Source organism: Xenopus tropicalis, chromosome 8 (assembly GCF_000004195.4).
Source record: "Xenopus tropicalis strain Nigerian chromosome 8, UCB_Xtro_10.0, whole genome shotgun sequence".
NCBI lineage: Eukaryota > Metazoa > Chordata > Amphibia > Anura > Pipidae > Xenopus > Xenopus tropicalis.
Genome location: NC_030684.2, coordinates 132,536,824 through 132,681,002, shown reverse-complemented (window position 1 = coordinate 132,681,002; position 144,179 = coordinate 132,536,824). Strand labels below are relative to the sequence as shown.

The following is a 144,179-nucleotide window of genomic DNA, read 5'->3' as shown; positions in this document are numbered from 1 at the left end:
TTTGTGTTGTTGTAAACACAAAGGGAACCCTGATGTTACCACCTGGTTAGGAGGGGGTGGTTGCTCCCGGGTTGCCATCTTAGATTTTTAAGCCAGCCCTGATCTTTAAAGGGGTTGTTCACCTTTAAATTAACTTTTGGCGTGATGTAGAGAGTTTCTAATTGGTTTTCTTTTTTTTATTGTGGTTTTTGAGTTATTTAGCTTTTTTTCACCAGCTCATAAAAAGTAGCAATACAACCGTAGCTCTACAGAGCATTTGTTGTTTAGATGTCTGGATCAATGACCAGTAGTGATAAGTGAATTTTTCCACCAGGCATGGACTCGCAGGGAATTTCTGCATTTCCGCAATGGCAAATTACTTTGCGAAACTTCAGCAAAAATTCGCCACGCATTAAAAAAAGTTGTCGTTGCATCAAATTGGGTGTGGTCACATCTAATTGGGAGCAGTCGCGTCAAAATGGGCTTGGCTGTGTCAAAATGGGCAAAATAGGCAGGGTCAAGTAAAAAAAAGATGCGGGCATCAAAAAAAGACACAGGCAACAAACACGTTTCGCTGATTTTTTGCCGTTTCACAAGTTTTCTTGTCATTTTGCGAATTTTACGGTGAAGCCAAATGGGCCAGATTCGCTCATCATTAGTGACCAGTGTCGAATTGGGCTGGCAGGCCCCCGGGAAATACCCTGTGGGCCCCACCAGTGTTCCCCTGTTGACCTCCCTCCCCCGATCACACCTAGTTACAAAAAGGGGGTGTAGGTGGGGGGGGGGCTACTGTGGGGGTGTGAGGACCCCTGGAATGGCAGCCCCAGTGGGAATCAGATGTAGAAGTAGAAGTTATTTAGAATTAATACAAAGGTCACCCACCAATCAGGATGTTGTTTGAAGTATAGGAATCCCAATGGCTCCTTCTTGTCTTCCTTGTGCAGTGGAACAAAATACCTGCTTCTTGGGGCAGCTCCATTTTCCCTGAAATAATTAGAGAATATGGTTCCTCCCCATGCACTAGGACTGGGAATGTCATTTTTATCTTGCAGCTAATTCCTCAAAACAGTTATGGAAATCCCATGTTCCTCACATCATTTCCTCCGTCGACACCTCATTGGCACCAGATTAGTGGGTTCCGCCCCCCACGCCCCATGTGATCTCTCCTTATTACAAGGAGATGAACCCACGGGTCAAAGGAATGCAGCAGAGAGTTGGGCAATGTTCCTTCTTACTCGGGGGAAGGGGGGGGCAAATATTTGCACCTGGTTGAAATATGTTTTGCTTCTGTTTTTGAGCCACGAAAACCATTATCTATTTTCCAGTGCGTAAAACCAGACGCCTGTTGGAAGCCGCATTATCTTAACTATGTGGCGCTGGGATGGAAGCGGATTTTGGACCATTACAATGTACATCAACCGCGAGTGTTTACATTCCAGGCAGTTTTCAGAGCGGCGTATGCATCCCATAAAGATATAATGCATAAAAAGCCATGAATAATGTGTAAAATATATCTTTATAAATGGTGCTTATTGCTCTCACAAGTTTTTCTAACCTACAATTGTTGCTCTACTATGCCCAATATGCGTTGGGCTCTGGATAGTTGGGTTGCATATTTAGTGACTGATGATCTTCAAGCCATTGGAGAATAACGTGGTGCAGTTAAAAATATATTTTATTTTGTATAAAGAAATAGCATCTCACACACAAGCAGCCTGACGCGTTTCGTGCAAAAAAAAGAAGGCACTTAGTCACAGGTTTGTTATGATTAAGTGCCCTCTTTTTTGGCACGAAATTCGCCAGTCGGTATTTTGATACTTTAGGTGATTTGACTAATGATCTCCCATATTTTTCCAAGAATCTTGTGATTTTATCGGCGTCAATGCAGTTGGGCGTGGGAGTAAAGTGAATGCTATCAAACTTGTACTGACTGGTGAGGGAATTTCAGGGGTAAATGGATACATCGGGGATGCAGGTATGGTTGTGTTTGGTGGGATGGTGTCACCTTGCAGGTCTCCGTCTAAGCAAATTTGACTCCTCCTCCTTTTTTAAAAAAAATTTCCTACCTCCACTGTCTTCTGATGATGGCACTTCTGGTTTGTAGTGATGTCATTTCCTTCTTCAGGGGGTAGCAGGTCCAGTTGTGGATAAGGCAGTGATTGGCTGGATTGGATAGTTGGTCCAGATTTCTTGAATGGACCCTTCCCATTGGAGTGGACACTCTCCATTATTCCGTGTAAATAAGGAAAATGTATATCATTATACTGTATATCAGTATTACGGTATGGTCCATCTGTAGGGTCCATCTGTGGTATAGTCCATCTGTAGGGTCCATCTGTGGTATGGTCCATCTGTAGGGTCCATCTGTGGTATGGTCCATCTGTAGGGTCCATCTGTGGTATGGTCCATCTGTAGGGTCCATCTGTGGTATGGCCCATCTGTAGGGTCCATCTGTGGTATGGTCCATCTGTAGGGTCCATCTGTGGTATGGTCCATCTGTAGGGTCCATCTGTGGTATGGTCCATCTGTAGGGTCCCTAGTAAGTGGTGGGGCTGGTTGATGCGATGTTGAGTAATCAAAAGCAAAACACTAGCCAATCGATGAACCAGTTGCATGTATAATATCATTTGTCAGTAAAAAATTAACTTTATTGGTCCACTGGATATTATGGAAGGCAGCCAGCTGTTGCCTGCTGACCTGTGCTGATTCTATGGTGGGGCCATATAATTATTACCCTGGATCACAGCATATCATGCAACTAACTGGCAAACCTGAAAATCATACAGTAACTGCCTAAACCTGCTCTTGCCCCTTACATATTGCTCTCCCAGCACTAGGAACGTAGATAATGGCCAGCATAACTGTACAGCATTCCTCCCATACCGGCCAGAAGGAATGTCGCTAGGACTGCAGAAAGCATTTACCGGGCCTCATTCATCATGTTCTCGAGTGATGCAGGGAATACAGACACCGTTTGTGCTGAGCCCGTGCATTTTTGGAGATAATGAGGATTTGTTATGTAAACAATTATATTTTGGAATTCAAATAAGCCATAGCAACCACTACTGTGACAGCCACTTGGCCCTATAGACCTCCACTTCCCACCTACCTTGGGTCACCTGTATGTCCCATTAGCATTAGTATGCCCCAATTATAACAAACCAAATAGGAATTCCAAAGGGGTGCAGGGTGGCCATGTACCCAGAGCCTCAGGTTCAAACGGGGCCCCTTTGCTGAAATATACCCCTGGTACAAATTACATATCATTAAATGAGATGAGTCATATCAAAATGAAAGATCTTACATCAAACTAAAGCCACACCCACAACTTGAGCCATACCAAAACAATAGTGTTCCTCAATCTCAAGCCACGCCTACAAGCTGAGCCATACCAAAACGATAGTATTCCTCAATCTCAAGCCACGCCTACAAGCTGAGCCATACCAAAAGGATAGTGTTCCTCAATCTCAAGCCACGCCTACAAGCTGAGCCATAACAAAATGATAGTGCTCCTCAATCTCAAGCCACGCCTACAAGATGAGCAATACCAAAAAGATAGTGTTCCTCAATCTCAAGCCACGCCTACAAGCTGAGCCATACCAAAAGGATAGTGTTCTACAATATCAAGCCATGCCTACAAGCTGAGCCATACCAAACAATATTGTTCTACAATATCAAGCCACGCCTACAAGCTGAGCCATACCAAAATGATAGCGTTCCTCAATATCAAGCCACGCCTACAAGCTGAGCCATACCAAAAGGATAGTGTTCTACAATATCAAGCCACGCCTACAAGCTGAGCCATACCAAAACGATAGTGTTCTACAATATCAAGCCATGCCTACAAGCTGAGCCATACCAAAATGATAGCGTTCCTCAATATCAAGCCACACCTACAAGCTGAGCCATACCAAAAGGATAGTGTTCTACAATATCAAGCAACGCCTACAAGCTGAGCCATACCAAAACGATAGTGTTCTACAATATCAAGCCACGCCTACAAGCTGAGCCATACCAAAATTATTGTGTTCCTCAATCTCAAGCCATGCCTCCAAGCTGAGCCATACCAAACCGATAGTGTTCCTCAATCTCAAGCCACGCCTACAAGCTGAGCCATACCAAAACGATAGTATTCTACAATATCAAGCCACGCCTACAAGCTGAGCCATACCAAAATTATAGTGTTCCTCAATCTCAAGCCATGCCTCCAAGCTGAGCCATACCAAAATGATAGTGTTCCTCAATCTCAAGCCACGCCTACAAGCTGAGCCATACCAAATAATAGTGTTCCTCAATCTCAAGCCACGCCTACAAGCTGAGCCATACCAAATAATAATGTTCCTCAATCTCAAGCCATGCCTCCAAGCTGAGCCATACCAAAACGATAGTGTTCCTCAATCTCAAGCCACGCCTACAAGCTGAGCCATACCAAAATGACAGTGTTCCTCAATCTCAAGCCACGCCTACAAGCTGAGCCTACAGCCACTTGGCCCTATAGACCTCCACTTCCCACCTACCTTGGGTCACCTGTATGTCCCATTAGCATTAGTATGTCCCAATTATAACAAACCAAATAGGAATTCCAAAGGGGTGCAGGGTGGCCATGTACCCAGAGCCTCAGGTTCAAACGGGGGCCCCTTTGCTGAAATATACCCCTGGTACAAATTACATATCATTAAATGAGATGAGTCATATCAAAATGAAAGATCTTACATCAAACTAAAGCCACACCCACAACTTGAGCCATACCGAAACGATAGTGTTCCTCAATCTCAAGCCACGCCTACAAGCTGAGCCATACCAAAACGATAGTATTCCTCAATCTCAAGCCACGCCTACAAGCTGAGCCATACCAAAAGGATAGTGTTCCTCAATCTCAAGTCACGCCTACAAGCTGAGCAATAACAAAATGATAGTGCTCCTCAATCTTAAGCCACGCCTACAAGATGAGCCATACCAAAACGATAGTGTTCCTCAATCTCAAGCCACGCCTACAAGCTGAGCCATACCAAAAGGATAGTGTTCTACAATATCAAGCCATGCCTACAAGCTGAGCCATACCAAACGATATTGTTCTACAATATCAAGCCCCGCCTACAAGCTGAGTCATACCAAAATGATAGCGTTCCTCAATATCAAGCCACGCCTACAAGCTGAGCCATACCAAAAGGATAGTGTTCTACAATATCAAGCCACGCCTACAAGCTGAGCCATACCAAAACAATAGTGTTCTACAATATCAAGCCACGCCTACAAGCTGATCCATACCAAAATGATAGCGTTCCTCAATATCAAGCCACACCTACAAGCTGAGCCATACCAAAAGGATAGTGTTCTACAATATCAAGCCACGCCTACAAGCTGAGCCATACCAAAATGATAGTGTTCTACAATATCAAGCCACGCCTACAAGCTGAGCCATACCAAAATTATAGTGTTCCTCAATCTCAAGCCATGCCTCCAAGCTGAGCCATACCAAACCGATAGTGTTCCTCAATCTCAAGCCACGCCTACAAGCTGAGCCATACCAAAACGATAGTGTTCTACAATATCAAGCCACGCCTACAAGCTGAGCCATACCAAAATGATAGTGTTCCTCAATCTCAAGCAACGCCTACAAGCTGAGCCATACCGAAATGATAGTGTTCCTCAATCTCTAGCAACGCCTACAAGCTGAGCCATACCAAAATGATAGTGTTCCTCAATCTCAAGCAACGCCTACAAGCTGAGCCATACCGAAACGATAGTGTTCCTCAATCTCAAGCAACGCCTACAAGCTGAGCCATACCGAAACGATAGTGTTCCTCAATCTCAAGCCACGCCTACAAGCTGAGCCATACCGAAACGATAGTGTTCCTCAATCTCAAGCCACGCCTACAAGCTGAGCCATACCGAAACGATAGTGTTCCTCAATCTCAAGCCACGCCTACAATCTGAGCCATACCAAAACGATATTGTTCCTCAATCTCAAGCCACGCCTACAAGCTGAGCCATACCAAAAGGACAGTGTTCCTCAATCTCAAGCCACGCCTACAAGCTGAGCCATACCAAAAGGACAGTGTTCCTCAATCTCAAGCCACGCCTACAAGCTGAGCCATACCAAAAGGACAGTGTTCCTCAATCTCAAGCCACGCCCACAAGCTGAGCCATACCAAAAGGACAGTGTTCCTCAATCTCAAGCCACGCCTACAAGCTGAGCCATACCAAAATGACAGTGTTCCTCAATCTCTAGCCACGCCTACAAGATGAGCCATACCAAAAGGACAGTGTTCCTCAATATCAAGCCACGCCTACAAGCTGAGCCATACCAAAACGATAGTGTTCTACAATATCAAGCCACGGCTACAAGCTGAGCCATACCAAAATGATAGTGTTTCTCAATATCAAGCCAAACCTACAAGCTGAGCCATACCAAAAGGATAGTGTTCTACAATATCAAGCCACACCTACAAGCTGAGCCATACCAAAAGTATAGACTGCACCACTCTCCAATATCTGAGTTCCACTTTAATAAATGATTCCCACAGAAAACAGAGAATGATGGTAGATAGCAGCTTTTTATCATGAGAATATGGAGACTGAGTGCTGCCCCGGAGCCCAACGGCAGGTGTATGTAGCAAATACTTTGCCGGTGTTGTAATGAGGAGGCCGCCCTGGGGCTGGAGCACAGGTGGCAGTGATGGAGCACAGCTCAGGCCTCATCAGATCAGAGCAATGCAGTTGCATGGACTGTGGCAAGGAGCCAGGATCCCTTCACTCCGTGGGAACAGACCAGGGCAATTCCTCCAACAGCCGCCGGTTAATATCCTGACCCAAGCTTTTTATGAACTGGTTTATATGCTGCTGAGTGTTACAAAGTGTGAGAGGCAGCGTCTCTGTCAATGGGAAACAACTGAGCTAAAATTCCCATTATGTGATTAAGTCAAAGTAAGCCTACATGTTAACTTTTATGACTTTGTGCTGTAGATGGATGCTATGGCCTGGCCCACAACCACCAAACAGCAGTGTACAAATGATAATGTAAAATACCTCCTTCTTCCAATTGAGATTCCAACATGAAGACATAAAAGGTTAGGAAATGGGGACGGGGATTCAAGTGGACTCAGATGTGGCCAATTGGAGGTCTCAGTATGGAGGTTTCATGGATGGAGCCCTAGTTGTACCAGGCACACACCTCCTGCCCTGAATGCACCATTAGTACTAGGAACAAGTCAGGCCTGGACTGCGAGTCAAAATAGACCGTGGTATTCCCAGTACCCAGAGACCCAAACAGCCCCCCCAGCCCAATAAATAGTGACTGTCTGTGGCACCTTACAGCCCCCCTGGCATTCCCAGTACCCAGAGGCACAAACAGCCCCCCCAGCCCAATAAATAGTGACTGTCTGTGGCACCTTACAGCCCCCCTGGCATTCCCAGTACCAAGACGCACAAACAGCCCCCCCCAGCCCAATAAATAGTGACTGTCTGTTGCACCTTACAGCCCCCCTGGCATTCCCAGTACCCAGAGGCACAAACAGCCCCCCCAGCCCAATAAATAGTGACTGTCTGTGGCACCTTACAGCCCCCCTGGCATTCCCAGTACCCAGAGGCACAAACAGCCCCCCAGCCCAATAAATAGTGACTGTCTATGGCATCTTACAGCCCCCCTGGCATTCCCAGTACCCAGAGGCCCAAACAGCCCCCCCAGCCCAATAAATAGTGACTGTCTGTGGCATCTTACAGCCCCCCTGGCATTCCCAGTACCCAGAGGCCCAAACAGCCCCCCCCAGCCCAATAAATAGTGACTGTCTATGGCATCTTACAGCCCCCCTGGCATTCCCAGTACCCAGAGGCCCAAACAGCCCCCCCAGCCCAATAAATAGTGACTGTCTATGGCATCTTACAGCCCCCCTGGCATTCCCAGTACCCAGAGGCCCAAACAGCCCCCCCAGCCCAATAAATAGTGACTGTCTATGGCATCTTACAGCCCCCTTGGCATTCCCAGTACCCAGAGACCCAAACAGCCCCTCCAGCCCAATAAATAGTGACTGTCTATGGCATCTTACAGCCCCCTTGGCATTCCCAGTACCCAGAGACCCAAACAGCCCCACCAACCCAATTAATAATGACTGTGGAACCTTACAGCAGCCCCCCTGGCATTTGCTGGAACCCACAGATTGCCAGTCCATTTGGGCATCAATTTCCATCTCATGATACTGCTACTCACACAGCAGAACTTATTCAGTTCAAGCCTTACGTTGAGGCCAAATATTGAACCAATAAAACGGGCTTTGAGGTTTATTTGGGAGGGAATAACGGAATTTGAACCAAATAGGTCCCTAACTGGACTTCTGGGTGTCTCGCCCACAGCCAAGGCTCTTATCACTTGTATGTATGAGCAAATTCTTTGGCCAGGCATGGATTTGCAGCGAAATTCCTCACTTCCACTGTGGGTGCGTCACTTTTTACATTCCCTATCTGATGCCCCATGTTCCTGTATGAGGGGGCGGCCATATTTGTTCAGCAGGAGTCCATTAGCATTAGAAGGCTGAGAAAGAACAGTCAGGTTGGCAAAACAGTCAGGTTTATGGACTTCCAGTAATAATTACTTACAAAAGCAGCAAAAAACCCATCACTATGACCTATAGGGAACTTTTTGGACATTAATATATTAAAGAGTAGTTTTTTAGTATCAGCATCACAAGGGAAACTAAAAAAGCAACACATTTGGTGTTGACACAACAAATGAACTTCTACAATTATGGTATTATTCTAATTCTTTATATAGAAATGTAATTGTACAAAGGCCATACAGACCCTGATCTCCTGGGCCCACGGAGCTGTCCAAGAAACACATTTTCCAACAGAAATGACCCATTATAATAATGAAAAACAAAAAGTGGAATTTATGGATGAGCTCATGTATAAGTGCACACAGATCCCTTCGCTTGGCGCTGGCGACTCTCTGAAGGAATTTAGGAGAACGTCAAGGAAGTCTGGTCTTGAGAAAGTTCAAGTTGCTCTACTCTCATAGAGGAGACCAGAGGGAACCCCAAAGAATACTTCTTACTTGGAGTTGGAATCCATAGAACTAATTGCTGATAGTAAGTCTGTAGAAATGACTGCTGGGTGGTCCACAAAACTGTTTTGTGGGTGGTGGACCCTTTTGAATGTATGTTGAACGATGGACTGATACCACTGTTATTTTTTGACCACCCGTGCTTTTTTGATGCAACCGCGCCCTTTTTGATGCAACCACGTCCAATTTGATGCACAATGAAATATTTTTACGTGTGCCGAATTTTTCCACGTACATTTTGCAAAACAATTCACCAATGGCGAAATGCGGGAATTCACTCCAAATCAATGCCTGGCAAAAAAATTTGCTCATCACTAATGGTGACTTGTGTCAGAAATTACACTTTGCACACCATAAAATTTGCAACGCATGAAACGCATTTGTCGCTCGATTCTTTTGTCACCCACGTCTTTTTTGGCCACCCACATTTTTTTTTGTCACCCAAGTTTTTTTGATGCAACCGCACCCTTTTCTTGATGCAACCGTGTCCTTTTTTAATGCGACCGTGCCTTTTTTTGACGCGACCGCGCCCAATTTGATGCACATTTTTTTCCGTGCGCCAAATTTTTCCGTGCCGAAAATTTACATTTTCACGTACATTTTGCAAAACAATTTGCCAATGGGGAAATCAATGCTTGGCGAAAAAAATTCGCTCATCACTAATGGTGACTTGTGTCAGAAATTACACTTTGCACACCTACTATAAGCTTTGGGCAATTTAATATATATACATTTTTTTTTTTACAGTTTTAAATTTTAGTGTGTGGTCCCTTATCATAAGGGTTGCACTATGGTTCAGGGAATTAGTTCAACATTGTGGAGGATTCAGTATGGACTTGTGAGACCTGGGAAATCACTGGCGCTAGCTCTTTGCCGCTAACAATTTTCCCAGACACAAGTAATTACACGAGCTGCTTAATACAAATATTGAATATCTTTAACATCTACATGTGAAACAAATTTATGAGACCTCCACTACAGTTGGGAGGATTTCTCTTCATTTGAATGATATTTAAAAAAAAATAAAAAAAAGGATGATTTTCTGTGAGTGCCAAATGCATTATGAGTCAACAAGATCTGTTCTACATTCTCGTCAAAAATTACATGTGGCCTTCCAAAGCCAACTCTGCTGCTCAAGGCCAACTAAATATGTGTAAATTGGTGCACTACAGAGGCTACGTCCAACTAAAGCTAATGGCACCCCCTGAATCTATGGGTATGACATGGGCGCCCAGGTAGTCACTCACTCTTTGCCCTTGAGTTCTATTCTCTAGTCCTCACCTAGGACTTGGACTTGGACACCTGACATGGTCATGTCATCTTAGTCTTCAGATGGTCACCGGGAGCAACCAAGTTCCTCTGTACATCATTTTCTTCTGTCAGATATCAAGCTTGGACCAATACTGGATACAAACAAAAGGGCTGATTTACAACGCCCCAATTAGCCATTTTTTTGCACTTTACCTGGTTAAGTTTTGCTTATCATTACCCGATATGTCCCCTAAGTAAGCTTTCCAGTGACTGTTCTGGGCCTCCCTTGTTGGGGGCAACAGTAAACCAGCAAATGGAACCTTATGTCTCTCTGTGACTACTTTGTACTGTCTTTGTTGTAGCAAATATAGGTATGGGAGCTGTTATCCAGAATGTTGTCCAGAATCTTAGTTGGGATCAAGTACAGGTACTGTTTTATTATTACAGAGAAAAGGAAATCATTTAACCATTAAATAAACCCAATAGGGCTGTTCTGCCCCAATAAGGGGTAATTATATCTTAGTTGGGATCAAGTACAGGTACTGTTTTATTATTACAGAGAAAAGGGAATCATTTAACCATTAAATAAACCCAATAGGGCTGTTCTGCCCCCAATAAGGGGTAATTATATCTTAGTTGGGATCGAGTACAGGTACTGTTTTATTATTACAGAGAAAAGGGAATCATTTAACCATGAAATAAACCCAATAGGGCTGTTCTGCTCCCAATAAGGGTAATTATATCTTAGTTCTATATAAATTCTATATTTCATCTTTACTTCCTTTCCAGAAGAGATTAAATAACACCTTAGATGGGACAGGGGAATATACTCCCCTAAAGACAGTCAACATTCCAAAAATATTTTCATTAAACACCGTATCCCTTTATGTTTGATACCCCCTCCTTTATAGCGAGAGGTTCATTCCCATTTCAGGATATGAGAGTGAAACCCCAGAACCCGAATGGATCACATGGGAAAACATTAAAATTGCCTGTAAAATCCCTGTATATTTTTAAAGCCGTAAGACCTTATTTCATGCTGGTCTATTTCTCAGAGTCCCTGATAACTTTGTGCTTTTGTATAAAAGTCACGAAAGTAAAAATGCATCTGGAATATTCATTTTCATTACTCAAGATAATATCTTAATGGCTGCCAGATGGGGGTTTGGAAACATGATTGATCAGCTGAGCAAGCTCCAGTATGTAAAGGCAAACACAGCTATCCCTGCCGATGGGTGGATAAAGACTTAGTCTTCATGGCCGCCGAGGTCTGAGGGTCATGTATTTGGACAGGAATGTGCTGGGAATGCAGAATTGATTCCCCGAATTCTCAAAAGGGGGAAATGAAACATTCCGAAACCTTGTGCCGATACCAAGAGCCAACAGGGCGGAGGGGCTGAAATGCTCAGCTCCTGATAAGGTGCAAGGAGTTATTGTGTATAATGGCCAATGGGAGAGACCCTTCAGCCTTGACTTACCCTTCAGCCCAGAAGGTCTGTGCAACATCTCTTGTTCATATGACAGATTTATAAAGGAAGGATTGTATATCGCAGATTCCAAAGAAATTCTCTACTATCCGTGATGTCAGCAGGCTGAAGAATGGAAACATAAATACATATAAGAACATGGAACATGTGAAATCGACATTATTCCCTCGGCACTAGAAATGAACCTGAGGTTTATCGGTTTGGATGTGAATTCTAGCATATGATTTTCTTAGGAATGCATTTGGGCAGACATTTATGGCTCCTATTGGTCATGTGTGGGACATCACAATGGAGACAATAGAGGGATACTTTTGTGTTGTGTGTTTAAAGTCATTTTTGCACGGGATGCATGAAAGTGTGCTCTACTGGGTCTGGGGATCACATAGGGAGGTTACGTGGGCCAGCCAGGAAACTGTGGATTGGGTGGGTTTGGGCCGACAAATTCCTCTGCCATCAGGTCGCTGGTGGGTGCATGGCTTGACTTTCCCCTGACCCAGCCAACCCCCCATTTCGCCCTTACATGCCTGGGCTCGCATTTATACATGTAAACCGACTCTACCCTAGCAGGGTCAGGAAAAACTCAACACACACCCTATCTAACTGGCAAAACCTTAACTTGCGCCCAACCCTAACTCTCAAAATGTTGCCATTGTAGGACCCGCAACCCAACCCGTCTTTCTGCTCTGTAAGCTACTTCTCTGCGTGTCTTTTTAAGACAGGGAAACATTGGGAGCAAAGAAAGCATGTACTTTCCCAGTCTGATCGGCACCCAACTTGAACCAGCAATGATCATATCAACCCTAACCCGCCTGGCCTAAGAGTAAACCCACTGGTCCCACGGTTTGCAGGTCAACCTGCACATCGCTACACCCTCTCCATTGACTTGTGTGATGGGTCAGTCAGGGTAGTGTTTTATAAACCACAGGGTATGGGAATTGTAGCTGGGTTCAGGCAGGTTATTGTTGCATATTGCTGACCTGTGCATCACTAGAGAGTAATCTGGCCACCCTGGCTTATACCTGTGGTGCCATAAGGATCCGGCAGAGAGTTGAATGTTGTTTATACTGTTTGTTTTCTGCGAAGGACTGGCTAAAGCCACCATTCCCAAACTGTGGGGCTCACCTCCCTTGTGGGGCATGGAGCAGTTGCAAGGAGGCTGTGCATGAAGGCTAGTTAGGGTAAGAACTGAGGAGAATGGCCATTTGCTCTCCAAAATAAAATGGCAAGCTTAGCCTTAGGACAGTTAAGGTCCCCATACACGGGCCGATTCTAGCTGCTGATATTGGTCCCTTAGACAGATTTGGCAGCTAATCGGCCCGTGTAGGGGCAGCAACGACGGGCCTGCCCAACTGATATCTGACCTGAAATGGATCGGGCAGGTTAAAAGATTAAGTCGAATTGGGGAGCGCATTGGCTCATTGATGCAGTCCCCGAACTGACTGCCCCATTGCCGCCATTATAATTTGATCGAATTAGCCTACACGCTCCCCGATATCGCACACCCGTAGGTGGGGATATGGGGAGAAGATCTGCTCGCTTGGTGACCTTGGCGGATCTTTACGTGTATGGCCACCTTTAGGGTGAATATATATTTGCTGTCCTAGATATTCTTGAAACTATGACTGATAAGGAGGGGGCCTTGACCAAAGTGTGAACCTTTACCGGTGCAGTGAAGCTTCAGCTGACTAGAAGATTCTGTACAACTTTTTAACGGTGAACAAAATGCAGGCAATAAAGCAGGAATTATTTTGTTTGACTGCCAGGAACAGTTGAATCAAAAATATCTAAAATAAAATAGAATAAAGGAGCCCAATCTCTCTGTTCTTCGTAGGGGAAGCAGCCCCCTATCTCTGTGCTCCACTCACACCCTTAGAGCCTGATACTGGTTGGGGGGGAAATCCCCTCTCTACCGAATCAGCACAGGGTTCCATGGAGTCTACATGAGTAGTAATGAGCGAATCTGCGAAACGCATTTGTTGCACAATTTTTTTGTCGCCCGCGTCTTTTTTGCCGCCCTTGTCTATTTTTTGAAACCCACGTATATTTTTTTTTGTCACCCTCGTTTTTTGACGAGAAGGTTTAGGCCCTAATGATGAGCGAATCTGTCCCGCTTCGCCATAAAATTCGTGAAACGCATGTCGCACGATTTTTTTCGCCTGCGTCTTTTTTGTCGCCTGCATCTATTTTTTTTTGTCACCCGCGCCTTTAGACATGACCGCACCCAATGTTGCCGCAACCACGCCTTTTTTGACGCAACCGCACCTTTTTGCCGCAACCATACCCTTTTTTTTTGACGCAACCGCACATGATTTGACCCGACCGCACCCGTTTGTGACTCGACCACGCCCAATTTGACACACGACAAAGAAAAATTCTGCACATTGAATTTTTCCTCTGCGAATTTTCACGGGAATTCCGCAAAACAATTCGCCAATGCCGAAATGCGGAAATTCGCTGGGAATCCATCACCATTAGGCACCAGTCCTGGGCAGGTTATAGCATAGGAGCGATGCTGGGAGTTACAGTTTCCCATGAATGTGCCGTTCCAGGTAGAATCGCTGGGTAGCGTTTCCCGGCTGAGCCGCGCCGTTGCCATGCAAATAACAACTTTTACATTTTTTTTTCAAGGTAATATATTTCCCTGATAAAATCTATCGTTAGGACCAAACGGCGGTGAACAGAACATTCTCCAGAGCGGGTTTCCTTTGTTTAAGTGCCAATTGCTGTTTCTTTATTTTTTATATTCTCTTAAATTGGCTTTGACTTGCTGGAAACACAAACACCATAAAACTAGTAAAGTCCAAATTAAGTTCAATCCCCTGACATCGAGCCCTCGTCTGTGAAGTCCTTTAATTAACCTTAATTTATTGGACAGCTCCGCCATAATTTATCATTAAATAAATAGGATTTAAACCTCACATTCGAACAATATCCCTTTTCTCTCTGCGCGTCCTGTTCCACCCACCCCATCCGGCAGAATTTATTTAAAAGATGAACTAACGCTCTGTAAAACATGATTCTTCCTTTGGTATTTGTGTAAGGGGATCATAAGGAGAAGAATGTAAAATGGTAGGTCTGTTGCTGTGTTTCTATGAAGGCCAATCCTGGCAACACAACGGGGGTCTTTTTACCACATTGAAGGCAAAAGGGGGCTCAGTTTACGGGACAGAAGTGGTCTCTGCATGATCTTCTTTTGACATGCGACTATTTATTTTGCCGCCCGCAACTATTCTGTGCCCCCCACGACTATTCTTTTGACGCCCACGACTATTCTGTGCCCCCCACGACTATTCTTTTGACGCCCACGACTATTCTGTGCCCCCCACGACTATTCTTTTGACGCCCACGACTATTCTGTGCCCCCCACGACTATTCTTTTGACGCCCACGACTATACTGTGCCGCCCACGACTATTCTTTTGACGCGTGACTATTCTTTTGATGTATGATTATTTATTTTGACACGCGACTATTCTTTTGACGCTCGCAACTATTTATTTTGACACGCGACTATTCTTTTGACGGGCCACTATTTATTTTTGGACGTGCTCCGAATTTTTCCGCTGCAAATCTTTTCATCTGTTTCACGAAACAATCCGCCAATGACGAAACGAGGAAATTCGCCGCGAATTCATGCCTGGCGAAACGTTTTGCCCATCACTATCCAAAATCCTTCTCATCTGGCCCCAACTTTTCTTCTTATTCTTGAGAGATGATCTGCTTACAACAGAATGATTCTGTGTATGACCTAATGATGTCATGGCATGATGTCATAGTCAGGGAACCAATAAGGAGTAGGAATAGGAAACAATGACAGCTCCTTCCAGTTGGATCAAAATCAAGATAAAACATATAATTTCAAGGTTTTCATGGAAACATTGGCCAAAACCCAGAGTAACTAGTCACAGCTACATACAACATACTTCATAAGATAAGCAGGGGTATAACTACAGAGGATGCAGACCCTGTGGTTGCCCAGTAGGGCCTAACTCAGGGATACCCAACTTGTGTTGATGTAAAAAGTGTTGGGGAGTCACACAAGCATAAAAAAGTTTTTGGGAATTCCAAATAAGGGCTGTGATTGGCTATTTGGTAGCCCCATGTGACTGCTGGCCTGCAGGAGGCTCTGCTTGGGGTAAAATGTGTCTCTGCCACTGGTTGGGGATCACTGCAATAACCAATCAGTGGAAAAATTTGGACGCGGTCGCGGCAAACACGGGTGCGGGCGCATCAAAATTGGGCGCGGTATTGTCAAAAAATGCGGGCGACAAAAAATAGACGCCGGCGTTTCACAAATTTTTCGCTGTTTCATGAATTTTCTGCCCCTTTCGCAAATTTTATGGCGAAGCGAAACGGGACAGATTTGCTCATCACTTGTACCTGGTAGAACTTGAATAAAGGAAAGGTGCCTACTTTACTGTACTGTAATGTAATTGCCGGTTCAACTCGCACAACCCAAGAGCACATGATAGTGTCTGCAGTGCCCCCCATGTCTAGTCCAATGTCTCTTGCGCCCCCAGCAGCTACAGTGGTGATGGTGCAGGACTCTAGGAGTTCCAGACTACAAGAGATCCATCAGCTGCCTTGACTGGTCCCATCTATTGGCCAACTCTTGTGTGCCGAGCTGTTACAGCTATTCTTACAATAACATTATTGCATCACACCTTTAATAACGATGACACTTAGGGCAAATGCCCCCAGCTATACAAACCATAGGGGTAGGTGTTTAACATGGAAGCCATAGATACATACGGGTAGGTCAAGTTGGGATATCCTCTACCCGTATCTCAAATCTAAGCCAGATAAGATAAAATATTTTCATAGATACAAATCTTTTCTGACATTTAAGTCTTAGAATTCCCCCCTGATTTTTTTTTTCATTTATTATAAAGTTATATTTCTCTGTTACTCTTATCTGTGCATAAATCACTTTGCCAAGAGTTCCTCAGATGATGCAGCCCAGCGTTCCTTCAGCTATTCCAATACGCCCATTCCGGACATTTCCAAGAGGCTACATATCCAACCACACCTAATCAATAGCAGTCTCCAAATATTTCAGATTGTTTTTCCATTGCGTTAAAGACCCCTAGCCCATCATCCAATTGGATCATTAGAATTCTGACAGTTTTGCACTTATTTTTCCTGCCATTGCATTGGCCGTTGGTGTAGATTGGTACTGGGTATATTAAATGGACCATAAACCAGAAAAAAGAGAGAGAGGCACAGGAAACCACTGTAAAATATACTTACCAGGTAGAAAAGATGGTCTAGGTGGGCCTGTCCCAGACCCTCAGCTTAGGGAGTAGATATCCAAAAGCAACACAGAGGGCACCCAAGTACTCAATGATTCATCAAAGGCCTAATAAATCAAAGTAATATACAGTAATGTTTATTGAAAATTACATCTAAAAGTTTGGCATCTCCTGTGGCCCTATGCGTTTTGTGCCCCAAGAGCACTTAGTCACTAATGCTTGAGTGCCCAGAAGCCTCCTGAGATGCTGCTGTATATTAAATGAACCATCATTAACGTGTAACTTTTTTAAAGACAAATATCTAGATTGTTTTTGAAAATAAATCTGTTTATTTGGACAACTGCTATGTTCTCATCAAACTGTACCTGGCTGTGGAGTCTCAGGGTCATGGCACAGTTGATGAGCCATGTTATAGCATGGGCAAGTGTATCTAGATCTAGTAAGCAGGCAAGTAAATGTTGTGTGCTGTTTGGTGAGGGTTTCTGGATCTGGAAAAAAGTTGGTGTCACTTACTGACAACCCAAACCCAGGGAAGAGCAGGGAACCTGAGCATGGTGCCCAATCCATCCTATACCCACCCCCTAGTTAGCTTTGGACCTAAGCCTTGGCGACTTGGTTTCCTACTGGTCTTATTTTGTGAGCTGAGGTGAGGATGGCAAATGTATATACTCAAAGTTATGAACAAAATATGTTGCACCTATTGCTGAAGGCTGGGCAGCTAGAAAGTTACTTGCTTGTCCCAGAACCCAACTCATGTACAATGTAAGAGAAACTTATTGGGAAGCCATTTTCCTGCAGCCTGTCTTCCTATAGGGGGTTGGAAGCAGATGACAGATTGCAGCGAGGCTTCGCTGTGCTTATGGGTGAAGACACACAGAGCTACTAGTAGCAGCTACTTGTCATGGCTACTAAAAGAGACAATGCTGATCATTTACTGATAATTGTCTCTATGTGTGTTTTAGCAGAGGCAATTCTCAGTATTGTCTATGGCAGGGGATTTTCTGGTGTTTAGTAGCCATGACAAGTAGCTGCTACTAAGTAGCTAAGTAGCTCAGTGTGTCTTCACCCTTAGAAGAAAACAAGGGTGTTTACATTACACTTTGCAGTTGTTCCATGAACCACAGCAGTCAGTGCCCCTCCCTAGATGAAAATGGGCCACTTCTCATGCAATAGGAAAATCCCAAGTAGGCCTAGACCCTACGTTATCTGAAAATCCTTACCATAAATGTGCTAGAAACCTTAATTATCAGGTTTCAGATCCTGCATATAAATAGGTCAATAGGTTCAGTTCCAATCAGAAAAGAAATTCTCTTGGGCTTGTTTACATAGCAACCAGTTTTGCCCCTGTTTCTGCTCTCACTCTGAAGCCTCCATAGCAATAAACACCTTTGATCTGCTAGGATCCTGCTCTCACACTTGTATCTATACCCACTAATCCTGCACCTCACAAACCATGTGATCAGGCGTGAAAGCAATATTTACCCGCACTTGACAGCCGAGACCACACGCTTTTGTTAGTACCAGATGCAGTGATAGGAGGAGATAGGTCTGGTTTCTCCAAGGTGCGTAGATTTAGCTGATAAAATCCTTCTCTTGCAGGGGAGAACACACGTCCATGATTTAATCCCTAATAAATCAGCGTTAGGCTTCTTCCACACGCAGAATCAAAAACTTTTAGAAAAAGGAAAAACCTGACCTACTGGTCAGTGAGTGTTTCCTTAAGGTCGACTACATTTTCATCACATCGCTGTGGACCTCTCATTGACTACCAGAAACTTGTTGAACTTTATGAATAGGAATTTTTTTACTTGGTTGGAAACTCTCTGATTCTTCTTAAAGACTAAGGATGAAGACACACGGAGCTACTAGTAGCAGCTACTTGTTGTGGCTACTAGAACAGACAATGCTGATCATTTATTGATAATTGTCTCTACGTGTGTTTTAGCAGAGGCAATTCTCAGTATTGTCTATGGCAGGGGATTTTCTGGCATTTAGTAGCCATGAAAAAATAGCTGCTACTAGTAGTTCAGTGTGTCTTCACCCTTAAGTTGACATTTTCAAGAAGGATCAGAATCAGTCATTTGGAGAGTTTCCAACCAAGTAAGAAATTCCTATTCATAAAGTTCAACAAGTTTCTGGTAGTCAATGAGAGGTCCACAGCGATGTAAAGGTGCCCATACATGGGCCGATTCTATTCTATTATGGATCCCTTAGACCGATTCGGCAGCTAATCGGCCCGTGTATGGGGACTACCAACAGGCCTGCCCGACCAATATCTGGCCAGAAATCGCCCAGATATCGGTTGGGCAGGTTAAAAAATCTAGTCGGATTGGGGACCGCATCGGCTCGTTGATATGGTCCCTGAACTGACTTTGCCTATACCCGTCGTTATAATTCGAATTATCCTGGATTCTCCCGATATTGCCCACCCGTAGGTGGGGGATATCGGGAGAAGATCCACTCGCTTGGCAACATCGCCAAGCGAGCGGATCTGAAGGTGTATGGCCACCTTAAGAGTGGGAACACTAGGACAGTCCCAATAGTGCCAATAGTGCTATCATTAGAGGGGCCTTCCTAGCACCTCCAACTTCTCAGGTGATCGTCCCAGTCCTCCTTCTATAATAATGGGGACAGATTGCTTAGCTATTGTTGGCTACTGTTCCACGATGTTCATAGTTGATGGTGGAAAACACCCAGGCATTCTGGGTAGATAACTGCTATAGGCATAAAAAAAATCTGTGCTACAAAAGCAGCATTATTAAGTAAATATAAATATTTTAAAGAGAGTATTTTCCTTCAGGCAATAGAGATTCCAGATATGTTGAATGCACGTGCTCTTTATATGAATTCCGGGTGGACGTGCAACTTGTCCCCCCCCCCCACATTCTCATGGTTCCAACTGCTAACTATTTGCCTGCAAGTCTGCCTACATACCAAACCTACAGCTGACACGCCGGCCCTACAGGCAGAGCTCAACATGTCACTTTTTGCTGCCACTTTGACTAATTTGAGAGGACGGCACCTTTTCTTTCTTAGGAACATTCCGAGAAAACAGTTTACTTAAGGGCTACTGTAAATATCCCCAAACAATGTGCACTTGTGTTTATCCTCAGACTAATTGTGCTTTCTGCGCGCTCCATCGCAGGCCCCTGAGGGAACAGGGAAGGGTTAGTAATAAGTAAATGTCCCTGCATGTATGGCCATATCCTAGAGTTGGGGGCCACCTCTGCCATGGGCCCCTGTACCCCACCTGATGCCAGTCATGATTTTATACTGGCAAAGACTCTTTCATTAAACAGTAACAAAGATGTTCCATGCTCTTCCCTTCACAGCCTCCTCCCCTCTCCTATTCTGCTCTTCCCTCTTGTCAACCCCTTTCTTTTCTGTTGTTCTCTTTGCTCTTCTACCTGATGCTGAATACTCAGCCTGGCTTATGGCGGCCGTACATGGGCTAATGATTTATATTCTCCAACCGATAGGCTTAGGAGCCAAATGGATGGAGGGCGTAATGGGACCACCTTTCAGTAGAGGTTCAGAGGTTCCTCTTTACTTCCTCATCTCCTCAGGTTCTAGTCAACATTAGCGATGAGCGAATCTGTCCCGTTTCACCGAAAAAATTCGCGAAACTTTCAAAAGATGTGCAGAACAATGAAAAATTCGCGAAATGGCGAAAATATCGCGCAGAAAAATAATTTGTCACCCGCGACTATTCTTTTGATGTGTGACTATTTATTTTAATGCCGCGACTATTTATTTTGACGCACAACTATTATTATTAACATTTATTTATAAAGAGCCAACATATTCCGCAGCGCTGTACAATAGCGACTATTTTTTTGCCGCGCAACTATTTATTTTTATGCCACGACTATTTATTTTTATGCCACGACTATTTATTTTTATGCCACGACTATTTATTTTGATGTCGCAACTATTCTTTGACACTTGCAACTATTCTTTTGACACCCGTGACAATTTTTTCACGGCAAATTTTTTCATCCATTTCGCGAAACAAACCGCCAATGGCGAAACGTGGAAATTCGCTGCGAATCCATGCCTGGCGAAACATTCGCCCTTCACTAATCAACGTGGTTAAAACTGATTCAAAACTGGCTGGTAGGAAAGACACCAAGAACCTATAAGAGGATCCATGTGGAACATCAATGAACTTTATTGAGAGACTCAGGGCAGGGAACTGGTGACTTTACACATTTCATAGGGAGCTCTTACCACTTCTTTAAAAGCCAATGGTTAATATATATCTTCAGATAAAATCTTCAAACCTACATGATTCCCAAAATTGTCAGGCCACCATGCAGGTACGTAGTTTGGTATATTATTGGTACACACATGGTCAGATTCTAAGGCTCCAAGACTTTAACAGACCAACCAACCCCAGTAATAGCTGTCTGGAAACTGCATAGAGGGTGTTTAGGCTTTTCCCAAGCCACCAAGCCCTCACTGTTCCTAACTATTCAAACTGTCATTCCCTGGACAGGGGTATTAATTTATAGGAAGCAGACCCTGTAACTGCGGAGGGGCCATTTTTAAAGTTTAGGTGACGCCTAAGTTTGCTGTTACAACCATTAATGAGATTTAATCATCAGCATAGTGAGGGTAATTTTGAAATTCTGAACTATGAGACAGGCTAATAGGCACAATGTGGATTAGAACAGTGGGGCAGCCCCACCTGAGAGACCAGAAGTAGTGGCAATGGGGCTGAACCTGAAGGCCGTCTAGTGTGAAATCTGGGAAGAATGCCTATTTGTGCTTTCCTAGGTAGACCTTAAAGAAGTCTACCTTGAAGGTTAATAAGGCTGAGATTTGGGGTGGACACATACGGTCCTAGATAGGCCACTGTTTTCCTTAATCTTTAACCTTTTTATGGGCTAAGGGGGTACCCTGACCAAAGGTTGGACCTCCAAATGGGGCTTCATCTGAAAAAAAGTAAACAACAACCACTAAACTTAAACTTGTCATGGGAATGTACCTATAATATTAGATGTATCCTATTCTATAACACTATATACAAGGGGAGAGTACACCGCTGCAGTTAGGAGGGCTGCTGGGAACCTGCGACTCGGCACACTATGAGCTGATTTAGGAAAAAACAGATCCTGAGTGATGATAGGTTGATTTGAAGTTGTTGGAATATTCCAGCCAAGCAGAGAAATGTGCACGCCTTTGAAGAATGCCAGCTATGTTTGCCTTGAAACCCTTTCAGATAAAGAACAACATTTACGAATCGCTTTTCAGCAGCGCAGTTCATGCTAAACTAACACCCACTGTCAACCCACCGCTAGCAGCCAATCACCGAGCCCGGCTGTTGTTCAGTCCTGATGAAGGCTCTCTCTGTAAGTCACGCATGGATACCTCTGATGATTGATAAGCAGAACTGACAGTCAAAAGTTCAGCCCATCCCACCTCTGCCACCATCAGGAGATGTAGCATTAAGACATTCGCCTTGAGATTAACCCAAAAGTAGGACATTTTGCGCACTCTCTGCAAGGTAGATGCGGGCTGACTTAATTAGTACAGGTATAGGACCCATTATCCAGAATGCTCGGGACCAAGGGTGTTCCGGATAAGGGGTCTTTCCATAATTTGGATCTCCATACCTTAAGTCTACTAAAGAATCAATAAAACATTAATTCAACCCAACAGGATTGTTCTGCCCCCAATAAGGGGTAATTATATCTTAGTTGGGATCAAGTACAGGTACTGTTTTATTATTACAGAGAAAAGGGAATCATTTAACCATAAAATAAACCCAATAGGGCTGTTCTGCCCCAATAAGGGGTAATTATATCTTAGTTGGGATCAAGTACAGATACTGTTTTATTATTACAGAGAAAAGGGAATCATTTAACCATAAAATAAACCCAATAGGGCTGTTCTGCCCCAATAAGGGGTAATTATATCTTAGTTGGGATCAAGTACAGGTACTGTTTTATTATTACAGTGAAAAGGGAATCATTTAACCATGAAATAAACCCAATAGGGCTGTTCTGCCCCAATAAGGGGTAATTATATCTTAGTTGGGATCAAGTACAGGTACTGTTTTATTATTACAGAGAAAAGGGAATCATTTAACCATGAAATAAACCCAATAGGGCTGTTCTGCCCCCAATAAGGGGTAATTATATCTTAGTTGGGATCAAGTACAGGTACTGTTTTATTATTACAGAGAAAAGGGAATCATTTAACCATTAAATAAACCCAATAGGGCTGTTCTGCCCCCAATAAGGGGTAATTATATCTTAGTTGGGATCAAGTACAGGTACTGTTTTATTATTTCAGAGAAAAGGGAATCATTTAACCATGAAATAAACCCAATAGGGCTGTTCTGCCCCCAATAAGGGGTAATTATATCTTAGTTGGGATCAAGTACAGGTACTGTTTTATTATTACAGAGAAAAGGGAATCATTTAACCATGAAATAAACCCAATAGGGCTGTTCTGCCCCCAATAAGGGGTAATTATATCTTAGTTGGGATCAAGTACAGGTACTGTTTTATTATTACAGAGAAAAGGGAATCATTTAACCATGAAATAAACCCAATAGGGCTGTTCTGCCCCCAATAAGGGGTAAACTGGGCAAACTGGGTGTTTTATATAGATACATAGATTCTATAAATAAGCTTTTGGGCCTGGGGGGGCAGCCATTTAACTTGAAATAGGGTAATAAGGTTCATGTTTACATAGCAGCTATCTAATGGTTTTAATGGAGGCCAAATGATATTTATGGCTCTCTGAAGAGAGTATTGGGTTCTCTAAAGAGTTTATTGGTAGGTCCAATGGAAAGTTCTGCAGCCCGCTGGAAACCAGCCATTTCCCTTGTTCACAAGCTGCAATGTACATAAATATTTGCGTATGTTTCTGTGTGCCTCGGCACGTTATGGCTCTGTATAATACGGCTACAGCTTAGGCAAACAAACTTATTTAGTAAAGAAACTGTCGGAGAGGCTTCATCCTTCTTTCAGTTTGTGGTAAATACTGTGAGAACTGGGAAAGCACAACTGCATCGAGTCCAAAACCCGGAGGAACTCCCATTCAGTGGGGAAATCAGCACCCACAATCCTCAGTGAACTTTCACATTCCTTAGTCTTATCTATGCATCTTGAAAGAATTCATCAGATTCTAACCAGAGCTGACGATCATAAAAGACAAGTAAAGCCAAAAATAAATTTCCTACCGTGTCGGAAATAGTGCAGAAGGGGTAGAGAAAGGGTAAATACAGCTGTGGAGCAAATGTCTGCAGCAAAGTATTATAGGTAGGCCACAGAGATGCAAAGGGAAAAAAGACTGAAGTGGAGCAGTTATGGAGTAGTGGTTATGGGTTGGATCCCTGATGGAAGCTTATGGTACAAAAAAGGGGATGGTATAGACTTGTTAATGGAACATATAGACACCTAAATATATTTCCATGTTACTATGGAAGGGTATTGGTCGGTGATCATGATTTGGTACCCCTAGCAGTGGTTAATGGTACAGGTATGGGATCCCTTAGACTCCATTTTAAACAAATAATCCAGAAACTGATTTCCTTTTTCTCTGTAGAAATAAAACAGTACCTGTACTTGATCCCAACTAAGATATAATTACCCCTTATTGGGGCAGAACAGCCCTATTGGGTTTATTTAATGGTTAAATGATTCCCTTTTCTCTGTAATAATAAAACAGTACCTGTACTTGATCCCAACTAAGATATAATTACCCCTTATTGGGGGCAGAACAGGCCTATTGGGTTTATTTAATGGTTAAATGATTCCCTTTTCTCTGTAATAATAAAACAGTACCTGTACTTGATCCCAACTAAGATATAATTACCCCTTATTGGGGCAGAACAGCCCTATTGGGTTTATTTCATGGTTAAATGATTCCCTTTTCTCTGTAATAATAAAACAGTACCTGTACTTGATCCCAACTAAGATATAATTACCCCTTATTGGGGCAGAACAGCCCTATTGGGTTTATTTCATGGTTAAATGATTCCCTTTTCTCTGTAATAATAAAACAGTACCTGTACTTGATCCCAACTAAGATATAATTACCCCTTATTGGGGCAGAACAGCCCTATTGGGTTTATTTCATGGTTAAATGATTCCCTTTTCTCTGTAATAATAAAACAGTACCTGTACTTGATCCCAACTAAGATATAATTACCCCTTATTGGGGGCAGAACAGCCCTATTGGGTTTATTTAATGGTTAAATGATTCCCTTTTCTCTGTAATAATAAAACAGTACCTGTACTTGATCCCAACTAAGATATAATTACCCCTTATTGGGGGCAGAACAGTCCTATCCGGAATACCCTTGTTCCCGAGCATTCTGGATAATGGGTCCTATGCCTGTATTTTCTGATTATTACATACAAGCTTGACCCAGCAATAAACCCACCCTGCCCCAGGCCTCGTGGTTCCCTTCATGGATCCTCATACTAAATGACACACTTCACGCAATTAGTCTCAGGCTTTAGGGATATCACAACGCATTTCATGCATATGGCATGTTTTAAATGTAATATGATCGTTATTAAGCCGGCTGCTCTACCTGAATCCGTTAAAAGGCTGCAGATGTAGTGAGCCTCAACCTACACGGCATGAGTAACTTATGGACGGACCCCACCCATGCCATGGGTGGAGGACACAATAGCAATTTTCTGACAATAAGAAACAGATGGTTGGATCATATATGAAGCATACCACATATCGCAAAAGGAACTAATCAAGCAGACCCACATTTTCATGTTTGTGAACTTTATATTAAAAAAGAAATGCTTAGACTAGCAAAGCGAATGTTCGGTGGCCTTGGGGGGAGATAAAGGTTTCCCAATCCAAATAAACACCATTCCAATAAACGTATAGAATCCGGGGCAGGGTGGAGATATCTTATGGCTTTGATCCCTACACTTACATCTGATTTTGCTTTAGGAGCCTGATGGGCTATAGAGTCGGCTTCAGAACTATGAATGGAATCTGGGAAAAGACTTACAAACACAAATAACCATTCATTAGCCCCCGGGCCCCAATGGGTCGCAAATACCTCTTTCTAGGGAATGGAAAAATAATATTTTGAAGTCCCCTCACTGATTCAGTCCTTCATCATGTTCCCTCCATGACGGCTGGAGATTTTTTTTTTCCCCCTTCGGATATGTTTTTCCAGACTGTAATTTTCCTGCAAGGATATGCTTTTTTGGAATTCCTCGGCGCTGCGTGAGAAAATGACTGGAGGGGACATTCAATCGGTTCTGGTGTTTGCAGAACTAGGAGGGGGAGAGAAAAGCAGCTCAACAGGTGGGGAGGAGAAAAGCATGGACTCCGTGAGAAAGGGGGACGAGAGGGGAAATGTTTTAGCAGATAGAGGCAACTTCTGATGGTCCTCTGGCTTCATGCAGTCTTCATTGGCACCCATGGCAAAAGGCAGTGCACGTGAAGAAAGGTCTTCTGGGATATGGTGCATGAGTGCAGGAGGACTTCTACAGCTTGAGGGGTGCATTGGGCCTGCAGACAGTGTCACACTGGGATTCCAGGGGCCCACTACAAAACTTTAGCCCAAATGGCCAATGTCCTCCTCTCCTTACGCAGCTCTTTAGTCTTCTGTCCTCTTTACTTTACATACTATAATCGATCCTTCCATCTATTCCTCCTCTTTGTTTTCATACAGAAATAGTGATGAGCAAATTTTTTAGCCAGGCATGGATTCGCAGCGAATTTACGCATTTCGCCATTGACAGAAAATAGACGGGGGCGACAGAAAATAGACGCGGGCGACAGAAAATAGACGGGCGACAGAAAATAGACGGGGGCGACAGAAGAAAATAGACGCGGGCGACAGAAAATAGACGGGGCGACAGAAAATAGACGCGTGCGACAGAAAATAGACGGGGGCGACAGAAAATAGACCGGGGTGACAGAAAATAGACGCGGGCGACAGAAAATAGACGGGGGCGACAGAAAATAGACGCGGGCGACAGAAAATAGACGGGGCGACAGAAAATAGACGGGGGCGACAGAAAATAGACGGGGGCGACAGAAAATAGACGGGGGCGACAGAAAATAGACGCGGGCGACAGAAAATAGACGGGGCGACAGAAAATAGACGCGGGCGACAGAAAATAGACGGGGGCGACAGAAAATAGACCGGGGTGACAGAAAATAGACGCGGGCAACAGAAAATAGACGGGGGCGACAGAAAATAGACGCGGGCGACAGAAAATAGACGGGGCGACAGAAAATAGACGGGGGCGACAGAAAATAGACGGGGGCGACAGAAAATAGACGGGGGCGACAGAAAATAGACGCGGGCGACAGAAAATAGACGCGGGCGACAGAAAATAGACGCGGGCGACAGAAAATAGACGGGGCGACAGAAAATAGACGCGGGCGACAGAAAATAGACGGGGGCGACAGAAATAGACCGGGGTGACAGAAAATAGACGCGGGCGACAGAAAATAGACGGGGGGCGACAGAAAATAGACTGGGATGACAGAAAATAGACGCGGGCGACAGAAAATAGACGGGGGCGACAGAAAATAGACCGGGGTGACAGAAAATAGACGCGGGCGACAGAAAATAGACGGGGGCGACAGAAAATAGACTGGGATGACAGAAAATAGACGCGGGCAACAGAAAATAGACGCGGGCGACAGAAAATAGACGGGGGCGACAGAAAATAGACCGGGGTGACAGAAAATAGACGCAGGCGACAGAAAATAGACGGGGGCGACAGAAAATAGACACAGGCGACAAAAAATAGACGCGGGCGACAGAAGATAGACACGGGCAACAGAAAATAGACGCGGGCGACAGAAAATAGACGCTGGCGACAAAAAATAGACGCGGGTGACAGAAGATAGACACGGGCAACAGAAAATAGATGCAGGCAACAGAAAATAGACGCTGGTGACAAAAAATAGACGCGGGCGACAGAAGATAGACGCGGGCAACAGAAAATAGACGCGGGTGACAGAAAATAGATGCAGGCAACAGAAAATAGATGCTGGCGACAAAAAAGGTGCGGGTGACAAAAAAATTGCGCGACAAATGCATTTTGTGAATTTTTCGCCATTTCACGAATTTTATTCCTGTTTCGCAAATTTTATGGTGAAGCAAAACACGACAGATCATCACTATACAGAAATTGAAAAAGACCAAGAATTAGGCCAAATGATTAGGAGCAGGAGGGCCCACTGGAACCTGGGAGTTTCCCTGCTATCCTGGTGGGCCAGTTTGACTGGAAAGCTAAACCAGAAAGCAAATCCCAAGATTTAGCTCTTCCTCAGGTTAATAAGAACCACTGACGTGACCTTCAAGACCTGAATTCTGGATCAAAGGCTGGAAACTGTGCAACAAGGCAGCTGAAGAAGCAGAAAAGGCATCAAATAACATTACCGATGACCTTCAGTTTGGCACTGCTAGAAAGATGAAAGCCACTCAGAACACACACACTGAGAGGTCTTTGTTTCCCAAAGTTCCCTGCAGTTGTGGGTAGAAAGAAAATAGGGACAGTTGGGCAAGATGGCCACAGCAGGACAACATGGCGACTGTAGTGCTGTAAATTTGTATTGCTCCTCAGTTGTTGTTGAAGGTCCATTGGTTGGACGGTTCTACTTTATATGAATAAGCTTTTTTTCTCCTATGGACTTCAGCCCCACTAAAGACATTCATGAGTCTAGGGCCAGGTGGGAGATTTACCCACTGTGAGAAACTCTTCAGAAGTGCCTTCAAGGTTCCATTGAGACTGACCTAATACTGAGTTCTAACCCTCCACTGCTTGCCATTGGCTTGCAGTGGAACCTGGCCATACCCATACTGGCCTAATAGCTAAAGAGCTGACTATATTATGGTTATAATCACTGTATCTTCCCATAAAGGTGACCCTGTTGTCTACATTCACTTTGATTCCTTCATGGCACCCTACTAGCTCTAAGCTTTAGACCAGTGATCCCCAACCAGTGGCTCAGGGGTAACATGTTGCTCACCACCCCTGTTGATGTTGCTCCCAGTGGCCCCAAAGTAGGTGCCATTTTTACATTTCTGGCTTGGAGACAAGTTTTGGAAGCCCAGAGACACCGTTTTACTCCAAACAGAGCCTCCTGCAGGCCAGCAGTCATATTGGGCTACCAAATAGCCAATCACAGCCCCTATTTAGCATCCCCAAAGAACTTTTTTCACACTTGTGTGGCTCCCCAACACTTTTTACTGAATGTGGCTGACAAGTGAAAATGGTTGGGGAAGCTTTAGGCATTTCTTTCCATGAAATTTGCCACGAGGGTCCCCCATCTTTTACTTCGGTCTCCAGGGCCACCAGTTAAAGTCTGACCTGGGCATTCATACAGGGTTAATGGCTCCCTTCTCCTAGGTTTTTGGATGCATCCATCTTGAGGTGAAGCTAAAAGTCCCCTTTCTTGTTATCGGAGAATCACGGTAGTTTAAGCACTGATATCTGGAATATATCCTTCTGTCCTATCATGGTTGAAAGGAAACGCCCTGGTATCTGTAGATAACATCTCTCCATACGGTGCTCATTTATAGGGGACAATTCATCACTGTCTAAATGAATTCCCTTCCCGCTAAATTCCCCCGTGTCACATACCACAACCATCAGTCTCGTTATTCATTTCTTTAACCACTCGGGTTCAAACTGCAACGGCCGATTTGTTGCCTAAATACAAAGTATTTCCACAGTCTGAATCTGAATTTTGCTAGAACTGCTAAACCAATATTTTTTGCAATTAGTTTTTAAACGTCTGGAAAGCGCTGAATCCGTTTGTAGGTACAGCCTTTCCCCTCGTCTCCTTCCCACTGGGAAACAAACAGAACAGCACTTTTTTAACCTAATATTTTTCAGCCAAAACAGGGGCAAAGCATACAGATACAGGGCTCACAGTGTCTCAGCCATACAGATACAGGGCTCACAGTGTCTCAGCCATACAGATACAGGGCTCACAGTGTCCCAGCCATACAGATACAGGGCTCACAGTGTCTCAGCCATACAGATACAGGGCTCACAGTGTCTCAGCCATACAGATACAGGGCTCACAGTGTCTCAGCCATACAGATACAGGGCTCACAGTGTCTCAGCCATACAGATACAGGGCTCACAGTGTCTCAGCCATACAGATACAGGGCTCACAGTGTCTCAGCCATACAGATACAGGGCTCACAGTGTCCCAGCCATACAGATACAGGGCTCACAGTGTCTCAGCCATACAGATACAGGGCTCACAGTGTCCCAGCCATACAGATACAGGGCTCACAGTGTCTCAGCCATACAGATACAGGGTTCACAGTGTCCCAGCCATACAGATACAGGGCTCACAGTGTATCAGCCATACAGATACAGGGCTCACAGTGTCTCAGCCATACAGATACAGGGTTCACAGTGTCTCAGCCATACAGATACAGGGTTCACAGTGTCCCAGCCATACAGATACAAGGCTCACAGTGTCTCAGCCATACAGATACAGGGCTCACAGTGTCTCAGCCATACAGATACAGGGCTCACAGTGTCTCAGCCATACAGATACAGGGCTCACAGTGTCTCAGCCATACAGATACAGGGCTCACAGTGTCTCAGCCATACAGATACAGGGCTCACAGTGTCTCAGCCATACAGATACAGGGCTCACAGTGTCCCAGCCATACAGATACAGGGCTCACAGTGTCTCAGCCATACAGATACAGGGCTCACAGTGTCTCAGCCATACAGATACAGGGCTCACAGTGTCTCAGCCATACAGATACAGGGCTCACAGTGTCTCAGCCATACAGATACGGGGCTCACAGTGTCTCAGCCATACAGATACAGGGTTCACAGTGTCCCAGCCATACAGATACAGGGTTCACAGTGTCCCAGCCATACAGATACAGGGCTCACAGTGTCCCAGCCATACAGATACAGGGCTCACAGTGTCCCAGCCATACAGATACAGGGCTCACAGTGTCTCAGCCATACAGATACAGGGCTCACAGTGTCTCAGCCATACAGATACAGGGCTCACAGTGTCTCAGCCATACAGATACAGGGCTCACAGTGTCCCAGCCATACAGATACAGGGCTCACAGTGTCTCAGCTTACTCTGTATGACCCCCCGTTGCTCCTAACACTTTGTAGAAACAAGAAGCTTAGATTTATTTAATGGCGGAGGAGCTGACCCAGGACTGATGAAGAGGGATATAGACTGGGGAGAAGAGGCTGAACCATGCAGAGCAAGCAGCAACATGCTGAGATATGGGGAGGGGGGGCTAAACTCCCAGTGACCCAGCTCCTTGTTCCGCACAATGCCAGAAAGCGAGTATCAGTTTCCCGTGAAGGAGAGCGGCGCTGGGGGAGAATATCTGATAATATTATCTACTCTGCAGGCATTCAGTGTGGGTCAGGGGAGAGGGGGCAGATGGGAAGGGGCCCCACCTGAGTCAGATAGGATGATGGGAAGCTGATGATGGGAGGTTACACACAGAGAGCACATCAGTTACATAACACCCTCAGCGGGGATGTTGCCTTTGGCAGCCGAAATATCATTGCTTTCCCGACTCCCCAAGCGCCAATTATTCCTACTGCACTCAGCTCTGTCTGTCTGAGACTTGTTTCTCTTTAGTCTCACACACAGCTGTACCCAGAGTAGCCAGATATTCCTACAGCATGAAGTGCCCCCAACTGCTACACACAGAGTAATATACTCCTAGTGTAACTTAGAGGCTATTATCCCCCCACTGCTACTATAGGCACCATCTCTCCCTACTATACCTGCTATCCCACAGCCCCAGTCCCTTCCCAGAGGCTATTATCCCTCCCACTGCTACTATAGGCACCATCTCTCTCTACTATACCTGCTATCCCACAGCCCCAGTCCCTTCCCAGAGGCTATTATCCCCCCACTGCTACTATAGGCACCATCTCTCCCTACTATACCTGCTATCCCACAGCCCCAGTCCCTTCCCAGAGGCTATTATCCCTCCCACTGCTACTATAGGCACCATCTCTCTCTACTATACCTGCTATCCCACAGCCCCAGTCCCTTCCCAGAGGCTATTATCCCCCCACTGCTACTATAGGCACCATCTCTCCCTACTATACCTGCTATCCCACAGCCCCAGTCCCTTCCCAGAGGCTATTATCCCCCCACTGCTACTATAGGCACCATCTCTCCCTACTATACCTGCTATCCCAAAGCCCCAGTCCCTTCCCAGAGGCTATTATCCCACTGCTACTATAGGCACCATCTCTCCCTACTATACCTGCTATCCCACAGCCCCAGTCCCTTCCCAGAGGCTATTATCCCCCCACTGCTACTATAGGCACCATCTCTCCCTACTATACCTGCTATCCCACAGCCAAAGTCCCTTCCCAGAGGCTAGTATCCCCCCCACTGCTACTATAGGCACCATCTCTCCCTACTATACCGGCTATCCCACAGCCCCAGTCCCTTCCCAGAGGCTATTATCCCCCCACTGTTACTATAGGCACCATCTCTCCCTACTATACCTGCTATCCCACAGCCAAAGTCCCTTCCCAGAGGCTAGTATCCCCCCCACTGCTACTATAGGCACCATCTCTCCCTACTATACCGGCTATCCCACAGCCCCAGTCCCTTCCCAGAGGCTATTATCCCCCCACTGCTACTATAGGCACCATCTCTCCCTACTATACCTGCTATCCCACAGCCCCAGTCCCTTCCCAGAGGCTATTATCCCCCCACTGCTACTATAGGCACCATCTCTCCCTACTATACCTGCTATCCCACAGCCCCAGTCCCTTCCCAGAGGCTATTATCTCCCCACTGCTACTATAGGCACCATCTCTCCCTACTATACCTGCTATCCCACAGCCCCAGTCCCTTCCCAGAGGCTATTATCCCCCCACTGCTACTATAGGCACCATCTCTCCCTACTATACCTGCTATCCCACAGCCCCAGTCCCTTCCCAGAGGCTATTATCCCCCCACTGCTACTATAGGCACCATCTCTCCCTACTATACCTGCTATCCCACAGCCCCAGTCCCTTCCCAGAGGCTATTATCCCCCACTGCTACTATAGGCACCATCTCTCCCTACTATACCTGCTATCCCACAGCCCCAGTCCCTTCCCAGAGGCTATTATCCCCCCACTGCTACTATAGGCACCATCTCTCCCTACAATACCTGCTATCCCACAGCCCCAGTCCCTTCCCAGAGGCTATTATCCCCCCACTGCTACTATAGGCACCATCTCTCCCTACTATACCTCCTATCCCACAGCCCCAGTCCCTTCCCAGAGGCTATTATCCCCCCACTGCTACTATAGGCACCATCTCTCCCTACTATACCTGCTATCCCACAGCCCCAGTCCCTTCCCAGAGGCTATTATCCCACTGCTACTATAGGCACCATCTCTCCCTACTATAGATCTTCTCCTTTATACCAAATAGGTCACATTAAAGTTTTTTGCCTCTGTGGCCTTAAGCAGTTTTCAGAACTCTGCAAACTTAACTGCTATGAAATCATTAGCATTTTAAACTCATCAATTTGAACTAATTGGCAGCAAACGCTTTTCTTTGAAAATGTTGCACATTAGAATTACTCGTCAGGAGAAATCCCTTGAAGCAGACAGCCCTGCCCTGGGGCCTTGGCAGAATTGTCTCATGATGCAATGATCCCATAACGAACTTTTTGATTACAGAAGCATGAAACTGCTTTCATGTGATTGGTCTGTGTGTGCCACACCCCTAAAAAAATCCAAATTCACACCTACATCAGAGCGCCATCTTGTGTTCAGTAAAGAAACCTAAAGGTGCAACTGCAGCTGAAGCTAGGGTAAAATGTCCATTCAACTACAGTAAGAGGGGTCAGGTAGCCTTAAGGACTCATTGGAGCCCAAGGTAAGAAAGAGGTATGGCCTTCAGTAGGCCCTTAGTTGGGAGTAGGCCCTTAGTTGGGAATAGGCCCTTAGCTGGGAGTAGGCCCTTAGTTGGGAGTAGCCCCTTAGTTGGGAGTAGGCCCTTAGCTGGGAGTAGGCCCTTAGCTTGGAGTAGACTCTTAGCTGGGAGTAGGCCATTAGCTAGGAGTAGGCCCTTAGTTGGGAGTAGGCCCTTAGTTGGGAGTAGGCCCTTAGTTGGGAGTAGGCCCTTAGCTGGCAGTAAGCCCTTAGCTGGGAGTAGGCTCTTAGCTGGGAGTAGGCGATTAGCTAGGAGTAGGCCCTTAGCTGGGAGTAGGCCCTTAGTTGGGAGTAGGCCCTTAGTTGGGAGTAGGCCTTTAGCTGGGAGTAGGCCCTTAGCTGGGAGTAGGCCCTTAGTTGGGAGTAGGGCCTTAGCTGGCAGTAGGCCCTTAGTTGGGAGTAGGGCCTTAGCTGGCAGTAGGCCCTTAGCTGGGAGTAGGCTCTTAGCTGACTTAGCTGAGAGTAGGTGATTAGCTAGGAGTAGGCCCTTAGCTGGGAGTAGGCCCTTAGTTGAGAGTAGGCCTTTAGTTGGGAGTAGGCCCTTAGTTGGGAGTAGGCCTTTAGCTGGGAGTAGGCCCTTAGCTGGGAGTAGGCCCTTAGCTGGGAGTAGGCCCTTAGTTGGGAGTAGGCCCTTAGCTGGGAGTAGGCCCTTAGTTGGGAGTAGGCCCTTAGTTGGGAGTAGGCCTTTAGCTGGGAGTAGGCCCTTAGCTGGGAGTAGGCCCTTAGCTGGGAGTAGGCCCTTAGTTGGGAGTAGGCCCTTAGTTGGGAGTAGGCCTTTAGCTGGGAGTAGGCCCTTAGCTGGGAGTAGGCCCTTAGCTGGGAGTAGGCCCTTAGTTGGGAGTAGGCCCTTAGCTGGAAGGACCCAGTCCTCTGGGAGCCTCTGGAAAGCAAGGCAGCAGTCTACAAATGAGTATTGTAAGGAGATTTATATTAAGCTGGACTCATTGTACAAGAGCCAATGCAAACACCCCTAGTGGCTCAGCTGCATTGAAATGCCTTTTCATTGTTCATTGTGTGTCCCCAACAATAACAGGGCAGCTGATATGTTTATATTCACAGCCATGCGTCCCTGGCACCTCACCCAGTCCCTCATTGGCTCAGATAGCCAACCCATGGCCAGTGCCTAAGTGCTCCATATTGGACCAGATATGTCCATGGCATGTTGTTTTGCACCCACACAATGCCTGGACACACCGCAGACCCCTAATATTGGGGGGGGGGGGGGGGGGGGTTGACAGGCCTACAAATATAGAATATATTCAGAAGGGCTGGGCCAGGGAAGGTAATATCCAAGTTGGGGTGCAATGATGGTGATATTTACCACAGTAGCCCTACAGGTCTACAGATAGTGATAGGGTTGCCATTTGGGTTTCACCTGGACACCATGGTTTTCACAAGGGCTGTCTGGGTTTCCGAATTTGGAAAACCAGGAAGGACTCTCCTAAATTGATGTGGCAATCGGCCAATCGTCGATCCCTGTATTATAGCCCTGCCCCTGTGATGTCAGTGCCCCACTCCCCTGATGTCACTGTCTCCGCCCCTCTGCCCGGGTTTAAGCAGGGTGATAGTTGGCAACCCAAAGGTAAACTGCCACTGGGCAGCAAGCTTAGTCCCTCAGGGGCCACTGAAATACAATTCCTGCAGCCCCTATGGCACTATATAGAGCATAGAGTCGGACCTGAATTCTGCTGATACACATTTAACTTAAACTAGATGGAGAACACAGTATATTTATTCAATATAAATATCAAATCTGATATCCTTAGTAAACAGCTTGGGAGCCTGAAATAATGACTTCTGACAAAGTCAAAGGATTATAGAATGAACCTCCTAGCAATTAATAAGGAGAAATATAATAGACGGGGATAATCGATTGTTAATACAGAAAAGTTATATTTGATCATCCCCATCTATTATTATATATTATTTTTCATTTCACATTCTTTGTAGAGCTTCCAAAAATATGCCAGCAAATGAGTTCCAGCCGTTCTCCGGATCATATTGACTCCATATATGTGTATATTCCCCCCCGGCCCCCTCTCCGGTATTTAAGCAGCCACATGGATTTAGGTTTTTTTAGCTCATACCCCAAATTCTTTAAAATAAACACAAAAACAGAAATAACAAGTGATACAGAGCGATCCCTCCACGGGTTTTCAGAACCCACAAGGCTTTTCTAGGTTGGCAGTTGGTTTAGAGCACTTTTAATGGAGACTGCAGGGATCAATAAACCGAAGCAGTTATCTCTGGATATAAATAGTGATCACTTTGGCAGGAACTGATCAGCGCCATAATAGTAGCATAGCCATAGAGTATAATGTTCAGTTTCCCAACATATAGGTGTTCCCAACGTATAGGTCGATCTGCAGTCATCATTGCACAGGGATCACTGAGCATTGCCATTTAGTGATGGGACGAAATGTTTCACCAGGCATGGATTCGCGGCGAAATTCCGTGTTTCGCCATTGGCGGATTGTTTCGCAAAACGGATGAAAAAATTAGTTGTGGAAAAATTTGCCATGCGTCTAAAAATTGTCGCCCACGTCAAAAGAATAGTCGTGCATCAAAAAAGAATTGTCATGGGCGTCAAAAGAATAGCTGCATGACAAAAGAGTAGCTGCGGGCGACAAAAGAATAGTGGCGCATCAAAAAAGAATAGTCGCGTGACAAAAGAATAACCATGGGCATCAAAAGAATAGTCGCACGTCAAAAAAGAATAGTCAGGGGCAGCCAAAAGAATAGTCGTGCGACAAAAGAATAGCCGCACGCGACAAAAGAATAGCCGCACGCGACAAAAGAATAGCCGCACGCGACAAAAGAATAGCCACGGGCGACAAAAGAATAGTCGCGCATCAAAAAAGAATAGTCACGCAACAAAAGAATAGTCGCACGTCAAAAAAGAATAGTCGCGCATCAAAAAAAAATAGTCGCGCGTCAAAAAAGAATAGTCACGGGCGTCAAAAGAATAGCCGTGGGCGTCAAAAGAATAGCCGTGGGCGTCAAAAGAATAGTCGTGCGTCAAAAAAGAATAGTCAGGGGCAGCCAAAAGAATAGTCGTGCGACAAAAGAATAGCCGCGGGTGACAAAAGAATAGCCGCGGGTGACAAAAGAATAGCAAATTTTTCGCCATTTTGTGAGTATTTCGCAAGATACTTGAATTTTCCGGCGAAGCGAAATGGGACAGATTCACTCACCACAAGTGCCATTGAAACACTAAAGGCCAGTCAGTAGGTACAGGACATTCCCAAAGAGTCTTCCTTACCCAACCCTGCAGTGATCACTGATTGCTAGACATGATCTCCGGACATTAATACAATAGAGCCAAGCACAGCTCTGTATTAGCCAATGAGAAGCAGTGATCACTTCCTAAAGGATCGGCTTCTAGACAGTCAACTAGAGATTCAGGTTGCGTTCCAGTGGTAGGTTTGCACCCAGTGGATGGTTGCCATGTGAAACCTGAATCGTGGGGATAGGCGGATCAGATCAGCTGACACGCTGTACTTATCCACCTATCAAAATACTGCATACACACAGTGCTACTTGTCTAATTACATTTATATTTAATTTCTAATGTAAACTACCCCAAATTTGGCAACCCTTTTTAAAGTTTAAATGACCACTTTACCTTACAGGCAGGGCCGTATTTATATAAGGCACCCAAGGGTCTGTCTAGCTTTTAAAGGGGCAGCCCTTGAGTGCCTAAATATAAGAAAACATACTAAAATACCCCCCCCCCCGCCTCGGCTACAAAGTTGCTAAGGAAATCTGCCGATGGACTTGGGGGGATGAGGGGTTAACAATAAAGCACACTGTGGCACATAAGGAAGTGACATCACACAACTGGAAGTGACATCATTTCAGCAACGTGGGGGGAACATTTAGGCCTGGTACCTAGGGAGGCACTGGACCTAAATACAGTCTTGCTTACAAAACACAATGGATTAAATGTAAACAGTGTTAACAGGTGCCATTTTTTCTTTTCCAGCTCTACACTATGGGACAAAGCAGAGAATAACAGGGGCTGTGTTCACTCAGGTCGAAAAGCCAGTACAGGTGAAAAAAAGGGGGTGGGGCAAGGAGCAATGTTTTTGTTGAGGAAGTAGGAACCAGGAAGTGGGGGAACTAGCCATAGGAGCTTAAAGAAATAAGAGGGGGCAATAAAGAAGATGGTGAGTAATATAGTTGCATTTACTGGTCAGAATTGCCCTTATAGTTGCCGAGGCATGATTCAAAGAACGGGTTTTTTATGCCAGGGACCTGGTCTTTTCTGGTATCAGAAGAATGCACTTTAACTTGTTTGTGGCATATTCTGTGTAAAACTAAAAGTGACTTGTTTCGTGGAAAACCCTGTTGTGAATAAAACACAGGCAAATACCTGCTTGATGTTGTCAGGGGTGTCACTGTCTCTTTCTTTGCAAATAGACAGTTCCAGTGAATTCTTAAGTGACCCGTAATTCATAATATCTAATGCTACAACTTTACACAATACATACTCTTGTCTGATGTCCCCATCCTATCCACATCTAAGCCTTAAATGGCTCAAAGAGACAGTTGTATGTGTAGGAAGGGTTTATGGGAACTGCCTTTGGGGCGTTACAAGTTGCAGGTGTTGGTCTTTGGATAAAGCTTTGTTTCTTCAAGGGCCTACCCAAAGGTTACACAGGACACTAGGCCTTGTTTGTGTGTCTGTTGGTGTAGGATGGAAAGTAGGATTAGAGGCTGAGACACCAGAGGTATCCAGAAAACTCCATGTTGACATTTCCCTTGAGATTCGGAGACTCTGCATCAGCGAGACAACACAGGCTAGGCATTGACAAGCCGTCCTCGGGACAGAACAATGACAGATTGTGTGCGCTGCCATTCTCATGAGTTCAGAAGGGAAGTGAATGACAGGCACACAAACTGTTTACTGACTCCGAGACAGAAGGGCAGCTTGAGAAGAAATACCCAGTGTCCCCCGTGTCATTGTCCAGAGGAAGTGTCACCTTGCAGAGACCGGCAGAGCTAAGGCAGCATCAACCAGGTTCATGAAGAACTCGCCCACAGGATGCCAAGACAGGCTGAGGGACGCCCATGAAGATGAGAGGGTCCCTGATACATCATGATAATGGGGAGACGTCATACCAGGAATATATTCTCATGAGGTAAGTCTTACCCTGTGCCTGGGGCCTAGCTCTGATACCCAACTGAGATATCACAATAGGTGAAAGCTTCATGGTGTTATGGATGTTGGTTGTAGTTGGGGCTACCTTAATAAAAGACTAATACAATATATAAATAATGGATGGGGGGCATCTCAAATCTTACATGAGTGATTCTAAGACAAGTAAAGACTTAACAAAACCTCTGATTGAACTAGGAGTATTATGGCACATACCAACTGGGACACTGTTTAAGTTGCAGCCGCCCACTTATATTCTGGGTTACTCCAATTCAGCTTTGTATCTTCTTGAACCAAGGCAAAAAGCATAAATGGTTTCACTATTAAGTTTAGCAAACATGGCTGCTTGGTCCGAGGGCGGCACGTTGCACTTCTGCCCAGGTGGAGGAGCAACTTTATAGGAAGATTCTGGAAAGTAATACCACGGGCCAATGTTGTAATTAAAACAAAATACAGAGGCTGGCCCTTTATTTTTATGCCAAAGGTCAGAACACAAAAAGAAAAGTAGTCCAGGTGCCCCAGTCCCAGACCCTCGGGTAACGTCAATCCGTAAAGGCCTAAAGGGGCACATAAATGTAGTAAAAACGAAAATACGTTATATACGACTTCATCTCTGCCACCTTATTTGTTTTGTGCTCCATCAAAATGACAGTCATTGGCTGCTTTATTTAGGGCATTTATTTTCCCTTTCCTGGTTTACCAATTTTTTCCTTCATTTGCCTCTATATTAGTTCCTATCAGAACTTGCTTTTAAAATGTATTCTCTCTTTAATATCTCATTATAAAAAAAGAGCCAGGGCTTAAGCAATCAGGGTTGGAATGGGCTGGTAGGAGACCGGGAAAAAAAACGGCGGGTCTTGCTGACCCAGACCCCATCCCTGCTGCCCTCCCTCCCCTGATTGTGGTGAAGAATAAGGTATGCACACAGGGGGCGAGGGGCTGGCAATGGGTGAGTAGGTGGCCGGGGGGCCCTGGGGTAGCATGTCATGGTTTTTCTATTATAAAACATTTGCCCCCGCCCCAGCATCAAGTATAATTGCAAAAAAAATGATTCAGAATTTTGTGCCAAAAAATTTAGATGAAACATTTGTGCATAAATTGTCCACAGTTGCACCCATGGCAAAATAGGTGTGCCCGGGCAGAAATCTATTTACACGATGCTCAGCTGAATAAATCTGCATTTAATATACGATTCCTAGAAAGGCTTTGCATTCAGTTTATCTTATATTTCATGCAAAGCCAAAAAGAGAGGCAAGGAATCATGGTTCGGTGTTATTGGGGGGCAGCGGGGTGATATTAATCTTGTGCCAGTTGCTCTCATTTGCCATATGGTACAATATAAGAAGCCGCTGTTGGTTATGACATTATTATCACAATGGTATTTTCTGAGAAGATATCCACAATAAAAGGGGTTTGTTACCTATGAGCAGGGGAACCAGACTTGGAAGGATAAGGGGGTGCCTATCTGGATCCCATGGAACCCACATATATACTTAATGCACTTTGCACCTTGAGGGATTTTGAAGTGCAGCACTTACTGCCCTATGGGAACCCTGTACCTAATACCCAGTGTCGGACTGGCCCACCAGGATACCAGGAAAACTCCCAGTGGGCCCAGGTGTCAGTGGCCCCCCTGCTCCTGACCATTTGGCCTGTTTGATGGTCATTCCTTAATTCTGAATGGGAAGAAAGAGGAGAAATAGATGGAAGGATAGATACTAGCATGTAAATAAAAGAGACTGGGAGAATAAAGAGGTTGGGTGAGGGAAGGGGGAAAGATATTTTGGAGAGTGGGCCCCTGGGGCCCCAGTCCGACACTGCTAATACCTGTCCCAAGCAGGTCCCAATTCCATCTTCCATGATGCCAAAGGGCAAGTCTTTGGTACCCAATATGACTCCACCCAGAGGTTGGAGGTGGGCAGTGACATCACTTGGGGGCGGGGAAATGGGCAGGCTAGGCAGGGGAATGGGTGGATGGGGCGGAGAAAATGGGTGAATGGGGTGGGGAAATGGATGGGTGGGTAGGGATACTGGGAAGGGCATAGGCTGGCCTCTATATAAAAGGGGGTGATCTGCAGCAGAAAGAGTCAGGAAAGAGAGGGATTATATAGATTATATATAGGGTTGCTATTCTTTCAAACTTACCTGCAGATATATTGCCAGTTAATATGAAATACCGGTCTGGCCAATGCTGGCGATTTTCAGGCTAGGCCAATCAAATACAGGCAGGGTAGCATCCCTATCCATAGGCAGGGCGGGACAGTTGGACAGCCCTGGCCTACATCATGCCAAAAATGAATTATAAGGCTTTCTACCCTTTTTACTATTAAGGGGAACATCTATTAAATAGCAGCCTGCATAGAGAGACAATAGACAAGTAAAAAATGGAAGCACACCCTCCCACACAATGGAATAATCCAATCAATGATTAGATTGTTTTTACAAGATACATTGACGAGATGGATCCAACTGAGCAGGAATTAGAAGTTCATGACCGGTTGCACTCCCTGCTCAGCGGATGTTGAGCTTCCCTGTAACTTGCAGGCTATGAATCAGCTCCCTGCCAAACTAAAGGGGAACAAAGCCCTCGTTACTGAGCGCACGTTGTTTTGTTTAGGGATAATGAGCTGTTAGGAAATGCTTAGGAGCCGCACAATCCTTGGCCGGTTAGAAAACAAAAAGCCACAATGATGCTATAACAATCACTTTTATAATGTTCCCCTGATATCCGTGGCTTCGGCTCATAACAGCTGGTGTCAACGCGTTTCCAGCTTGGATTGGTTTTCTCCTAGCGAGGCTTTATGGTGCTGAGCAGGGAGTAACATGGGCCCTCAGGGATTAACATGGGCCCTCAGGGATTAACATGGGCCCTCAGGGATTAACATGGGCCCTCAGGGATTAACATGGGTCCTCAGGGATTAACATGGGCCCTCAGGGATAAACATGGGCCCTCAGGGATTAACATGGGCCCTCAAGGATTAACATGGGCCCTCAGGGATAAACATGGGCCCTCAGGGATTAACATGGGCCCTCAGGGATTAACATGGGCCCTCAGGGATTAACATGGGCCCTCAGGGATAAACATGGGCCCTCAGGGATAAACATGGGCCCTCAGGGATTAACATGGGCCCTCAGGGATAAACATGGGCCCTCAGGGATTAACATGGGCCCTCAGGGATTAACATGGGCCCTCAAGGAGTAACATGGGCCCTCAGGGATTAACATGGGCCCTCAGGGATTAACATGGGCCCTCAGGGATTAACATGGGCCCTCAGGGATTAACATGGGCCCTCAAGGAGTAACATGGGCCCTCAGGGTGCCCTTGCCATCTCACTCCCTTTATAACAAGGTCTATTCTGTTGTCCTCAGTATAAGAAGACATACCTGGAAGAGTAATATTACGAGGCTTAATATAGAATTATCTATATAAGACACTTTGGATGCTTCTCTCTTTTTCTCATTATAGGCAAACCCCTCAAGGCCTTCCCAAGATGGTCCTACTCTATATCCTGATGTTCTCCTGCTTCTCCAACCTTCTTCAAGGCACCAGCATCTACCGTAGCGCCGACAGGAATCAGGGTCTGAGGTTTCTCTTCTGCACACTCACACCATCGATGGTGCCCTAGGGTGATACCTACTAAGCAATAGGACATCTCCCAGGGTAGATAGGGTAGGGCCCAGCCAAGCAAACCATTCCCACACTACGGAAAGAGTTTTTCATTACTGACTTGATGACCCCCAGCTCTGCATTTAGAGATACATAATTACACATTAGCAGTACAGATCCACCGCAAGGTTCTTGCAGCTAAATATGGCGGCAGAGCCGAGGGGGCAGGAGCTACACGGGGCGGAGGGGGCGATTTTTATCCTATAAAAGCCTGTATAAAGGTACGTCCCCAGGTGTCTATATATAACCTAAACTCTTTAATTTGGGGTGACCATCATTGGTATTGTGTGATCATAGTCACCCTGAATGGGCACTATAAATTCATACTTTAGTTTCCCAATGGCTTTGTCCAACCAATAGAGATATTAATGGGGTCATGTAAAAAAGACAGCCCAGGAGTGGTAACCCATAGCATCCAATCAGCAGGCAGCATTTACTGGTCACCTGTTTAAAAACAAACATCATATTGGTTGCTATGGGTTACTGCCCCATGGCAAACTTAGAGGCTTTTATTACATATGTTGGTTCCTATGTAGGTTGCATCATGATTTGCTTTTGCTTTTCCCTTCGAGCTAATATGAGTGCTACAGGCTCATCTTGCAGATCCAGCCTTGCCTAAAGGTGGCCATACACGGGTCGATATGGGTCCCTTGGACCGATTCAGCACCTTATCGGCCCATGTAGGGGCAGCAACGATGGGCCTGCCTGACCGATATCTGGCCTGAAATTGGCCAGATATCGATCGGGCAGGTTAAAAGATTTAGCCAGATCGGGGACCGCATCGGCTCATTGATACGGTCCCCGAACCGACTGCCACATTGCCGCCATTATAATTAGATCGTTTGGCACCAGGGCCCAGTGATCGAAGTAGCCTACATTTTCCCCGATATCGCCCACCCGTAGGTGGGGATATCGGGAGAAGATCTGCTCGCTTGGCGACCTCGCCAAGCAAGCGGATCTTCACGTGTATGGCCACCTAAAGGATCTGCTGTCTTTCTGGCAGGGTGCCCACCAGCGTCTTCATTATCTCCCATTGTCCCCCTATTGTGTTATAATCTCATTATAAAAATCCAGAATGGGGTGTAGACAACTAGACATGGGCATAATTGGGGTGTGTCTATCTGAACAGCGTCATAAATGGCATTCTCCAGTAATGCACTGGCGTTGGGGGCTCCTTCAACATTGGAAATGGTATTCAAATCATGGCCAATAGTACCGGGGCAAATTTTCTTACAGTTTTTTTTATTTTAAAGCTTTAATCTTATTAGTTTGTAATTATTATATAAGATGTTTGATAAATATACCCTCAGATCACTACTGCCTACCCAGAATGCCATTAACATACACACGTATATATATTCAAACATCTGGATAAAATAAGGCGGCTCCTGATATATCATAGACACGGTTTTAGAATTATATCATTTTTTTTTACATCTATGTTGTTTAAATCTGGCTTGAGGCAGTTCCACGTGGCCGGTAGCCATACTCCAGTTCTTTACACACGTCTCCAGATGGTCCACCTAAGGGTGGAGACCATGTTTTATGACCGGAGATCCTAAGCAGAAAGCCAACTCTTCCCCGTGATGTTTTTACCGCAGCTTCAGAGTTCTTTTCCCCAAAATATTTATTAGTCCACGTTTTCTTTGATATAGAGATCCGTCCATTAGAAAATATTGCTCTCATATTTGCCTCCACCCTAAACATATGGTTTTTGTTTTCTTCTACAGTATTGAAGCTGGAGACATTGGACGATGATACAGAGACATAAATTCATATAGTTTCCTTTGTTTATATGCAGTGGACTCGGCGCCGCCAAAATTTCTGCTGGATCCCATTCACCATGTGATTCTAACCCAAAGAGGAGCCAATGTCGTCCTTCCTTGCATTCTACGCATGCGACCACCGATCTACAGGGTGAAATGGAGCAAGGTCAACTCAGCTGACCCTCTGGAGAACCTCATATTGATCTCCAATGGAAAGCACCACAAGAACTATGACAGACTGAAAGGTCGGGCTCGTCTCAGGCGGAACCACCGTCTTGATGCCTCCTTGGTGATCGCCAATGTGACTCTAGAGGATGAAGGACGATACCGATGTGAGCTGGTGAATGGTCTAGAAGATCAAAGTTTAACTTTATCATTACAGTTGGAGGGTAATAGCATTTCCTGTTCCCACCAATCATTTTTGACAGATGCAAAGTTTGATGTAAAACAGTCTGTAGGTAGAATGGGTGTGGGCCTTTCTTGGATGAAACATTCCTAAATAAGCTGTTACGAGTGAAGGATATCATTGGGGCCACAAGGTGCTACACTGTTACTAGTGGGAGATGGGAGATAGGAAGGAGAGTCCTTCAGGCAGGGGCTGTTACAAGATGGAGTGGGCGTAGACAGAACCTAGCAGGCGTAGACCAGATGGGACCAGACAGGACAGGACGGAGCGGGTGTTGACCAGATGGGACTAGACAGGACGGAGCAGGCGTAGACCAGATGGGACCAGACAGAACAGGACAGAGTGGGCGTAGACCAGACGGGACTAGACAGGACAGGACGGAGCGGGTGTTGACCAGATGGGACTATACAGGACGTAGCGGGCGTAGACCAGATGGGACCAGACAGAACAGGACAGAGTGGGCGTAGACCAGACGGGACTAGACAGGACAGGACGGAGCAGGTGTAGACCAGACGGGACTAGACAGGACGTAGCGGGCGTAGACCAGATGGGACCAGACAGAACAGGACGGAGCGAGCGTAGACCAGACGGGACTAGACCGGACAGGACGGATCGGGCGTAGACCAGACGGGACTAGACAGGACAGGACGGAGCGAGCGTAGACCAGACGGGACTAGACAGGACGGAGCGACCGTAGACCAGACGGGACTAGACAGGACAGGACGGAGCGAGCGTAGACCAGATGGGCCTAGACAGGCCAGGATGGATCGGGTGTAGACCAGACGGGACCAGACAGGACAGGATGGGATATAGCAGGCAAGACAAAGATCAGGAGTGAGGAGTAAGAAGCGAGCAAGGAGCGAGAACAGGAACAAGACAAAGGAGCAAAGGAAGCGAGGAAACAAGACAAGGAGCCAGAACAGGAAACACAAACTAGGCACAGGCCACAGTGCTTAATGTTAGACCAATGTTCAGGCAAGGAGTGTGAGGAGGGCTGGGCTTAAATAGGGCCTGATTGGCTGACCCCACCTAGCCAATAAGGATGCTGGGGTGATGTTACCAAGCCCAGGACACAGATGAAAGGGAACACAAGACAATCACCTCTTGCTGGCTGCTCTCCTGGCTCAATGGTTAGGGAGAGCAGCCAACAACCAGGAGGTCCTGGGATCAAATCCCAGCAGACCCTTACACACACACTCATTGATGACCCTTCCTTTTTTTATTACAGGAGTTGTGTTTCCATATCAGTCCAGTGGAGGGCGCTACAAATTCAACTACGTGGAGGCCCGGCAAGCTTGTGAGGAGCAAGACGGCAGGCTGGCCACATATTCCCAGCTTTACCAATGTAAGAATATTGCTGTGTTCTGGAAATAAAGGTCCAGGACTGGGCAATAGTAGATTGGTTAAATAAATACGTTATGTGTTGCTAATTGCCCCCAAAATGTGTATAGCCATTATTAGTGGGGTGTAGGTGGATTCCATGGACAGGTTTGAAATCGGTGGAAGAGCAAATGGTAGGGCTTCTCCTAATAGTTACAAAGTCTGACACTGTTACTCCGCCCCCCCCCCCCTATTATTTGGGTCTATTGGAACAGGGCAATTTATATACCTGGACCCTGTAGCCTTCACCAGAACATTTAAAATTAAAAGAGGATATGTTAGGATACACCTCAAACACTGTACAACCCAACTAATTCTAGAAACCGCTAGAAATGAATTCTAAAGTCTCTGAACCAAGGGTTGAACTTGATGGATGTTTGTCTTTTTGGAGAGGCAGACTGTGACCCCCCCCCCCCCCCCCCCCCTGTTGTATAGTTATTTCTGTTTTCCATTCCAGCATGGACCGATGGCTTGGATTGGTGCAATGCTGGCTGGCTCATAGATGGGACCATCCACTATCCCATAATAATCCCCCGCGAGCCATGTGGGGGCAACCTCCCTCCTGGAATCCGCAGCTACGGCCCCAAGGACAAGCTGAAGGACAAATATGATGCCTTCTGTTTCACCTCCGCTTTGAACGGTAAGAGCCCAATGTGAATGCAATTCATTAAAAAGGAAGATGTACCCCATAAATGATCACATAAGAACCTTATTCATATCGGCCAACCTTAGGTTAGTGAGCAGAGGAACATCACAAGATGTTTCTCACTAACTCAATTTTCTGCCAAATGTGGCTGGTCAGCCTAAATGAACAGCAGGTTAATTGCATCATGTTAATTGCAAAAGTGCTCAGAAGAGCACCCTGAGCCGTTAATTTGTTGTGAGGGTTCCATTAAGGTAGGGAACGATGTTGAAGAACTCCTACCCCTTCACTTTTCTTCTTCAAGGGGCCCTAAAATCATTTTGCTTTGACCCCCAGTATCTTCTAGTTATGCCACTCATTTGCTTATTTGCTCTGCAGGACACGTCTTCTATGTCCACGGCCCCTTGACCCACAAAGAAGCCGTTGATACCTGCAAAACCCACCAGGCAGAGATCTCCAAGGTTGGCCAACTCTACGCCGCCTGGAAGTTCTTCAGCATGGATCACTGTGACGGCGGCTGGTTATCCGACGGCAGTGTCCGTTTCCCCATAGCGGAACCTCGGGAAAGGTGCGGAGGACTCCCAGATCCCGGCGTCAGGAGTTTCGGTTTCCCGGATAAGGAGCAGCGACTGTACGGCGTGTATTGCTATAAGCATTAGGGAGACTTTGATTTTCATATCTGCAGGGGCTTTACTCCATAAAGGTAACACTTTAACCCGACGATTAAACAAGATTTAACCAAGTATCTGACTCTGGTTCTAAAAACCTCACTCAGATACTTTCTGATGTAACCAACCCAACTAGAGGGGCCTTAGGCCACTCCCCAAATCATTCACAACCATTCCCAGCTACATCTGACCACACCCACAATCTGGCCCAAACTCCATCTACTGTCTCACAAGCCCCCAACGAATTATAAATGTTCTTAATGACCTGGGACTGCAATCTTCCCATCCTGCTCTATTAGACCTGCTTAAGCAGGGGTGGGACCAAGGTCCCACCCACGAGGAGCAAGTTCTCGAAAGGTTTTATTTCACCAACAGAATTAAGATTAGTAGCAGAAGGCAGTCGCCTAATATATAAATACAGAGACAGAGACGTACAATACTGGGCATTATTAAATAGAGGAGAGGCCTAATTCTGAGGACCAATTAAAGGAACAGTAACACCAAAATATAAAAGTGTATAAAACTAACTAAAATATAATGTGCTGCTGCCCTGCACTGGTAAAAGTTGTGTGTTTACTTCAAAAAGTCTACTATAATTTATATAAATAAGCTGTTGTGTAGCCATGGGGGCAGCCATTCAAAGGAGAAAAGGCACAGGCACATAGCAGATAACAGATACAACACTATTGTATTCTACAGAACTTATCTGTTATCTGCTATGTAACCTGTGCCTTTTCTCCTTTTTTCCAGCTTGAATGGCTGCCCCCGTGGCTACACAGCAGCTTATTATATAAATTATAGTAGTGTTACTGTAGCAAACACACCAGTTTTACCAGTGCAGGGCAGCAGTGCATTATATTTTTATTACTTTAAAGCTATTTTATTTTTTGGTGTTACTTTTCCTTTAAAACTCTACGCATAAAACGACTATAAAGCATTGTCCTGCACATTATCCATGATTGTTCACTTGCATAATAAGCAATTTGAAAGGTTCATTAATAAAAACGCTCATTAATCGGGGGACTAAAGCTTTCAAGTGGCGGCTTCCTGCCGTCTCCCCAGATGTCGTGAGTTCAAACCCAGCCAGAGACGCACAAGATGAATTATCGCCGATCTCCATGATAAATTCATTAAACGCTACAAGTCACTTTTACTTTTGCCCTTATCGAGCTGCTCATCGAACATTGAATTCTGGGACCACCTACCCGCTTCATGGGCGTAGGAGGGGGTGAACATTATAAACTGCTCTAAATCTCTGGCTAATACAAATATTCAGCTTGGGAGGCGGCTCCAGTAGTGATTCCAGCTGTGAAAATAAACTGTGCAGAGAGATTCCCTGTGCTTCACTGCCCCCTATTGAACAGGAATGGTACTACCGACTGGGTTCAATTCATTAGTTTGAGTGAGAAAGTCACTTTGCTGAGTTTATCTTTTATATTTCTGGCTGCCTCAGTTACTAAAGGGGGTAACATTAACAGATTCAAGTCTAGTAACCCGTAGCAACCAGACAGATATTTTCAAACACAGGAGCAGTAAATGCTGCCTGTTACTATGGGTTACTAGACATGAAGAAAGCTGGAATCTGTTGCTCTAAAGCACTAAATAAACCTGAATACTAAAATATATAATTAGAAAAAATAGGTTCTTGCAATATATTGGCATGTCAGCTTTAAAGGGGAACTACTCCCCCCCATGGTTGTTTAGCTACCGGCCTCTCTGCAGCCATATCAACCTGATAGGAAAAAGGTTCCCTAGTGCAGAGCTGTGTTGTGGTGGTGGCCACTTCTGGTCCAAGGCGGGGAAGCAATATCCCTTTGCACCCATCACTTCCTGCCCAGTGTATAACACAAAACAACCCAGAGGGAAGGGTGCAATGGGAATATGATTCCTCCGAGTCTCAAACCAGGCATTTATATATATTATTAAATAACCTGTGACTGCAACCGAGCTCTGGTATTGCCTTCAGTGACCTCAGTCTCATGTCTGAAGGGCAAATATATATTTATTGCAAATATGTCTTCATTATTAGCCCCGCCCCTTTGTATATAGTTCTCCGTGCTTCTTAATTAAAAAAATGACATTTATTAACCCCATAATGTCGGTCTCTTTTTCTGGAGTTTACAAAGTTTCATAGTTAAGTTGGGTTGAAAAAAGTTTATCAAAGTCAACCCTTCCAATAAACCCAGCACCCACAAACCCACACTGACTTATCTATACACTCACATACAGACCCATACTGACCTATCCACTCACATACAGACCCATACTGACCTATCCACTCACATACAGACCCACACTGACCTATCTATCCACTCACATACAGACCCATACTGACCTATCCACTCACATACAGACCCATACTGACCTATCTATCCACTCACATACAGACCCATGCTGACCTATCTATACACTCACATACAGACCCACACTGACCTATCCACTCACATACAGACCCACACTGACCTATCTATCTACTCACATACAGACCCACACTGACCTATCTATCCACTCACATACAGACCCATACTGACCTATCTATCCACTCACATACAGACCCATACTGACCTATCCACTCACATACAGACCCACACTGACCTATCCACTCACATACAGACCCATACTGACCTATCTATCCACTCACATACAGACCCATACTGACCTATCTATCCACTCACATACAGACCCATACTGACCTATCTATCCACTCACATACAGACCCATACTGACCTATCCACTCACATACAGACCCACACTGACCTATCCACTCACATACAGACCCATACTGACCTATCTATCCACTCACATACAGACCCATACTGACCTATCTATCCACTCACATACAGACCCACACTGACCTATCTATCCACTCACATACAGACCCACACTGACCTATCTATACACTCACATACAAACCCACACTGACCTATCTATACACTCACATACAAACCCACACTGACCTATCCACTCACATACAGACCCACACTGACCTATCCACTCACATACAGACCCACACTAAACTATCTATCCACTCACATACAGACCCACACTGACCTATCTATCCACTCACATACAGACCCACACTGACCTATCCACTCACATACAGACCCATACTGACCTATCTATCCACTCACATACAGACCCACACTGACCTATCTATCCACTCACATACAGACCCACACTGACCTATCCACTCACATACAGACCCATACTGACCTATCTATCCACTCACATACAGACCCACACTGACCTATCTATCCACTCACATACAGACCCACACTGACCTATCCACTCACATACAGACCCATACTGACCTATCTATCCACTCACATACAGACCCACACTGACCTATCTATCCACTCACATACAGACCCATACTGACCTATCTATCCACTCACATACAAACCCACACTGACCTATCTATACACTCACATACAGACCCACACTGACCTATCTATCCACTCACATACAGACCCATACTGACCTATCTATCCACTCACATACAAACCCACACTGACCTATCTATACACTCACATACAGACCCACACTGACCTATCTATCCACTCACATACAAACCCACACTGACCTATCTATACACTCACATACAGACCCATACTGACCTAACTATCCGCTCACATACAGACCCACACTGACCTATCTATACACTCACATACAGACCCACACTGACCTATCTATCCACTCACATACAGACCCACACTGACCTATCTATACACTCACATACAGACCCACACTGACCTATACACTCACATACAGACCCACACTGACCTATCTATCCACTCACATACAGACCCACACTGACCTATCTATCCACTCACATACAGACCCACACTGACCTATCTATACACTCACATACAGACCCACACTGACCTATACACTCACATACAGACCCACACTGACCTATCTATACACTCACATACAGACCCACACTGACCTATACACTCACATACAGACCCACACTGACCTATCTATACACTCACATACAGACCCACACTGACCTATACACTCACATACAGACCCACACTGACCTATCTATACACTCACATACAGACCCACACTGACCTATACACTCACATACAGACCCACACTGACCTATCCACTCACATACAGACCCATACTGACCTATCTATCCACTCACATACAGACCCACACTGACCTATCTATACACTCACATACAGACCCACACTGACCTATACACTCACATACAGACCCACACTGACCTATCTATACACTCACATACAGACCCACACTGACCTATACACTCACATACAGACCCACACTGACCTATCTATACACTCACATACAGACCCACACTGACCTATACACTCACATACAGACCCACACTGACCTATCCACTCACATACAGACCCATACTGACCTATCTATCCACTCACATACAGACCCACACTGACCTATCTATACACTCACATACAGACCCACACTGACCTATACACTCACATACAGACCCACACTGACCTATCTATCCACTCACATACAGACCCACACTGACCTATCTATACACTCACATACAGACCCACACTGACCTATACACTCACATACAGACCCACACTGACCTATCTATCCACTCACATACAGACCCATACTGACCTATCTATCCACTCACATACAGACCCATACTGACCTATCTATACACTCACATACAGACCCATACTGACCTATCTATCCACTCACATACAGACCCACACTGACCTATCCACTCACATACAGACCCATACTGACCTATCTATCCACTCACATACAGACCCACACTGACCTATCTATACACTCACATACAGACCCACACTGACCTATCCACTCACATACAGACCCATACTGACCTATCTATCCACTCACATACAGACCCATACTGACCTATCTATCCACTCACATACAGACCCACACTGACCTATCTATCCACTCACATACAGACCCACACTGACCTATCTATACACTCACATACAGACCCACACTGACCTATCTATCCACTCACATACAGACCCATACTCACCTATCTATACACTCACATACAGACCCACACTGACCTATCTATCCACTCACATACAGACCCATACTGACCTATCTATCCACTCACATACAGACCCACACTGACCTATCTATCCACTCACATACAGACCCACACTGACCTATCTATCCACTCACATACAGACCCACACTGACCTATCTATCCACTCACATACAGACCCACACTGACCTATCTATCCACTCACATACAGACCCACACTGACCTATCTATACACTCACATACAGACCCACACTGACCCATCTATCCACTCACATACAGACCCATACTGACCTATCCACTCACATACAGACCCACACTGACCTATCTATCCACTCACATACAGACCCACACTGACCTATCTATCCACTCACATACAGACCCACACTGACCTATCTATCCACTCACATACAGACCCATACTGACCTATCTATCCACTCACTTACAGACCCACACTGACCTATCCACTCACATACAGACCCATACTGACCTATCCACTCACATACAGACCCACACTGACCTATCTATCCACTCCCATACAGACCCACACTGACCTATCTATCCACTCACATACAGACCCACACTGACCTATCTATCCACTCACATACAGACCCATACTGACCTATCCACTCACATACAGACCCACACTGACCTATCCACTCACATACAGACCCATACTGACCTATCCACTCACATACAGACCCACACTGACCTATCTATCCACTCCCATACAGACCCACACTGACCTATCTATACACTCACATACAGACCCACACTGACCTATCTATCCACTCACATACAGACCCATACTGACCTATCTATCCACTCACATACAGACCCACACTGACCTATCTATCCACTCACATACAGACCCACACTGACCTATCTATCCACTCACATACAGACCCACACTGACCTATCTATCCACTCACATACAGACCCATACTGACCTATCTATCCACTCACATACAGACCCACACTGACCTATCTATACACTCACATACAGACCCATACTGACCTATCTATCCACTCACATACAGACCCATACTGACCTATCTATCCACTCACATACAGACCCATACTGACCTATCTATCCACTCACATACAGACCCACACTGACCTATCTATCCACTCACATGTATATTATTTGTATGTACCAATATCTATACTATTTGTAAATTATCACAATTGTAGTAACCTCTGTTTGTGTGGACATTTTGGTTAAGGGCATTCGTACTGTTTTGCCATTTGTCTATGATTCATTATCCAGTTCCTGTTTCCCACTTCCTGTCTATGCTGAGAGCCAGTGTGAGCCAGCCTTCCCGCCATGTTATAATAAATGTACCACAAGTTACTGTGCTGTCTGACTGTTTCACCTGTACTAACTCAGCAGAATCACACAGCCCACTGCTACCCAAGTAGTTTATTCCACCAATAGCCTTTGATATTCCATTTGTTCCAGAACTCATCCAGGCCCCTCTTATAGGCATTAACAGAGTCTGCCATTACCCCATCACTAGGAAGGGCATTCCCCAACCTCACTGCCCTCACCGTGAGGAACCCCCTACCCAACATCCCCCGGCAGGGCATTCCCCAACCCCCTCACTGCCCTCACCGTGAGGAACCCCCTACCCAACATCCCCCGGCAGGGCATTCCCCAACCCCCTCACTGCCCTCACCGTGAGGAACCCCCTACCCAACATCCCCCGGCAGGGCATTCCCCAACCCCCTCACTGCCCTCACCGTGAGGAACCCCCTACCCAACATCCCCCGGCAGGGCATTCCCCAACCCCCTCACTGCCCTCACCGTGAGGAACCCCCTACCCAACATCCCCCGGCAGGGCATTCCCCAACCCCCTCACTGCCCTCACCGTGAGGAACCCCCTACCCAACATCCCCCGGCAGGGCATTCCCCAACCCCCTCACTGCCCTCACCGTGAGGAACCCCCTACCCAACATCCCCCGGCAGGGCATTCCCCAACCCCCTCACTGCCCTCACCGTGAGGAACCCCCTACCCAACATCCCCCGGCAGGGCATTCCCCAACCCCCTCACTGCCCTCACCGTGAGGAACCCCCTACCCAACATCCCCCGGCAGGGCATTCCCCAACCCCCTCACTGCCCTCACCGTGAGGAACCCCCTACCCAACATCCCCCGGCAGGGCATTCCCCAACCTCACTGCCCTCACCGTGAGGAACCCCCTACCCAACATCCCCCGGCAGGGCATTCCCCAACCCCCTCACTGCCCTCACCGTGAGGAACCCCCTACCCAACATCCCCCGGCAGGGCATTCCCCAACCTCACTGCCCTCACCGTGAGGAACCCCCTACCCAACATCCCCCGGCAGGGCATTCCCCAACCCCCTCACTGCCCTCACCGTGAGGAACCCCCTACCCAACATCCCCCGGCAGGGCATTCCCCAACCCCCTCACTGCCCTCACCGTGAGGAACCCCCTACCCAACATCCCCCGGCAGGGCATTCCCCAACCCCCTCACTGTGAGGAACCCCCTACCCAACATCCCCCGGCAGGGCATTCCCCAACCCCCTCACTGCCCTCACCGTGAGGAACCCCCTACCCAACATCGCCCGGCAGGGCATTCCCCAACCTCACTGCCCTCACCTATACCCAGGTTCCACCACAATCTCCCCACCTGCTTGTTCAGGTGGAAAGGTTATACCAAAAATGGCCTCCAGACTTATGGCTGCTCAGCCTTTTATACTATACCATAGTGCCACCTTATGGCCAAACTGTGAAACTGCAAAAGTTCATGCTATGATCCAGGAAAAAGCACTTACTTCCCATTACACAGAGGACCCTTATAGCTGTCGAAATAACTAGGGGACTGCCAGTGAGATATGGCACAATTTACCAGTTACCTACACCAGTTTAGTTGCAGTCTCTGCACTCTCTCCAGCTCATTAATATCCTTCTTAATATCAACATTGAACCTCATTTTCCAGTTTGCTGCCCAGTTATCTAATTTTGTCAAATCGCTCTGCAAAGCGGCACATCCTGCATGGAACTTATAGTTTTGCACAATTTAGTGTCATCAGCAAAAATAGAAACAATACTCTCTATGCCCACCTCCAGGTCATTAATAAACAAGTTAAACAGCAAAGGCCCAAGGACTGACCCCTGCGGTACTCCACTAACCACACTGGTCCAATTAGAAAATGTTCCATTTACCCCCACTCTTTGTAATCTATCCTTCAGCCAGTTCTCTATCCAATTACAAATATTATGTTCTAGGCCAATATTCCTTAATTTGATCATTAACCTTCTGTGAGGTACTGTATCAAACGCTTTAGCAAAGTCCAAGTAGATGACATCAACTGCCATTCCAGCATCAAGGTTCCTGCTCACCTCCTCATAAAAGGCAGATTTTTGTATGGCCGCCATGTGGCTTGGAGAGGTGCCATTGGTGCAGGGATATTCCGTTGCTGAGAGCTGTAGGTAAAACCTTGATGCCTACAAAGTACTAACAAAGTATCCTATTACTATACAAGACCCTGGGTTTCATTTACAAAGTGTAACTGCAGCGCTAGAAGCAAACAAGGGTTCTAATCTTCCCTTAGCCATTAGTTGCCTGGGTTAATATTGCACTGCCCAAGCCGTTTTGCCTATCAATTGTGACGGAGAAGCAAGTCCAAGGATTCCTTTCCATGCTGCTCCCTGTTTCTTTTGCACTTAAATAGGGTGTAAATGTAGGGTATCTAATGGATTCACCATGGTCTTCCTGCCCCAAATCCATACTAACATAGATGGAACTAGAGTTGCCATCTTCAGCCTTGGCCATCCACAAATAGGGGCAAAGGGGGGCACTTGGGAGGGCATCATGGCAGGTTACAGGTAACGTTTTACATGCCCCACCTGTTCATTTTCTCTCTTCCCCACAGGGAAAGTGAAGGTGCATGCAAAAAGCCCTTGAGAAAATGGAAGATGGTGGATGGGGGACATTTGGGGCAAAAAGGGAACAGACTAAAAAAGTATAAGGAGGAGCAAAACTGAACTGAATGAGAAAAGATAGGAAGGAAACTTAGGATAGGAAAGAATAGGATATATAATAATGAATATGGGAAAGTATGTTCAAGGTTGGACTGGGGTGTATAGGGCCCACTGGGACTGTTGTCGGGGGGGATGGGGTGGGGGCTTACAGCACTTGGCAACTAAAATAAAAATAGGCAATTCATTTTCAACTATTTTTCCAGCCCTAATATGCCTGGGGCACAGGTTCCCTGTATACATATACTGGCAAAGGTAACCCTTTCTTTGAATGAAGATATGGGACTATGGAAATAAAATCAGCTTTTCATTTTTTTTAATCAATCTAGTCTTAGATAAAGTTCATTGATTTATATAGGGCTTTTTTAATTTCAGTGTTATATTAATATTATTATTTTCTCTTCCCTTCTATGCTTTTTCACCTCCCCATTTTCTCAGCTTTACTCATTTTGGCTTGAACTTGTGCATTAACCACATTTGGCCACTTGGTGTCACTGTTACAGAGTAACCAGCTGCAGACAGATAAAACCCTTCATTACAGTTTATCTGATTAAAACAAAAAAAACCCTTTCCCCAGTTGTCATTGGAAGTGGGCGAATAAGGAGGAAGAGGAGAGAGACCCAAACACTTTCACACAAGAAGAGAATATTTTAGACATCTGTGGTTGTCTTGGCAAACAGCCTACTTTAATGTGTCTCGTCCACATGGTGGCGCTGCCTCCCAGGCTATAGTCCAAGGATAAATATGAAATACATTCATTCGAATTGTCCTTTTTGTCCATTTATAATCTGTCCATGATAATGATCGTCATTGTTAGAACACTAATTACAGCAGAAGTAATACAAAGCACCAATAGGAGCGCACTACAGAAACACCTGACCCGATGGCTTGCAGTCTAAATAGTAATCATACAATTTTGCCCCATGGTAAAAAAACAAAAACATACCTATGAGCTAATATAGAGCACCAAGATATGAAGGGGGTAATTTACCCCCCTACTGTGGTTTATAGAAACGTCACTAAAGAGTTCCATGAACTTACAATATAAAGCCTGAGAATGATCCTTACTAACTTCTAATATCCTTAATGATTATGACTGGGGAACTCTTGTAATTCCCATAATGCACAGTAGGTTCTAAGGGGGCAGATAACAGGAGGGAATAACATTTATGGACCTTGTAACCTTGTTATGGGCTAAGGGGGCTTATTTGTGCCATGGGTACCCCTGGAACTATAGCAGGGTGACTGTTACCCCAATGTTTCTATATATCTGTAACCTTGTTATGGGCTAAGGGGGCCCAGCCTGAAGGCCAGTTAGGGGGGGATTTGGGGTGAGTGCTTATTTGTGCCCTGGGTACCCCTGGAACTATAGCAGGGTGACTGTTACCCCAATGTTTCTATATATCTGTAACCTTGTTATGGGCTAAGGGGGCCCAGCCTGAAGGCCAGTTAGGGGGGGATTTGGGGTGAGTGCTTATTTGTGCCCTGGGTACCCCTGGAACTATAGCGGGGTGTCTGTTACCCCAATGTTTCTATATATCTGTAACCTTGTTATGGGCTAAGGGGGCCCAGCCTGAAGGCCAGTTAGGGGGGGATTTGGGGTGAGTGCTTATTTGTGCCCTGGGTACCCCTGGAACTATGGCAGGGTGACTGTTACCCCAATGTTTCTATATATCTGTAACCTTGTTATGGGCTAAGGGGGCCCAGCCTGAAGGCCAGTTAGGGGGGGATTTGGGGTGGGTTCTTATTTGTGCCCTGGGTACCCCTGGAACTATAGCAGGGTGACTGTTACCCCAATGTTTCTATATATCTGTAACCTTGTTATGGGCTAAGGGGGCCCAGCCTGAAGGCCAGTTAGGGGGGGATTTGGGGTGAGTGCTTATTTGTGCCCTGGGTACCCCTGGAACTATAGCAGGGTGACTGTTACCCCAATGTTTCTATATATCTGTAACCTTGTTATGGGCTAAGGGGGCCCAGCCTGAAGGCCAGTTACACTCTATGATGTCAGAGAGGGATGATAATAATGCTATAATTTATAGACTAATATTATAAAAGCAAAATTTTACAGTTAATCTGAATATCAAATGATTCTATTTAATTCCCTCCTCCCTATGATCATATAAATATAAGAGACCCGGCAGCATTGTTGGCACAAATCCATTTATTGGGGGCTGAGTAACATTTGCTGCAGTAACGTGGGATCTGGCTGCAGTCTGTGCAATGATTTGTCCACAGAAATAACCGCTGCCCCCTTCTGGTGCCATTAAGTCTGTTTTTAACCCATTGTTGGTCTGGAACCTTATCCTGCAGCTGTGTGGGGTCCTGGAAACATATTCAGAAGGGCTACTTATGGCCAGGTAGGAAACATCTCAGAAGGTTGGAAGGACACAGGATATTAAAATGTGGCATCTGTTAAAAGAAAGGAAAGGGAACATAAACTCTATATATTATCTCAGTATTTCTGTTGTATCAAGTCCAACACCTTCAAACAACAATTATCATTTGCTCTTGTTCCCTCCCATGATGTTTGATAAGACCAAGGTTGGTTTCTACTCACTGGAGATGCAGCTGAGTTGGGGTTCCTCCCAAAACCCATCCGCTTGGCACCTAATGATTGGGGAGTTCCTCTGAAGAAAACCTTCCTGGCAACGGTATCCCACCACCGAATTGATCTGATAGGTTGATTTTGGCCGCCCGTACATGGTGGCATTGGATAGCTCTGGGGGAGGGCCGCAGGAGACTGGAAGAGAGTTAACGTTAATGATTTTGCAGTTCATTGGGCACAAATATTATACATACAAGATTATATAAGATTTCTAGCCTATAAGACAGCGAAGACTCAAGACCCTGACAATGAAATTTAACATGAAACTAAGAGTAAGAACCATTTTTTGATTTCTTCCACGACTACTTTTCCCTTTTGGCTTTATTCACTTTTTTGTTAACAGTAAATGCTTCTCTCTATACCAACTTATACTTCTGTTTTCTGTTTCTCTACTTTATTCATTCATAGCCTTTGTCTTCTGCTGCTCAGGTCCCTGTGTCCTGCTGGGGCCACTGTGTCATGGAATGATGAGGCCATTTTGTCATGAATTGCTGGGGCCACTGTGCCATAAAATTCTGGGTTCATTGTACCATGAAATGCTAGAACCACTGTGTCATAAAATGTTAGGGCAACTGTGTCATAAAATTCTGGGGCCACTTTTTCATTAAATGCTAGAACTGCTGTGTCTTAAGAAGATGAGGCCACTGTGTCACAAGTTAGGAACTCCCTGGTCTGGGCCACAGTAGACATTGTGGTTTTGGCCTGGAGGATAATAGCATCTAATTTTCCCCCTGTCTGTGTTCCCTGCTAACCACCTGTGATCCAGCTTGAGGCAATAGCCAATTAAAGGTCTAGGTAATCCTGCCTCTCCCATACCCTGGTGCTGGATCTTGTTGTCCTGTATCTTTAAAACCTTGCATCAGAATCCTGTCTGTTCCTGCCCTGCCCTTGTCCCCATGTTCTGACATTTGACATTGGCCTAATATTTGGATACTACTTGTCTGCCTGCCCTGACTACTGCCTGCCTTTGCTGCCTGCCCTGACTTCTGCCTGCCTTTGCTGCCTGCCCTGACTTTTGCCTGCCTTTGCTGCCTGCCCTGACTTCTGCCTGCCTTTGCTGCCTGCCCTGACTTTTGCCTGCCTTTGCTGCCTGCCCTGACTTTTGCCTGCCTTTGCTGCCTGCCCTGACTTCTGCCTGCCTTTGCTGCCTGCCCTGACTTCTGCCTGCCTTTGCTGCCTGCCCTGACTTTTGCCTGCCTTTGCTGCCTGCCCTGACTTCTGCCTGCCTTTGCTGCCTGCCCTGACTTTTGCCTGCCTTTGCTGCCTGCCCTGACTTCTGCCTGCCTTTGCTGCCTGCCCTGACTTTTGCCTGCCTTTGCTGCCTGCCCTGACTTCTGCCTGCCTTTGCTGCCTGCCCTGACTTTTGCCTGCCTTTGCTGCCTGCCCTGACCCTGTGCTTGAACGTTGTTTTCTGCCTGTTCCTTACACATTTCTGCTAAAGTCTGTGTTCAGTTAAGTTTTTCTTTATTAAATCTTTTGTTATGCCTTCATATGTTCATTAGTAGTCATCCAGCACATTGCCTCCTGTTGGCTAACTCAGTGGGTAATTCCATTACTGTGTCATGAAATGCTAGAACCACTGTGTCATATAGTGCTGGGGCCAGTGTGCCATATAGTGCTGGGGCCACTGTTTCATAGCATGCTGGGGGCACTATGTTATAAAATGCTGGGGCCACTATGTTATAAAATACTAGAATCACTGGGTCATAACATGGTAGAACCACTGTGTCATATAGTGCTGGGGCCATTGTGTTATATAAATGCTAGAACCACTGTGTCATAAAAAGCTAGAACTTCTATGTCAAAAAAGCGGGGCCACGGTGTCATAAAGTGCTGGGGCCACTGTTCCATTAATGCTAGAATCACTGTGCTATAGTGTGTGTATTGGGTGGTCTTAAGTGTGAATGTCTCTTAACTTGTTGTTTTAACTGGTTTTACCTACAGGCTAAGTACTAAAATTCTGGTTTTTCTTTTGCTCTTACCTAGTCCCATTTTGCAGACGAATGGGAGGTGGTAATTACACGGGACATCGCTCCATTTGCCCTCATTGTGTCCCACCATCACCACACAGTTCTCTCCGGAGAGGAAATAGCTGTCCGGCTGCCCGTGGGCCCAATTCTCATACAGCTAATAACAACAAGGGGGGAAAACGCAATTTGCTTTAATTCCAAGATATATTAAAAAAAAAACAACCCCAGAACGGACCAAACAGAGTTTATATCATATTCAGTGACCTGTTACACCCTTTCCCTTGAGCCGCCATTTAGTGATGGGCTGGGTGCTCCCTCAGAGATCAGCTGACAGGAAGTGATGCAGCTCTAACTGTAACAGGAAGTAGTGTGGGAGCAAAAGGCAGAACTCTGCCCATTCATTGGCTGATGGGGCCTAGCATGTATGTGTGCCTCACTCAAGTCAGTGACAAGATCCCACCTTATCTTGTTAGTGATCGACTGATTCTGTTCAAGCGCCGCTGGCAGTAACATGCCATACTTGGTTTCCACTTTTGGCTACTATTATAGCCATAATTACCCATAAAGCCATGTTTGAGCATAAGCCACCCCCACTTTTGCTGTTAATGATGATCTAGCAAAGTCTTACCAGGGGGTTCCCATCCGACCACTGGAAGTCCCCTTCTATGGTCCTGTCGTTCAGCCCCGTCCATTGATAGTCGTTGTACTTGTCTGCAGGGAGAGGGCAAATCAGAATACAGAGGAGGTTGGGGAAGGCGATCTATGGCAATAGGGGAATAAATCTTGAATCTGCTGCTTTTTTAGGGCACATAAAGCTTTTGTTCTGGGTCCCCTGTATCTGAAACCCTATAAAAGTCACAAAGTGTATGTTTAATTGTTTAAAGGGCAAGTAAAGCTAGTGGCACGTCACTTTAATTCCTGTTATGGAACAAAGATGCTTTATGGCTCTCCAAGGTAGGGATGGTCCTCCCAGTTTGTACTAATGGGTTCCATTACTACAGCCCTCCTTTATTGTTGATATCTTGGCTGCTACACATTAACTTATTATCTAAGTCCAGGAGAAAGAGGGCAACTCTGGAGGAACCCTAAACTATACTGGGCATCTGACCATGGCAATCAGCACAACAGCCATACGCCATAAAGAAAACTTTTTTTTAGATATATTAATGATATACCCTCAGCCCCTACAGCAGGGATCCCCAACCAGTGGCTCAGGGCAACATGTTGCTCCCCAACCCCTTGGATGTTGCTCTCAGTGCCCCCAAACCAGGGAGTTATTTTTGAATTCCTGACTTGGGGGCAAGTTTTGGTTGAATAAAAACAAGATTTCCTACCAAATAAAGCCCCCTGTAAGCTGATAGGGTGCATAGAGGCCTCTAATAGCCAATCACAGCCCTTATTTGGCACCTCCATGAACTTTTATGGTGCTTGTGTTGGTCCCCAAGTCTTTTTACATTTGACTGTTGCTCATGAGTAAGAACGGTTGGGGGCCTCTACCCTATAGGCACTTGACTTACTACACACTGTCCCATAGTTCCAACTCTTTCCCAATTAAATAAATGCAGGGGGTTCGTTTGCTCTGTGCAGTGATTGCCCCAGCTTATACCCCTATAAATTCAGCTTTGGTGCTAAACCAAACAGCCAGTAAAGGAAAGACCTGTATAAATGCAACTCAGCCGGTGTCTGTGCATCCAAGTGGAACAGCCTCGCTGCTATAGAGGCTCCGCGCTGCAGTGCAGATGTACTTACTGCATACAGTCCCTGCAGCTCGAGAACATTCATTAGAGCAATTGCTGGACCTGTCACTGTAAATTTGGATACAGAATGACAATAAACCCACTGTAAACAGGATACCTAGGAACTGCTGGTTTTGGATAAGGGAAGCTAATAGTGGGTAAGTACAAGACTTTGGTAAGAAGCTAGGGTAAGGGGTGGTCTCTGAGACCCTCATAAAATCTGCACAAGCAGCAATTGCTGCTGTAGTTCTGGGAAGATAATAATAAGTACAGACCTTGTAACCCATAGCAACCAAGGTTGCATTTACTGGCAACCGGTTTAAAAGCCAATATATGATTGGTTGCTATGGGTTGCTAGACTTGCTGGCAGGGCCATATTCTTTATATAGGCAACTGAAGGCCTTTGCCTTGGGTGGTAGATTCAGAAGGACAGCCAGTCCAGCCAGCCTACTGCAAAGCCAGCGGTGCTGTAGTTGTTTGATTCATGCGTATGTATGGACTGTATTGCCCAGAGCAGTGCTGGGTAGGGTGAGATTTGGGTAGAATGGATACACCTGGAAGTCCAACCTGAGGCCCATTTAGGATGACATATGTGATCAACAGGTATTTGCTGTTCTGGATATTCTTGGCTGATAGAGCAGTCTATTATTTATCTGTAACCTTTCCATGATCTAAGTGAATGTTGAATGTCAAAATGGGGCCCAATAAAAATGGTCAAGATCTCACAGTGAATTAGGTAAGTAGATTACATACTGTGCCACACAACCTAAATTTCAGCTTTCCGTGGTATAACTCTCCCTGCTCCCCCAACCAAGAGTGGTTCAAGTGAAATCCTGATACTCCATCACATGAACCACTTTTTTTATAATAAACACTTACTGTTGAGAAACTCTTGTTCTTCGGGGGTCATAATACTGGTTAGGTGCCCTCCAGCGTCTCGGCAGAAGGTCTCTGCCTCTTCCCAGCTTCGTCTTTCATGGAAATGTCTGTAGCAGAATCCCTGGAACGAATCCCAGTCACCCAAGCACTTCTCTACATCTAGGCAAGAGATAGGGACATTAGATCATGTGGAGAATGGAACCCCCGGCTCTTTAGTCTACTCTTGGGCTCCTGTACCAAGCCTTATACAATACATATGCCTTATACAACAGAATGCTATAGGTACAGTATATAGGTAATGCATTGTCATATAACATCACTTTTCCCCAAGAAGGTGCTTCTAATGGTTTAAATTAATACCCTCTTTTGAACGAGTGCCAAGATGCCAAAAACTTGAACTTGCACAGGGATCCCCATTACCGAAACAGCTATGAGGGCAAGGTAACAGCCCTTGGGGCAAAATTCCTTTTGGTCATGAAGATTGCCAAAAGGTCATTGGTAGCTTGTGGTCTTTTTGGTTGGGGGGGGTGAAAGGTCAGTTTGCCTTGCTCTACTGGCATAGAGTGCTAGGGGATGGTTGATGGCTCCAATGTAGACTTAATTGTATGGTTGATATTTCTTAATATGTTGCCTAATTGCATAAATAGACAGGGGCTGTGGTGGTTCAATATTATATTGGTTTCTAAGGACCTTTACAGCAACTGGTCCTTCATCCACCCTTTGGCAGGTTGAAAATAGTGCCCAATTGTTAGGGCGTATACAGGGAGGACAAATGGTTTATACAAATAAACAATTCTGGGCCACTTATCTTCCATTACCCTTGATTTGCCCCTGTCCCTAAGCTTTGTGGTGTTTACACATAACTGAAAACTAGCAGGGCAGGTTTTTCAACCACCTGTGGTCTACCAATGGACAAAAAAACCAATGGGTGGTGAACAGAGGTCTGGTTGCTTAAAAGCCATGTAATAGTAAAACCATTATATGTGAGTGTGGTCTGGGGGTGGCAGTGGAAAGGTGAGTAACATTGGGGTGAAGTCAACACTGCACCACTGAAGACACTTCTACTGAAGGCTATTATAGGCCCTTCTACATAAATAACTTGTATATAGGGCAGGACACTTGCATAGGGGTAGGACATGAAGGGTATTTAGGACATGAATGATGTTGGACTTGGGCTTTGAGTCCATTGCCAGGTTGCTTAGGTCAGTGATCCAAGAAGCAGTTGAAAATGCAAAGCTTTTTGAATAGTTGTGTGAGGATCCACTTCAAAAGCCAAGACTTGGAGCTCCTTGCATTCTAGTTGCCAACCCATATCTGTATGCTATGTCCAGATAGACTGTTATGCCATGAAAGACATGGTCCATACAGTTCTTTTTAAGAAGTTGAAGTGGCCAGAAGGTATTGCATCTGCCCCAGTTGCATATATACAGGTATTGCTATATTCTCCAAAGTTTAATGGTATCTTTGGCTATGGCTAAGAACCATTTAGCAGAGGGGGACACCTATGCTGGAATAGTCAGATGGTTTGGTGTATGAGCAAGCCTATAGAGAGTTACCAAACTATTATAAAATGGCAAATTTCCTAATCCCCTGCCCATTTCTCTCCATTATTATAATAAAAATTATTATGGCATCCCATCTATCACCGATTGACCTCCATCTGACATGGAGTATATAGTGTGGTCCCACCCATGGGCCATAGCTGTGGTGTCAACGCCAAGTCGGACTTTCTATAGGTTCTCTGTACACTCACTTATTTCACAGATTTTCCCAGTATAACCTGGCAAACACAGGCAGCGGAAGTCTTCGTCCTCTTCATCAATGCAAGTCCCTCCATTTCCACAAGGGTTTGGGTAGCAGACATCTACAACACAAGGCATAGAGGGAAGCTACTGATTTGCTCACAATGTGCAACAGACTAAAACATTCCCCAGGCTGACAATATGTTGTTGTGTAGGGGATCATAGGAATCGCTTTGGGGTAACTGAGTGGGCAGGCCCAGATATCCCATTCCATCCCCCCATCCAATCCAAATGGGCTTATCTCTTTTCTGATCGGTACATAAGGCCTTTAAACTAAATAGTAACATAAAGTCCCCAGTTCTGTCCATTTACTAGAGTAAAGACCAAGTGTCTCAGAAGACACTGGGGCTCATTTATTAACACTGGGCCAATTTGCCCGTGGGCAGTAACCCATAGCAACCAATCAAATTGTTACTTTCATTGTTCTACCTGCAGATTGGTTGATTGGTTGCTATGGGTTACTGCCCATGGGCAAATTTGCCCAGTGTTGATAAATTAGTCCCACTATGTTATGGGTCTACAAAAAAGGTGTTAATGGCCAATTTTATTGTTTAATGCAAAGGGAAAGTTATTAAGCTGACTCTAAACTAAGGGAAAGAGTATCCTGTTATTGTAGTGAATAAATAAAACTCTCTTGTTTCAGGGAATGAAACTATTCATAAATTCTTGTTTCTGTCTAAAGAACACACTCAAGGAAAGGCTCCCCATTGATGGCCACCGAGCAGTGGCCGGGGGGGTTAAGCCTGAAGCTGAGTTGAGATATGGGGAAAATGTCTATTTGCCTTTCTAGAATGGAGGTCAGGTCTGGACTGGGATTCAAAAAAGGTCCCGGCTTTTTAAGGAAACAGAGGTCAAAACAGCCTCCGCCCAGCCCACTTAATAATGGCCGTCTATGGCATCTTACGGCAGCCCCTCTGGCATTTGCCAGAATCAACAGGTTGCCAGTCCGGGCCTGCTGGTGGAACACTTACAGTACTGCTCTTCTCTGACACAGCAATATTTTCATGTATCTTATATCTTGTGATCTGCGAAGGGGAGCTTGAGCAAATGTTGGACCACAAAAGGGGCCAAAATGTAAAAAAAACCCACTACTTAAGGGGTCATTAGTATCTTCTAGTCTGGTCTACATCTTGGTATTAAGAAGATCTGGCCTTCACCCTGTAGAAGTTTTGTAGTCCAGCACTTGATTCTGAGTATTCTATTAGTATACTATGAGTAATCTATTCTGCTCCACTGTTTCTACCACTTTTTATTCCAATAGTCACACAATGTAACACCAGTTGTTTTCAGATTTTGTGGATTTTGTGCGCCCCCCCCCCCCATTGAGTCCATTATCTGGTCAAACCCTTTATTAACTCTTGGCAAGGTTACAGATAATCGAAAAACTGTTGGAACTGTGATCTTAATGTCCCCATATACAGGCCGATTCTAGCAGCTAATCGGCCCGTGTATGGGCACTACTGACGGGCCTGCCCGACCAATATCTGGCCTGAAATCGGGCAGATATCGATCGGGCAGGTTAAAAAACCTAGTCGGATTGGGGACCGCATTGGCTTGTTGATGTGGCCCCAGGGCCAAACAATCGAATTAGCCTGGATTCTCCCGATATCGCCCACCCATAGGTGGGAGATATCAGTAGAAGATCCGCTCACTTCGTGACTTCACCAAGCGAGTGGATCTGAAGGTGTATGGCCACCTTTACAGATATTCGAAAAAGTGTTGGAACAGTGGTCTTACTCTAGCTCCATTATTATCTAGGACAGCAAATGATTGTTTACCCCATTCTAACCTGGCTGCCCCCTCCCAATGACTACTTTGTGACCACCATAGAAGGGCCATCTTCAGAATGATTTGTGAAAATGATTTCCAGGCGAAGAGTATGAAATTTAAGTAGTGAGCTGGACTTAAACACCATTATTTCAAAGGAGGAAGAAGAACACTAATGAAGGAGGATGCCTAACGAGCGGAAAAGTTGGAGGCAGGGAGTCTTCTAGCCTTTTCACAAAAGGTTTTTCATTTAAATATTAAAAGCCCATTCCAGCTGTACCCCCATGGGTATATATAGAGCGAATTTGATCGAACTGTATAGCTTACATTACATAGTAACATAGTAAGTTAGGTTGAAAAAAGACATACGTCCATCACCATAATGCCTATATATAACCTGCCTAACTGCTAGTTGATCCAGAGGAAGGCAAAAACCCCATCTGAAGCCTCTCTAATTTGCCCCAGAGGGGAAAAACTCCTTCCTGACTCCAAGATGGCAATGGGACGAGTCCCTGGGGCAACTTGTACTAAGAGCTGTTTCCCATTAAAAGGATATTGCCAAGGTTGGCAGTAAGGACAGAACATAAGCACTAAGGGGAGCCATTTTGTGACTTTTGTAAGGGGTAATATGCTTTTTGTTACTTATCTACTACACTACATTTGTATATATGATAAAATGAAGCAGTTAGTGTAAAAGTTGAGGCAACAAAGAGAAGATTGAGGCAGACAAAGACACAAAGAACACACAGAGAAAGGGCAGAAAAATAAAGATTATAGACCTTAACGTAACTGCTTTAATTCTAAAAAAAAACCTTTTCATTTGCTTTATTTTTCATGGAAACGTTCATAAAAAATTACTTCATAGAAGTAAAAGAAAAAAAAAAAAGCCCAATGTGCACTGCGTGAGCAGCCTGAACGGGTTTGAGAAGTTGCGCGGCCGAAATACGTTTGAGTTTCCTGATTCTAATGGAATAGTGAGATAGGAAAGCACAGAAGAAGAGGAATATTCAGTGCAAGGTATTTATGTAGATGGCCAATGAAAGGAGGACAGTCGTGCAGATATGAAGGTTACCTGACAGATTTATTGAGGCTCCCAGAATGGCTCTCTCTGTTGGTATAGCAGGTGGCGGGTTGGTTGTACTCATAGACACATTTGGGTGGGCTGTCTTCTCCTGAATATGAGTGGTGGAATCCTCGGAATTATCAGTAGGTGGTGGCGATAGAGTATACCTGAGAGGAACATAATGAACTGGTGATGCAGTCGTAGCTTCCCCTGAACTAGGTTCTTCGGAACTTTCTTCCATGTTTGGTAAGGCTGTTGAAGAAAGGCCGTTCTCGATGATATTTTCTTGCCTTTCTGTTGAGATAATGGAAGAACTTATTAGGTGAGATATTTGTACTGTTGCAGTCTCTTGGTTACCCTGTATATCAACTGGGTTCTTTCCAAAGGTCTTTGTAGAATGGGCCACACTTTGTGTTATTTCAGGATGGCTAGTTGGGTTTCCTGAGTGCTCGGCTGTGTTAATGGAGGCATCTTGTGTGTTGTTTGTAGTTTGTCCACTTGACTCAGTCCATAAGGAACCAGAGCCGTCCCCACTTGCTTCCTCCCAAGTGGCTTGTGAGTTGCTCTGACCACTGGTTTCCATTGCTAAATCTACTTGGGTTGTGAGCATATTAGTTTGTGCATCCGTAGACTGATCTAGCCTGGTGCCCACAGAATACATGGGAGGTTGTGTTGATACAGGCAACTCGCTGGTAACAAGCTGTTTCAATAAACCCACAAAGGGTTTTGGACTGGCATTTAGATCTTCTGTAAACAAACTATCCCCATGTCCAGATGCTTCAAAAACCTGTGCTCCAGCGTCAGAGCTACTTATGGAAAGTTCTCCAGGTGTAACTAAAGTAGGAAACACTCCAGAACTTGTATCATCTATATCGCCTGTGGAATGCGGTAAAGGATTACCGCCATCTTTGTTATCCAAACTGGTAACATAAGCAGAATGCGTCGGGTCAGTTGGAACAGGAGAAGCTTCAGATTGCCGAGTAGCATACACTGAGATATTATAAACATCCTCGCTCTCCTTAATCAGAACTTGTTCAGTTTCAGGACTTTTCTTTGGTGACTGGGTAGGGGTATGAACTGTTTGGCTTAATGTTCCCGACTCCTCTGAGTCAAATTCATCTGGCAAGTTGGTGATATTGTCATAAAAGTAATCATTTTCCGCATCTATATTTACAAGGACTACTTTTGTGGCGGAGTCACCTGGAACCGACTGCGTAGGGATATCGACACTTTCCTCCAACGTGCTTCTTGTCGTCTCTAGGAGAGAGGAGACAGATTTGTTCTGTGGGATGAACGCAGCCTTGGTCTCTGCCAGATAAAAATAATGCAACATATGTTAGCAAGACGTTTCAGCTGCAGATCTTTTCGATTTCTAATCCGTTTACAGCCCTCGTAGAAGCTATGAGTTAGTTCAAACTCATATATAAACTGCATTATGGCTTGAATGCAAAGGTATAAGATTTTAATAGGTCTATCCATCAGCACCATTTGCCTTTATAACATTGTGAGTTAAGGGTAAAGGAACTGCTTCAAATGCATGGTTGGAAAACAAGGGGCAGAGACAAGGGGAATAGGGTGAAATGGTAATATATTGTTTTGCTTTTATTATCCCCATAGAGGGAATCAGGGTCAGACTGGGCCACCGGGACACTGGGAAAAATCCTGGTGGGCCCCGGCGGCCCAGACCTGCCTCTTGCAGCAATCCCCCTGCCCGACTGTTCCTCCCCTGACACGTTAAATTTACGCACTCAGGGTAGGACGTCGGGTGGGGGGCCCTTCAAGTGGGGTAGGGGGGCCCCTGCGGGGGGGGTGTTAGGGGACACCTGCAGGGCCCCTGGGGCGGGAGCCCCGGTGGGCCCTTCACCCCCCAGTCCGACCCTGGAGGGAATGGTATCACTAGTAGTGATGGGCGAAATGTTTCGCCAAGCATGGATTCGCGGCGAAATTCCGTGCTTCGCCATTGGTGGATTGTTTCACGAAACAGATGAAAAAATTTGCCACGGAAAAATTTGCTGCACGTCCAAAAATTGTCGCCAGCGTCAGAAAGAATAGTCGCGGGTGACAAAATAATAGGCGTGGGCAACAAAATAATAGCCACGGGTGACAATTTTTTTTGCCGCATGACATTTTCGCCTTTTCACAAATTTTTCGCTGTTTCGCTGATCTTTTGAATGATTCACAAATCTTTTGGCGAACCGAAACGGAACAGATTCGCTCATCACTAATCACTAGATATGAGCATCATGCAAGGAGCGAGACAAAGGGGGAAAGTGATGGTACAGTTATTGCCTAACACTATACAACCAAGCCCTAGGGCACAGTCATTGACATGTTACCTGAGGTTTCTTGGGTAAAACTAGCATCTTCCTTTGCTATTTCCTCCTCCTTGCCATCTTCTTTGTCTTGCTCTACATCCCCAGGAGGATACGATACAAATGAGTTGCTGGTGGAACTCTTTACAGTTGGTGTTGACTCTTGAAGAACTGATTCTTGCTCCCTGGTAATGGTTTCCCTCAGCTCTTCTGGTTCCTGTTGACTGTCGGCCATCTTTGTTTTGTTAAGTGGTATGGAGTCCACAGAGCCCTGAGCTTCATTTTCAGCATTGCCTTTAGGGAAGGTTAACTCCTGAAAGCTTTCAGTTAAAGTGATAACATTCTGGACCTTCTCAGCTGGAGCAGGTTGACCATCTTCCAGATTTTGTGGTGCAAGTCGGCTCTTATCTGCAAAACATCTCAGGTTCAGTCCGAGTCATGAATAGATAAGTCATTGGTCAATAAATTTGACCAATGTTATCAAGTCAAACCTAACATAGCGCAAACATTTTTCAAGCTGACCATTAAGATATCTATAATGACATTTAAAAAAATGGTGATTGTTCATGTAAGTATCTGATAGGCTTTACCTCTGAAGCAGTAAACATCATATTTGGCCATGGAGTCTGGAAATCCCGTCTGATTACGGAACAGAAATAGCGTTTTAACACCAGGAGAATTGCCCCCGCACCTTTCCCTGGGTGTGACAATTGGATACCTCACACTTCCATCTGAGAGCCACCCTGGGTTACACTGATCGTATCCCTGGCTCCACGCAGCATAGAGTTGCCCTGTGGTTGCAATGCTTGTGCCCAGCCTTTTGCAATAGTCCTTTGCTTCATGCAGGGTAAATTTATCAGGCGTCGAACTCAAAAACACTTCACCTGGAAGAAGAAAAAACATAGAACCTTATTTAAAGTCAAAGAGCATAATAAGAAGTTCATCCAACCACCTGGGCCTCATTTACAAATCATCTTGAGATGCTAGCTGCATAAATGGGGGGCAATTTTCCATTGGGTCTATGACTAGGCAAAAGTTGGCTAAGTGCATAAAGACCCTGAAACCCTGGGGAAGAAAATTCCACCAATGCAGTTGCAGTTTCACATGGACACATTGCAGTAACCAACTGCAACCAATTGCCTGATAGCTTGGGGCAGTCATCCACATGTAGAATAATGATAGTAATCTTTGGCTGCCGTGGGTTACAGTCAATGTTGGTTGGAGGCCCCATTCTACCATACAGACTTGGGACAGGAGGTATTTCAGTGTAGCAGAAGAGAAGGAGGACATTTCTGGTTCTTTGATGAAGACTTCTTGTAGAGTGTAAGCTCTTTTGGGCAGGGCTCTCTTCCCCTCTCGTATCGGTTATTGGTTGCTTTATATGTTACTCTGTATGCCCAATGTATGTAACCCACTTATTGTACAGCGCTGCGGGATATGTTGGCGCTTTATAAATAAATGATAATAATAATGTAGAGTGTAAGCTCTTTTGGGCAGGGCTCTCTTCACCTCTTGTATCGGTTACTGATTGCTTTATATGTTACTCTGTATGCCCAATGTATGGAACCCACTTATTGTACAGCTCTGCGGGATATGTTGGCGCTTTATAAATAAATGTTAATAAAAATAATGTAGATTGTAAGCTCTTTTGGGCAGGGCCCTCTTCACCTCTTGTATCGGTTACTGATTGCTTTATATGTTACTCTGTATGTCCAATGTATGAACCCACTTATTGTACAGCGCTGCGGGATATGTTGGCGCTTTATAAATAAATGTTAATAATAATAATGTAGATTGTAAGCTCTTTTGGGCAGGGCTCCCTTCCCCTCTTGTATCGGTTATTGGTTGCTTTATATGTTACTCTGTATGCCCAATGTATGTAACCCACTTATTGTACAGCGCTGCGGGATATGTTTGGGATAGAAGTAATGATATCTAACTTAACTTTATAATATAAGGAGAAATTACCATTCAGTTCTTCAACATAGCAGTACACATCATACATGTCATCTGGATCCAGCACCCCATAATTCCGCACTCCAGGGAACCCATCCATGTCGCCATAGCATCCTTCTCTTGGAATCTGGATTGGGTATCTGAATGGAGCAGACACAGCCTAATGGGAATGATTCTAATCATGGCGGAAAGAACCCTTCATGGATACATTGGGTGAAAACCACAATTTGGGGTCTCCATGCTAATCTCTAAATAACAATTTCAAATATCTTATTTATTATAATACTGACAAAAATGTACAGCCACTTTCCTCTTTGTATATCTCCTAGAACAGTCCAGTCACTTGATTCTATCTCAGTTTCCCTTATATGTCCCTTTCCCTGCCCTAATATAGATACATATATAAGTTCTATCATCATTAAAGTTGACATTACCTGACAGTCTGGTCTGAAATCCACCCAGCATCACACTGTTCGTAGCCACTATGATAAGCAGCCAGAAGCTGTTCCGGCGTGGCAATGCTCGCCCTAATTCTGTTGCATGCTTCCTGCGCCATAGAGAAAGTATAAGCGTAGCGTGCAGTTCCCTCCCGATACAGGAACACAACCCCTACAGAGGAAAGGTTAAAACCATTAAAAAATAAACATTTGAATGTATATGATAAATAATCATTTATAGAGTTCTTTTCTCCCAAATGTTTCCAATACATTTGTAGTGGGTCAAGTTCAGATATGAGCCCACTGGGCTCTCTTATAAGCTGTCACTGAATCCCTTAATAAGGGCCAGTTGGACAGTTGTAAAGTCACTTTTTCTTTTAATGAATGATAACCCATTACTAAATGTTACAAGGTTATACTCAAACCTGCAGTCCTAATGCCCTTATAATGTACTGTTCTGGGTACATTATCCCTTTTAATACATGAGTGATGTGCACAGTTCCATTTGTAACTCAACTATGGTCACAGAACCCCTCAGTGACTGCTAATATCCTTATCATTTACAGTAGGGGTTACAGTATCCCTTATAATACATGAGTGATACTCAGAGTTCCCTGTATAACTCAGCCTGCAGCCTTGTGCCTTTATATGGGCACAGAACCCCTCAGTGACTGCTAATATCCTTATCATTTACAGTAGGGGGTACATTATCCCTTATAATACATGAGTGATATTCAGAGTTCCCTGTATAACTCAGCCTGCAGCCTTGTGCCTTTATATGGGCACAGAACCCCTCAGTGACTGCTAATATCCTTATCATTTACAGTAGGGGGTACATTATCCCTTATAATACATGAGTGATACTCAGAGTTCCCTGTATAACTCAGCCTGCAGCCTTGTGCCTTTATATGGGCACAGAACCCCTCAGTGACTGCTAATATCCTTATCATTTACAGTAGGGGGTACATTATCCCTTATAATACATGAGTGATACTCAGAGTTCCCTGTATAACTCAGCCTGCAGCCTTGTGCCTTTATATGGGCACAGAACCCCTCAGTGACTGCTAATATCCTTATCATTTACAGTAGGGGGTACATTATCCCTTATAATACATGAGTGATACTCAGAGTTCCCTGTATAACTCAGCCTGCAGCCTTGTGCCTTTATATGGGCACAGAACCCCTCAGTGACTGCTAATATCCTTATCATTTACAGTAGGGGGTACATTATCCCTTATAATACATGAGTGATACTCAGAGTTCCCTGTATAACTCAGCCTGCAGCCTTGTGCCTTTATATGGGCACAGAACCCCTCAGTGACTGCTAATATCCTTATCATTTACAGTAGGGGGTACATTATCCCTTATAATACATGAGTGATACTCAGAGTTCCCTGTATAACTCAGCCTGCAGCCTTGTGCCTTTATATGGTCTCAGTGACTGCTAATATCCTTATACTTTACAGTAGGGGGTACAAGGGGAATAGGTGATTGAGTTACCTGAGCTGTACAACACAAAGTCATAATGAAAGTTAATTTTGAATGAACTTTTTTATCATATTAAGCCTTTCAAGAGACTTTACCTTTTACTTTAACCTCCAGCATATCGTAGTCGTCTTCTATACCGTGCTGTACATGGCATCGGTAGATCCCTGAGTCGTTAGTTATTAGGCTGTTTATGATTAAAGTGGCGTCGTTGCCCGACTCGGCGTAGTGTGGCATCAAGGCACGGGCCCGGTAGCCCTCACTGATCTTAACTTTCCGGCCCCGTGCCACCAGTATCTCCTCCTCCTTCCCATTGGAGATGAAGCTCCATTTTATTCTAGGAGTTGCCAGCACTGCTTGGCGCCCAACGCTGAGGACCTCGGATGGAGAGTGGTACCTGATGTGACACGGTATGGTGAGGGTCCCAGTCAGCACCGGTCTGGCAGGAAGGCTTCCTATCGTCACTTTCAGAGTCTTACTGTGCTCTGTTTGGGGAAGAACAAGGTATTATTTCATATCAGAATACTATGGGCGAACAGACCATACAAACCAGTCTGGGAGGGTCTAGAGAGCCTTCAAATATATGGTTAATAGCACCAGGAAAAAAGGGTGCACACCTAATTTTAAACCTATACAGGTATAGGATCCGCTATCCAGAATGCTCGAGACCAAGGGTATTCCGGATAAGGGGTCTTTCCGTAATTTGGATCTCCATACCTTAAGTCTACTAAAGAATCAATAAAACATTAATTAAACCCAATAGGACTGTTCTGCCCCCAATAAGGGGTAATTATATCTTAGTTGGGATCAAGTACAGGTACTGTTTTATTATTACAGAGAAAAGGGAATCATTTAACCATGAAATAAACCCAATAGGGCTGTTCTGCCCCCAATAAGGGGTAATTATATCTTAGTTGGGATCAAGTACAGGTACTGTTTTATTATTACAGAGAAAAGGGAATCATTTAACCATGAAATAAACCCAATAGGGCTGTTCTGCCCCCAATAAGGGGTAATTATATCTTAGTTGGGATCAAGTACAGGTACTGTTTTATTATTACAGAGAAAAGGGAATCATTTAACCATTAAATAAACCCAATAGGGCTGTTCTGCCCCCAATAAGGGGTAATTATATCTTAGTTGGGATCAAGTACAGGTACTGTTTTATTATTACAGAGAAAAGGGAATCATTTAACCATTAAATAAACCCAATAGGGCTGTTCTGCCCCCAATAAGGGGTAATTATATCTTAGTTGGGATCAAGTACAGGTACTGTTTTATTATTACAGAGAAAAAGGAAATCAGTTTTAAAATTCTGAATTAATTGATTAAAATGGAGTCTATGGGAGACGGGCTTTCCATAATACGGAGCTTTCTGGATAACGGGTTTCCGGATAAGGAATCCTATACCTGTACTCACTTAGCTTAAAGAGGGAATAAAAACTTTGCAGAATGTGCTCCCCTGAGCACTTTTGCAAATGAATGTAATGTCTGCACTAGGCCAGCTGCCCAACCAATCTTTGGTTTGCTTTCAAATAGGTGAGCAGTAGGTACTACCTACAGATTGGTGCTATGAATTACTAGACCTGGGGAATAATTTGTGACTCTTATTAATATTATTTTATATTGTTTAGTTTTTAAATGAGCTGATACTGTGGCCATGGTAGATCATGAAGTGTCCTTGATGGTCCAAAAGAGCTAACAAAGCATTGCACTCTGTTCAGCCAAACTGCCTGTTCCCCCATTCAGATATGTGACCCAACAATGCTTGGGGGAACCTATGCAGGAGGCTTTTGATATCTACAACAATATATGATATGATAGTCCAGGGGTGGCCAAGACGTCAATCACGGTCCACCAGTTGATTCCCTGTGGATTTCTGGTGGACCGTGACAAAGCCGGGGGATGTCGAAGTGCGACGTGAATGCGTATGTACGCTGCATCTTGGGGGAGGAGTCATTGGTCGATCACAGATGGAAAAAGTCTGGCCACCCCTATGATAGCCCATCTTCAGGAGTTGATTTGTTCTAGCCAGACCCTGAAGGTCCACCACCACAATACCTAACAACGTAGGGATAAGGTAGATGTTAATCATTACCTGAGTCTCCTTCCAGTGCTGAAGTTAGCGATATTGACACCTGAGCAAGTATCAGGAGCAGCAACGCGGTCCACCTCATGTTCTTCTGGAGGAACATTACATATTGTATATTAGCTTTTTCAATCAACACAGACACTGTACAGTTAATATTACACAGCTAGAGAATAAGCTTCAAAGAAACATGGACATATTTTGGCACCACAGTACATGGTATAGTGATTCACATAATCACCACTTATTATTATGTTTTTCCATTCTTTCAAGTTATTCCATGAATCATATTTACTGTCAGAGAAAGTAGGGGCCATTTGCTGTACTCTGCCTAAGCAAACAGTGGGAGTCCATACCTGAACTGGCCAGACTATGGTTTCCAGCATGCTGTAACCCTTGATGATATGTTGGGGTATGCCGGCTAGGTTTGGGTGATCCAAGTTTGAGCAACAGTATTATGGAATGCTTCCACCCCATTTAATCTGTTATTTTAAAAAACACTCACTTAATGATTCTTATGTTCTTTGCCAGGGCTGGAACTAGTGGTAGGCAAAAGAGGCACATACCACGGGCACTGTTGATGGTGGTGGCCACACTATAGAAGCAATCAGTAGATCAGTGGTTCTCAACCTTCCTAATGCCGTGACCATTTAATACAGTTCTTCATGTTGTGGTGACCCCCAACCATAGAGGAGCGGTGTCTCGGTTCCTAAGACCATCTGAAATAAGTGTTTTCCTTTGGTCTTAGGCGACCCCTGTGAAAGGGTCCAACCGCTGCAGTAGATGAAGGAGCAAGCAGAGAGCAGCAGGGAAGCCATGATTGAGCAACATTAAGCCTAGGTGGACCTCCATGGGTGGTATTACTAAGTGGCCAGGCTGTGCTCATTGCTTTCAATTTTGTTTGCAAACATGTATTTATATGATTTGGGTCTAACAGCCCTATGAAGATTTTATTAAAGAAAAATATCAATTAATTGGTAAAAACTTTTCCAAAGTTTTTAAAAAGTTGTACATGAAACGGTCTAATTCCTATTGAGCATTGTCTTTTTCTTGCATTACTAACATAACAGTTCCTGGTAACTTCAAAGTAGGGTAGCAGGAGAACTTCCATAAGTCCAACACCTGGGTGAGGAGAAGACACTCGTCCTTGGATACCAGTTTCCCCCTCCTGTTCTGACTCACTTGGTTTTGTCCAATGATGAATAAGACTAACACACTGTGGTCTGGCTATAAAGGCTTTCAATAGCTCGCTGAGCTACAGCGCTACAAAGAGAAGGGTGGGCTATTCTTTAAGATTCCGTTCACGGCAAACGTCCTTGCATGTTCTTTGCTTTCTATGTGAACTTCTGTGTAGCCCATTATGTTTCAAACAAGCTTCCAGCCGGGCCACAAAGATTCCTACTTGAAAAGAAGACATCGCAAAGAATAAAAAATACTCCCGGCTTCATAAATTTGTCTTGAAACCTTTCCCTGTTTGCTCCCAGGTCCCAGATTATAGACTTTTCCTTCCCTCTTGGAAGAACAATAGACAAAAGGCCACACAATAATGATGTCCAATGATATCCAATTTTTTTGTTGTTTAAAGTGACTCTTCTCCCATGAAAATAACCTCTCACTGAAAAGATTTCTGCCCAAAGTGCTCTTTAGAGCACTTTCAAATACAAGGGCTGTAAAATAAATAGGAACCTGGACAGAATTTACACATGACACCCACATTACATACATTTGGACGGGATACCTAGGCTTAATTGGTGGCCAAATGACAGTAGAGTTCCCTTAGTTCCTACAGAGTTGCCCCTGGCTAGTGATGAGCGAATCTGTTCCGTTTCGCTTCACCGAAAAATTCTCAAATCCTTCAAAAGATCCGCGAAACGGCGAAAATGTCGTGTGACAAAAAAAAAATTGTTGCCCGCGGCTATTATTTTGTCGTGCGGCTATTGTTTCGTCGCCCGCGGCTATTATTTTGTCGCGCGGCTATTGTTTCGTCGCCCGCGGCTATTATTTTGTCTCGCGGCTATTATTTCATCGCCCGGGTCTATTATTTTGTTGCGCGGCTATTATTTCGTCACCCGCGGCTATTATTTCGTCGCGCGGCTATTCTTTTGACGCCCGTGACCATTCTTTTTTGACGCCGGCGACAATTTTTGGACGTGCGGCGAATTTTCCGCGGCAAATTTTTTCATCCGTTTTGCGAAACAATCCGCCAATGGCGAAATGCGGAAATTCGCCACGAATCCATGCCTGGTGAAACATTTCGCCCATCACTACCTCTGGCTCTTTAATTGCAAAAAACCCCTTATGCTCAATGTCTATATAGGTGCTATCATAGGGCTGTTTGATACATCAAGGCCCTGATATTGATTTCCTGGGGTATTATTTCCGAAGCAAGAAGACCCATAATATGGCTGCCTTGTTATAACTGCAGACAAACCTCATTCCCGTATAATTATGATGCAATAGTCTAAAACTCTTAACAAGAAGGAACGTTCTTTCTGTAGCTCTGAATACCCTTAACCAAGACCACAGAGGGGTCACCAGTCCAATAAAACAAGGGATAGAGTCAAGCTACTGTCTTACCTTGGAGATGCTGGGTGAGTACCTCAATACATAACTGATACAATAGTTCCACCACTCTCAAGTGAGCCGGTGTGCACAAGAAAATGTAAACGAGATGCAGTCTGGCATCAGACTTGCGGAGATTATCCGTCAATGAAGTTGAGGGTTGTCAGAGGTGCGTAACCACACTCTGTGGAGGGGGGGTGAATGTTCAACTATGGAGACTTTCAATTAGTATTCTGGCTGAGTATCTCCCAAGCTATAAAATACCACAAAAGCCTGTTGCTCTGAATGTGTGGCTTAAATTCAAGCGCTGCAGCCCAATCCCCACCACAAGACAAAAAAAAAAAACCCTGTGAAAAACTGGGTCCCTTTTGTTAGAGAAAAACCGATCTTTCCAAGGCAACGTGGCAGAAAGTGAAATAGCCCTGAATTCCCCAAATGACATAATTCACTTTTGCTCCAAAGATATCTAAGTGGTTTCCTCTTCCTGCAAAGCCAACAGAAATGGTCTACCATCCCCTTGCGCCGAGGCCTTAGCGTGTAATATGTTCAAGATGCATGGATAAGAGCACGCCAAGTTTGTATTAAATGTCAAGTTGAAAAGATGCCTGGTTGACCAATAATGCCAACCTTCCCGGCTTCACCAATGTTGGATGTTAATCTTCCACCTAATATACAGTAGACATTAGCAAAGCTTGAGTCATTCACCACCCTGACTAGGCCACCATACAGATAATGTTTCCACTTGGTCTAGAATATGAGACACTAGAGAGCTATGTACTAATACCTACTGCCCAACCTCATTAGATGCATCCTCACTTAACATGTGCAATGTATCAAGGGACAACGTTGACATATATATACTATTCAGACACATGTGGACCCTGGGGAATTATTTCTAATGATGTTCTACCATGGCAACAGGCACTTCCCTAGAGCCCTAGTGCCAAGGTGGGTTGAGCAACAAGAGGGTTGAGCATGGTGCCTACTGGGAGAAGAGTAAGATGGAGTATATCGGGGCAAAAGTAAATGACATCATGCATTTATGGATACATATTACACATTGTAGTGGCCAAAACACATCTATCACCTTGTCCTACTGAAACAATGGGAAATATATCAACTATGGAAGATGCTGGTGGAAAAAGGCAGGAGATACCAACTGATGTATTTATGAGCAGTGCCACCACCAGTATGTGCTATAGAACACAGCAAGGTTGGCCTGGGGTGTGCGAGGTCCACCGGGGCTGCAACCTCAGTGGCCTTAACACCCCCTCAGGGCCCAACCACCCCCTTACCCATCCTGCTGTTCACCCAGCCCCTTCTACGACCAGCAGTGGTGAGTGGCAGGTAGGGACGAGGGCTTGGGCCCAACAGATTTTCTCCCAGAGTCCCACCGGCCCTGTCCGACATTGGACCATAATTCACCCAGAGAGCAAGATGAACTTCAAAATGCCACCTGTGCTGTTAGCCTAAATGGACTATATATAAAGCTGGTGGGAATCCGGCCCCATAACAGTAGGGAGAGTGGACAGATGTAGTTTGTGGCCTAAAAAAGTAAGTGGAACTGTAAAGGAATGGTAAGGTAGGAGACATAATTGTGCGCTATCTAGAGGAAGCCCTAGTTAAGGTCCCCCTACACCTTCAGATCCGCTCGCTTGGTGAAGTCGCCAAGCAAGCGGATCTTCTCCCGATATCCCCCACCTACGTGTGGGCGATATTGGGAGAATCCAGGCTGATATGATCGTTTGGCCTTGGGGCCAAAGACCGAATTATAACGACGGGTATAGGAAAAGTCAGTTCAGGGACCACATCAACGAGCCGATGCGGTCCCCGATCCGACTAGATTTTTTAACCTGCCCGATCGATATCTGGCCGATTTCAGGCCAGATATAGGTCGGGCAGGCCCGTCGGTAGTGCCCATACATGGGCCGATTAGCTGCCGAATCTGTCTAAGGGGCCGATATTGGCAGCTAGAATCGGCCTGTGTATGGGGACCTTGAGATGGTAGGGCTAACTGCCCTGAGCATACTATGAGGTCCTATTGTTGCTGCCCTGGTTATAGGTACAGTATATTCCTGTCCAGTGACTGTAGAATGGAACCAAGAACAAACAGAACCCCCATGCCCTACTGGAAATCAGCATACCTGCCAATGGAAACCCTGGTATATATTATAGATGGGGTGAGCAGGCATCAAAGCGGTTTGAGAGGGGGCAGATAGACTGTTGGCCTGGCCGGGATGATAATTGGGATCTAAGTGATAGTTTGCTGTAACTGGGAGCTGTATTTAAAAGCACTATGAATTATACAGATCTAGCAATCTCAATGAAACCACATGCAAGAAGCACTGACTATTTAATAACCATGTTGTTAACCCATAAGGACGTCACTCTTTATTGATACATAAGCATGGTTTCCATGGTTACTGCTTGAAATAGAAATACTGATGGCTTCCAACCTACAAACTTCTTTCCATGGAAGTAGCATGGAAAAGATGTTTACCTTAGACCAGGGCCGTTCCTAGGGCTGATCCTATCTGATCCCCCCCCCCCCCCCCCCCCCCCCCATTGTAAGCAGCAGTCCTGCCCTGCTTTATGGCTGAGATTCTAGCTATCTGTATAACAGAGCATTCTGTCACAGTGGCACAGATCCTATCTGATCCCCGCCATTGTAAGCAGCAGTCCTGCCCTGCTTTATGGCTGAGATTCTAGCTATCTGTATAACAGAGCATTCTGTCACAGTGGCACAGATCCTATCTGATCCCCCCCATTGTAAGCAGCAGTCCTGCCCTGCTTTATGGCTGAGATTCTATCTGTATAACAGAGCATTCTGTCACAGTGGCACAGATCCTATCTGATCCCCCCATTGTAAGCAGCAGTCCTGCCCTGCTTTATGGCTGAGATTCTAGCTATCTGTATAACAGAGCATTCTGTCACAGTGGCACAGATCCTATCTGATCCCTCCATTGTAAGCAGCAGTCCTGCCCTGCTTTATGGCTGAGATTCTAGCTATCTGTATAACAGAGCATTCTGTCACAGTGGCACAGATCCTATCTGATCCCCCCATTGTAAGCAGCAGTCCTGCCCTGCTTTATGGCTGAGATTCTAGCTATCTGTATAACAGAGCATTCTGTCACAGTGGCACAGATCCTATCTGATCCCCCCATTGTAAGCAGCAGTCCTGCCCTGCTTTATGGCTGAGATTCTAGCTATCTGTATAACAGAGCATTCTGTCACAGTGGCACAGATCCTATCTGATCCCCCCCATTGTAAGCAGCAGTCCTGCCCTGCTTTATGGCTGAGATTCTAGCTATCTGTATAACAGAGCATTCTGTCACAGTGGCACAGATCCTATCTGATCCCCCCCATTGTAAGCAGCAGTCCTGCCCTGCTTTATGGCTGAGATTCTAGCTATCTGTATAACAGAGCATTCTGTCACAGTGGCACAGATCCTATCTGATCCCCCCATTGTAAGCAGCAGTCCTGCCCTGCTTTATGGCTGAGATTCTAGCTATCTGTATAACAGAGCATTCTGTCACAGTGGCACAGATCCTATCTGATCCCCCCCATTGTAAGCAGCAGTCCTGCCCTGCTTTATGGCTGAGATTCTAGCTATCTGTATAACAGAGCATTCTGTCACAGTGGCACAGATCCTATCTGATCCCCCATTGTAAGCAGCAGTCCTGCCCTGCTTTATGGCTGAGATTCTAGCTATCTGTATAACAGAGCATTCTGTCACAGTGGCACAGATCCTATCTGATCCCCCCATTGTAAGCAGCAGTCCTGCCCTGCTTTATGGCTGAGATTCTAGCTACCTGTATAACAGAGCATTCTGTCACAGTGGCACAGATCCTATCTGATCCCCCCATTGTAAGCAGCAGTCCTGCCCTGCTTTATGGCTGAGATTCTAGCTACCTGTATAACAGAGCATTCTGTCACAGTGGCACAGTTATAAATATAATTTAGCTACAGGCAGTTCTCAGACAAAGCATGTTCTGTACAAGCAGAAATGTGAATGTTTAATAATACAAAATATCTGAATGCTTCTTTAGTAAAACCTGAACCTATTTAACCCGCGGTGTGTGCAGTGAGCCCATCTGGCAATGGACGATTACATTTATTTTGATTTTGAATGGAAGCGAGTGAGATGAAACACCTTGCATTTCTCTATTTTTATGTTTCCAGTGGAAAGACACCTTCAGTACAGAGGGATTTTTCCAAGAAAGTGCAATGAATCAGAATGAAGTGAGGTGGAACGTTATTATATATATATATAATATAAACCTCAGCCAAAACTGTTGGTCAAACATTGCCCCCACCACCAACCTTTCTGCACATTCAGGGATTTTTTTGTCATGCCTTAAGCAGAAGATTATTGGGCTTCAGAGCGAGTGTTTTATACACAGTCAGCAAAGTGATTCATTCACCCGCCACAGCCTGACCACTTAATGGGCAAACGGACTGAAATTTATAGCCCTCGTTGGGCAGAGCTACAGGCTTTCCTGGCCAGGGCGCCATGTCAAAACCCTCCACCTTGATCATGAGAGGTTCTGCTTGCAGTTTGCCGAAGGGGGGAAAACGTTCCCAAGTCACAGTGGAAAATGAGTCGTTGTGCTTAATATAGAGATGGGGTTAGACTTGAAGTCATAGAGTCTGATCTAGGAAATAAAGGAAAGTAACCAGGGAGATCCTTATTAGTGATGTGTGGGACACCTGCCTGGTTTTGAGCCGGACAGTGAGGGTTTGCATGGGATATCTGGCTCAAAATTGCCCTTCTGGAGAGCAATCTCTGGACTGATTGATGCTGAAATCAGCAAATCACAGACTGCCATGTTATAACCCAGCCCCCTGATGCCCCCAGCCTGCCCCTAAATGCTATTATCCAGCCTTGAACGCCATTAGCTCCCCCACTCACATCACCTTCCCCCCAGTCTGGGCTTCCAACCTCACAAGGTGGCAAACCCAGGATCTTTCAGGTGAACATTCTACCTCTATGGGCCAAGTTGCAGCAAGGACTCTCTATCCCTATGATTTAGACATTTGCCACCTGACCAGATTTGGTCCTTTTTTCCTTTTATAAAGGAAAGCAGGGGAAGGAAAAGGAATCCTTCTTATCCAATAAGTCTAATAATAATAAATAATAATAATAATAAATAAAGTCTAATTTGTATATTACACATTACAAGTTCTAGACAGGACAAAACCGAGCCAATAACAGCTCAGAAAAGTGCCAGTTCCCATCCATCAGATATAGGGTTGCCACCCAGATGGTATTTTACCAGCCTAGCCCATAAAATACCAGCCCATTACAAATTTACTGGCAATGTACTAGTTCTCCACCCCTGGCCTTCCTCCAATCCACCTCCTGCCTGCCTCACATCCCTTCTCCTATCTCCACCAGCTTCCTCTCCAGCCCACCCTACTCACTAAGCTCTCTTTGATGTGGCCTTGATTACATTTGACTCCTCCCCTGCATCATGGACCTGCCCCCTCAGAAGCATGCCCCTCCCACCTGGTCAGTATGAAATGAGAAAAAGGTGGTAATCCTAGTTGGATCATTGGCCAGCTACTCACTTTATATTTAACCTGAAATAATGTTGAGCCCAGCTGTTGAAAAGGCCTAAAATGGACCTGAATTTATCTCAGTAACAGGGAGTATTGGGCAGAGCCAGGAACACAGGTAGGGGCATGGATTGTGCATAACAGGGAATGGTTAAAATGCCTCCAAATATACCAGCAGGTTGGCATGTCAGTAAGGAGAGTTGGATCTCCTTAAGGGTTAGGTCTGGGGTTTTTAAGCATTTGAAAATGTAGGTCCAAGTTGTGCCCTGGGTAAGAAAGTGGGGCGGTTTAGGGGTGCGCTAAAGGTCAGAAAATTCCCATCCCATCCATCAGTGATAATTATATTTTGGTTCACTGTTGTCATAGGTTGACAAATATAATGTACATCCTTGTCCAATCAACGCGGGCAAAACAAGCCCTTGTTCTTTCAGGTTTAACGGTGCTCCAACAGATCTCTTTGTTCTGCAATGGAAAGACTGCTGAAAGCAGACATCTGATTGGTTACTTTGGGTTTACCAGACCTAGGGTTTACCTCGAGCCCCTTATGGCATAACCCCTTATGGGGTTGGATATGGGAATGATCATAACAAGCCTATTACTGTGCACAGGGACCGCCATGTTGGTTTAGGTTGGTTCTCGCCCATTAGCTCAGTGCATGGGTGGCGCTGGTCGAACCACAATAATATTCAGCTATCGGAGACAGACTGATGCAGAAGGTAGAGAAAAAGTGCTCTCGGCTCAGTCCCCACTCACAAGCTGCATAATATTTCGGGTGAGGAAGGCTGAGAATTGATATCCATAGCAACAGAAATTACAGATTTAATATGAATTGCCAAGGATGCATCTATTATCCAGAAGTATATTAATCGTGATAAAGATGAAGGACACCACCAGCTCTACGCCAGGCTAAAGAATAAAAGGGGCACAGAGAACCATGCACAGCCGTGGATAATAGCTACCCCTGGGGATATTACATGCATTTAGTATAGTTGCTTTGTAGCTGAGAAAGTGAAGGCAAAACACAACACAACAGTCACACTTGGCACAATAAAGTGTCACAAATTCCCACAGCCCACGTTCTGTACCTGGATTCACCCGTGCCTTGCCAACGTATGGCATGGGCATCATACAGAGGGAGAGAGAACCCATCTGCCAGCGGTTGGTCTATACCCCAAACATGGGAAAAGAACGACTTGTTTCTCTACCCAACACTACAATAAAGTGTTTAAAAGGGGCTGCTCACCTTTAAATCAGCTTTTACTATGGCATAGACATTGATATTCATTGTTCAGAAGCTCCCCAGTTTGGAATTTCAGCAGCTTTCTGGTTGCTAGAGTCTGGTTTACCTTAGCAACCAGGCAGCAGTTTGCATAAGAGACAGGAATATGAATAGAAGAGGGACTGAATAGAAAGATATGGAAGAAAAGCAACAATGATAATGAAATTGTAAACTCACAGAGCAGTGGTTTTTCAGTTGCCGGGTCAGTAACCCCCATTTGAAAGTAGGGATGCACCGAATCAAACCCAAACTGTTGAAGCCCAAATACTTTGTGAGACGAATACCGAACCAAATTCAAACCCTAATTTGCCTATTAGTCTGCATATTAGTCCCTCCCCTTTTAACCCCTACTGTGATTACTAGGCCACCTATACAGGCCTGAGACTGAATGTTCCCTATAAAAGTGCTTATACAGGTATGGGATCTGTTATCCAAAAAACAGAAAGTTCTGAATCACGGGTAAGCCATCTCCCATAGACTCCATTTAAAGCAGATAATTCTAATTTTTAGAAATTGCTTCATTTATCTCTGTAATAATAAAACAGTACCTGTACTTGATCCCAACTAAGATATAATTACCCCTAATTGGGGGCAGAACAGCCCTATTGGGTTTATTTCATGGTTAAATAATTCCCTTTTCTCTGTAATAATAAAACAGTACCTGTACTTGATCCCAACTAAGATATAATTACCCCTTATTGGGGCAGAACAGCCCTATTGGGTTTATTTAATGGTTAAATGATTCCCTTTTCTCTGTAATAATAAAACAGTACCTGTACTTGATCCCAACTAAGATATAATTACCCCTTATTGGGGTAGAACAGCCCTATTGGGTTTATTTAATGGTTAAATGATTTCCTTTTCTCTGTAATAATAAAACAGTACCTGTACTTGATCCCAACTAAGATACAATTACCCCTTATTGGGGGCAGAACAGCCCTATTGGGTTTATTTAATGGTTAAATGATTTCCTTTTCTCTGTAATAATAAAACAGTACCTGTACTTGATCCCAACTAAGATATAATTACCCCTTATTGGGGGCAGAACAGCCCTATTGGGTTTATTTAATGGTTAAATGATTCCCTTTTCTCTGTAATAATAAAACAGTACCTGTACTTGATCCCAACTAAGATATAATTACCCCTTATTGGGGCAGAACAGCCCTATTGGGTTTATTTAATGGTTAAATGATTCCCTTTTCTCTGTAATAATAAAACAGTACCTGTACTTGATCCCAACTAAGATATAATTACCCCTTATTGGGGGCAGAACAGCCCTATTGGGTTTATTTAATGGTTAAATGATTCCCTTTTCTCTGTAATAATAAAACAGTACCTGTACTTGATCCCAACTAAGATATAATTACCCCTTATTGGGGTAGAACAGCCCTATTGGGTTTATTTAATGGTTAAATGATTTCCTTTTCTCTGTAATAATAAAACAGTACCTGTACTTGATCCCAACTAAGATATAATTACCCCTTATTGGGGCAGAACAGCCCTATTGGGTTTATTTAATGGTTAAATGATTTCCTTTTCTCTGTAATAATAAAACAGTACCTGTACTTGATCCCAACTAAGATACAATTACCCCTTATTGGGGACAGAACAGCCCTATTGGGTTTATTTAATGGTTAAATGATTCCCTTTTCTCTGTAATAATAAAACAGTACCTGTACTTGATCCCAACTAAGATACAATTACCCCTTATTGGGGACAGAACAGCCCTATTGGGTTTATTTCATGGTTAAATGATTCCCTTTTCTCTGTAATAATAAAACAGTACCTGTACTTGATCCCAACTAAGATATAATTACCCCTTATTGGGGGCAGAACAGCCCTATTGGGTTTATTTCATGGTTAAATGATTCCCTTTTCTCTGTAATAATAAAACAGTACCTGTACTTGATCCCAACTAAGATATAATTACCCCTTATTGGGGGCAGAACAGCCCTATTGGGTTTATTTCATGTTTAACTGATTTATTGGTGCCTACTCCCTATGCCCTAAGACCTTTGTGGGAGGCAGGGTCCCTATATTTACTACCAATGTCTTCTTTCTTCCTTTCTATCTTTCACTATTAAAGGCAAATTTATTGTTTCTTTTAAGTGATAAAACCATCCGTGCACTCATTGAAGGAGGCTATACAGGGAATCACTTTCTGACTTGCTATTACCCAAGATTCCATTGTCACCATCGGATGCGCTAGAAGCTCCGCGACACAATAGACAAGACAGGGGTCTGATTGTATAAATGTTGCACCAGAAAGGCAGCCATGGCATATTAATGGCAGCTCCCTATTATTCCTGGAAATACACATGAGGGTGGGGTATTCATGGCTCCGGAAACATTTAAATCATTGGCCACAACAAACGTGTGAATCTTTATGCACCGGATAATTTAGTGGCCATACAATAGCAGATTCCAAGAAGTGTTTTCAGATTCCATGTTCCACAATGGCTTGGGCTGCTCTGTGTATAATGGGCCTCTAATGAAGAATCACAGCAAGGCATTGTGGGAAATGACTAGAGGAGGGCTGACTACTACAGGAAGAGCCTGCCTTAAGGGGGTTATAAACTCAAATATAAATGTACATGTAACAACCTACTGGTTTGTTGGGGCAGGTTTTCCCTAGTTTGGACACCTAAAGGTGGTCCTAATTATGTGCTTACTAAAACTATACCTTCCAGGTTAAAAAGGAGAAGGAAAGGCTAATAAAGAGTTAATCCCAAGCTGCAGGCATACCCTCAGTTCTCTCAATAGTGCCCTTAAGAGCTGTGTAAAGAAAGTTCCCATAATGCCTCGCTCCTGCACCGAGACCCAGACCAAGTGTATATGCTCAGTTAGTAAGACTATAAGGAAGCTTCCTGCTGATTGGCTCAGATCCACATTCCTAAGGGGGGGAGGGAGTTCTTAGCATTCCTGAGGGAGGGGGAAAGCAGAGAGCTGCGTGTCTCGGGCAAAGGAGAAAAAAAAAAAACACAACAAATCTTTTGACAGAGAACTCAGTTCAGCGTTTCTGTGAGTGCTTATGGCTGTATATGTACAGACCTTTCTGATAAAGCTTACTTAGTTTTTATCTTTCCTTCTTCTTTAAAAAAGAGCTTCCCCTGCAGTTCAGGAATGCCCACTAGGTGGGGGTATTCCTCAGTATAAAAGGGGATGACTCACATGTGTTAGGAGTCTTTCCCTGGGACCTCACCTCTCCTGGAGAAGATTACAGGTCAGAGTGCAAGTCAGCTCAAGTTAAGCTGGTCATACACGCTGAGATCCGCTCGCTTGGCGAGGTCACAAAGTGAGCGGATCTTCTCCCGATATCCCCACCTACTTTGGGCTAATTCCTAATTCCTAAAGCCCTAATTTGGACTAATTCGGTCGAATTAGGACGATAGGCATAGGCGCAGTCATTTCAGGGACCACATCAACGAGCCGATGTGGTCTCCGATCGATATCTAGCCAATTTCAGGCCAGATATCGGTTGGGTAGGCCCATACACGGGTCAATAAGCTGCTGAGTTGGTCTAATGGACTGATATCAGCAGCTAGAATTGGCCTGTGTATTAGGACCTTTAGAGAGAGGGTAGCTTGAAAGGAGTAGCTCTAGGAGTGAAAGATAGGTTCAGGGAAGGTAGTTGGGCAGTTGTTAGCCCCACCAAGGAGATAAGAGGGGTAGAACCCTGCATGTTCTTGACCACCAGTATAGGGGCACGAGTGGTGAGCTCAGGGGCAGGTAGTTTGCCAGGGAACAAGACCTCACAGTGGGTCACCTATTTTGGAGATAGGGACATTATACATGTATGTGGAACCTCCAAGGAAGTGTCTGGAAGTGATACTGGATATGGTGTAAAACCATATGGTGCTATTACTGCTACTTGGAGAACCTCTGCTGGAACTCAAGGTGCTCGACTCCCCAGTTGAGGAGATTCCCTGCCAGAGAGACAAGGTAAATGGAGGCACAACTACTGGGAGTTATTACACAGTGGTTGGAGGCTACTCAGGATAGCAGCACAAGGCCATAAGCCGACACCCAAGGGTGCGCTACATATATTACATTTTATATTTGAGTTTACCCCCGCTCTAAAGTAGGCGGTTCTCATTATGCATCTAAAACCACCCCCCTGGCATATTAATGAGAGCTCCCTATTATTCCTGGAAATACACATGAGGGTGGGGTATTCATGGCTCCGGAAACATTTAAATCATTGCCCACAACAAACGTGTGAATCTTTATGCACCGGATAATTTAGTGGCCATACAATAGCAGATTCCAAGAAGTGTTTTCAGATTCCATGTTCCACAATGGCTTGGGCTGCTCTGTGAATAATGGGCCTCTAATGAAGAATCACAGCAAGGCATTGTGGGAAATGACTAGAGGAGGGCTGACTACTACTTGCCATTGTACATGGAAGAGTGGAAGGAGAGACACAAATATCTTCAGAATAATGGAAAAATTGGAATTAATATATATACATATAGCTGTTTGCAATTAAATCTACATTCAAAGGAAGAACCTACCTTAAGGGGGTTATAAACTCAATTAACTTTTATATTTGGGTTTAAACCCTCTTTAAGGTTCTTTTTATTATGCATCTACAGGTCTAAAACCCCCCCCAATGGGAAACAATGTCCCCCCTTACACTGATAGGTCAATAGATGGCAAGACACGTGTCACCCTAGATCCCCAGCTCCTAGATCTCTCTTTACTCCCTAAACTGCTACATGCAGGCTCATTGGATGTGGGTCTCACATTGAACCCCCCCCCCCTTGGCTTTAGGCCCCATTGGGAGTGTCACCCCCTGTATTACCAAGCTCCTTGGAGCTGGCTCTCCCTATGCATGACTTGAGTGTAAGCTCCTTGAAACAGGATCTCCAACTGTAAGTTCCTGGGAGCAGGGCATACTGCTGTGTCATTAGACTGTAAGCTCTTTGGACAAGGCTCTTCCTCTGTATCACTAGACTGTAATTCTAGACGGGGAAGGACTCATGGTTCCCTGAAGAACCTCTAGAGACTACAGACTGATGAACAGAGCAAAACTAAATGTTCCGCACACTCGGAACCGGACATGATACCTATTGATCCATTCATTTCTCAGGACAGGACACTTTTTTACCCAGTGTGGTACAGTTTTCCAGTGCCCCTCCCACAACTCATGGTACATTCTTATAATAAGGCAGCACTGGAACCTATCCCCCCCATTAACCCTACTGAGACACCAGAAACTGCCTCCAGGGTGTCACAAAGTAACATTGCCAGATGTGCAGCCATTGGCTTAGAATTACCACTGCCAATTGGTGGAACTTTGTACTCTCCACCGAACTTTACCTTCAGACTGCAAACACTGCCTCCCTCGTCACCATCAAATACCCTCTCTCTCTGCAAGGGCAAGTGCAGTCACCCATGCGAGACTGCAATACATTTGCTTCAAGCCTAATAGGTGCTGGTATCAAACAAGCAGCAATGATGGGGATACACAACAATTACTTAGCTTTGGGTTTTTACCCTACATCCCCAATTTGGTAAGTGACCCCCAAGATAACAAACTGTGCAGCCTTCAGTTGTACCTACCATAGTAGCAAACAAGCCTCCATACAACCTCCATTTACAAATGTGGTCTCTATAGTATATTGGTGGCCCAGCTGGTTTCTATAAGGTGCATTTCTTCCTTACTAAAGCTCTATGTATCCACCGCAGGGCTCCTGTTTGGTGATGCCTTAGACCAGTGGTTCTCAACCTTCCTAATGCCTCATGTTGTGGTGACCCCCAGCCATAAAATTATTCCTAAGACCATCGGAAATATGTGTTTTCCGATGGTCTTAGGCGACCCCTGTGACCCCATGGGGTCTCTACCCACAGGTTGAGAACCGCCCAAGTACAAACCCTATCCCTTTAAAGAGCTATAACATCATGCAGAAGGATACAAGTCAGCATGCAGACCTTGGGGGCATCAAGTGCAGAATAAGCCCCCAATTTTGCCAGCCTTACTGGAAAGCAAGTGGTTAAAAGTGCCCTAAGAAAGGATTGGGATGCAGCAAATGAGTGCGGTGTGGGTCAGACTCACTTTTTGTGTGTCCTGGAAATGGGACGGGATGGCAGCGGAAAGGAAGTTTGGAGTGTTTTCTCTCTTTCTGTCTCTCCGCAGGCTCTGGGCGATGGTGCAGTAGTCAATGCAGAGGTGAAATGCAGGGTTTTCTCCTCTCTGTCGTATCGTAGTGCCACCAGCTTAGCCAGCAGTTAGAGGTACAGAGTATGCAGTGCTACTACCGGCTCTTTCCCCCTTATACATATATATATATACAGGCTGTGATGTAGCCAACATTGAATAATGTCATGATAGAATCAGCCCTTGGGAGGCAAATCCTAGGCAATACAGACCATCCTTCCAACCCCCCCTTTCTCTGTATTAGTCCCTTCCCACACTATAGAGAGGGGTTGCCAAGAGGCGACAGAGTGATGGGGTAGGGGCAGAGGTGAAACAGAGGGGTGACTCTGGGCGGAAGGATCGCAGCAAATGCAAGAATTGTGCAGGGAGAGGGGGGGAAAGGAGAGAGGAGCCTTTATTTTTTTGTGTTCATTGAATCAATGCCATGCCTGCTGATTCATGAGCTGTACTACAAACTGCAGAGTTGGTGGAAAAGCCTGGGGAGGACATATGATCTCTCAGGAGACTCGGTGCCAGTGGGTTTTTTTTTTAATGGGATTATTCTGTAACATGTTACCGGGATGAGCGAATGGTGGCAGAAGGGTTCCGCAGCAGCCGAGGCTGATAGGGAGAGAATGCAGAAGCTGAATCAGATACATTAGAGAGGGAGGGGGGGGAATTAATTAAACTGACAGATCTGTAGCCAGTTGTTGGGAATGGTGGGGAATGCTGGGAGATGTAGTTCCCAGCTGTCTGTCCCTGACATGCATCAGTTCTGCAGCAGCCCAGCTCTCACTCTAATGCAGCGGGAATGCAAAGTTTTTCAGTTCAAGCCCCATTTGATGGTCCTCCCTTTGGACAATGTTCCCATTCAAGGTCCAACCTTTGGCCAGGGTCCCCCATAGCTTATGGAATGGATACAGATATAGGAAAATCAGGACCTTGATTAGGGGTAGGCAGAAGAGGCAAGTGCCTAGGGGCAATGTTAGGGGGGGCGCTAGGCACAAACCTCTTGTCTGTCTAGCCCAAGCGCTCCACTCCCACTCATGACCCCCTTCTGCCTATTTCCTTGCACCCGTGCAACTAGAAGAAAAAATGGCCATTCTCTTCAATTCTTAACTGGCCTCTCCCCCCGCTCCGAGCCCTGACAGAGAGGGTAGCCACTCAGTTGGATCTCACCCAGGCCCAGCTGCTGCAGAACCCCCTTACCATGCTACTTTCACCCAAGGGTTCATGCCATGTTTTCTTTACCCACAATGCAATAGTAGTATACTAGTGTAAATGTACATCATGAGCAACTGTTAGAGGCTCCTCATGGGCGGGACTTGGGAGTGCAGTGGGAAAGCAGATACAGGAGGCAAAGGGAGCCCAGTATTCAACCTTAGGTTGAAGTGCACCTTGCCTTGCATCTTGGGCACCCAGGCAGGTACAACCGGCAAACTGGATCAGCTGATCTGTAAATCCCCACCCCCAAAAAAGTTTAAAAAATAAATAAATCTGAAGCTGTTTCCAATTTGCATCAGGTTAGACAAATGGCTTCCTGAAACCAAAATGGCAGCCAGCCCAGTGTCTGGTGTTAGTCTGACCCACAAGTTGGCTCGTGTTCAAGAGAAGGTGATTAGAAGATCCATTTACTAATAGGTTCTGCAGCAGATGAGGTTTGGCATCCGGTCAAGAAAAAAAAAACTACCAAAAACCAGCAATTTCCTAGATTTCCCAGTAAGGTTACACAGAGGAACGTAGCTGCTGAGACTGAATAAAGGCACAGGTCCATCAAGTTGAACCCTTTGGTCTGTCAGGGTAGCATTTGGCACCATTTCTGGGCTTGGCTCTGGGTTCAAGGCTAATGGCTCATCTGTCTGCTGGGCTAATACTTTCCATAGCCACGTCTCCTACACTCCTTCTCTCAGTTACATGTTATATTTACTGTCTGCCTACACCGACTGACTGACCATGGCAACCAAACACACCCCTTCCTTAACCCCTTCCTAACTAGGTCACACTAAGGACTTCAGGTGGGTCGACTTAAATGGTTTATAAGGGGTCAGACTGGTATTGTAGTGGCACCGACTGTCCAGCAGTTATTGTTGAACTACAACCTGCACAACCCAGAAGCAGACAAAATCCATAGGTTGGACAATCCCACTTTTATATAAATAATGGGGACCTGAGGGTTTGTATGGCCCCCCCCAAAACTAGTGTATCAGTTGCTCATTCCATACATTGCCATTGGTTGGGAAGTGCATATAAACAAAGAAGTTTCTTTCTCATTTTGGGGCAGGTTCTAATTGACCCACTGTTGATTAGGCGAAGAAAAATGGGCCCCCTCCACGATTTGTAAACTGGAATTCCCTGCATATATACCTAGTGAGTCCCTCACCCCCCCCCCATAATCAGGGGGTCTGCTCCATTAGAGAAATACACCTGTAGCTCAGTAAAGGAGAGTCTGCCTATCTACAGCATACCCTAATGGGGGGGAACATAGACGTTAGACCCCACTGGGCAAGAGATACACCTGGAGGGATATAGCCCGTATGCATATAAACAAGAAGCCCATAGTAGGGTTTATGGTCATTTAAAGGGGAACTTAAGCACCAGGCAGAGATTCGGCATAGTTCATGGGGCTGCTGTATGGCTTACAAAGCTCAGCATTGTGGTGCTATCTCTCCTATCTGCCTCCATATAACTCTAGACCCCTGAGTGAGTGTAAGGTCCAACAAGCCTTAGCCTACAGTAGAGAGAACAGCACCCATTGTCCCTATAAACCCAACGAATTTCATTCTTCCCCCCATTTCCCCCCAACATTCAGCCTCTGTGTGAGTTCCGCTTGCTCTGCACTGCCCTTACCTCCATAAAGGCTGCGGGGAGCGGAGTCTCTCTTCCCTTAGTGCTTAGTCTTCTGGCTGGTTGGACCGGGTGCCCCCCTGCACTGGCGTCTGTAGAGGAATAAAGAGAACCACATGAGTGTGAGGGGCTTTTTGCTGAGTAGACGTGCCCTCTGCCTTCTCACCCCCCCCCCCCCCCCCCCACTCCTTGTTCTGCGCTGGCCTATACGCTTCTACTTTCTATGGAATTCTCAGTGTGCTGCCGCTGGTAGGAATGTTGACCAAGCCTTCTTCGCTTTGGTGTGAATTCACTCCCATTGACTGTGACGCTCACATTGCCCAGCTCTGGCCCTTGCCTTCTGCCATACGATATTCTACAGAAACTCCATTATTAATGATGAACGGATCCTGAAGCGCAGGCTCATCTCTTATTTAAAGAATAAAGTTCACCTTTAAATATAGTATCCTATAGATGGACCTATCACCAGCAACGTTTCCACTGGTCTTCATGAGACTTCCTATCATTTGTGGCTGAGAATGCTATATGGATGTAAGAGGGGTCACCGACCCAACAACCAAAACAAAAAAACAGATTGACTGTTAGGCTTTAAATTTATCTTTAGACTTATTATGGGCTGCTTGCTTATTGGCTGAGTTCTCGTCCAATCAAGTGCTCCAAGACTGGAACAATGGCAGCACAAGGGAGATAGATGGATAATGGGTGACATGGAAATCAGCAGATACTTTATCTGCAAAGAAATAAAACAAAAGTTGCCTCCACCAGCAGAAAGTAAGGGGGGCCAAAGGAGTAGTGGCTTCCCATGAAGGGGTGGCAACCTGGGGTCCTTCAGTAGTCAGGTTTAGAGCTAGAGAACCAAGGGCAATGTAGTCAAGAGCTCTGCTTATAATGTTGGCACAATCTGTCTGCCTTCGGCCTTGTGCTTTTATGTGGTCATGGAACCCCTCTGTGACTTATAATATCCCTATATGTTACAATAGGGGGTACTTTATTCACTATATAATATACAGGAGCCACAAATACCCTTTATGTGGTCATGGAACCCCTCTGTGACTTATAATATCCCTATATGTTACAATAGGGGGTACTTTATTCACTATATAATATACAGGAGCCACAAATACCCTTTATGTGGTCATGGAACCCCTCTGTGACTTATAATATCCCTATATATTTTACAATAGGGGGTACTTTATTCACTATATAATATACAAGAGCCACAAATAACCTTTATATGGCAATGGAACCCCTCTGTGACTTATAATATCCCTATATGTTACAATAGGGGGTACTTTATTCACTATATAATATACAGGAGCCACAAATACCCTTTATGTGGTCATGGAACCCCTCTGTGACTTATAATATCCCTATATATTTTACAATAGGGGGTACTTTATTCACTATATAATATACAAGAGCCACAAATAACCTTTATATGGCAATGGAACCCCTCTGTGACTTATAATATCCCTATATGTTACAATAGGGGGTACTTTATTCTCTATATAATATACAAGAGCCACAAATACCCTTTATATGGCCATGGGACTCCGCTGTGCCTTATAATATCCCTATATGTTACAATAGGGGGTACTTTATTCACTATATAATATACAGGAGCCACAAATACCCTTTATATGGCCATGGAACCCCTCTGTGCCTTATAATATCCCTATATGTTACAATAGGGGGTACTTTATTCACTATATAATATACAAGAGCCACAAATACCCTATATATGGCCATGGAACCCCTCTGTGACTTATAACATCCTTATATTTTCCAATAGGGGGTACTTTATTCACTATATAATATACAAGAGCCACAAATAACCTTTATATGGCCATGGAACCCCTCTGTGACTTATAACATCCTTATATTTTCCAATAGGGGGTACTTTATTCACTATATAATATACAAGAGCCACAAATAACCTTTATATGGCCATGGAACTCCTCTGTGACTTATAATATCCCTATATGTTACAATAGGGGGTACTTTATTCACTATATAATATACAAGAGCCACAAATAACCTTTATATGGCCATGGAACCCCTCTGTGACTTATAATATCCCTATATTTTACAATAGGGGGTACTTTATTCACTATATAATATACAAGAGCCACAAATAACCTTTATATGGCCATGGAACCCCTCTGTGACTTATAATATCCCTATATTTTACAATAGGGGGTACTTTATTCACTATATAATATACAAGAGCCACAAATAACCTTTATATGGCAATGGAACTCCTCAGTGATTTATAATATCCCTATATTTTACAATAGGGGGTACTTTATTCACTATATAATATACAAGAGCCACAAATAACCTTTATATGGCCATGGAACCCCTCTGTGACTTATAATATCCCTATATTTTACAATAGGGGGTACTTTATTCTCTATATAATATACAGGAGCCACAAATAACCTTTATATGGCCATGGAACTCCTCAGTGATTTATAATATCCTTATATGTTACAATAGGGGGTACATTTTTCACTATAGAAAGGAAATCTTAAGCAACTATCCGGTATATATTATTTCAACATTTTCAATGATTTTGAAGTTATTTGTGAATGTATTTGTTATTGAACGTAGTATGTGTCTAATACAGTATATAGAAGGAAGAGATGTCAACCGTCTGCCCATAACCCGGGAGGTTTTCCATCACTTCCATTACTGTTTTAGCTTACAATGCCCTGTAAATGAATCTAGAATAAATTCAGATTCAGTTCGGTATTTGGCCGAAAATTTTACATACGTAAAAATAACATGCAAACTTTCCTGTTCATTCTGTTCTCCCAGTTGCTTTGTTACGGGAGCAGCCCTCCCCCTAGTGGTCACAATGTAAATGTGCAACAGTCATAGGACATGATATCTACCAGAAAAGCATGATGAAAATATGTAATGGACCAATGTAAAATTAATGTATGTGCCTTATATGTATTGCCTTGGGTTCCCAGATCTATCTAGTTGCTAGGGTCTTGTTCACCTTAGCAACCAGGAAATGTTTTGAATGAGAGATTGGAATATAAATAGCAGGGGGGCAATTAAAATAAAACAATAAAAGTGGAATCTCACAGAGCTGCCAGGGTCAGTGACCCCCATTTGAAAGAGGTAAAAGAAGAGGGCAAATCATCCAAAAACTATAACAAATAAATAATGAAGACCAATTGCAAAGTTTCTAGGAATTGGACATTCTATAACATATTAAAAGTTAACTTAAAGGTGACCTACCTATTTAACCATAAACTGAAGGTTTATTAAACAGAAAAAATATTCCTTTGGTACACTTAACAGTTGAGGCAAAGAGTCAGTAAGATAATATCGGGTACTTAAATGGTGTGGATCCAGTACAACTGATATTCAAGGGTGCTCTAAGGAAATGTACTTTGACCTGAGTCCTACAACACTTAGGTGCCTACTCTGGTGGGTGCCTTCTGGGAATACTAACCCCACTACTTCTCCTTGGTGGAGCACAGAACTGCTCTTGCTCACTAGCCCTGACTGCCATACACCCCTGGGGTGTGGGCTGGATGTAAGTCAATTGTTAACCTTGTTCACAGGGTCTGTGTTGCCCCAGCTAAAAAAACAGTTATGTTAGGGTCCAACCTTTTCTCCTTGAATACTGTGACCTATCTCCATCTCAGGCCCTCTGACAGATCCACCTCCTACTATGGTGGAGTCCAGTCCAGAGTCCAAGTTTCCTCCCCTTTTTTATTCTAGGGAACCCGGAAATACCCCTGGACCAATAGGAATGCTGCTGTTGCAGCTGGATTTGCTGCTTGGTGAGAGCAGAGATGACATCACAGACATGTACCAATGGCACAATGGTGGGAGATAGGGTTGGTATATAAGGCCCAGGTTGCCGCTCAGTATAACCTTCTTGGCCCAACATTGTCCCTGTCTCTTAAACTGTGCCATAAAGCAAGTCATTGAGGAACAGGGCCAACATGAGAAACTTTGGGGCCCCACACAAGTTATTTATATGCCCCCCCCATGAACACAAGCACACAGTACCACAATTTTAGCCACACCCCTTTTGTGAGCTGATGTTACTCTATTGGGCGCCAGTGGTCCTTAAAACAAATGAAACTCTTTATTTACAGAGATGTAGATGAATCTCATTGGAGAACACTCACACACAGTTTTCGGGAGGGCTGTCTGGGTCAAAACTCCCTGCCTGGTTTTGGAAATTAGGGAAACTGGGCAGGACTCTTTACACTAGCCAATCACCATGTCATAACCCCACCCCTGACATCACCTGCCCCATAATGTCACTGCCCCAACTCCCGGGGGGTGGCAACCCTAATTAAGCAGTGTCTGACCCAATCAATGACAGACTCAGCATTAGCTTCACTCAAAAGTGTCCATCCCTGAGTACAGGCCCTCCGAGTGGAACCTCTGTGGAATGTACCTCTATTCTAAGGCCTCTGGGTGCTCACTAGCTACTCTAACCCTCATCCATAGGGGGAGCTATTACAAATCTATCACCAATTGGGCCTACCTCCCCCCAGGCTCAGAGCTCCACCCCCCCCCCCTCCAGCTGGTGGGATCCAAAGAGGCTGAGTACATGTTGGCTTTCCCTTTTAAAGACTAGGATTACGACATCTCCTGGCCAGTTACTGAACTGCCATGAAAATACTTTTACCCACAATAGGGAAACATCTCCATTAGTGATGGATGAAATGTTTTGCCAGGCATGGATTTGCGTCGGTTTCGCGAAACGGATGAAAAAATTTGCTGCAGAAAATTAAATAGTTGCGGCGTCAAAATAAATAGCCGTGCATCAAAGAATAGTCATGGGTAGTGATGAGCAAATCTGTTCCGTTTTGCTTCGCCGAAAAATTTGCGAATCTTTCAAAAGATCCGCGAAACGGTGAAAATGTCGTGCGACAAAAAAAAATAGTCGTCCGCGGCTATTATTTTGTTGCGCGCCTATTGTTTTGTCGCCCGCGGCTATTATTTTGTCGCGCGCCTATTATTTCGTCGCCCGCGGCTATTATTTTGTCTCGCGGCTATTGTTTCGTTGCCCGCGGCTATTATTTTGTCTCGCGGCTATTGTTTCGTTGGCCGCTGCTATTATTGTGTCACGCGGCTATTGTTTCGTTGCCCGCTGCTATTATTTTGTTGCCCGCGGCTATTATTTTGTCGCGCGGCTATTGTTTCGTTGCCCGCGGCTATTATTTTGTCTCGCGGCTATTGTTTCGTTGGCCGCGGCTATTATTGTGTCACGCGGCTATTGTTTCGTCGCCCGCTGCTATTATTTTGTTGCCCGCGGCTATTATTTTGTCGCGCGGCTATTGTTTCATCGCCCGCGGCTATTATTTTGTTGCCCGCGACTAGATTTTTTTTGACGCCGGCGACAATTTTGGGATGTGCGGCGAATTTTTCCGCGGCGAAATTTTTCTTCCGCGGTGAAATTTTTCATCCTTTTCGCAAAACAATCCGCCAATGGCGAAACGCGGAAATTCACCGCAAATCCATGCCTGGCGAAACTTTTCGCCAATCACTAGTCATGGCCATCAAAATAATAGTCACGCGCCAAAAAATTAGTTGCAGGCGTCAAAAGAATAGTTGCGGATGACAAACTATTTTCGCCATTTTCGCCATTTCGTGAATTTTTTTTATCTTTTGAAAGATTCGCAAATTTTCCGGCGAAGTGAAACGGGACAGATTCGCTCATCACCAATCTTTAACTGTAAATTTGAACCGGTTCTTAGCTGTCCAAAACCTTAGGGGATTGCATGCAATAAAGGGTAACAAACCCTTAACCCTATATGTGTATTTTACAATTACACATTGTGGGCATTAATGTCATTAACATGATTTTTGCTAGCCGATCAGCCTTAGTTAGTGATGGCTGGTATGTGTCATGTGGCCAACAAGTTTATTTCCATTAGCCGTCCCAAATGAACAAAGTCACCCTCTGCCTGTGACTGCAATGATGTCATCTTACTGCGACAATGTCACTGTGATGTCACGGCTTTGCATGATGACATGATAGCTTCCTTTCCTGGCTTTCTGGCCTGTTTCCTGCAATGCTCCTTGGGTACAGAACAGGTTGGTAGAGGTTGGCCAAGGTGGTCCAGTTTTGAATGCGTAATTCTGATAGTGGGCAACTGCCTGGAGTCTTTTGGCAACCGGGAAACATAGTGGGAAAGGGGGCACTATTAGCAAACAAATACAAGGGATAAGTAGAATTGCTATTAATACTAGCCTTTAGGTTGGGGGTGGGCAGTGATATCACTTGGGGCAGAGAAATGGGCAGGCTAGGCAGGAGAATGGGGGTGATGCATTGGCAGTAAATCTGTAATACCGGTCCCGGCCCAGCTGGCTAGGCTGGTCAGATACCAGCTGGGTGGCACCCCTAGGGACAGGGAGGGCACAAATCCAAAGAACTTATGTTTGCTCTCCTGTTACACTTTAACACCCTGTGGTTGAGTCCAACTACTGTCAGACTTGCATCAGGCCCAGTATCTGTCTAGGCATTGGCTTTCCAGCCCGAGAGTTGATTTAGAAGTATTTAGGCATCCCCTTTTAATTAATATTGATTAACGAGTTCTATTAGATGGGGTCATCATCAAAGCAGCAGGAAGAGCCATCGGTTAATATCAATCGATTGAGATGGGCATTCCTGGCCCATATAAAACTAGACACAGATATATGTATATATATTACATTGGCTTCTATAATGTGTCTATTGGCCACTAATGGGTCAGGCTCTACTGCCTCTGTTCCTACCTACTGTACTTGCTCATGCGTGTAAGTCAGACTAAAGAGTTATCTTCCCAGACAATGTTGTTGGTGATTTGCCCTTGGATGATATTAAATGAGCACCTTGCATTTTTTCTGCCGTATATCATAAAGCCGTAAGCGTTCCGATCCATATTAATCTCCCCCTTTCTGTACAAGCAGTGTCTCCCTAGTCAATGTAGTTACTCTTATTGCAGATATAGCATGTTCCGCAGAAATGACATTATCATTCTTTGTTAATTACCCTGGGCTGTGAATAGTAATGGCGTGAAGCAGCCACACGGTGGCGCTGCTGATGTTGAGGTTGCTACAGTGAAATGTTCTCATTCAGTCCTAGGCAATGGTCATCATGCACTCACATTAGTAAAGGTTCCAAACTTTTCATCTGGTCTAGTAACCTATAACAACCAGCCAAATATTCCACTGAGCTTTAGCTTCTCCACCCTACCCTATAGGGACCCGAAACTCACACCAGCACTCAAAGATCCTGCTGACAGGTTGCTTCAGATTCTAAATTGGCACCATTGCCCATACAGTGCCAGGGCCTGAGCTGAGCAGTCCCTTAACAGAATCACCAGGAGATAATTGTAAGCTCTTTTGGGCAGGGCTCTCTTCCCCTCTTGTATCAGTTATTGATTGCTTTATATGTTACTCTGTATGTCCAATGTATGGAACCCACTTATTGTACAGCGCTGCGGGATATGTTGGCACTTTATAAATAAATGTTAATAATAATAATGTAGATTGTAAGCTCTTTTGGGCAGAGCTCTCTTCACCTCTTGTATCGGTTATTGATTGCTTTATATGTTACTCTGTATGTCCAATGTATGTAACCCACTTATTGTACAGCGCTGCGGGATATGTTGGCGCTTTATAAATAATAATAATAATAATAATAATAATAATGTAGATTGTAAGCTCTTTTGGGCAGGGCTCTCTTCACCTCTTGTATCGGTTATTGGTTGCTTTATATGTTACTCTGTATGTCCAATGTATGTAACCCACTTATTGTACAGCGCTACGGAATATGTTGGCGCTTTATAAATAATTGTTTATTATAATAAACCCATCCCAACTAACAAGGGCCTTTGTCAAGGGCCTCCTTTTGCCCTGGTATGGTTATAGTGACTAGCATACAAGAATTATTTAGGAGGCTGGGGGATTGATTAAAAAAGTGCTGATGTTATATAGTCTTATATAGTCACTTTAGGCTGTCCCCCCTTCAAGCTGCCACCCTAGCAAGGTGCTTGGAAAATACAGCCCTCACCATAGAATAGTGAAAAGTCAACAGGAAAACACCAAAAATGCTATAGCAAAGAAATAAAACAAATTAGGGAAATTTAAAAAAACTTGAAACATACCCAAATTTCCCATCTCTGTATAACTGTAGTGTAGAAGGCCCCAATATCAGTCAGTAATTAATAATAAAGAAATAGAAAATATTTGAATGGAATTTACGTGTGTTCATGATTTCCCCAGCAGATGGCGCAGGAGACTATAATCTATATGTTGCTGGTACGTTATAGGGAAAGGTCGGCCCATACTGTACTGTCCCTGTACATCACCCTAAAAGTCTCCCCCTAGTTTCCAATTGCCTCAGGCTAAGACAAAAAAAATTAAATGTTCTGATAACTGATTAACCTGAAATGGGCATATTTGTCTGCGCTTTGTATTATAATTTCCCCTTCAATCTATTCTGTACATCAAAGAGAAAACCTATCTGCCTTTATCTTTAGCAATACATGTAATTAGAATGAAAAAAGGCCACAGCATCTTTATGGCTAATTCCCATTATGCCCCTGGAAACCAATAATTATCCATCCCAGCAGTACATCCCCCTCCCTGTCTGAATCCCCCACTGTAAGGGTCTGGCTGTCCCTGGACAGATGGATGGATCAATAGGGCAGAAGTAGCCCCTCCTGGAGCGGGATGTACCATGTACTTTCAAATAATAAATAGAAAGTCCCTCTCCCTTGGCCTCAGATGCTGATCTTTGCCCTGAGTGATGAGCTCTTTCTGATCCAATTACTCCCAATTACTAATACTAATGTTTATAGAGTGTGCGGCGGGGCACGCAGCACTGTGCAGTGGGGCATCTAGAATGCAGAGGGGCAGGTATGTACAGAGGGAGAGCGTAGAAATGCTTTTGTTGCACTCCAACACACACATAGTTTGTATTTTAAGGCAAGATGGCATGAGTAGAAAGGTTATAATGTAGACATGGTGTGCATAGTAAGGCAAGATAGCATTAGATGAAAGGTTATAATGTAGACATGGTGTGTATAGTAAGGCAAGACAGGAAAGGTTATAATGTAGACATGGTGTGTATAGTAAGGCAAGACAGGAAAGGTTATAAAGTAGGGATGGTGTGTATAGTAAGGCAAGACAGGAAAGGTTATAAAGTAGGGATGGTGTGTATATTAAGGCAAGACAGGAAAGGTTATAAAGTAGGGATGGTGTGTATAGTAAGGCAAGACAGGAAAGGTTATAAAGTAGGGATGGTGTGTATAGTAAGGCAAGACAGGAAAGGTTATAAAGTAGCGATGGTGTGTATAGTAAGGCAAGATGGCATTAGATGAAAGGTTATAATGTAGGGATGGTGTGTATATTAAGGCAAGACAGGAAAGGTTATAAAGTAGGGATGGTGTGTATAGTAAGGCAAGATGGCATTAGATGAAAGGTTATAATGTAGACATGGTGTGTATAGTAAGGCAAGATGGCATGAGTAGAAAGGTTATAATGTAGACATGGTGTGTATAGTAAGGCAAGATGGCATGAGTAGAAAGGTTATAATGTAGACATGGTGTGTATAGTAAGGCAAGATGGCATGAGTAGAAAGGTTATAATGTAGACATGGTGTGTATAGTAAGGCAAGATAATGCAGGGAATGTATCTGTTGCATTGTGAAGTGTCAGACTGGCGTGTCTGGCTGCCGCCTCATTGGCCCCAACCTCATTTGGAAACTCCTGCCTCCATGTGTCAAACCTGCCACCAGCCTCCAGCACCCTGCCCGTCGTACCTTTTACCTCCTCTTTGCTATTTGGGGGGTGGGGATGGAGTGAGTCTGGCTCGGCAGCAACAGCGTAACAATGTACTGCCGGGCCCCCCTGCCAAAATATTTTCAAAGGGACCTGACCCGCACCTCCCCACACTCCTGTCCCCCACTCCCCGGCCCCTTGTACCGGGCAGATAAGCAACCCCACAATCCAGGGCCCTGTGCCCCCAGCGAGCCTGAGTTGGTGAGGTCCCTCCAGTGTCCCCCCTAGCCCAGTCCGGCACTGTGTATACAGTATATGCCCTGCAATTGCTATGCACAACCCGAAGACCATCTTCCAATTTATGGATTAGACCAGGGGTGGCCAAAACATTCCCCACTCGATCCCCCGTGGATTTCTGGTGGACCGCGTCAAAGCCGGGAAATGCGGAAGTGCGGCAGTTCCGTGTGTCTATTAGGTATGTGTACGTGCGCTGCATTTCACGCATATGCAGGGAGGAGTCAGAAATCGCTATTTCACCCCGGCAGAATCCAGTGTTGGTTACAGGCCCATAACCTTAACTCTTTGCTGAATGGTCGTCATGAGTGCACGCTACGGGGACCCTAGCCAATCAGCAGCATGCTGCACTAAACACAACCTATAATGCCCCTTGCAGCCCTCCAGCTGCTGTGTTCCCCTGCAGTGGATCTCTTAACGCAGCCCATTCTTTCGGATCACTCCATACGCACTCAGCACATTCAAGCACCACAGGATAGATCCACTGCAAGGGAAAGCAGCAATAAACACCTGTGTGTATAAGAGCCCTAAAAACTAAACCCCCAAACAATGTAGGTCTCTATCAAAATATACTGCATAAACAGCTCATATGTAAAGCCCTGCTTCATCTAAATAAACCATTTTCATATAAATATACTTTTATATTTGTCCCATTGGGAAAACTAAATAGAAAACTGCCATTTCAAGTACTAAGGGCCGCCCCTGGTATCATAGGATTCACAGTGCACACAAACAAGCCAAGGCACACATACATGCTAGGCCCCATCAGCCAATGAATGGGCAGAGTTCTGCCTTTTGCTCCCACACTACTTCCTGTTACCGTTAGAGCTGCGTTATTTCCTGTCAGCTGATCTCTGAGGGAACACACAGCCCATCACTAAATGGCGGCTCAAGGGAAAAAATGTAAAAGCGCAATAGTTAGGGGGAATAATTTTCCTATATTAACCAGAATTTGACAGCAGCGCCCCTGGCTGGCAGATGTGTCAGTTTTGGGATGGTCTGTGACATGGGTCACACTGCACACAAGAGTGCATAGTTGCCTACCTCAGTACTACCACCTGAACTTCCTGTTTCAAACAGGAAGTTTAAGTGCCACAAAAAAATGGGGCTCCATGGCAGCATAATACTCCTGGGGGCAGATATCTGCCCACTTTAGCAGAAATGCCACCGAGTGGAGTGGCCATTACCTTGCTTCATAGCAGGAAGCTCCTGGCGGCTAAAACCAAAACTTACAGCGGTATGTAGCTAAAAGCAAAGTTCCCACAATGCCTTGTGGTACAAACGCCATGACACAGCAGAGCAGATTCCGTTACCCGTGACTTCACTCTGTGGTTCTGGCCCGCATTCCCACATGAGATCATACATGATAGAGCTCATCTTTCTTTCTAATGAATATATCTTGCACTGTGAGGCAGACCATATGCCTCTTGCTTTCCTCCCCTCAGTCTCTCTGGCAGCCTTGTCTTCATCATCCTTTCACTGCCGCCCTCGCGAGGGAAGGTTCCGCTGGCCGAGCGCCATGAAATCAGGGAGTCTTCATAGGAAAAGTATGAAAGAAAAACAAAAAAAAAGTTACTCATTAAAGGAGAACTAAAACCTAACTAAAGGAGTTGGCTAGAAATGTATATTATGTTTTGGGTTTCTGTACCAGCCCAAGGCACCCACTGGCCTTTAGCAGGGAAGATCTGTGCCCCCAAAGATGCCCCAGTAGCCCCCCATCTTCTTTTCTGCTGATTCCCTGCCCATACTCTGTGCTGCTGGCACTTACCTGAGCTTAGGGGCCCACTCACTATATACTGTGTATATACACTATAAATGTCACACTATACTGTATATATACAATATAAATGTCACACTATACTGTATATATAGAATATAAAAGTCACACTATACTGTATATACAGAATATAAATGTCACACTATACTGTATATATACAATATAAATGTCACACTATACTGTATATATACAATATAAATGGCACACTATACTGTATATACAGAATATAAATGTCACACTATACTGTATATATACAATATAAATGTCACACTATACTGTATATATACAATATAAATGTCACACTATACTGTATATACAGAATATAAATGTCACACTATACTGTATATACAGAATATAAATGTCACACTATACTGTATATATACAATATAAATGTCACACTATACTGTATATATACACTATAAATGTCTCACTATACTGTATATACAGAATATAAATGTCACACTATACTGTATATACAGAATATAAATGTCACACTATACTGTATATATACAATATAAATGTCACACTATACTGTATATACAGAATATAAATGGCACACTATACTGTATATATACAGAATATAAATGGCACACTATACTGTATATATACAATATAAATGTCACACTATACTGTATATATACACTATAAATGTCACACTATACTGTATATATACAATATAAATGTCACACTATACTGTATATATACAATATAAATGTCACACTATACTGTGTATATACAGAATATAAATGTCACACTATACTGTATATATACAATATAAATGTCACACTATACTGTGTATATACAGAATATAAATGGCACACTATACTGTATATATACAATATAAATGTCACACTATACTGTGTATATACAGAATATAAATGTCACACTATACTGTATATATACAATATAAATGTCACACTATACTGTATATATACAATATAAATGTCACACTATACTGTATATATACAATATAAATGTCACACTATACTGTGTATATACAGAATATAAATGGCACACTATACTGTATATATACAATATAAATGTCACACTATACTGTGTATATACAGAATATAAATGTCACACTATACTGTATATATACAATATAAATGTCACACTATACTGTATATATACAATATAAATGTCACACTATACTGTATGTATACATTATAAATGTCACACTATACTGTATATTTACAATATAAATGTCACACTATACTGTATATATACAATATAAATGTCACACTATACTGTATATATACAATATAAATGTCACACTATACTGTATATTTACAATATAAATGTCACACTATACTGTATATATACAATATAAATGTCACACTATACTGTATATTTACAATATAAATGTCACACTATACTGTATATATAGAATATAAATGGCACACTATACTGTATATATAGAATATAAATGGCACACTATACTGTATATATAGAATATAAATGTCACACTATACTGTATATATACAATATAAATGTCACACTATACTGTATATATAGAGTATAAATGGCACACTATACTGTATATATACAATATAAATGTCACACTATACTGTATATACAGAATATAAATGGCACACTATACTGTATATATACAGAATATAAATGGCACACTATACTGTATATATACAATATAAATGTCACACTATACTGTATATATACACTATAAATGTCACACTATACTGTATATATACAATATAAATGTCACACTATACTGTATATATACAATATAAATGTCACACTATACTGTGTATATACAGAATATAAATGTCACACTATACTGTATATATACAATATAAATGTCACACTATACTGTGTATATACAGAATATAAATGGCACACTATACTGTATATATACAATATAAATGTCACACTATACTGTGTATATACAGAATATAAATGTCACACTATACTGTATATATACAATATAAATGTCACACTATACTGTATATATACAATATAAATGTCACACTATACTGTGTATATACAGAATATAAATGTCACACTATACTGTATATATACAATATAAATGTCACACTATACTGTATATATACAATATAAATGTCACACTATACTGTATATATACAATATAAATGTCACACTATACTGTGTATATACAGAATATAAATGGCACACTATACTGTATATATACAATATAAATGTCACACTATACTGTGTATATACAGAATATAAATGTCACACTATACTGTATATATACAATATAAATGTCACACTATACTGTATATATACAATATAAATGTCACACTATACTGTATGTATACATTATAAATGTCACACTATACTGTATATTTACAATATAAATGTCACACTATACTGTATATATACAATATAAATGTCACACTATACTGTATATATACAATATAAATGTCACACTATACTGTATATTTACAATATAAATGTCACACTATACTGTATATATACAATATAAATGTCACACTATACTGTATATTTACAATATAAATGTCACACTATACTGTATATATAGAATATAAATGGCACACTATACTGTATATATAGAATATAAATGGCACACTATACTGTATATATAGAATATAAATGTCACACTATACTGTATATATACAATATAAATGTCACACTATACTGTATATATAGAGTATAAATGGCACACTATACTGTATATATACAATATAAATGTCACACTATACTGTATATACAGAATATAAATGGCACACTATACTGTATATATACAGAATATAAATGGCACACTATACTGTATATATACAATATAAATGTCACACTATACTGTATATATACACTATAAATGTCACACTATACTGTATATATACAATATAAATGTCACACTATACTGTATATATACAATATAAATGTCACACTATACTGTGTATATACAGAATATAAATGTCACACTATACTGTATATATACAATATAAATGTCACACTATACTGTGTATATACAGAATATAAATGGCACACTATACTGTATATATACAATATAAATGTCACACTATACTGTGTATATACAGAATATAAATGTCACACTATACTGTATATATACAATATAAATGTCACACTATACTGTATATATACAATATAAATGTCACACTATACTGTATATATACAATATAAATGTCACACTATACTGTATATATACAATATAAATGTCACACTATACTGTATATATACAATATAAATGTCACACTATACTGTATATATACACTGTAAATGTCACACTATACTGTATATATACAATATAAATGTCACACTATACTGTATATATACAATATAAATGTCACACTATACTGTGTATATACAGAATATAAATGTCACACTATACTGTATATATACAATATAAATGTCACACTATACTGTATATATACAATATAAATGTCACACTATACTGTGTATATACAGAATATAAATGTCACACTATACTGTATATATACAATATAAATGTCACACTATACTGTATATATACAATATAAATGTCACACTATACTGTATATATACAATATAAATGTCACACTATACTGTATATATACAATATAAATGTCACACTATACTGTATATATACAATATAAATGTCACACTATACTGTATATTTACAATATAAATGTCACACTATACTGTATATATAGAATATAAATATCACACTATACTGTATATATAGAATATAAATGTCACACTATACTGTATATATAGAATATAAATGTCACACTATACTGTATATATACAATATAAATGTCACACTATACTGTATATATAGAGTATAAATGTCACACTATACTGTATATATAGAATATAAATGGCACACTATACTGTATATATACAATATAAATGTCACACTATACTGTATATATAGAGTATAAATGGCACACTATACTGTATATATACAATATAAATGTCACACTATACTGTATATACAGAACATAAATGTCACACTATACTGTATATATACAATATAAATGGCACACTATAAGGCTGATTAGAAATTAATACAGATAATACCTACATGGCAGCTCAGAATCCAGTGCAATTAGCAAAAGAACCCCTAAGCTTAGCTTCCTGACAGCTGCCCAGAACGCTCTGAGCATGTGAGTGTCACAGTCACTTTCCAAGATGGCGAGCTCTAGTGACAAGTTTGAAGGCCTGGATTATTGCTGCTGTTGAGATGCTGAAACTTTAGGCTGGTTCATTAAGATGAGTATATGAAGTATGGCATTTTAGTCATATTTATTTTTAGGGTTTAGTTCTCCTTTAAAGGGAAAGTTCCCTTTTAAATAATTGTTGCATGATAAGGAATTTCCACTTTGATGCCTCCAACTTGCACCTGATGTATTAAACTGGTGCAAACTCTGTCATTTTATTGACCTATGTAAGCTTAATTACATTGGAATGCTGTGTAAGATTGTTGCATTGTGGGTCATAAAATAATAGACTGTATCTATTTTACAATTTTCACACATAAGCTCTTCAAAGTTTTTACCAGGTCTTTTAACCCTAAGCATCCAATCAGCAGACAGCATTAACTGGTCTCACTGGTTTTAATGATGCCCAAACTACAGCTCCCAGCATGCCCCATGGCAGCTTAAGGTCCAAGAGGCCTAAGCCTACAGAAGCAGGAAATTAGGTTGCCACCTGTCCAGTTTTGACCCAGACAGCCTGGTTTTCGGAAGAGTTATTCCGGTCAGAACTGCCTGCCCAGTTGCCCCAATGTGGAAAACAGGACTCTGAGATTGACGTGGGGTTTGGCCAATCGCCAAGTCTTAATCCTGTCCCCATGATGTCACAATCCCACCCATGTGATGTCACTGACCCACCAAGTGATGTCACCTCCCAGATAGTGACTGCAAAAGGTGGCAACCCTACAATGTTGTGTTTTTAATATTCAATAACACAGCTAATTATTATTTAATTATATTGCACATTCCATTATTCAGGGTCGGAGGAGATGAAATGCTCTATGATTTATGGTAGGGGGGATCGTATGAAAAGAAGAAGAAAGTGTAAAGTTCTTTAATAGTCTAGGATAGAACACAGTATTAGTAAACCCCTGTGGATGACCCAGTTTAGCAGGGACATTAGCTTGTTATCCAACCTGGCATGCACAGGAGTGTGCAGCTAGTCCATGCCCGGCCCTGAAAGGGTTAATGTGGCCGGCCGTTCCAGTAATAGATCCGGCTATCTGACTCATGGTTTCCTGTGAGCCCCCATTGGTGACAGACACAATGTGTATCTCAAGCTCCTGACAAAAAGATGAGGAATGTAGATCGGGGCCAGGGTTGGCAGAAGAGCAGACGCTTCAGTCTCGCAGTTGTTGGACGAGGTTAGCAGACTGGAAGCTTATCTTATTAGTGATGCACATTGTCTCAGCACCCCCATAGTCTGACTTTCAGCTGTTCCACTTGCCAACGGCCAGCAGATGCCAGAATATCATACTGAAAAAAAGTGAAAAAAAATATACTTTATTATATATATAATTTACATTCTTGCCGGTGGGATGGCATTGTGGGGAGATTAGTCCCTTGCGGCAACAAAGATTTGTCACGGGGCAACTAATCTCCCTGTCTGTCACCTCCCTTAATGTTTTAATGTGTTATCATCAAGCACAGGATATACTAAACAACAAAAACAGACAATTCTTCAATTGCACTATGTTGTCATGGCAACATAAGTCCATACTACCTTTCCCAGAAGTCTCCATAAGCCCAAATTCGTGTTTGCATATAATCAATAGTTTGCTGACAACAAGAGGTAAGTTAAGGTGACATACCCATTGGCACCATGTAGAACCACAAGGAAATTTATCATCATGTGTCTTTGTCTACTAAACCAAGGGAAGATAAAATGAACCTTGGACACAGGGCTTCATGGGAAATGTTGCCATTGGAAAATCCTTAAACCTTAAACCTTAGTGCCAGTGTTGGACTGACATCCAGAGCCCGCACAGCAACAAGATGGAGACAGAGCCAAATGGTATAAAGGTTATATAAACTTATGGTGGAAATATGCAAGGGTTAGTAGGACTAGGTTCTCCAAGAAGAGATCTATCGGTACTCAGCTCAGCTGTGATCATAGCATAGAGCAGTGGTCCCCAACCTTTTTTGCACCACGGACCAGTTTCAAGCAAGGCAATTTGTCCAAGGACTGGGGTTTTGGTTGGGGGGTTGGCGCAGCCAATACATAGTATATAATAAAATTATTACATATTATATATTATATTATATTATATATGATGTAAATGTAATTATTATTGCACTTTATTTTATTATTATTATTACATTATAAAATATAATACAGCTCATCCTAATGCAACCTCAGTGGGGGACCTGAGCTTGTTTCCCTGCAACTAGATGCACCCAGCACCCTTGCTTTTCTTACTCCCACCTAAGGGTTGACATCCTCTGATGCTTAGTATGGAACTTTGGCCCTTGTCGCAATCAGTAGAAAGCTTCCAGGGCTTCACATTTCTGTTGTCATGGCTGTGTAACACATTGGAGAATTGAGATATCAGGTATTTAGGACCAGAGGTGGCCCAGTTCAGCACAGCCCACGGCCTGGCACTGGTCCCCGGGCCAATGGTTGGGACTCCTGGTATAGAGTGAACCTATATACATTATGTTGAGGGCGATTTAGGTGATTATGGGCCCTGGGCTACCACCGACATTGGCCTTACCCACTGCCACACCCAACCCTGGTTTGTTTGGGCAGGTAATAACATAAACATTGGCCCCACCTGAATCTAAGGAGCTGCCCACTTTGATTTTTCTTGGGGTGATTATGTTCTGAGTATAGCTACCAGGGTCAGACTGGCATGGAGGAAAAAATGCGGTGGGCCCCAGCTGTGCCGACCAAAGCCCCTTCCTGATCAGACCACCCCAGCCCCCCTGTTCCCTGCCTGGGCCACTCCCTCTTCTCCACTCCGGGGCCACCCCCTCTTCCCTGCTCCCCTGTCCAAGGCCACTCCCCAGTAGGTAAAAGGGATGGAGAATGGAGGGCAGTGTGACCGGTCGTCAGGAGGGGGGCCCTGAGGTTGCAGCCGGTGGGCCCCTACACTTTAGCCCCTCCCTCTTTTCCATTGTTCCATCCTATGAAACCTGCCCCCCCCAAGCATTGTTTACCTGTGGTAAAAAGTATATAATTTGGGGGTATCAAAACTCAAATTATGCCCAATATCGCAGACTCCTTTTAGATTTAAAAAATGGGGAATAAGAGAGGATGGAAACGATCTCCATATTTGGAAGAGAATTGTGCAAATGGATTGTAAATGTATAAAGAAAAACAAAAGATCTTTTTCAGTTTAAATGATATCCCAGACGGAGGCATTATTTCGCTGAGCGTGTTTAAGTTACCCCCAGACTGACGCTTAGGAAACACGACTCCTGAAAGCATAAATCCCACTGTGGCGTCAGAAGCAATTTAGCAGCAATGGGCCCAGTGGGATTGTGGGTAAAATGCTTCAGCGTTTGGCCACGATCTCTAAGTCTTGGCACAGGTAAACATTAGCAAATGAAGCCAAGTAATAAAAAAATTGTCATTTTTTTTTGTCATATCAGGTCAGCGTGTCCTGTATAAGCTAAGCTGTGCAGTTGGACATTATTAGGGCCTGGCCTCTGCCCAATCAGTACATTAAAGGGCAATGACACCCTCAGATTTCCCTGCAGAACAGGGGAATACCTATAGCTTCCCTCTTTATAGACTATGATCACATGTAAGGGGTTGTTCTTACTTAACTGTGCTTGCTTAAGATACTATATTCTGTCACAGTACATACAGATTATACCTGAACCCTATTCTAAGCAGCAGTCCTGCCCTGCTTTATGGCTGAGATTCTAGCTATCTGTATAACAGAGCATTCTGTCACAGTGGCACAGATCCTATCTGATCCCCCCCATTGTAAGCAGCAGTCCTGCCCTGCTTTATGGCTGAGATTCGAGCTATCTGTATAACAGAGCATTCTGTCACAGTGGCACAGATCCTATCTGATCCCCCCCATTGTAAGCAGCAGTCCTGCCCTGCTTTATGGCTGAGATTCGAGCTATCTGTATAACAGAGCATTCTGTCACAGTGGCACAGATCCTACCTGATCCCCCCATTGTAAGCAGCAGTCCTGCCCTGCTTTATGGCTGAGATTCTAGCTATCTGTATAACAGAGCATTCTGTCACAGTGGCACAGATCCTATCTGATCCCCCTCATTGTAAGCAGCAGTCCTGCCCTGCTTTATGGCTGAGATTCGAGCTATCTGTATAACAGAGCATTCTGTCACAGTGGCACAGATCCTATCTGATCCCCCCATTGTAAGCAGCAGTCCTGGCCTGCTTTATGGCTGAGATTCTAGCTATCTGTATAACAGAGCATTCTGTCACAGTGGCACAGATCCTATCTGATCCCCCCATTGTAAGCAGCAGTCCTGCCCTGCTTTATGGCTGAGATTCTAGCTATCTGTATAACAGAGCATTCTGTCACAGTGGCACAGATCCTATCTGATCCCCCCCATTGTAAGCAGCAGTCCTGCCCTGCTTTATGGCTGAGATTCTAGCTATCTGTATAACAGAGCATTCTGTCACAGTGGCACAGATCCTATCTGATCCCCCCATTGTAAGCAGCAGTCCTGCCCTGCTTTATGGCTGAGATTGTAGCTATCTGTATAACAGAGCATTCTGTCACAGTGGCACAGATCCTATCTGATCCCCCCCCATTGTAAGCAGCAGTCCTGCCCTGCTTTATGGCTGAGATTCTAGCTATCTGTATAACAGAGCATTCTGTCACAGTGGCACAGATCCTATCTGATCCCCCCATTGTAAGCAGCAGTCCTGCCCTGCTTTATGGCTGAGATTCTAGCTATCTGTATAACAGAGCATTCTGTCACAGTGGCACAGATCCTATCTGATCCCCCCATTGTAAGCAGCAGTCCTGCCCTGCTTTATGGCTGAGATTCTAGCTATCTGTATAACAGAGCATTCTGTCAAAATGATCATGGAAAATACAAGATGATAATGTCTCTTTAATTACAGAATATATAGTTCATTTTCAGATGGAAGACAATATCAGTCTGGATGCTGAGAGAGAAAACCCCAAATAATCTGTACCCATATATAAGACTGGGCTGCACTACAATTAGAAGCTTCAGTGTTGGCCAGGGGACGGTTCCCTAATGGGGGGAGTACCATATTTGCAGCGGTGCCTCATACCATAGTATTCTCAGATGACAATTCTGACAGCTGCCGCAGCGCAGATGATCATTACCAAACAGGAAGTCCCAAGCCCTCTGGGTCACGGCTGCTGAACACAAGTAGCATTTTTGGCTATTTATGCCTCTATACAAGACCTTGGCCACTGAAATTAGATTTCATGTTACTAATCTGGGCCTCATAAGTGGACAATGGTGAATAAAGCCTTTGTGGAACTGCCGATGGTTTAATGTAAAAGGCAATTAGGGGATATTCTCATTCCTGAGTGGAAAGTCATACATTTGTTGAAGGGGAATATAAAGAAAAATGTTATATTATACATATATATATATAATGAAGGAGCCCATTAGTTAATCATGAAGAAAGGAGGACCTGCATTGCAACCTAACCTGCCAGCAGATATCTCACCAATTTTTGTCCAGATATCAGTTGGGCAGTCCCCATAGAAGGGTAAATAAACGTCTGCCTGTGTATGGCTAGCTTAAAGGGGTTATTTACCTTTGAGTTAACCTTTAGTATGATGTAGAGACTAATATTCTGAAACAATTTGCAATTGGTCTTTATTTATATGTGTTTTTTAATTAGTTCACTTTTGTTCAGCAACTCTTCAGTTTGGAATTTTAGCAGTTATCTGGTTTCTAGGGTTCAAATTACCTTGGCAACCACAGTATGGTTTGAATTACAGACTGATATTTTTATAGGATAGGACCTGAATGGAAAATACAGATATATGATCTGTTATCCGGAAAGACGTTATCCAGAAAGCTCTGAATTACTGAAATGCCATCTCCCAAAGACTCCATTTTAATCAAATAATTCTGAATTTTAAAAGTTTTCCTTTTTCTCTGTAATAATAAAGCAGAATCTTGTACTTAATCCCAACTAAGATATAATTACCCCTTATTGGGGGCAGAACAGCCCTATTGGGTTTATTTCATGGTTAAATGATTCCCTTTTCTCTGTAATAATAAAACAGTACCTGTACTTGATCCCAACTAAGATATAATTACCCCTTATTGGGGGCAGAACAGCCCTATTGGGTTTATTTCATGGTTAAATGATTCCCTTTTCTCTGTAATAATAAAACAGTACCTGTACTTGATCCCAACTAAGATATAATTACCCCTTATTGGGGGCAGAACAGCCCTATTGGGTTTATTTCATGGTTAAATGATTCCCTTTTCTCTGTAATAATAAAACAGTACCTGTACTTGATCCCAACTAAGATATAATTACCCCTTATTGGGGCAGAACAGCCCTATTGGGTTTATTTAATGGTTAAATGATTCCCTTTTCTCTGTAATAATAAAACAGTACCTGTACTTGATCCCAACTAAGATATAATTACCCCTTATTGGGGGCAGAACAGCCCTATTGGGTTTATTTCATGGTTAAATGATTCCCTTTTCTCTGTAATAATAAAACAGTACCTGTACTTGATCCCAACTAAGATATAATTACCCCTTATTGGGGGCAGAACAGCCCTATTGGGTTTATTTCATGGTTAAATGATTCCCTTTTCTCTGTAATAATAAAACAGTACCTGTACTTGATCCCAACTAAGATATAATTACCCCTTATTGGGGGCAGAACAGCCCTATTGGGTTTATTTCATGGTTAAATGATTCCCTTTTCTCTGTAATAATAAAACAGTACCTGTACTTGATCCCAACTAAGATATAATTACCCCTTATTGGGGCAGAACAGCCCTATTGGGTTTATTTCATGGTTAAATGATTCCCTTTTCTCTGTAATAATAAAACAGTACCTGTACTTGATCCCAACTAAGATATAATTACCCCTTATTGGGGGCAGAACAGCCCTATTGGGTTTATTTAATGGTTAAATGATTCCCTTTTCTCTGTAATAATAAAACAGTACCCACATAGAGAACTTTATCTAAAATTGCCCATAGTTCTCTTCAGTGCAGTTTTGCAATTTTGCTAAAACTTTTTTTTTCCATTTTTATGCCCAGTTTAGACCAGTGGTTGTACTAAATTAGGCTTCCAGTTCTGGAGTTGGAAGATGCTATTGATTGAGAGCTCTCCATCAGATCTGCTTGTTTGGCAGGATCACAAAATGAATTTTACCCAATTTACCCGATAACTCCTAGCACATTAAGCCATAAAACTGAGCAGAAAAGCAGCTAAAGATGCTTGAGTAACCGGCTGCTGCCAGGACAGAACAGTAGGGGGTGCTGTTCTACAATGTGGACTCATATCTGCTGTTTGTGTGTATTTGAGTCAACGACGTGTGAGGGTAAATTTATTAATTAGAATTCCTCCAGGACGGATGCAGCACTTTCTCATCCGCTGAGCCCAGCTTTAGCCCAGAGAGCAGGATCTCATTCAATGCTTTAGTCACTACAGATCACTGATATGTATCAGGCCACCTGAAAAAAAAAGGAAAATCAAAATGAATGGAGAAGGGAAGAAAACAAGACTAGTGATGAGCGAATCTGTTCCGTTTCGCTTCGCCGAAAAATTTGCGAATCTTTGAAAAGATCCGCGAAACGGCGAAAAATTCGCGAAACGGCGAAAATGTCGTGCGACAAAAAAAATTGTCGCCCGCGGCTATTATTTTGTCGCGCGGCTATTGTTTTGTCTCCCGCGGCTATTGTTTCGTCGCGCGGCTCTTGTTTCGTCGCCCGCGGCTCTTGTTTCGTCGCCCGCGGCTCTTGTTTCGTCGCGCGCGGCTCTTGTTTCGTCGCGCGGCTCTTGTTTCGTCGCGCGGCACTTGTTTCGTCGCCCGCGGCTCTTGTTTCGTCGCCCGCGGCTATTGTTTTGTCGCGCGGCTATTATTTCGTCGCCCGTAGCTATTATTTTGTCGCCCGTAGCTATTATTTTGTCGCACGGCTCTTGTTTCGTCGCACGGCTCTTGTTTCGTCGCCTGCGGCTATTATTTTGTCGCGCGCTATTGTTTCGTCGCCCGCAGCTATTATTTTGTCGCACGGCTCTTGTTTCGTCGCGCGGCTCTTGTTTCGTCGCCTGCGGCTATTATTTTGTTGCGCGCTATTGTTTCGTCGCCCGCGGCTATTATTTTGTCGCCCGCGACTATTCTTTTTTGACGCCGGCGACAATTTTTGGACGTGCAGCGAATTTTTCCGCGGCGAAATTTTTCATCCGTTTCGCGAAACAATCCGCCAATGGCGAAACGCGGAAATTCGCCGCGAATCCATGCCTGGCGAAACTTTTCGCCCATCACTAAACAAGACCTTATTTTGTTGCAGTTTCCTCTGTAATTCAGTGACTCAGTTCCATATTTGTACAGTGAACTAACCCCCGGTGCCGAGCCAGGCTCTAAAAGGAAAGTGTCACCAGCTAATAATTTATGGGTGTTACAGCATATCCTGCTTTTCCTCTATGCTGGAATTAAATTAAAAGATATTAAATATTAAAGAAACATATCATGAAAATCAAATGTTAATATATTATGGGGAATGCCAAGCACAATTCAGCAGGAACAGCCCCCTAAGTTTGCTCATAGCCTGTACAGAGAGATACCATAAAACTATGGCAGCATAGGGATTCCCCTGTACTAAGCACAATTCAGCAGGAACAGCCCCCTAAGTTTGCTCATAGCCTGTACAGAGAGATACCATAAAACTATGGCAGCATAGGGATTCCCCTGTACTAAGCACAATTCAGCAGGAACAGCCCCCTAAGTTTGCTCATAGCCTGTACAGAGAGATACCATAAAACTATGGGACAGAGGGATTCCCCTGTACTAAGCACAATTCAGCAGGAACAGCCCCCTAAGTTTGCTCATAGCCTGTACAGAGAGATACCATAAAACTATGGCAGCATAGGGATTCCCTTGTACTAAGCACAATTCAGCAGGAACAGCCCCCTAAGTTTGCTCATAGCCTGTACAGAGAGATACCATAAAACTATGGCAGCATAGGGATTCCCCTGTACTAAGCACAATTCAGCAGGAACAGCCCATTAAGTTTGCTCATAGCCTGTACAGAGAGATACCATAAAACTATGGCAGCATAGGGATTCCCCTGTACTAAGCACAATTCAGCAGGAAAAGCCCATTAAGTTTGCTCATAGCCTGTACAGAGAGATACCATAAAACTATGGCACATAGGGATTCCCCTGTACTAAGCACAATTCAGCAGGAACAGCCCCCTAAGTTTGCTCATAGCCTGTACAGAGAGATACCATAAAACTATGGCACATAGGGATTCCCCTGTACTAAGCACAATTCAGCAGGAACAGCCCCCTAAGTTTGCTCATAGCCTGTACAGAGAGATACCATAAAACTATGGCACATAGGGATTCCCCTGTACTAAGCACAATTCAGCAGGAACAGCCCCCTAAGTTTGCTCATAGCCTGTACAGAGAGATACCATATTCAGGAAAAAATATGTAGTTGGGGGTGTGGCCTGCAGCATCATGACTGGAGGCTCATGTCCCACGGAGAGATTAGTCGCCTGTGATCTTGCAACCATGGGCAACTAATCTCTCTGAAATGCTTTTCCACCAGCAACAAAGGGAATCTTTGGTGCAGGCAACTTCGCACTTTGGAAAACTGAAGCAATGCATAGGCCTTTCCACCTGGAATTCCATTTGTTGCTAGTGGAAAGCATATCCGAGAAATTAGTCGCCCACGGCAGCAGAGATCTGTCACAGGCGACTAATATTTCTGTGGGACATTAGCCTAACAGTGATAAAAGCTGTAACTAACTAGCCTGGACTGGCAATCTGTGGGCTCTGGCAAAACCTGACCAGGGGACTCCTCAATTGCCCATCGCTTTCAGCCATCCCTCTGAACTCCATTGTTACGTACCTTAATGAAACACCAGGAGCCAGAAATGGGTAAAAAGAGCATTTATTCACATTTTATCAAATAAATAGGACCTTGCCAGCCTAACCCCAAGGCAATATTCAAAGCCAGAATTCGATAAGAGATCGCTACTATGCTTTGCTGTTCCTTACTAAAGACTTGAGATCAGCACTATATTATTATATCCACCACTGAGTATTAGACTGCCTCTACCTACAGAGAGGCCCCAAACTCTGCTACCAGCAGGAGTTGCATCTCCCACCATGAGAGAAGTTCAGCAGCCCTACTGATTTCCTATCATCATCAAAACCTGCAGTGCCTCAATGATAGGAAATCCAAGCAGGCTGTCACCTAGCACAAGCAGTAGTAGCGTCTGTATCTATCAACCAACCGTGCAGTCACAGGAGAGAACCTCCTTTCTCCCTCTGCTAAAATTTCCTTTGCACTACTCTGGCAAGGTCCTACCGCTGCTGTGACAAGTAAAATGTAAAATACATTATTATATATACACTGTTTTGATCCAGAGGAAGTAAAAAAACCCAGCCTGAAGCCTGTGCCAATTATGCTTGAAGAGGGAAAAAATTCCTTCCTGACCCCCATGGCGATCGGAAACATTCCCTGGATCAAGGATTTGAATTTCATTTAACATAAATGATACCATGCAGACTCTCACATTCATACTGTATAACGTTGCCGAAACCAAAATATAATGGTGCATACAGGAAAACATTCACATTCACTTATTGAGAGATTATATTAAAGCATAAAGAAGAGAATATCCTGGCATTTTACAAAATATGCAAAAAAGAGGGTGCGCGGGATGTTTCTACCTGTTCAGAAGATAGGAAGTGAACTGCTTCTCTCATGACATCACATCCCTATCCTTCTCCACCCCCAGCCCAGCTTGCCCGGACTGGGATTCAAAATAGGGCCTAGCAGAGGCCCAAACAGCCCCCCACAGGCCCAATAAATAGTGGCTGTCTATGGCATCTTACAGCCCCCCTGGCATTCCCAGTACCCAGAGGCACAAACAGCCCCCCCAGCCCAATAAATAGTGACTGTCTATGGCACCTTACAGCCCCCCTGGCATTCCCAGTACCCAGAGGCACAAACAGCCCCACCAGCCCAATAAATAGTGACTGTCTATGGCACCTTACAGCCCCCCTGGCATTCCCAGTACCCAGAGGCCCAAACAGCCCCCCCAGCCCAATAAATAGTGACTGTCTGTGGCACCTTGCAGCCCCCCTGGCATTCCCAGTACCCAGAGGCACAAACAGCCCCCCCAGCCCAAATAAATAGTGACTGTCTGTGGCACCTTGCAGCCCCCCTGGCATTCCCAGTACCCAGAGGCACAAACAGCCCCCCCAGCCCAATAAATAGTGAGTGTCTGTGGCACCTTACAGCCCCCCTGGCATTCCCAGTACCCAGAGGCACAAACAGCCCCCCCAGCCCAATAAATAGTGACTGTCTATGGCATCTCACAGTAGCCTTCTGGCATTTGCCAAAACCCATACATTGCCAGTCCAGGCCTGTATATATGTATATATGTATACAGGCAGTGTTTGCTGACGCCTGAGAAGATTACTGCAATTCCCACTGCATTCTTGGCTAAGGAGCAATATAAGAGTAGGAGGAGGGACAGGAATTGAATGTAAATACAGCAGTTTCCCCTTTCCAGCTAACATATACACTGCTAAACATTATATCAATTCTAAGTTTTCCTTTTGCCAAAAAACAAAATGTAACACAGTGAGAACCACAGTCTCTGAATGTATGGAACCATCAGGGCAGACACATTAGGTACCAGTTCTATATGCGCTAAAGCAGGGGCCACAAGCAAGTGTATGAATAGTCAGAGGCTGGATAGGATTTATTGAAATCTCTGACCAAATCATATCAAAATTATTATTATTCTTTGTACAGGTATAGGATCTGTTATCTAGAAAGCTTTTAATTACGTGATGGCCATTTCCTATAGACTGCATTTTAATCAGATAATTCAATATTTTTTATTTCTTTTTTCTCTGTAATAATAAAACAGTAGCTTGTAGTTGATCCCAACTAAGATATAATTACCCCTTATTGGGGGCAGAACAGCCCTATTGGGTTTATTTCATGGTTAAATGATTCCCTTTTCTCTGTAATAATAAAACAGTACCTGTACTTGATCCCAACTAAGATATAATTACCCCTTATTGGGGGCAGAACAGCCCTATTGGGTTTATTTAATGGTTAAATGATTCCCTTTTCTCTGTAATAATAAAACAGCACCTGTACTTGATCCCAACTAAGATATAATTACCCCTTATTGGGGGCAGAACAGCCCTATTGGGTTTATTTCATGGTTAAATGATTCCCTTTTCTCTGTAATAATAAAACAGTACCTGTACTTGATCCCAACTAAGATATAATTACCCCTTATTGGGGGCAGAACAGCCCTATTGGGTTTATTTAATGGTTAAATGATTCCCTTTTCTCTGTAATAATAAAACAGTACCTGTACTTGATCCCAACTAAGATATAATTACCCCTTATTGGGGGCAGAACAGCCCTATTGGGTTTATTTAATGGTTAAATGATTCCCTTTTCTCTGTAATAATAAAACAGTACCTGTACTTGATCCCAACTAAGATATAATTACCCCTTATTGGGGCAGAACAGCCCTATTGGGTTTATTTATAGAGATGTAGCGAACTGTTCGCCGGCGAACTAATTCGCGCGAACATCGGGTGTTCGCGTTCGCGAAAATTCGCGGACTTTTGCCAATGTTCGCCACTTTGGGTTCGCCGCGTTTTTTTTTGGCGCCACGTTTTTTCGCCTTGGTTTTCCCGCCGCGTTTTTCCGCCGCGTTTTATCGCCTATGCATATACATAGGAATAGCTTGCGTTTTTTTTTTGGCGTTATTTTTTTGCGTTATTTTTTGGCGTTTTTTTTTTGGCGCTTTTTTTTGGCGTTTTTTTTACAAGTATTTTTCTGAGAAGTTTTTGCCCTTGATCCCCCTCCTGCATGCCACTGTCCAGGTCGTGGCACCCTTTAAACAACTTTAAAATCATTTTTCTGGCCAGAAATGGCTTTTCTAGGTTTTAAAGTTCGCCTTCCCATTGAAGTCTATGGGGTTCGCAAAGTTCGCGAATATTCGCGAGTTTTGGCGAAAGTCCGCGAACGGGTTCGCGAACATTTTTGCGCGGGTTCGCTACATCCCTATTTATTTAATGGTTAAATGATTCCCTTTTCTCTGTAATAATAAAACAGTACCTGTACTTGATCCCAACTAAGATATAATTACCCCTTATTGGGGGCAGAACAGCCCTATTGGGTTTATTTCATGGTTAAATGATTCCCTTTTCTCTGTAATAATAAAACAGTACCTGTACTTGATCCCAACTAAGATATAATTACCCCTTATTGGGGGCAGAACAGCCCTATTGGGTTTATTTAATGGTTAAATGATTCCCTTTTCTCTGTAATAATAAAACAGTACCTGTACTTGATCCCATCTAAGATATAATTTCCCTTATTGGGGGCAGAACAGCCCTTTTGGGTTTATTTAATGGTTAAATGATTCCCTTTTCTCTGTAATAATAAAACAGTATCTGTACTTGATCCCAACTAAGATATAATTACCCCTTATTGGGGGCAGAACAGCCCTATTGGGTTTATTTAATGGTTAAATGATTCCCTTTTCTCTGTAATAATAAAACAGTACCTGTACTTGATCCCAACTAAGATATAATTACCCCTTATTGGGGGCAGAACAGCCCTATTGGGTTTATTTAATGGTTAAATGATTCCCTTTTCTCTGTAATAATAAAACAGTACCTGTACTTGATCCCAACTAAGATATAATTACCCCTTATTGGGGGCAGAACAGCCCTATTGGGTTTATTTAATGGTTAAATGATTCCCTTTTCTCTGTAATAATAAAACAGTACCTGTACTTGATCCCAACTAAGATATAATTACCCCTTATTGGGGCAGAACAGCCCTATTGGGTTTATTTCATGGTTAAATGATTCCCTTTTCTCTGTAATAATAAAACAGTACCTGTACTTGATCCCAACTAAGATATAATTACCCCTTATTGGGGGCAGAACAGCCCTATTGGGTTTATTTAATGGTTAAATGATTCCCTTTTCTCTGTAATAATAAAACAGTACCTGTACTTGATCCCAACTAAGATATAATTACCCCTTATTGGGGCAGAACAGCCCTATTGGGTTTATTTCATGGTTAAATGATTCCCTTTTCTCTGTAATAATAAAACAGTACCTGTACTTGATCCCAACTAAGATATAATTACCCCTTATTGGGGGCAGCAGGGGCGCTTCTGCCATTAGGCGAGTTGAGAAACTCGCCTCAGGCGGCAGAAGCGCCCCAGTTACCAGGGGCGGCAAAAAGACGCTCCTGGTAACTTTAAGAGCAGAATTTCCGGTTTTTAAACCGGAAATTCGGCTCTTCTAGTGCAGAGAGCGCAATTGCGCTCTCTGGACTAGCGATCTCACCGCCCCCGGACCCGCTCCTGCGCTCAGAAGGTAAGCGCTGGGGAGCGGGGGGGGCGGCATCCAGGAGCCGCCTCAGGCGGCGATATGTCTAGAATCGCCCCTGGGGGGCAGAACAGCCCTATTGGGTTTATTTCATGGTTAAATGATTCCCTTTTCTCTGTAATAATAAAACAGTACCTGTACTTGATCCCAACTAAGATATAATTACCCCTTATTGGGGGCAGAACAGCCCTATTGGGTTTATTTCATGGTTAAATGATTCCCTTTTCTCTGTAATAATAAAACAGTACCTGTACTTGATCCCAACTAAGATATAATTACCCCTTATTGGGGGCAGAACAGCCCTATTGGGTTTATTTAATGGTTAAATGATTCCCTTTTCTCTGTAATAATAAAACAGTACCTGTACTTGATCCCAACTAAGATATAATTACCCCTTATTGGGGGCAGAACAGCCCTATTGGGTTTAATTAATGTTTAAATAATTTTTTAGTAGAAAAAGTATGGAGATCCAAATTACAGAAAGACCCCCGTATCTGGAAGACCCCAGGTCCGGAGCATTCTGAATAACAGCTCCCATAATGGTATAATACAATAATGTATCTATCTTAGACACCATTGCATTAAGCTTTTAAGACCCCCAGCTACTATTTTGAATCTCCGTATTGTGACAGGACCAGGAAACTGAAAAGCAGAGAGGATTCTGGGAGGAAGTCCGGTGGAGGGGTGATGCCAGCTGTTGGCATTGACAAAGCCTCATTCTGCACCGAGTAAAGAAATCAATTGACATCTTTTCTCACTTCTTCCCTTCTATGCAACCCCCCACGCACATATACTGTTTTCTGTTATTTGTCCTTTTCTATTTATACAGCAGAGGAGGCACCTGCAACTTTACTCGGGGAATATTCTTCCTTTAGCAGGCCAGGAGTTTTCTGGTGGCCTCCAGGCTCAGTATTACTCTTATACATGTTTGGCTCTTATATGGTGCTGTTCCACTACACCAATTGGTGGGGCGATAATCCATTATACCAAATGGGCGTCCAAAGGGGATGGCATGGATCAAAATGGGTTACTGGGAAAAGGAGCCTGTGTTGTTGTGCCTCCCAGCTAACGGCCACATTAAGAATTCCCTGAAAATGGGTTACTGGGAAAAGGTAGAAAAGTGGGTCATGGTAAGGGTGGATAAATGTCAGAGAGAAAGTGTTGGAAGGGTTACTGCCTGCCCTGCTCTCATTTCCCTACAGAAAAAGGGGTTGGTAGCACTAGGTAGGTACCTAATATATAGGGGCAGAGACAGGGGAAAGTGTTGGAAGGGTTACTGCCTGCTCTGCTCTCATTTCCCTACAGAAATAGGGGTTGGTAGCACTAGGTAGGTACCTAATATATAGGGGCAGAGACAGGGGAAAGTGTTGGAAGGGTTACTGCCTGCTCTGCTCTCATTTCCCTACAGAAATAGGGGTTGGTAGCACTAGGTAGGTACCTAATATATAGGGACACGGACAGGGGAAAGTGTTGGAAGGGTTACTGCCTGCCCTGCTCTCATTTCCCTACAGAAATAGGGGTTGGTAGCACTAGGTAGGTACCTAATATATAGGGGCAGAGACAGGGGAAAGTGTTGGAAGGGTTACTGCCTGCCCTGCTCTCATTTCCCTACAGAAATAGGGGTTGGTAGCACTAGGTAGGTACCTAATATATAGGGGCAGAGACAGGGGAAAGTGTTGGAAGGGTTACTGCCTGCCCTGCTCTCATTTCCCTACAGAAATAGGGGTTGGTAGCACTAGGTAGGTACCTAATATATAGGGGCAGAGACAGGGGAAAGTGTTGGAAGGGTTACTGCCTGCTCATAATGTTTAGGCAAACCATATTGCTGCTGCCTGTTCATCTCTTCATCACTTTCCTATGGAATGAGCACAGCTGGCAGAAAGTGATGCAAGAAATGTTGTTGATTAAATAAAACAAATCGTTATTTATCTGAAGTTACTGAAAAGCAGAATGTTTTTGCCTTTCAGAGGAGCCTGTGTTGTTGTGCCTCCCAGCTAACGGCCACATTAAGAATTCCCTGAAGTTGGCTGTCTGCACTCAGGGCATGTTTGCACGGCTCAGTGTTAGACAATATTGGGCAGGGAGGGAGTGAGTCTGGGCGCACAGATTCCAAATTGCCTTGGTAAAAAGATGATGTAATCCCTTCAGTGGAAATGAAAAGGTCCATAGAATCACAATGGCTTTTATTTCTCCTTGGCCAAAAGCAGGCATGAGCAGCCGGCCACAAGGAGAAAGAAGGGGCAGTAAAAGCATCTGCAGTGATGTCACCCCCCCCCCCCCTGGTCACACATGGCTGAATGGTTAATTAAAGCGGTGCTTTGGGTTTGATCTGGTTGAGGCCTTTGTATGTACAGAAATGATACAGAACAGAATCGGCACAGATCTGGGATATATTAACCACAGGCAGTCATCAGTTACTGGCACAGCCGGCACCACCCTGCATTTTACCTTTATCCTGTGTATGACTGTGAAACTACGCAGGATAGGCTGAAAACATTCCATCATGTGGTTAAAGGGAAACTATACCCTCAGAATTAATATCTAACCAACAGACAGTTTATATTATGTTAAGTGGCCTATTAAAGAATCTCGCCAAACTGGAATATATATATATATCAGTAAATATTGCCCTTTTACATCCTTTCCCTTGAGCCGCCATTTAGTGATGGGCTGGGTGCTCCCTCAGAGATCAGCTGACAGGAAGTGATGCAGCTCTAACTGTAACAGGAAGTAGTGTGGGAGTAAAAGGCAGAACTCTGCCCATTCATTGGCTGATGGGGCCTAGCATGTATGTGTGCCTTGGCTTGTTTGTGTGCACTGTGAATCCTATGATCCCAGGGGGCGGCCCTTAGTACTTAAAATGGCAGTTTCCTATTTAGGATTACCCAATGGCACATACTACTAATAAAGTATATTTTTATGAAAATGGTTCATTTAGATGAAGCAGGATTTTACGTATGAATTTGTTTATGCAGAATATTCTTATAGAGACGTACAGTACAGTGTTTGGAGGTATAGTTTTCCTTTAAAGTTTTTTTGCTCCCATGGGTTGCACAGCTCTTTGCAAACAGTTGCACCTTCCTCTGTATACAACACTACTTGAGTGCAGCACAGCTACATTTATAGGGGTAGAACATGAACGTCACTCTAGAACCCCTAGATTGTTTGTCTTTCAGGCACTGGGGGTAGGGAGTGCCAGAGGCAGGACGGTATTGCTGCCGTCTAGTGTTGAATTCAGATTCGGAATTTGGGACACAGTAAATGCTCCAGATGCAATTGCTCAGTACATGAACACTAAGGGGCACAAGTTTGCCCAATTAGTGCTCTTGCCCTTGCATCCAGGGCATTAGTAAATGACCCCTAAGGTCCTTCACTTTGGGCTAACCCAGGGATCCCCAACCTTTCTTGCTCCTGAGCCACAGAGAAATGTAAAAAGACTTGGAGAGCAACACAAGCACCATAAAAGTTCATGGAGGTGCCAAATAAGGGCTGTGATTGGCTATTAGGGGCCTCTATGCACCCTATCAGCTTACAGGGGCTTTATTTGGTAGGAAATCTTGTTTTTATTCAACCAAAACTTGCCCCCAAGTCAGGAATTCAAAAATAACTCCCTGGTTTGGGGGCACTGAGAGCAACACCCAAGGGGTTGGGGAGCAACATGTTACCCCTGAGCCACTGGTTGGGGATTGCTAACCTAATTTTTGTTACAAGCTAAATCATGGGATTAAACCATCTGAAATCACCTCCATTCTCCCCCACCTCCCTTGCAGCAGTTGGAAGTATTCTGGGCATTGGGGTAACTAGTCTCCACCAACGCCCCACTGCAAAAAAAAAAATAATTTTGGGACCCCACTCCACCATGCTTGCTGCCCCACCCTCAGGTACATGCTAGTTCAGCTACCCTACAGCAAACCCTATGACCGGTCTGGTACCAGGTACTGCTGTATAGTGGTTACGCCACTGATTCTGGGAGTTCTGATGTTCCATTTGTTGCTCCCAGGCACCACTAAGATGGACCCTTATTTATTGATATGTTTATATATCTACTTGTAATCATTTTTGTCATTTGTGTCTTATACAGTGCTGATATTTTCTACTGCCCTTTACAGATTATGGTCAGCCCCTGCCTCAGTGGAGCTTGTAATTGATCCCAACTCAGATATAATTACCCCTTATTGGGGGCAGAACAATCCTATTGGGTTTATTTCATGGTTAAATGATTCCCTTTTCTCTGTAATAATAAAACAGTACCTGTACTTGATCCCAACTAAGATATAATTACCCCTTATTGGGGCAGAACAGTCCTATTGGGTTTATTTCATGGTTAAATGATTCCCTTTTCTCTGTAATAATAAAACAGTACCTGTACTTGATCCCAACTAAGATATAATTACCCCTTATTGGGGGCAGAACAGCCCTATTGGGTTTATTTAATGGTTAAATGATTCCCTTTTCTCTGTAATAATAAAACAGTACCTGTACTTGATCCCAACTAAGATATAATTACCCCTTATTGGGGGCAGAACAGCCCTATTGGGTTTATTTAATGGTTAAATGATTCCCTTTTCTCTGTAATAATAAAACAGTACCTGTACTTGATCCCAACTAAGATATAATTACCCCTTATTGGGGCAGAACAGCCCTATTGGGTTTATTTAATGGTTAAATGATTCCCTTTTCTCTGTAATAATAAAACAGTACCTGTACTTGATCCCAACTAAGATATAATTACCCCTTATTGGGGGCAGAACAGCCCTATTGGGTTTATTTAATGGTTAAATGATTCCCTTTTCTCTGTAATAATAAAACAGTACCTGTACTTGATCCCAACTAAGATATAATTAATCCTTATTGGTGGCAAAACAATCCTATTGGGTTTAATTAATGTTTTATTGATTTTTCAGTAGACTTAAAGTATGGGTATCCAAATTACAGAAAGACCCCTTATCCGGAATACCCTTGGTCCCAAGAATTCTGGATAATGGGTCCTATACCTGTACTTCTTTCCCTAGATATATTGTTGCTCATTGTGGTTGGCTTCTTGCAATGCCCAAACTACAGTTTGCCAATTTATGGGGCAAACTAGCCTTTAAGCCAGGAACACTCCAGAACTGGCCATGAGAGTTGATAGAGAACAAAGTTCATAAATATTCATGTTTCCCACAGTAATTAACTGACACAGAATAGCCACGCCCATGACTCTCAGCTGGTTAACCCCCACATACACACTACAAGGATAAGGTCATTGCTCCTGCCCAGCAAGGGTAAGTGATCTCTAAACATAAACCCTGCCTGAAGCCTTCAGGAGGATCCAGCTGAGCCCAGGGATGAGCACTTAATAACTAGAGTGCTGTGTGTGTGTGGGTGTTGGAGACATGCTGACATGATTTATGGGCGCCCATGTAACTGTTTGTTTCCTGTATGTAACATGATCATTTCACATTGCTAAAAGCCCATTCTGAAGCCCCAATGGACCCTTCACCAGTTCCTCTGTCCTCCACTCCCACCCCCAATAAGACATTCTGGCAAAACAACAATTGGAATGTATAACTACGTGGAGCCATAAGACCTGAAATGAAACTCAAACTGAAATGTGTTGTATTTTACTTTATCACATTAAAGCTTAATGCACTTTATCCCCAGAATGAATGCTTAACCATCAGATAGTTTATATCATATTAAGTGGCCCATTTAAGAATCTCACCAAACTGTAATATATATATCAGTAAATATTGCCCTTTTACATCCTTTCCCGGAACTCCCAGAGTTCTAAGCAAAAGGCAAAACTCTGTCTATTCATTGGCTGATGGGGCCTATTGCGTATGTGTACGCACAACAGAGAGCCTTTCCGCACACTCAGGCTCTCCAAAATAATTGAACGCCCGGTGCACACTGCTGGAGGGATTGGCACCCTCCCGAATCCAACATAGCAACAAAAACAAGTGGCACTCAGAGCTGCAAACAAGGGAACAAGCCCTTTGAAATTTTATTGCGGAGGTGCAACATTTCGGGGCAAAATAACCCCTTTATCAAGCATGTATGACTGTGAAACTGCACAGGAAAAAAACATTCCATTATGTGGTTAAAGGGAAACTATACCTCCAGAACTAATATCTAACCAACAGATAGTTGATATTATGTTAAGTAGGGATGTAGCGAACCTAAAAAAAAATATTCGCGAACTTTGCGAACCCCATAGACTTCAATGGGAAGGCGAACTTTAAAACCTAGAAAAGCCATTTCTGGCCAGAAAACTGATTTTAAATTTGTTTAAAGGGTGCCACGACCTGGACAGGGGCATGCAGGAGGGGGATCAAGGGCAAAAATTTCCCTAAAAAATACTTTGTTGAAAAAGCGTTGCGTAAAAACGGGCAGACCTAGCGGAAATACGCAGCGTTTTTTGCTATTTCGCGCTATTGGCACCATGGAAACGGGATTTGCTTACACCAGTACTAGGCTGAAAAACGCCATGTGTGGTTGTGCGGCGTTTTTTTAGGCTGAGAAAAAAGGCAGAGAAAAAACGCAGCGAAAAAAAATGCGGCGAACCCAAATTGCGAACATACGCGGAAAGTTCGCCCGATGTTCGCGCAAATTAGTTCGCCGGCGAACAGTTCGCTACATCTCTAATGTTAAGTGACCTATTAAAGAATCTCGCCAAACTGGAATATATATACATCAGTAAATATTGCCCTTTTACATCCTTGGGGAGCAACACAAGCACCATAAAAGTTCATGGAGGAGCCAAATAAGGGCTGTGATTGAGTGATGGGGTGTGTGCTTCCTCAGCTGACAGGAAGTGATGCAGCTCTAACTGTAACAGGAAGTAGTGTGGTAGCAAAAGGCAGAACTCTGTCCATTCATTGGCTGATGGGGCCTAGCATGTATGTGTGCCTTGGCTTGTTTGTGTGCACTGTGAATCCTATGATCCCAGGGGGCGGCCCTTAATACTCAAAATGCCAATTTTCTATTCAGGAGTACCCAATGGCACATACTACTAAAAAGTCTGATTGCCATCTTGGAGTCAGGAAGGAATTTTTTCCCCTCTGTGGCAAATTAGAGGCTTCAGATGGGTTTTTGCCTTCCTCTGGATCAACTAGCAGTTAGGCAGGTTATATATAGGCATTATGGTTGAACGTGATGGACGTACGTCTTTTTTCAACCTAACTTACTATGTTACTATGTAAGTATCAGTTTATGAAAATGGTTTCTTTAGATGAATCAGGGTTTTACCTATGTGCTATTTTACGGGATATATTTTTATAGAGACCTATGTGGTTTGGGGGTATAGTTTTCCTTTAAAGCTTGGCTCTAAAAGTGAGGAACAGCAGCAGTCTTGGAGCCTTTGCTGAGATCCTTTGTAATTCAGGCAATCATGGCTGACCCATCCTGTGGCCAAACAATGTAAACACTGAATGTTCAGTTTGCCCACACCACTCCTTTATTGATACCATCTAAGTAGGGGCTTCTACAAGTTTGCTGCATGCAAAAACTTCCAGCACGCCCTTTAAAAAAATATATATTTTCAGTGTATTCAATAAATCAAAAATAATTGATAAAATAACATTAATGTAAGGTGAATTGATTCACCTCCCTCACAGGACACTAAATAATATATAATCTTGTTACCGGCCTACTGGTTCGTTTTCATGTTAGACTACTGATGCATAGAATCCATTATTACTGAATCTGGCCAAATACCGCATTCTCCACTAAACATTTTGCCCAAATACAAAGCTGAATGATCCGTTCCCTGCAAAGAATTTGTTGTAAGTTTTCCAATGCTACGTAGTCACATGACTTTTAGGGTTTAGACTCGGTTCCATAAAACACTTTCGATTTGCCCAAATCCAACCATTAAGCACTGGAATTCGCCCTAATTCTGTATTTGGTGCACCCCTCTTTTATATTTAACCAAACCCTAGGTTAGGGGTCCCCAACCTTTCTTACTCGTGAGCCACAGTCAAATGTAAAAAGACTTGGGGAGCAACACAAGCACCATAAAAGTTCATGGAGGAGCCAAATAAGGGCTGTGATTGGCTATTAGGGGCCTCTATGCACCCTATCAGCTTACAGGGGCTTTATTTGGTAGGAAATCTTGTTTTTATTCAACCAAAACTTGCCCCCAAGTCAGGAATTCAAAAACAACTCCCTGGTTTGGGGGCACTGAGAGCAACATCCAAGGGGTAACATGTTGTCCCTGAGCCACTGGTTGGGGATCACTGCCCTAGGTGCTAGGGATTTTTGTTCTTCTCAGATACCCAGTGTAGGATGTAGGAATTATGTTTTGTTCATATAATAAATCACACAATTATATATATTTGCACTTTCTGTCTGGTGTTACTTGGACCCTCATGTGGTTCCCATCTATTGGGAAAATGGGATTGATCTGGTTTAGTTATTACTAGGTAGATTGGGGCCATACCAATCCTTGCCTCTCTGGACATGCTCACATGTTCCTGGCCACACATGAAAATGGCAGGTACTTTTATAGGTCTGTTGTGTTGTACCTACTGATTATTTTGAATGAGGGAAGAATGCAATAATAGGCTATTTCTATATGGCTATGGGAAATTGTAGTATAATTAGGTGGTGAGATCAGTGGTTGGTTCTAAACCATGAAATCTCATTTAGCGGCTCTGCTAGACTGCAGGGTTCCATGCTGAACAGCCCGATAATTGAAATATAAAGGAGAACACCGTTTAATTTGGCTCATCCTGTCCTTAAAGTCACACCAGGCCCAGTTCACAGATACACGAGTGGTGCATGGGAATAACTGAACAGGAAGGGAGCTGTCGGAATGGCCTCCAGTTCACAAGTCTAATTATAGACTGACAGAAATGAATCTATAGCCTCTTCTGGGCCCCGAGATAGCAACGCAGTCCTGCCCTATATGACTTTCAGCTCTGATGTGATTTGTTTTGTATCTGAAGGACTTTGTCTCAGGAGGAAGAGTTATATGTTATTTGTACAATATTTTTCCATAGGCCCATAAAAAAAGTAGAGGAATATATATTTATAGTTAATAGTTACAAGAGTTCCATAAGAGTTCCTGGAATTTCATAGACATAATGAATCTCAGAATCTCAGCCATAAAGCAGGGCAGGACTGCTGCTTACAATGGGGGGGATCAGATAGGATCTGTGCCACTGTGACAGAATGCTCTGTTATACAGATAGCTAGAATCTCAGCCATAAAGCAGGGCAGGACTGCTGCTTACAATGGGGGGATCAGATAGGATCTGTGCCACTGTGACAGAATGCTCTGTTATACAGATAGCTAGAATCTCAGCCATAAAGCAGGGCAGGACTGCTGCTTACAATGGGGGGATCAGATAGGATCTGTGACAGAATGCTCTGTTATACAGATAGCTAGAATCTCAGCCATAAAGCAGGGCAGGACTGCTGCTTACAATGGGGGGATCAGATAGGATCTGTGACAGAATGCTCTGTTATACAGATAGCTAGAATCTCAGCCATAAAGCAGGGCAGGACTGCTGCTTACAATGGGGGGGATCAGATAGGATCTGTGCCACTGTGACAGAATGCTCTGTTATACAGATAGCTAGAATCTCAGCCATAAAGCAGGGCAGGACTGCTGCTTACAATGGGGGGGATCAGTTAGGATCTGTGCCACTGTGACAGAATGCTCTGTTATACAGATAGCTAGAATCTCAGCCATAAAGCAGGGCAGGACTGCTGCTTACAATGGGGGGATCAGAAGGGTCTGTGTCACTGTGACAGAATGCTCTGTTATACAGATAGCTAGAATCTCAGCCATAAAGCAGGGCAGGACTGCTGCTTACAATGGGGGGGATCAGATAGGATCTGTGCCACTGTGACAGAATGCTCTGTTATACAGATAGCTAGAATCTCAGCCATAAAGCAGGGCAGGACTGCTGCTTACAATGGGGGGATCAGATAGGATCTGTGCCACTGTGACAGAATGCTCTGTTATACAGATAGCTAGAATCTCAGCCATAAAGCAGGGCAGGACTGCTGCTTACACCGGGTATCATGATAGCTTCCCTTTGATGTTGGACTGAGTGACATTGCATGCTTGCTAGCGCCTATTTGTTTTTGTAGGGAATGTAAGAAGACTGCTGGATATAGATTAATTTCAGTAGGATTAGTCCTCTAATGTTGCACAACAATCCGTACATATACACTATCTGGGGTCCCCATGTTGTGTCTGTGATGTGGTCAGGCTCCCTGTCTCTGCTTGGCACAGCTGCACAGAAAGGGTTGTAGCAGCCGCAGCACCTGTCAGTTGCTGTCTGTCTTCATGTCTGAACAGTGCGTCACGGCAGCATGAAATCATTTTGTGCAGCCCAAGTGCAGGGAGAAAAAAGGACAATATTAATGGCGTATCAATATTATCGGGGGCACCATACTATATTCACTGTAAGTTCCAACACTTCTCCATGCTGAGTGTGCTTTCTGCTCTCTATTGTATCAAAGAGGGTGGGACTCCTATGCAGGGCTGGAACTAGGGGTAGGCAGAAGAGGGCACAACGATTGAGGGGCGCCAGGCAGGAGCCTCTCCTGCCTACTCCTAGTGCTACTTTGTCATTGCCTCCGCCGCTTGTCATTAGCGGCGGAGGCAATGACCGATCTAATCGCTCCGCCCCCCTGCACCGCCTCCTGTGCTTTGGCGCGCGCATGCGCCGTTCGGGGGGGCGGGGAGGTGGGCGGAGTTGGCCGACCGGGTTGCCTAGGGCACCCGGTCGGCTTGGCCCGCCCCTGCTCCTATGTCTCACAGTCTGTGCATCAAAGGAACAGCACAGCCCCTAAGGCGCTTTGTACCATCCTGCCCAAACTGCAGCCAGCAAATTGCCATCTAGGGCCAGTGCTGGTATTACAAATTTACCAGCAATATATCTGCCGATAAATTTGTAATGGTGGCAAAAATACCTATAATCCCTCCCTTCCCCGAAGGTGGCCATACACGGGCCGATTCTAGCTGCCGATATTGGTCCCTTAGACAGATTTGGCAGCTAATCGGCCCGTGTATGGGCACTACCGATGGGCCTGTCTGACTGATATCTGGCCTGAAATCAGCCAGATATTTATCGGGCAGGTTAAAAAATTTAGTTGGATCGGGGACCGCATTGGCTCATTGATGCGGTCCCCGAATTACTGTCGTTCTAATTTGATCGTTTGGCCCCAGGGCCAAAGACCGAATTAGCCTGAATTTACCCAATGTCGCCCACCCGTAGGTGGGGGATATCGGGAGAAGATCCGCTCACTTGGCGAGGTTGCCAAGCGAGTGGATTTTAACATGGCCATCTTTACTCTATAGAGGCCAGCCTCTGCCACGCTCATTTCACTGCCCTGTTATTATTAACATTTATTTATAAAGCACCAACATATCCCGCAGCGCTGTACAATAAGTGGGTTACATACATTGGACATACAGAGTAACATATAAAGCAACCAATAACCGATACAAGAGGGGAAGAGAGCCCTGCCCAAAAGAGCTTACAATCTACAAGGAGAAAGGGTTGAGACACAAGGTGTGGGAATCAAAACCATGGTCCCCACTACTGAATGAAATGAAAGCAAGTGGGAGTGATATGAGGGGATTGTGTCTGTGCTGGAGAGGTGGCAAGCACAGTTTAAGGCTGTCATGGGTGTTGTGAGTTGTAGTTCAGCAACAGCTTAAGGGCCAGAAGTCAAGGCAGTACTAAAGAGCTCCCCCCCCCCCCCCCCAAAAGGCTGTTTGTCACTCTTAAAACAACCTAGCTGTGACCCATAATTCCCAGGCAGGAAACCATGTGGGATTGGAGCAGACCCCTGCAGAACGCATTATGGCACCAAGCTGAGAAAGGAACAGGAGGGCCCCAGCACCGGTACTGACACTGTTATTCAGAGGAGAATAGGACTCGGGGATTCAAGGCTTTTTTTCATTGTTCCCTTACAAGGCGCTGGAGTTTGGGGCTTGGGTGAGGTCATCGCAGTGAAGTCATCTCCCTGTTGGGGGGGTCTTTGTGTGGGTTTCAAGGAATCAGCCAGCATCGGCCCCCGGCATCGTGCCCAAAGGAAACAAAGTACTTAATTGTCTGGCAGGGATTCAAATTCCAGCAGATGAAGGGGGGGGGGTGCTGATTTTCTTTAAGTGCTTGTTGGGCCGGGCAGCCAACACAGAAAGTTTAGCTGCTTAAAGGGCCAGGCACCGAGTTTAACCAGCCATAGTGGATTGCTTGCCAGCTTGGATTTCATTGTGCCTTACACAAACACGCAGAGACACGTTAGGGTTCTCAGGCAATAGTGATGTAGCGATCATCGCCGAAAATGTTCGCGAACCCGTTCGCGGACTTTCGCCAAAACTCGCGAATATTCGCGAACTTTGCGAACCCCATAGACTTCAATGGGAAGGCGAACTTTAAAACCTAGAAAAGCCATTTCTGGCCAGAAAACTGATTTTAAAGTTGTTTAAAGGGTGCCACGACCTGGATAGTGGCATGCAGGAGGGGGATCAAGGGCAAAAACTTCTCTGAAAAATACTTGTAAAAAAAACGCCAAAAAAAACCGCAAAAAATAACACAAAAAAAACCGCAAAAAAATAACACAAAAAAAAAACGCAAAAAAATAACGCAAAAAAAAAAAACGCAAGCTATTCCTATGTATATGCATAGGCGATAAAAGGAAGTGAAAAAACACGGCGGAAAAACCAAGGCGGAAAAACGCGGCGCCAAAAAAAACCGCGGCGAACCCAAAGTGTCGAACATCGGCAAAAGTCCGCGAATTTGCGCGAACGCGAACACCCGATGTTCGCGCGAATTAGTTCGCCGGCGAACAGTTCGCTACATCTCTATCAGGCAACACTGTTGGTGGTGAAGACGCTAAGCTGGCCCTGCTACCTGAACATCCCTACAGAGGCTTTTAAGTACTTGGCAAACAGGCAAAAAAAAGTCCTGTTTGATTAATAGGTAGAACAGTGGCAAAATAAGGCCCATGGTGTTTTATAAGCTCAAACCAGTTAAAGTCAAACTATTTTTGCCTAATAAAAGAAAACATAAATCTAAGCACCTACAGTGTTTGCCTGTTCTTTTCTATTCCCTGCCCTGGGGGCTCTGGCATATGAAACAACGTAACAAAACACAAGCAGATTGACAGACCTGACTCGCTGGAGGAGACTGGATCTTGCAACATGGTTTAAAAAGTAACAGCCAGAAGTTCAGTAAATGCTGTTTTCAATAGCAATTACATTTACACATAACTTTAAAAGCGCTAACATTTTAATAAATCCATGTTGGAAAGTTGCTTGGGATTGTGTTTTCGTTTAGGTTTGGGTTGACGTGTCCTTCAAACTGCAAATTGTTTGGACCAGGGACTTCCTGCTTGTGGTTTCTTGTTACCGGCCTTGCATTAGTTGTGTATACAGCCTTTGCATTGCAGGCTTTTAGACACAGCCCCCTACACTTGGCAACTGTACAAAACAAACCTATATAAACATATATACATAGATACTAATGATCCATTAGGACTTATCTAGCATTTGTCTTTCTTTAAATATTCAGTATATCATAGGGCGGAGCGTATTATGTGAACAGAAGACTCCATCTTGGCATCTCTCCATCTATACATAGAGTCTTCTGTTCACATAATACGCTCTGCCCTATGATTTACTGAACATGGCTTATATGATATAAGCCATGTTGTTGAGATGGCCACCATGACCACATTTGGTTGAGTAGTTTGTCTGATTTCAGCTATACTGCCCAACTATCAACTATACATGCTAGTTTTGGGAGCCTGTGTGATCCTGTTGGATCAGTCCAATCATTTAGGCTTTTAGTCAGAACAACTGAAATGTAGTCATTCACTTCACAATATAGGTAATCAAATGGATACCATAGAGCAGTGCCCCCCAACCAGTGGCTCAGGAGCAACATGTTGCTCCCCAACCCCTTGGATGTTGCTCTCAGGCCTCAAAGATGGTGCTTATTTTTGAATTCCTGGCTTCGAGACAAGTTTTGATTACACAAAGAAAAGATGTACTGCCAAACAGAGACTCCTTTAGGCTGCCAGTCCACATTGGGGCTACCAATTAGCCAATAAGCCTTGCTGTTTACTATGATAAGCAGGTACATACTACAGAGGATTCCACCATGAGTTTCTGGAAGTCTCTCAGATTTATACACCAGATGGATTAGGTATCAGCATAGCTGGATGTGGCCAAAAACTACTCAGCTGCAGCTGTACACTGCAACCAAGTAAGCCTGATTAATTGTTTTTCCATTGCTGCCTATGCAAATAAGATCCGTTATCCAGAAACCCATTATCCAAATGCTCCATTACTTTTTGTCAGCAATACTAAGACAGTATCTTGCATTTCAAGGCACCTAAGCTAACATAACTCCATGCCCATGCCAAAACGATAATAATATTTAAATGCTTAATGTAATTTTATTTTCTCCAAAAGACATCCAGTAGCAATTATTTGCTATAGCAGATTAAATCAAATACTCAAAGAATATTAAAGGAAAAATAAACCCTAAGAAGATAATGCAGTATTTTATATACTGAATTTACTGTACCAGCCCAGAGGTTCAGCAGCCCTATATCTGCAATGATCCAGGACTTTATAGTTGTCCCCTGTAGATCTTGGATCGGGTTAGGTCATCTTTTGTGTGTCAGTGGCACTGCACATGCTCAGTGGGCTCTGGGCTGCTGTTGAGAAGCTGAGCTTAGGAGTCATTGTCAAAAGCTGATGCTACGGGGCTGATTATTAACAATGCAGAATATGTTGGCTTCTACACTGGCATGTAATAGGAATCTGAATTAAGTAGCTGTTAGTTTTATTTGATCTATGCAATATTGTATATATACAGTATATAGTGAGTGGGTCCCTATGTGCCGGTAATCAGCAGACCAGAAGATGGGGGGCTACTGGGGGCATCTTCAGAGGCACAGATCTTCCCTGCTAAAGCACTGGGGGGTGGCATTGGGCTGGTAAAGTACCCCACTATACAACATGTGGCATTCTTTGTTGAAGTTTAGTTTGCCTTTAGTTTGCTGAACTTGTATAGCAGAAAATGATAGAAACAATTTAACAAAGAAATGCTTAATTAAGCACAGCTTTAGGTGACATGCTGTTTAGCTGATGTTAAGCAGACCCCATAGTGTCACATATACCATGTCTTTACTCATTCTATTGCAAAAACACAGGATTTAATTGTCTGGGTGCCAAGTCCAACACAAAGGAAACTATCCTGTTTAGTAGTGCTTTAATACCCAAAGCATGGGTTCCTTTCTGGAAACAACATTTACCGTACTTCTCTGTTTTTTTTTCATTTTGGCTCAGAACAATCCGTTTTTTGGACGCTCATCTGACCGTCTATGTTTCTAAATTGCCTTAAAAGGTAAATTCTTTGGAAGGGTAAGGTCCGGCTCCAGAAATACAGCGAGGTTTGGCCCTGGCCTCTTCTGAAACAGTTGGACCAAACAGCTGGTACACGTCGTATATCAATTATGTATTTATATCAAATTGAACTGTCAACTGGCCTATGGGGGCAACCAGGCAACGATCCATAAACAACATGTGCAGCTCTTAATGAGCAGACAATGCCTTTTCTGATTAGTTGTGAGGCCATGGTGTTCTCAGGCAATGTATCAAGCGTTCTAAAGCTATCAAAGTGTAAATATCTACCCTGGCATTAGGTTATAATACATAGCAACACTGTTGTTAAGGGGAAATAAAACACAAGTCTATGAAGTTCACCCTTTAGCTTGTAGTTTTTCCAGTTTGGCCCCAAGCGCTTATGTCAGTATGGGTCCCGCTGTGTCTGCTGCCTCTATTTATACTCCTCTGATTCCACTCTAAAAAAATGTTTTAAAGAGCCGCAGACGAGGGCACCCATGGCGCTGGTTGAAATATCGGTCGCTTACATGCATAAGTGTATCAGATGCGGAAAGCCATTGACATATAAGGAAGCAGAACTCTTGGGAATTATCTTGAAGCTGTGACTATCAGAGAGATAAGGGGACTCTGCTTTAGCTCAGACATGTGGAGGACTCAATTGAATAAACTTGGTGTGAATAATTAATGATGGGGAAACGTAAAATGTGCAGTTATCCAGGAAAGCAATTAAATATTGCGGTAATATAGTAAAAGACACAAAATGATGTACTAATACAGGTATAGGACCCATTATCCAGAATGCTTGGGACCAAGGGTATTCCGGATAAGGGGTCTTTCCATAATTTGGATCTCCATACCTTAAGTCTACTAAACAATAAATAAAACATTAATTAAACCCTGTGGGATTGTTTTGCATTCAATAAGGATTATTTATATCTTAGTTGTGATCAATTACAAGGTACTGTTTTATTATTACAGAGAAAAGGGAATCATTTAACCATTAAATAAACCCAATAGGGCTGTTCTGCCCCAATAAGGGGTAATTATATCTTAGTTGGGATCAAGTACAGGTACTGTTTTATTATTACAGAGAAAAGGGAATCATTTAACCATTAAATAAACCCAATAGGGCTGTTCTGCCCCCAATAAGGGGTAATTATATCTTAGTTGGGATCAAGTACAGGTACTGTTTTATTATTACAGAGAAAAGGGAATCATTTAACCATTAAATAAACCTAATAGGGCTGTTCTGCCCCCAATAAGGGGTAATTATATCTTAGTTGGGATCAAGTACAGGTACTGTTTTATTATTACAGAGAAAAGGGAATCATTTAACCATGAAATAAACCCAATAGAGCTGTTCTGCCCCCAATAAGGGGTAATTATATCTTAGTTGGGATCAAGTACAGGTACTGTTTTATTATTACAGAGAAAAGGGAATCATTTAACCATTAAATAAACCTAATAGGGCTGTTCTGCCCCCAATAAGGGGTAATTATATCTTAGTTGGGATCAAGTACAGGTACTGTTTTATTATTACAGAGAAAAGGGAATCATTTAACCATTAAATAAACCCAATAGGGCTGTTCTGCCCCAATAAGGATTATTTATATCTTAGTTGGGATCAATTACAAGGTACTGTTTTATTACTACAGAGAAAAAGGAAATCAGTTTTAAAATTCAGAATTATTTGATTAAAATGGAGTCTATGGGAGATGGGCTTTCCGTAATTCGGAGCTTTCTGGATAACGGGTTTCCGGATAAGGGATCCTATACCTGTACTTTTAAAACTTCCTTTGCAGTTGAACGACGGAAGGATTGAAAAATATAAATAGTAAACTTTCATAAAGTAGCAATAGGAATAATAATTATTATAAGAAATTGGTTCAAAGTGTGACAAATGGACCATCCCTGCACACTATAACTCATGGAGATTCTTGGCCTGCTCCACGGTGTCTCCATCCCTGCACTTCCAGTTTTGGCAGGTCCTCTTCCCTGCAGTCCAGCCATCGTGTTTGAGGATGTCCCAAAGATTGTCTGGCCATAGGTTTTTGTCTATAGATGGCTTTCACTCAAAATGACCAGCACAGATTTCAGTGGAGATAGAGGGTCCTTGTTGGGTCCATACAGAGCTGTACATGCTCCTTAGCACCTGTTAAGAAGCTACTCACCTGTTTTGGTCAGGGCCCATGTTTTACCTCTGGTCTAATTACTGTTCTTGTGATAACATCTGTTGCCCAGTGTTGGACTGGCCCACCAGGATACCAGGAGAACTCCCGGTGGGCCATTTGGCTTGCTTCATGGTCTTTCGCTATTTCTGAATGGGAGTAGAAATAGATGGAAGAATAGATGCTATCATGTAAATAAAAGAGACTTGGAGAAATAAAGAGGTTGGGCGAGGAAAAATAGTTTGGAGAGTGGGCCTATGGTCTATAAGGTTTTCTGGTGGGCCCCTGGGGTCCCAGTCCGACACTGCTGTTGCCCAACTGGTTCCTTGACAAACTTTCATTGGTGTCTATGATCACTGAGATATTTGAAGCTCTCCACTATGCTGCTTGCCAGGTTATTACTGACAGTTATGTCAATACCCACTACCTGGGTTATGAACATATAATTTGTTTTAGCTCTGTTAGCCTTAAGCCCTGCTTTTGTTTCTCCCCCTCTATTTGGGCAAATGCATCAATGACTGACTTGGCATTCTTGCCCAACAGTCCCTTATCATTTCCTTAGGCCAGATATTTGATAGGCTGGTTGCCTAACGACCCTCCTTGTGTTGCTCCTGCACCACTCAGGTACTGGGTAATTGATTACTTGTTTTGTCCTTCAAATGCTCATTGCATTGTTATAGGATATTTTAATTGTAATCTTTGATTACTTGTTATTTTGTATGCCTTATTGTCATTTTGTCAACTATCTAACCAAGAACTAACCAAAGGCTTTCCCCAGGAAATGTGAAAGAGTGCAATATGGGTTTGTGAAACCCAGGTCTGGTGTAACTGCAACCTCTTGCATCAACAGCTAGAGGGTGGTAGGGTATCCCTCCCTAAAGAAGACTCACATTGGGCAACATTTACCACTTAAGATGCTAGTGGGCTTGCAGGGAAGCTACTCTACCACCCACTGGGCACTCGCCCAGCACAATCATGTGTTTATTTGCATTTGCATTAAAGACAAAAAGACAAAACAAAAAGCATTTTGGCTGTTCTACATCCCCCTGAAAATGCCACATTACTCTCAATCTGTTTTCCCATATTTAGAAGAAAATAGATTTACCAACTGTTTATTGCAGTTTTTT

General features: G+C 43.9%; 2 protein-coding genes across 5 annotated transcripts; one reads left to right on the top strand and one right to left on the bottom strand.

Moving 5' to 3' along the window:
* Positions 1 to 38,624: 38,624 nt before the first annotated feature.
* hapln2 (hyaluronan and proteoglycan link protein 2) lies at positions 38,625 to 48,133 on the top strand. Its single transcript, XM_002941504.5, has 6 exons — positions 38,625 to 39,089; positions 42,573 to 42,685; positions 44,575 to 44,928; positions 46,174 to 46,290; positions 46,783 to 46,965; positions 47,347 to 48,133. The coding sequence occupies exons 1-6, from the start codon at positions 39,019 to 39,021 to the stop codon at positions 47,625 to 47,627; spliced, it is 1,119 nt and encodes a 372-aa protein (XP_002941550.2). The 5' UTR covers positions 38,625 to 39,018; the 3' UTR covers positions 47,628 to 48,133.
* A 10,684-nt stretch (positions 48,134 to 58,817) lies between these two features.
* Positions 58,818 to 95,251, bottom strand: bcan (brevican). 4 transcript variants are annotated; one of them, XM_004917356.3, is made up of 14 exons: positions 95,163 to 95,251; positions 76,786 to 76,870; positions 74,786 to 75,172; positions 73,200 to 73,374; positions 72,778 to 72,905; positions 71,400 to 71,693; positions 70,834 to 71,217; positions 68,507 to 69,805; positions 65,619 to 65,729; positions 63,866 to 64,024; positions 61,879 to 61,961; positions 61,263 to 61,407; positions 59,233 to 59,415; positions 58,818 to 59,084 (listed from the first exon to the last, which is right to left on the bottom strand). In XM_004917356.3, exons 1-14 carry the CDS (start codon positions 95,166 to 95,168, stop codon positions 59,071 to 59,073), a joined length of 3,453 nt encoding a protein of 1,150 aa, XP_004917413.2. In that variant the 5' UTR covers positions 95,169 to 95,251; the 3' UTR covers positions 58,818 to 59,070. The 4 variants fall into 4 exon arrangements, with proteins under 4 accessions (XP_004917413.2, XP_031747392.1, XP_004917414.2 ...); XM_031891532.1 differs by having other exon boundaries at positions 76,786 to 76,867; XM_004917357.4 differs by lacking the exon at positions 95,163 to 95,251 and adding an exon at positions 92,235 to 92,682.
* Between the last annotated feature and the right edge of the window lie 48,928 nt (positions 95,252 to 144,179).

Excerpts from the sequence above, each read along its gene's own strand:
- hapln2 (XM_002941504.5), top strand. The coding sequence starts at position 39,019 with ATGAAGATGAGAGGGTCCCTGATACATCATGATAATGGGGAGACGTCA. Across the intron at positions 42,686-44,574 it reads TAGCGCCGACAGGAATCAGG|TGGACTCGGCGCCGCCAAAA; the intron begins GTCTGAGGTTTC and ends GTTTATATGCAG. Across the intron at positions 46,291-46,782 it reads ATATTCCCAGCTTTACCAAT|CATGGACCGATGGCTTGGAT; the intron begins GTAAGAATATTG and ends TTTCCATTCCAG.
- bcan (XM_004917356.3), bottom strand. Across the intron at positions 75,173-76,785 it reads AGCACTGGAAGGAGACTCAG|AGCACAGTAAGACTCTGAAA; the intron begins GTAATGATTAAC and ends TTCCCCAAACAG. Across the intron at positions 69,806-70,833 it reads TTTTACCCAAGAAACCTCAG|AGACCAAGGCTGCGTTCATC; the intron begins GTAACATGTCAA and ends TTTATCTGGCAG.